Source organism: Schistocerca piceifrons, chromosome 2 (assembly GCF_021461385.2).
Source record: "Schistocerca piceifrons isolate TAMUIC-IGC-003096 chromosome 2, iqSchPice1.1, whole genome shotgun sequence".
In the NCBI taxonomy this organism is placed as follows: domain Eukaryota; kingdom Metazoa; phylum Arthropoda; class Insecta; order Orthoptera; family Acrididae; genus Schistocerca; species Schistocerca piceifrons.
This window is the reverse complement of record NC_060139.1, coordinates 76,009,890-76,117,371: the sequence shown is the minus strand read 5'-3', so window position 1 is coordinate 76,117,371 and position 107,482 is coordinate 76,009,890. Positions and strand designations below refer to the sequence as shown.

Here is a 107,482-nt window from a genome sequence, read left to right as displayed (position 1 = left end):
TTGCAAAAGCTCAGGAAAACTTAAAGGACGCAGTAGATACTCTGAAACTTGGTTCAGAAAGACACATGGAGGAAATCAGTTCATTATCAGAGAAAGTAGTCGATCTTTCGGAACAGCTAAATAATTTATTACGAAGGTAGATGATAATCTGAATGACACAAAACCGGTAGCCTTTACTGACACAGAAGAGTACGAACAAATTAGAAAATTCAAACAAAATCAGAATCAAATTAATACACAACACAAAACAGAAATCCGGGAAGTACAAGATCAGTTGGCACAAGTAATACAAGAATTACATATTTCAGAGAAGACTCTCGCTCCAACACGGGAAGAGGGATTTAGAAATACGGAAAAGCCACAAAATAATAACACAGGGCATTTCGGAAATTGTGAAGGAAATGGGGAAGGTGCACTGAATTTCGAGATGGAACCACCGACATGACGTAACACTGATACGCGACTCTCCCATCATGATGACTTTGACTATGAGCTCTTCATTACTACAAGTAAATTCAAAACATTTCAGAATTCCAGCAATGACATTCATCCAGAAACGTGGCTTCATCAATTCTCTCATTTTTTTCCTCCCAACTGGTCATTAGAGCACAGATTAGAATTTACGTGTGGCTACTTAGAGAATAAATCAGCTGTAAGAATGCGATCGATCATTCGCGATTGTCACAATGAAGGAGAACTTTATCATGCCTTCCTCTCAGCATATTGGTCTCAAACTACTCAAGACCGAGTAAAACATAGCCTCATAATGATGAAACACTTTGAACAATCTGAATTTTCCAGTCTGGTAAATATTTTGAAGACATGTTAACCCACACAGCCACTAAGAACTTATTTGCATTTGATTGATTAAATTGCCTGAATATTTAATACATATTATTTTGGCAGGACGTTGCAAAGACGACATAGGTTTTCAGGGACTTTTACAAGAATTAGAAATCGACACAGACAGTCGTGGGATGCATAAACAGGAAAACAATCATTAGATGTAACGTCCGTCACAATTCCGTGACAACAGAAACAATAACTGGACACGACAAGGCTATCCTTACAACGCAAATCGTGGCCGAAACAGACACCACCCGTATGACAACCATTGGCAGAGTAATAATAATTACAGGTAAAGATCACCTTTCTGCAATAATGACAATGACAGAGACGATCATAGAAACAGACAATATGGGAACCAGAACTATTATTATCAAGGGAGAGAGAATAACTTCAGACGCAATGGTCCACCGCACAGTTTCGATTCCAGGAGAAATTCTCCACCACATGACAGACGAGAAAGAAACTATGGAAACTACCAACATGACGACAGACGATATGATCATAACGATAGACCTGAATTTCATCTGAACTGGCGGGATTCAAACAGGGAAGGGCCCTCTTGGCAAGGTGAATTTGTAGAAGTTGGATATCCAAACCCAAGTAACGACACGTGACAACAAAGAGACAATAGACAATGACTCGCACTGCAGGCAGCCGCGTGCGCCATCCAGCCCTGAGAAAAATAACATAGAAGCTAATCTTGAGAAAAATTGCAACATTCTTTACTGACGTATACCACATGATAATTGCATTGAATTTGAAACTCTGCGTACTAGGAAGAGTAAAGGTTTATACCACATTTCACATGTAAAACCTTTTATTGAGTGATAATCTGCTTTTTAACTTAGTCTTTGCCATAAAATTTTTCACTTCACGTTACTAGTATGCTTTGTCACATTTAGAAACTGCTAACATGCAACAATGTTTTGAAGTTAACTATCCAGGCAAGAACTTAGGGAACTTATTTAAACAGTAATCATGAATGCATTGTTATAGCGAACAGACGACACAGTGTTCTTGTGTGTACATTCTTGCTTGTTAGATGCACGATTACATAACGACTGTAAGGCTTACATATGTAGAACATATACTGCTAATGAGACTTTAATGCAACATTTTGGTTTACTTGGAAAGAAATTCTTTATTGAAAGTTCTTTCTGAGAGATTACAGACGACTTAGCGTTTGGTTTGTTTGACAGCTACATGATTATATCATGATGCTATTAAAGAGAGACACAATTTACATTGTTGCTTTCGCGCTGTGTCTGTTTTACATCTGCACAGTTTTTCTGTATTCTTCTGGAAAGTAAAACATGTTTTAGTAGTAACTTTTGTGGTATAGCTACAATGAGATTGCCTTTTCTGTAGCACAACAATACGTTACAGTATAGTACTTTCTTGATCACAGCAATGAGTGTAATAACTACGATATCTATATGCATAGCATTTCACTTTTGTTTATGACAAGGAAAGTACATTGACTTCTACAGAATTTTGCTTGCGGAGGACGAGAATTACGACAATTGGCACATTTTTACCGTTAAGTAATGACATATATTATTTTACAACAATATGCGCAGTTTAGTGCTACAGTAACGTATTTGAGTGATTAAGTTTTGTACTTAGGACATTTGTTTAGAAAGATGCTTGAAGTACAAAGATATAAAGAAGGTTTTCCTCAGGAGGTACATGCCTACTTTGTGTACTAAGAGTGTGGCAGGCACTCGGAGCCTTAGGTAATATGGTATTTGCATATACAACTTTACACATTGGTACCATATTTCTCTAACACAGAATTACACAGCTATCTGATTATTTAACAGAGATACAAACATATTTTCTACTACGTCAGTGACACATATTTACGTAATTACACAGTTAAATTAATTTACACTTATGACATTGTATTTTGTCTGTACTTTGTGAACTGTTCATTTATTTTGGAAGAATTGTGATACTATAAGAGCTTTGAATGATGTATTTGGTAAGGGACCATGATTTTTGAAGTACTTTCGAAGTAGATGACTCTACTGAAGTGAACAGAGAGAACTTATAAAGGTTCTGAGATTACTGGAGGTAGCTACGACGATTCTGAGATTTGACTGATGTGCTATGATGATATTATTATGACGACGATGTGTATTATGCTGTTGAGGTATGTTTATGATCAATGAGATGATGCTATATGAGGAGTTTGATAATGCTATGTATTTATTATGATGAAATATTGAAGAAGTATTAACAAATATGTAAATGTATAATAAGGTTAGGAATAACGAGTAGTGGTTAGGGACTCTGATTTGACAAGGATGTCGGAAACAAAGAATCTTGTGTTAAGAGTTATGGAATGTGTGTACATGCGTGAATGTATCACAACACTGCTGTTCATGAGATTTCGTTTCTACACATTTCTACTGTCATTTTTCGACCTGTGAAATTTTGTTGGTATCACACTGTCACTGTAGTGGAAACTGCTGTCATAAATATTTCGGTAAAGAATGTAGGTGACCTTCATGTATTGCGCTGTGGGGGCCAAGCTGTGAGACAGTCACCTGGAAAAAAGCCATTAGTGTGTGCCTTTCAGAGGCACAGGTGGAGAAAAAAAGAGGCCATTAACCTGGATATTGACATTTCTTAGTAAAAAGCATCGCAAATATGACACACTCATACTTGAAGACACATGATTACACTTTGGAGCTCATAATTTCTGATATTTACTAAAATGCCTCATGAAATGATGAGAAATTTTTACATCTATACACCTGATTATGAATACTGTCTGTCTGGTTGAGAGATTTTTTACTGCCTTAGGAGATGCCATATGCCTAGTGAATGATGTTTCATGCTTTGCTTTATATATATATATATATATATATATATATATATATATATATATATATATATATATATATACATATATATGCGTATTTTGTTTAATATATAGTTCCTACCTGCACTGCAGCATTGGTTAGAATAAAATTTTATACATGTACTAATAGAAATGTTTTCTATCTACAGATGTATGAAATAATAATTTTATGATCTCCTTTCTTAAAAAAAAGGAGCACAAATAGACATTTCCCTTCATAGGATTTGCATACATAATTTTTTTTAACGACTTGGTAATTTGTTTGGTAGAGTAAGTTATTGTGATGCATCACTCTAGTGTTAAGATGTGACACAGGTATTAGACATGGCTATCTTTACTCTAGCTTGAGCTTTGTCATGTTTAGGTATAAGTTATTGCATTTGCTGCTGCTGTTTGCCAGGCATAGTTCTACCCAATTTTACTTTGTATTACTCTGCTGAGCCAGTTTTACTACTGATTTATTTTTCTTGTTGCTGCACATTGCCTTATATAACTTGTAACGTTGCATTTGCTTTGCTAATTTAGATATACTGCTGCTTGTTTTGTCAATCTGCATTTTTTGTCATTGCTGTTGGTGTTAACTGTTTTGTGCTGCTGCATTGCCTCATTCTATAGTGTGTATCTGAGCTCAGTAGATTTAAGTTACCTTAAAAAGGGGTAGGCTATATAAGAGAATTAGTTGTGATGAATAGGAAGAAATGCATTGAGAAGCTATAAGAAAAAGGTTTGTCCAAAAAAGCAGTGTGCAGTGAAGAATAATTATTTTCAAAGAGGATATGAACAAAAATGTAGGGCTTAGGGACAACAGGTTTACGTAGGATTTTCTTGGAAACTAATGATGAGATAAGATAATGGAAAATAAATAATGAGGTAAGAAATATGTGAACATATAAATACAGAAAGCATGCTTCGATAGGGTTTCTTTTGCGGTAACAAATGCTGAAATAAGTTGAAAGATCTGTGGAATGAAGTTTTAGATTGGGCTGTAGTACCAAATGTTATACTGAAAACAAACCCTGTCCATTCCTTTTGTGTTATTCCACTATGTGTTTGTGTACCCTTGTGTATTTGTGTTCTTCCTGTATTTATGTGTTTATCTCATAAGAGTTTTATTGTAGAATTTTTCTAATACTAAGCTACATTTACTATGATGAAGAATACTGTTATCCTCAAGTACCATGGAAAAATGTTTAGATATTATTTCCTCTGTTGTGTTTTCCTTTAATGATCATATGTCAAATTAATGTTTGAATATTATTATTTATTTACTTATGTTGTAATTCCTGTAACACTGATGTATGTGTTTATTTCTATTCTTTTCTAAAGCCAATAATACTACAAATGTTGTCTGTATTATTATGCACCTTAATGATGTTTTCTGTGCCTTTGTAACTGTATTCTCATGTCACAAAATTGTACAGACACCAGTTCTTCAAATGAAGTATATCGTAGGTTACTGCACACGTTTCTGTTGGCCATAGTGTATGCACAATATGTGAGAAGTTAGAAAAAAAAGGGGACTGTTAGTGCTCGCACATGTGTTGATAATTCATCAAGGTACTGGTTAATGACATTGCTGATTCTAAGGACATTTCAAAATTTTTTTGTAAGTGCACAAGTGGTGGTTCAGGGACTTGCTATATTATCCGCAAGATTCTTTGATGGTGATTGTGCACTCACACAGTCACAACAGATGGCTGCTGGCGATCTCTACAAGGACTACAGTTTGTCTGCACCTTTGATGGCCCACCAGTACCATTATCTCTTATCTCTGCAAGGATTACAGTGGGTCTGCACCTTTGGTGGCCCACCAATACCATAATCTCTACCAGGAATACAGTGTGTCTGCATCTGTGGTGGCCCTCAAATACCATCATCTCTACAAGAAATACTGTGGGTGTGCTCCGAGATGACCTACCTGCCAATATTCTTCAAAACTTCGACTGCTCTGCTGTGGGTTTGATATGTTGTGGCACCTTACCTGCCTGCACATTAAGAGTCAGCACTGTCTTTCCGCTGGAAGGACAACACTACTTCTTCAAGTCTGCATGTAAATCCGCTACTTCCGTGTGCATTTTCTTTCAGTGCTCATACTTCGTACTTCTGTGATGAATGATCAGGACTGTCTTTATTGACTGTGAGGATAGTTTTTGCTTTTGACCAACAGTGTATCAATAAGTGTATGCATTTGATATCTTTGTTATTGTAATTGTGAAAAAAAATTCAAATCAGTATTGCCCACTGCCCAAAACAATTTGTAAAATATTTTGTGGGGAGCATGGGGGCTATGTAAGCAGGTTTTTACGATGGTAACGCCACATAGTGCTCTGTATGAAAATCGCTGACTGCGCTGTGTGCAGTCTGTGGCTGGTTGGACTCACTGTTGGAATAGTCGCTTGTGTAGTGTTGGGATGTGAACAGTGCATAGTGTTGGGCAGTTGGAGGTGATCCGCCAGCGGTGGTGGATGTGGGGAGAGAGATGTCAGAGTTTTAAGAGCGGACGATCTGCACGTGTGTCCGTCAGAAAAAGGGAATTTGTAAGACTGGTTGTCATGAACTGATATTTACATTATGACTTTTGAACGCTATTAAGGTAAATACATTGTTTGTTCTCTATCAAAATCTTTCATTTGCTACCTATGCCTATCAATAGTTAGTGCCTTCAGTAGTTAGAATCTTTTACTTGGTTGTCGGTATTGGCGCTCTCTGTATTGCAGTAGTTCGAGTAACCAAGATTTTTGTGAGGTAAGTGATTCATGAAAGGTATAGGTTATTATTAGTCAGGGCCATTCTTTTGTAGCGATTATTGAAAGTCAGATTGCGTTGTGCTAAAAATATTGTGTGTCAGTTTTGTGATGATCAGAATAAGTAAAGAGAAAACTGTTTGAGTACGTTGAGTTTTGCTCAGCTGTTTGAAAATGAAATAACGTAGAAGTTTATCAGCACAGTCATTCATAATTTTTCTAAGGGGACGTTTCAATACTTCACACCATTCGCTTCACAACTGCAACGAATTCGTCGGGCAATATACCGCGCCGCTCGAACTGTCAACACAACTGGCACTGCTAAGAGTATCCTACGACTTCCACATCTCTGGCAACGGGTTATACACAATGCTGGTGACTACTCGAAGGTGAGTAAAACTTTGAAACACGTATCTATTTTGCACGAGCTATAAATAAATAGTTGCCACTATTAAAGTTCCAAACCTCGTAATATTCAGCCCGAATTCTGGTTTGAGTCTACTTTCCATGCTGGTTTGTCCTGTGCAAGCCTCTTCATCTCTGCATTACTGCAACCTACATCCATTCGAACATTTTTATTCAATCAAGAGTTGATCTCCTCCAGAAATTTTATCCCTTCACCCACTTCACTCGGTTACTCCCTTTCAAAAATGGTTCATATGGCTCTGGGCACTATGGGACCTAACATCAGAGGTCATCAGTGCCCTAGAACTTAGAAATACTTAAACCTAACTAACCTAAGGACATCACACACATCCATGCCCAAGGCAGGATTCGAACCTGCGACCATAGTGGTCGCGCGGTTCCAGACTGAAGCGCCTAGAACCGCTCGGCCACAGTGGCCGGCCCTACTCCTTTTCATTACCAAAGTGATAATTCTTTGCTGCCTCAGGATGTGTCCAATGAAGCGATCTTATTTAGTCTTATGGCCAAAAAATTCTCTTCGCCCCAATTCGATTCAGTACTTCTCCATTACTCATCCAATTTCCCCTTTTAATCTGCAGCATTCCTCTGTGGCACTAAATTTCAAAAGCTTCTTTCTGTTCTTTTCTGAACTTCCGTGTAAGACCATACTCTGGACAAATACATTCAGAAAAGACCTCTTAACCCTGAATTCCTATTAGGTGCTAAAATACTTCTCTTTTCCAGAAACTCTTTTCTTGTTATTCTAAACTACATGATCAAAAGTGTCCGAACACTCCTACATAATGCGGAATCGACCACTCGATGTCGCGATAGACAGTATAAAAAGAGAGAAAAATTTTGTCTGTGGAGAAGAAATAACAGGGAAATGGGTCGGTCACGAGAACTAAGTGACTTCGATCTTGGAGTAGTCGTTAGATATCAACTATGTAACAAACCCATCAGGTAAATTTTCACCCATCTAAATCTGCCAAAATCGACCGTTGGTAATTTGAGAAGTGGAGACGAGAAGGAACAACCACAGCTACGAAAAGACGGTGTACACCTTATGTACTGATGGACCGTCGGGCTTTGCGAGCGGTGGTTGTAAAAAATCGCATGAAATCAGCGAAAGGAATCACTTTTTAGTTCAAAGTTGCTACAGCATCCCAGCTGGCGCAATGACTGTGCTTATGGAGGTGAAAGGAGTGGGCTACAGTGGTCGAGCAGTTCTTCATAAGCCACACATTTCTGTAGTCACTGCAAAGAGCCACACTGGGGTTCGCGTAATGAGTGACATCACTGGGCAGCAGGCGAGTGGAAACTGTGTGGTTTATAGTGATGAATCATGCTATACCCAGTTGCAGTCCGATGGAAGAGTTTGGGTTTAGTGAATGCATGAAGAACGTCAGCTGATGACGTGTAGTGACAGCTGTGAAGGAAGTGGTCTTTACGGTATGGGAATGCTTTTCGCGATTGGGATGTTGTCCCTTATTGCAATTAAGAAAACGCTAAATGCAGTCGGACATGAATATAGTTTAGGTCATTGTGTACTGCATGCAGAAAAGGATCAGTTCGTAGGCGATGGCTGATTGTATCAGCATGACAATGAACGCTGTCATTGAGCAGGATGTGTGACGCAAAGGCACGTGGACACTGGTATTTCTGAAACGGACTGGCCTACCCACAGTCCAGAACTGAACCCAGTGGAACACCTTCTGGATGAGTTTGTTTCAGACCCCTGTGTCGGACACTGTTGCCGTCTCTTGTTTCAGTCGAAAGTCCTCCAGCGCAGTTCAAGCCGTCATAAAGGCGTAGCGCGGACGTACCCTATAGTAACGTCCACCAGTAGGTGTCCACATATTTTTGATCAGTGTGTGTAGCCTTTCAGTTTCGGTTATAGTTATTTGACTGCCCAGATACGAAAAATTATCTACTAGTACAGCTAGTGTCTCATTTACTAATACAATTCACTCACTCCCACCTGATTTAATCCGACTGCATTCTATTACCCTATGTAATTCGCCCAGCTGATCTTCCAGGTACTGACAGAGTTACTATGTATTGGGGAACAACAAGGATTTCAATGTTTCTCCCTGAACACATCAGCTTCTACCAGTCTTCCAATACTTCTGTAAGTAATTAATTTTAGTATTTTGGATCTACGAATTAATAACTGATAGTTCTCTAACAGACAAACAGGTCAGTACCATTGTCGTGCCATTTTTGAAATTGGTATTATTATTTTTTTTTTAATTTCTCGTCTCACGTGTTTTGCATACCTGGTGGAATAATTTTGTCATGGCATGTTCTCGGAAGGGTCACTGATAATGTCTCATATACACAACCTCCAATTCCCAGTAACCTACTGTATCGATATTCACGTAAATGTTCCTCAAAATCTCATAGCTGTTAACATTTGATCCAGTTTTCAGTACCTAGTATTATGGGAGCCTTACGGCATTTTAAGAAGCACTTCAAACTCTGGCAGTTCGCTGCAAATGCTGCAACAGTTACCACTAATTTTTTAATACTATTGTGAAGGCACTGCTTCGGATCTGACACTGATACTGCCGGGTTTCCTACGTCTACCATTATGTGAACTGGATGAAAAGTAGCCTAATCTGAAAAACCCTTGTGTGTACTTCACACACACAATCAGCTATATGAGGTGTAGTACACAACTCAGTCTTTTAGGTGTACCTTACAGTTCTCAATCCTGTGTCTGGGATGTTACATATTAGCTACTACAGAACTTCACAATCTGTGGTTTAAGCCCTCTACTCGACTCAGAATCATGGGGCCACAATCTGTTCTGTAGATTGTTAGCTTCGTTGGAACTTCATGAACAAAGCTGGTATTCTCAACCTTCTCTGTCAGTCGCTGGAATGATCCACGAACGACCTACGTGCCCAAACGACAGGCATCCTTTGTCCCAAAATGCGCCACAACTTGCAGCTGATTACACCCTGTTCCCTCAGTGGCTGCCAGAATTGCGTACTAAATTTTGCATGAGGCCCCAAGATACACAGGGTGAAGCGAATTTGAGCACTTGGGCTTCACAGTGCAACTCCTCCCATCCCAGCGATAAAGAAATGTCTCTCACAGAACTGAGTCTGGCGAGTAGATCCTGCACAAAAAAGACTTTAATGAGTGGCATTCTGGCAACACTGTAACCACGTTAGGATAACTACTTCTGTCAGCTCTTGTCAGTTGTGCTGTACAGTTGGTGCAGTTGCTAGAGTTTTGGGTTAGCGTGCAGGGGGTCGACGGTTCGCCCCTGGGTTGAGGTATATATTTTTTATTTGGTAAATGTTGTCCAGGTGGCATCTTAATCGTCAACAGCGGGTCTTCTAGAAACTTTACATACTACAACCGTAGAAATGGAAGATTGGTCAGCTTTATTCGCACCAATTCATCTATGAGATGCAGAATCTGTTTTCGTTGTATCCTCCTCCAGTGGTCCCATGGATTAGTACCAACTATTATTCTTGCCTCGTTCAGGTCCATTACTTTTTGTTAGGGCCTTACGTTAGCAGCAGGACTAGCAAAGTGCTTTGTGAATATTGTCCAAACTCGGTTATTATTTGTATGTGTTATCTCTATGGTCCCACTAATTATGCCTTTCAGCACTGAGACTGGTAAGAACATGTTGCTTAGTTTGTATCTCGATGAATTATTATTATTATTATTCTATCGATGGAATTGTGGAAACATCACGCGAAACCGAACACTTCACAGTTAGCGGTATTCGGATGAATCATGCAGAGCAATATCTGTCAGAGGGGTAACGCACGTTAGGTGAAACAGCGCACAGAACTGACTGCATGTTTATACTGTATGCGCTGTCCGCCAGACGGGGACTAGTTGCGAATGGAGTAACACGCCCGTGACAGCCTCCAATGTACAGGGCTATTACAAATGATTGAAGCGATTTCATAAATTCACTGTAGCTCCATTCATTGACATATGGTCACGACACACTACAGATACGTAGAAAAACTCATAAAGTTTGGTTCGGCTGAAGCCGCACTTCAGGTTTCTGCCCCCAGAGCGCTCGAGAGCGCAGTGAGACAAAATGGCGACAGGAGCCGAGAAAGCGTATGTCGTGCTTGAAATGCACTCACATCAGTCAGTCATAATAGTGCAACGACACTTCAGGACGAAGTTCAACAAAGATCCACCAACTGCTAACTCCATTCGGCGATGGTATGCGCAGTTTAAAGCTTCTGGATGCCTCTGTAAGGGGAAATCAACGGGTCGGCCTGCAGTGAGCGAAGAAACGGTTGAACGCGTGCGGGCAAGTTTCACGCGTAGCCCGCGGAAGTCGACGAATAAAGCAAGCAGGGAGCTTAACGTACCACAGCCGACGGTTTGGAAAATCTTACGGAAAATGCTAAAGCAGAAGCATTTCTTAAACAGGAGATTGGAAAACCGATGGAGATCGTGATCAACAATTCATGTCAGTGTTTAAACGTCCTCTACCAAGAAACGTGCCAGAACTGCGAACTCGAATCAACGATGCTTTCGAACTCATTGATGGGGACATGCTGCGCCGAGTGTGGGAGGAACTTGATTATCGGCTTGATGTCTGCCGAATCACTAAAGGGGCACATCTCGAACATTTGTGAATGCCTAAAAAATCTTTTTGAGTTTTTGTGTGTGTGTGCAAAGCATTGTGAAAATATCTCAAATATTAAAGTTATGGTAGAGCTGTGAAATCGCTTCAATCATTTGTAATAATCCTGTACATGCGTACACGTATCGAATTTTCTCATTGTAGACCTCTAAACCAGTGTGCAGACGTATGGCATACACAAACGATGAATATGTGGGTATGCTTCTGGTCTTTGATGCATCTGATAACCAGGCTGGTATTGCCGCTCGTGAATATGCTGCTAGATACCCAGATAAAAATGTGTTTTGTCGTCTGGAGCTGCGCCTTCAGGGGTTAGGTGATAGTGGTCGTCCACGGACTCACCATACTCCAGCTACTGAGGAAGCTATTCTGGAGATGATACACCAAGAACCGCAGCGAAGTACACGTAGCATAGCAAGGCAGCTGCGTTTCTCACAAGGCATGGTCATTAATGTGCTGCACGGGTATGGACTGCTTTCACACAACACCTGCATCCTGCAGATCGCCATCAGCAGACGCAGTTTTGTGAATGGTTCCAACAACAACAGGAAGCCAACGATGACTTCGAGAACGCCATAATATGGTCAGATGAAGCAGCATTCACTCGTGAGGGTGTATTAAAAATATGCACAATGCCGAACATTGGTGTGAGGTTAACCCACACGTCACCCGTGACTGTGGATATCAAGTTCACTTTGGTGTCAACATCTAGGCCAGGATATTGGGCGACCGGTGTTTGGGGCCCAACATGTTGCCTGACCAGTTGACTGCACGAGGGTATCATGCATTCCTCTCAAACCACCTGCCTGATGTGCTGGAAGATGTTCTACTACATGTTTGGCAGAGGATACGGTTCCAACTCGATGGAGCACCCCACTCTCTGGAATTAATGTGCAACAGTATTTGGAAAAAAACTTTCCAGGGAAATGGCTTTGACGTGGAGGTCCAGTTGTATGGACACGACATTCACCGGATGCAAACCCCTGGATTTCTTCCTGCTCTGACACCTGAAGGAGCACGTGTACTCTGCTCTGCCGACGAATGTGGAAGAATTGGTAGCACGTGTTCATGCTACTCTTGTTATTGTGGAAGCAGCTTTGCTGCGAAGGGTCCAGTGCTGTATGATCAGACGGGTTGCGCAATGTTTGGATGTACAGAGAGGTCGCTTTGAGCATCTGTTCTGAGGACAACGTATTCTGTTGTGGAGGTCATGCGGTAATTCATATGGACATTTTTATTGTCACTGGTTGCTAATGTGCGACAACTTAGTGCTCATATTACACGTAATATAAATGGCAAGTACTGTGGTATCATCTTTAGCATCTCGAAATTGATATGGTTTTTGTAGTTATTCTGTCCTGTGACAAGTCGTTTGTTTCAACTGTCTATTTGTTATTTGTCTAACCACGTATTTGTAACAAAATGTTGTAAATTTAGAATACATGTGACCTAATAAACGGTGTATATTACAGTATGAAATGTCAGAATGAAATTAGCAAATAAAAAAAAATGTGCCCCAGCCTAGGATCGAACCAACAACCTCCGGCATGCTAACTCAAAACTCTATCCACAGCACCAACTGTACAGCACAAATGAAACATCCAGATAAAGAAAGTTACCATATTGTGTTTACAGTATTGCCAGACTGCCACTCTTTAACGTCCCTTCTCTGCTGAATGTACTCGCCGGACGAAATTTTGTGAAAGACATTTTTTTGTCGCTGGCTTGTGAGGATTCGCGCTGCAAATCCCAAGTGAGCGAATTTCGCTTCGCCCTGTATACATTGAACGCATCCTTTGCTGACATTTCGCTAAAGGGTACCATTATTCGCAGCACATTTGATCTGCTGACTATTAATATACCCTACTCCGTTATGTTTGCCTACCTGTGCCACGGGATACAGAACGTTTCCACATAGGTGAAACGAGTCTCACCAGCTCAATTTTAGTAGAAGACAACACCTCGAAGTTGTCGGGTACGGGGATGACTGTGACATCCTGAGTTCTCCTTAGCCCTGGTTCATGACTCGTTAGCCCTCCTAATACACGTATCTGCAGCTGTTTCCAGCCTCTTGAGAGCAGTCAGTGCGATTTTAGGTTGCTTATGAACAGCAACTAACTTACCCCATGTTCGAGAAGAGCATACACAGTCGGGCTGCAATGTCTCATGCAGCAATTTAGCGAACAATAAATAGATAACTGATTCGTTACACATCATTTAGATAAAAGAATCATTCAAATCATCTATGGAACTGCGCCGTAACGCGCTCTTTCGCACATCGACGGCGGTTCTGCAACATAAATTATCCACCCATCTCAATACTGCTGCAGATCTGCACACGTAACACCTGACTGCAGCTACTTAAGAGATCTCAGAAAAGCAGTGGTGAAGAAACTGAGAATTCATAATTACGCGTCGGAGGCCGCTCTAAGTTCAAATGGCTCTGAGCACTATGGGACTCAACTGCTGTGGTCATCAGTCCCCTAGAACTTAGAACTACTTAAACCTAACTAACCTAAGGACATCACACACATCCATGCCCGAGGCAGGATTCGAACCTGCGACCGTAGCAGTCGCACGGTTTCTGACTGCGCGCCTAGAACCGCGAGACCACCGCGGCCGGCCGCCGCTATAAGTACAAAAAGCTGAAAATAGTCTTGTGAACTCTAAAAAAATAAATTGGAAATGGGTTGCTGTTCAAATTTCTAAGTTCACAGGTCCTTTTAATCTTGTATTAGGATTTTTTTATCGCTATTAAGCAAGATCATCAGCCCACATGTGTTCAAATCATTGAAGTTCCTGTTCACAGTCCTCGTCACACTCAAACAGCCAGAACCTTTCCTGTCCAATTCCGAAACCATTTACGAGAGGAACACAGTCAATAAAATGCTGTTTACTTTTGCACTCGGCGTTCAGTGGTCGTTTTTAAATAAAGTTTTTGCTCGCCATAAATAGTAAAAAAAAATTTCTTTGTACCGCCACCCTTTTAGTTCAAAGTTTAGACACACGATTTTCTCCAGAACAAAATATCTCTCGACTCTTAAAATTTCACAAATAGTTAATAGTAAACACCAGCTGCCTTTATTACTGTACCGAAACGCGGAAGTCACAATATCACTCATTTTACACATGCGTTCGGACACTTTCAACATGACCGGCTCCTTCGAAAGCTAGTCCACCACTTTCTTCCTCTCTCTCTGCCTCTACAAGCACCTCTATCCCCTGCGGTAGACGGCTCGCGCCAAAATCTAGCACGACCCAACCACTGCTCTCAGCTCATTGACATTTAAATAAGCAACTCAAAACTCTCTTGTTAAACAAATAAAATGAAATAAACTTTAAGCTGTAATTTACGTCTGGAATTTAACTATATAGTCGCGAACGTTCTGGCTGTCTCTTACATATTCAAACATGCATGGACATCCGTCATCCACTAGTAGGGGAAACACTGGTGGATTCGTTCCCACGATACAAAGCTGGAACACTTGCAACTTCCTATAGAGAATTACAAACTGAAAATTTGATATTGGCGAATGTCCCACATACACTCACACAAGTACTCTTTCTCACACTCACCCTAAAACGAAACAAATATCTACTTGAAATTCTTAAAGTTATTACTACAGCAAAATTACGAATGGTTTTCTAAAATGAGAACTTTCCAAATTTGAATCTAAGCACTAAAAGTCTTATCATATCTTTTCAAATAGTTACAGTTGGTGAACTATTAACATTTATATATTGATTTAGTTTAAGTGTCTGGTAATTAAGTTTTTTACTGACTTTTCATTTTTTTTGTAACTTCAGATTTTGACAGATTGTTCCTTTACACAACAGAAGGTTATGTACCTAATATGAAGTTCCTCAGGCTATTTCTAGATCAGTTACTAATTTTTATAGTTCCACAGAATGTAACTGCTCTGTAAGCGCCTCTCCGCTATTTTCACACGCTGCAGTCACGCCACACCGTCATGACGCATGTCTGCAGGACACAGCCCGCCCGTCGCAAATCGTGTAAGATTCTGACTACTTACACTGGAGCCCACATACATTCATACAAGAAAGCTTTAATAGTCAAATTGGCGATCGCGCCCTAGCTGCGATGCCCCAGAACGTGTAACCAACCAACTGTGTAAACCAAGCTTGTTGATTCTCTTTTAATGTGTGGGTGTGATATGCTACAAGTATTACCAGCAATCTTTTAGAACTGAGTGATTTATAGCCGAAACGAGACATCTATTACAACTTGATACAAAATATACTGTTTCTCTGAAACGTTTTCTAGGTAAGTGTCACTAACAGATTCTACAAGAACGTTAACGTAAAATTAATGCAGACAATATAGACTTTTGTTAAAAGAGGAAACAAATGTGACATGATACTTTAGTTAGTTACAGTAACTGTAAATCACAAAGACCGATTGACTACGAGATAGGTTTGCACAAACACTTGTATTCTCGTAATAAACATTTGTGCCTTGAACGAACACGCGTAACTCCCAAATATTTTCAGAAATATGCTATTATTCATGTTGACACAAACTGATATTCGAGATAAACGATCCTTTCAACGAGGATAGTACTGCAAACATCGGATAAGGCACAACTGTTAATTGGAACTACCGTTGTAGCACAAATTTTGTTTCTTGTTATATACACCGTACGAAAATAGATAATATATCTACATCTACATTTATACTCCACAAGCCACCCAACGGTGTGTGGCGGAGGGCACTTTACGTGCCACGGTCATTACCTCCCTTTTCTCTTCCAGTCGCGTATGGTTCGCGGGAAGAACGACTGTCTGAAAGCCTCCGTACGCGCTCGAATCTCTCTAATTTTACGTTCGTGATCTCCTCGGGAGGTATAAGTAGGGGGAAGCAATATATTCGATACCTCATCCAGAAACGCACCCTCTCGAAACCTGGCGAGCAAGCTACACCTCTCTTGCAGAGTCTGCCACTTGAGTTTGCTAAACATCTCCGTAACGCTATCACGGTTACCAAATAACCCTGTGACGAAACACGCCGCTCTTCTTTGGATCTTCTCTATCTCTTCCGTCAACTCGATCTGGTACGGATCCCACACTGATGAGCAATACTCAAGTGTAGGTCGGACGAGTGTTTTGTAAGCCACCTCCTTTGTTGATGGACTACATTTTCTAAGGACTCTCCCAATGAATCTCAACCTGGTACCCGCCTTACCAACAATTAATTTTATATGATCATTCCACTTCAAATCGTTCCGCACGCATACTCCCAGATATTTTACAGAAGTAACTGCTACCAGTGTTTGTTCCGCTATCATGTAATCATACAATAAAGGATCCTTCTTTCTATGTATTCGCAATACATTACATTTGTCGATGTTAAGGGTCAGTTGCCACTCCCTGCAACAAGTGCCTATCCGCTGCAGATCTTCCTGCATTTCGCTACAATTTTCTAATGCTGCAACTACTCTGTATACTACAGCATCATCCGCGAAAAGCCGCATGGAACTTCCGACACTATCTACTAGGTCATTTATATATATTGTGAAAAGCAATGGTCCCATAATACTCCCCTGTGGCACGCCAGAGGTTACTTTAAAGTCTGTAGACGTGTCTCAATTGATAACAATAAGCTGTGTTCTGCTTGCTAAAAACTCTTCAATCCAGCCACACAGCTGGTCTGATATTCCGTAGGCTCTTACTTTGTTTATCAGGCGACAGTGCGGAACTGTATCGAACGCCTTCCGGAAGTCAAGGAAAATAGCATCTACCTGGGAGCCTGTATCTAATATTTTCTGGGTCTCATCAACAAATAAAGCGAGTTGGGCCTCACACGATCACTGTTTCCGGAATCCATGTTGATTCCTACAGAGTAGATTCTGGGTTTCCAAAAACGACATGATACGCGAGCAAAAAACATGTTCTAAAATTCTACAACAGATCGACGTCAGAGATATAGGTCTATAGTTTTGCGCATCTGCTCGACGACCCTTCTTGAAGACTGGGACTACCTGTGCTCTTTTCCAATCATTTGGGACCTTCCGTTCCTCTAGAGACTTGCGGTACACGGCTGTTAGAAGGGGGGCAAGTTCTTTCTTGACACAATCTCGAGTTATCATGTAATGAAGACGAAAAACACGTTAAATTTTAACGCTCAGGTTTTAGAACAAAGTTTTCGAGGGGATTTCATCTGATACACGTGATTTTGTTCGGACACAAAAGGGAATACCGAAAGTCGACTAATATCCGTAAATACACTGCTGGCCACCGTAAATGCAACACCAAGAAAGACATGAGGTAGCACAACAAAATTTATTTTGTAGATAACATGTTGACCAAGTATCAAATGATTACGTTTACAGACGTCTGTGACATGTGGTTCCTGCCAGAATCAGTAGCCAGAGTAGCCGCCATTGTTGGAGATCACCGCTGCCACACGTCTCGGCATTGAGTCAAAGAGACGTTGGATGTGTTCCTGGGGTACAGCAGCCCAAGCAGCTTCCACACGTTGCCAAAGATCATCTGGTGTGGCAGCTGGGGATGTAATCTGGGTCACTCGTTGAGCAACCATGGACCACATGTTTTCTATCGGCGAAAGATCCGGAGAGCGAGCCGCCCAGGGAAGCACTTCAATCTGGTTATTGACGAAGAACCTTTGGACAATGCGTGCCACGTGTGGTCGCGCATTATCCTGTTGAAATATGGCTGTGGCCGAGCCCTGAAGGTAAGGAAGGACAACTGGCTCCAGCACCTCGGATATGTAGCACCGGCTATTTAACGTACCGGCAATGCGTACTAGAGGCGTGCGAGAGTAATATCCAATACCGCCCCATACCATAATACCCGGTGCAAGACCAGTGTGGCGGTGCATAATGCAGCTGTCCAGCATCCTCTCTCCACGGTGTCTCCACACTCGAATCCGACCATCGTGGTGCTGCAGACAAAAGCGTGCCTCGTCAGTAAAGACAACGTCATTCCATTCTGCCGTCCACATCCGTCTGTCATCACACCATTAGCGACGGAGCCGTCCGTGGTTCTGGGTCAATGGTAGACGGACCAATGGACGTCTTGCGGACAGACCACTCTGCTGTAAACGGCGTCGAATGGTACGCGCAGACACTGGATGATGCGTTACAGACGCAATGTGCTGTGCTATGGTTCGGTATGTCACTGAGCGATCCGTCACTGCCATGCGCACAATTTGCCTATCAGCACGTGCAGTGGTGCACCGAGGTGAATGCGATCGACCACGTCGGTCCGTCGTACCCTCCTGCATCCAACGGTCACATATCCGCATTACAGTTGTTTGGCTTCGTCCAACACGACTAGCGATTTCTCTGTATGATAATCCACAATCTCGGTAAGTCACTATCCTTCCTCTGTCGAACTCGGATACTTGATCAAACGAAGTTCGCTGTTGTCTACGAGGCGTAACTGATCGTCTTGTGAAACAACCACAAGGTAAACACACGTGCCGAACGTACACTCGTCGAAATTGCCAAGCCTTAAATGGCGCTATGAGATGGCGCCACAGGCGCGCGTGATGTGCGTCTGCGCTGAAATTCTAATCAGTTGCATATCTCATCGCTGCAAACCCATGGTGTAAATTTCACTTGATTCGGATACTTCCTTCAGGGTGTTGCATTTGCGGTGGCCAGCAGTGTATAAGAAAATCAGTGAGCGAATTTCACGGATTTTGCAAGTGGCTGGTTTCGTGTTGCGTTCTTACTCCAGCGTGCGGCAGCTGAACGCTGCAGCGTCAGTGTATATCACGAAAATGACATAAGATATGGAGCACAAGGTACGTCTTCTACTTGGATCAGTGTCTGTGATGTCGTACTTCCTGATCACAAATTGACAACTTTTGCCGGCACATTCAGTGGTTATGTAGATACTGTATGCAAAATTCTGCTGCGAAAACAGTTTGTAATAAAGAAATAAAGAATCAAAATTTCATACATGATGCTGATGTTTTATTGCATGGGTAGCGAAAAAGCGCTCGATGAACTTTCTTCCTTTCATTATTTTGACAGGGTATCAGTGTGAAAAAGTTTCGGAATGGTTACAATTTATGTATGAAGTTTGTTGTAAGTTGCTAAGTACTCGCATTCTCAAATACTGGAAGAATAAAATCCGTGTAATTTGCAAACCGTCAGTTCCGTTGCCTTAACACACATACTTTTTCGAACATCAATAGTTGACTTATTAAGTTAAAAAAATGGCTCTGAGCTCTATGGGACTCAACATCTTAGGTCATAAGTCCCCTAGAACTTAGAACTACTTAAACCTAACTAACCTAAAGACATCACACACACCCATGCCCGAGGCAGGATTCGAACCTGCGACCGTAGCAGTCCCGCGGTTCCGGACTGCAGCGCCAGAACCGCACGGCCACCGCGGCCGGCACTTATTATGTTAAATCTTTATCGTATGTTTATACTTCTTAGTGAGTATAGTGTGATACTATTTTAAATTCTTAAATGCGGTAAATTATATGAAATAGTGGAAATCGAATTTTTCTTGTCCCTCGAAGCAAACTGCGACTGGGATGGGTTTTATCCGTTTATTGGTAAAGGTATTTTATTAAATATGATTTCAATGCGCAGATACTCCCCGTGGTAAGTCCTCTAGAGCGATATTATACACAGAAGAGCCAAAGAAACTGGCACACCACCCTAATACCGTGTAGGTCCCCCGCGAGCACACAGATGTGCCGCAACACGAAGTGGCGTGGCATAGACTAATGTCTGAAGTAGTGCTCTAGGGAATTGGCACCATTAATCCTGCAGGACTGTCCATAAATCCGTAAGATTACGAGTGGGTGGAGATCTCTTCTGAACAGCACGTTGCTAGGCATCCCAGATATGCTCAATACTGTTCAAGTCTGGGGAGTTTGGTGGCCTGTGGAAGTGTTTAAACGCAGAAGTGTTTTCCTAGAGCCACTCTGCAGCAATTTTGGACGTGTGGAGAGGTGCATTGTCCTGCTGGAATTGCCGACGTCCATGGGAATGCGCAATGAACATGAATGGATGCAGGTGATGAGACAGGGTGTTTACGTACGTGTCACCTGTCAGACTCGTATCTAGACGTATCAGGAGTCCCATACCGCTCCAACTGCACACGCCCCACACTATTACAGAGCCTCCAGCAGCTTGAACAGTCCCCTGCTGACATGGTTGGTTGGTTGTGTTTGGGAGGAGACCAGACAGCGAGGTCATCGGTCTCATCGGTTTAGGGAAGGACGGGAAAGGAAGTCGGCCGTGCCCTTTCAAAGGAACCATCCCGGCATTTGCCTGGAGTGATTTAGGGAAGTCACGGAAAACCTAAATCAGGATGGCCGGACGCGGGATTGAACCGTCGTCCTCCCGAATGCCCCTGCTGACATGCAGGGTCCATGCATTCATGAGGTTGTCTCCATATCCGTACACGTCCAAGCGCTCGATACAATTTGAAACGATACTCGTCCGACCAGGTTACATGTTTCCAGTCATCAACAGTCCAATGTCTGTGTTGACGGGCCCAGGCAAGCCGTAAAGCTTTGTGTCGTGCAGTCATGAAGGGTACACGAGTGGGCCTTCGACTCCGAAAGCCCATATCGATGATGTTTCGTCGAACAGTTCGCACACTGATACTTGTTGATGGGCCTGCACTGAAATCTGCAGTAATTTACGGAAGGGTTGCACGTCCGTCCCGTTGAACGATTCTCTTCAGTCGTTGTTGGTCCCGTTCTTGCAGGATCTTTTTCCGGCATAGCGATCTCTGAGATTTGAGTTTTACCGAATTCCCGATATTCACAGTACGTCCGTGAAATTGTCTAACGGGAAAATCCCCACTTCATCGCTTCCTCGGAGATGCTTGTCCCATCGCTCGTGTGCCGACTATAGCACCAAATTCACTGAAATCTTGATATCCTGCCATTATAGCAGCATTAACCGGTCTAATAACTGCGCCAGACGCTTGTTTTATACAGGCGTTGCCGGCCGCAGCTCCGTATTCTGCTTGTTTACATAGCTCTGTATTTGAATACGCATGAGTATGGCAGTTTCTATTTCGCTTCAGTATAAACGTAATATCTTGACAAACCATTCGAGTTGTTTGATATAACGATGGAGAAAAGTAAATAAAACAGTTTATTAGCAGTTTACTATTCGATGCGATTGATCAGCTTGAATGACTGTCTACTTGATCAGACGTTGTGTTGGTGAGTAAGTAAACATTACTTTTATTGGAGTTTAGTTTATCTAAATTACACTACCAACAATTCTTTCTAATGTATAATGTGTCAATAATATCCTGAGAGGTTTGGAACTCTCATTCCAAGCAGTGTTGGCTGCAATATTCCAGTAACAATAGTATACAGTAAAATGTGAGTGCGATTAATACCGACAAGAGCGTGTGATAAGTTACCTTGCAAGAGGTAATTGTCTGGCGGTATAGCAGTAGATCTAAGCTGTGAAGTACTGGAGACATTGAGTAAATTTTCTTAGTAACGGTTGTCGCTGAGTTGTAGTTTTCTAACTCTAATGAAAAGCTTTAATAGTATTACTCACACGTATATTACCCATGTCACTTTATTCAGAGGATCCAGAAAATATTAAAGAGAAAATTTCTAGGATAAAATTCAAGACTATATAAATTTCTGATAATTTAAAGCATCGTATTTATAAGTACGATTGTTATGCCGTATCGTTGAAGTGGAGATGACTGAGGTGACATCAGAACACAAACTCTTTTTGCTGAACCATAGGAGCCTTCTTAAAGTGAAGGATCGGAGACACGTCCCGCGAAGAGCACCACCTTCGTCTTTTGATCCAGTATGTAGAATAGGAATGGATGGTTCGCCCTGAAGATGATTGGTGGTGGTGGTGTGGGTTGTAGGGAAGTTGTGACTGCGCCAAAGATAACAGCTGCAACAGATAAATTTTATGACATTACGCGCAATGCAGTAACTGTTTGCAATTTATTTACACTCATTCTTCATTTTCTTCCGTGTTCCGCAATTAACACAGTACATTGTTTGCAGTTATGACTGCGTTTTAACCGTTAGTGGAGAGATGATATTGCTGCCTCACATCTAAGTGTTTTAGTCATGCTATTGTACATTTAAGGAATTGTGATTGCTGGTATGCAAGTTGCAGCGTACGGTATTAATGGAATTAAGTAAGCTCAAGCGACGTTTTGGTAGGTGGTCATGAATGTTAGTACCATGTCCTCCTCCACTGAAATTAATGACCTCAGGATCTGCTCCAAGAGAGAACGGCTACTGATTGTGATCGCAGGAAATTCGAATGAAACACTGTAAGGGACATGGCTCTGCCACCACCAGCTTATTCTCTAACAACAGTGGCTACAGTGTGTGTACAGTGAGCTGCTTGGGGTTGGGTTGTTTGGGGGAGGAGACCAGACAGCGTGGTCATCGGTCTCATCGGATTAGGGAAGGACGGGGAAGGAAGCCAGCCGTGTCCTTTCAAAGGAACCATCCCGGCATTTTCCTGGAGCGATTTAGGGAAATCACGGAAAACCTTAATCAGGATGACCGGACGCGGGATTGAGCCGTCGTCCTCCCGAATGCGAGTCCAGTGTGCAAGCCAGTGCGCCACCTCGGTCGGTAGTCAGCTACTTCTTGTGTAGTTCGCCCACATCTGTTCAATGCGGAAACTCGTAGCATGTGACGCCACAGTTCCAAAATTGGTCGCAACATTATGTGGTGTCATTTGAAGAAAGTGCACCGCCGACATTTGCTCCTCCAAGCGTCACACTGCCGCAGCTAAGACGGTGTTCGTTGTTGTGTCGTTGTCTTGGACTCCTTATCTTGTGCACAGTGGTGAATCCGCCATATGGATCGCGTGTAGCCTCGATCTGTTCACCTGCTTGCTGTAAACCGTAATAAACCATACTGCAGTAATGGCGGTGATGACCAGCGTAACATGGTGAGTCGTCGGCCATATTACGCTCTAAGAGACGTTCGGGTGCTCCCTCTCAATCACTTTATTTGGTCGTCCGCGCTGTATGACATGATACACTGCCCGTGCCGTCGCCATTCGAACTGCTGGTAGGGCTATCCGGACGTAACTGAGGTCTACATAAGAGACAACGATGTAAAAGAGTGAGGGGGGAGGGGGGGAGGTATTGTATCGTCACAGGGGGCGTGAGGGAGGCCTGCACCAATTCCTCTGATAACAAACCCGTCAAACGGTCCGGACGGCGGCGTGCTTACAAATAGAGCGACGCCCTCTCATAAACCAAGATCTTCTCGATCAGGTGATTGGGGGAGAGTTTCATACTTTATCTTGAAAGGCATACCTGAACTGACAATGGACCCAAAAGCCTCATGACGCCAAATATTGTTGACATAATGAGTCCTTTGATGGATATCCAGTGAGTCTAGCTAACTGCAGGTAGTCCCTGTCCGGACATCTTGTAAAATTCGTTGTTGGTTGCGAGCAGCGGTGCGTCGAACATCGTCAGTGAAATCGGCCCTGAGGCTTTTCGTGATATCTCTGACCTGTAGGGGGTGACACAGTCAACAGGCAGACCGACCCCGATATTCATCGAAATTGATTTGGTGATGCTGATACCACTACACGAGACCATGACATATGTAGCGACGTCATCCGAGCGTTCCCAGAGCTGTCGCCGTCGCAGATGAGAATCACCAGGACGTTAGCAAACGCTTTACATCGAAATGTGTGACCTCGTACTGTCATACCTGTTGCTGAAGTTGGTTCAAACACAGAGCAATGTAGACAGAGGGCAGCCTTGGCATACCATCGAGAAGTCGTGAGGGGCAGCGTAGTTGGTTCGTGGACGATCATCTTGCAGTTAGCGCAGTGGAGGAGTCGAATCACGACAGCGATGAATGACCACGGGTATCGCATATGTCGGAGGACCGCTTCCAAATAGTCACAGTCCATGCGATCGAAAGCTTGACCGAAGTCAATTGACGCCAATGCACCGTTCAGACGACGCGAAGGAGTCACGTTATATACTGAGCGCTGGTTGAATGTAATTGTCACCTCCTAGTGACGTTTCATCGCGTGAAATATCCCGTTTTAAGATATGGTGTTTACGTATCACCAACAGTGTGCAACAGATATTGACATCTCAGTTCAGGAGCATCAGCGCATCTATGACGCAGCGGACGGTGTGTGAAATGATATCATCATCCCTTCCGCAATAGTCGGATAGAGCGCCACTTCTGTAGGTTGTACACTCCTGGAAATGGAAAAAAGAACACATTGACACCGGTGTGTCAGACCCACCATACTTGCTCCGGACACTGCGAGAGGGCTGTACAAGCAACGATCACACGCACGGCACAGCGGACACACCAGGAACCGCGGTGTTGGCCGTCGAATGGCGCTAGCTGCGCAGCATTTGTGCACCGCCGCCGTCAGTGTCAGCCAGTTTGCCGTGGCATACGGAGCTCCATCGCAGTCTTTAACACTGGTAGCATGCCGCGACAGCGTGGACGTGAACCGTATGTGCAGTTGACGGACTTTGAGCGAGGGCGTATAGTGGGCATGCGGGAGGCCGGGTGGTCGTACCGCCGAATTGCTCAACACGTGGGGCGTGAGGTCTCCACAGTACATCGATGTTGTCGCCAGTGGTCGGCGGAAGGTGCACGTGCCCGTCGACCTGGGACCGGACCGCAGCGACGCACGGATGCACGCCAAGACCGTAGGATCCTACGCAGTGCCGTAGGGGACCGCACCGCCACTTCCCAGCAAATTAGGGACACTGTTGCTCCTGGGGTATCGGCGAGGACCATTCGCAACCGTCTCCATGAAGCTGGGCTACGGTCCCGCACACCGTTAGGCCGTCTTCCGCTCACGCCCCAACATCGTGCAGCCCGCCTCCAGTGGTGTCGCGACAGGCGTGAATGGAGGGACGAATGGAGACGTGTCGTCTTCAGCGATGAGAGTCGCTTCTGCCTTGGTGCCAATGATGGTCGTATGCGTGTTTGGCGCCGTGCAGGTGAGCGCCACAATCAGGACTGCATAAGACCGAGGCACACAGGGCCAACACCCGGCATCATGGTGTGGGGAGCGATCTCCTACACTGGCCGTACACCACTGGTGATCGTCGAGGGGACACTGAATAGTGCACGGTACATCCAAACCGTCATCGAACCCATCGTTCTACCATTCCTAGACCGGCAAGGGAACTTGCTGTTCCAACAGGACAATGCACGTCCGCATGTATCCCGTGCCACCCAACGTGCTCTAGAAGGTGTAAGTCAACTACCCTGGCCAGCAAGATCTCCGGATCTGTCCCCCATTGAGCATGTTTGGGACTGGATGAAGCGTCGTCTCACGCGGTCTGCACGTCCAGCACGAACGCTGGTCCAACTGAGGCGCCAGGTGGAAATGGCATGGCAAGCCGTTCCACAGGACTACATCCAGCATCTCTACGATCGTCTCCATGGGAGAATAGCAGCCTGCATTGCTGCGAAAGGTGGATATACACTGTACTAGTGCCGACATTGTGCATGCTCTGTTGCCTGTGTCTATGTGCCTGTGGTTCTGTCAGTGTGATCATGTGATGTATTTGACCCCAGGAATGTGTCAATAAAGTTTCCATTTCCTGGGACAATGAATTCACGGTGTTCTTATTTCAATTTCCAGGAGTGTAGTTGCAGACAGACATCCCTCCATCGGATGGCTAATAAATGTTGAAAAGTCCTGTAAATTCTAACGGAACACTGTCAAGGCTCGGAGACTTATTTGACGCCCCTTTAACCAATGGCATCTATCACTTCCTTTTCTGAAATTTCTTCTAGCAAACCAGCAACCATCGCTTGGCTAATGGTGCTGTAAATCGTCTGAGAAACGTCTGCTAACGCCATTGGATCGGGAGTCTGAGCTTAGCAAAATAATAGTCGTGGAATGCGGTGGCTATGTCATGTTATGAGGATAAGAGGAGATGCAACGACCGTCCCTTGTGTTGACTGAGTGTATCAGCGCTCTTCGGAGCTCTTCGGACCGCTCCGGCGTCATTTACGTTCATAAAGTAAATAGATGGTAGCCGGGCGCTCACTTGTTGTCCTGTCCTGCGTCCCCGATCGGACTACCGCCCACTCTAGGTGGCGTCGCATGTGGACGACGATCTAAGCCAGGGCCGGCCACACGCTGCACAGTGTGCAGACGTGCGGAAGTGCTGCACATGTGCACACGTGTGCGACAGCGACATCTGTTATTAGACATGTGTCCTAAATGAACGGCGGCGGCTCCACTTCCCTGTTTATGTGGTACAAGCAAGAGCGCAACATACCCAATCTCGTTTACCCCTGGTAACCGTAACCTTAACAGAGAAGTACTGAGAAATGGCAGGTACTGTGAAAAAGCTAAGGACGGGAGATCTATGTTCTCAGTCGTTTAACAATGACTGGGAACTGCTATTATTTTTTGAATCCGTTGGCGAAAACTCACAATGTTTGCTGTGCCGCCGAATAATAGGCGGCCAGCGTAAGTTTTCAATTGAAAGACACTACAATACATATCAAAAAGACGAGTGTAGTGTACTCAACAGTGAAGAACGGCAAGCAAAATTAAATGTCCTTAAGAAAATGGATGAAACACATCGCCTCAATTATCATTTCTCATGACCAGTGATAAACGTGTCTGGATTTATTCCTTTCATAATTAAAAATTGTTGTTTACTAACTGTGCATTATTGCCTCATTCTGCTCCATGTTACATTATTATCGCGAATGTTGGTCATTAAACCGATTGTTCCAATGTATACTTACATTTTTTTTTTTTTAATGTGTGAAGTGCTACGCTCAGCTGAAGTCTATAAAACGTAACATTCATCTAATTGTCGTTTAGTATGCAGATTTCAGACGGAGCTGATGAAAGATGTAGCAGGTGATCATCGAGAGGTCTGCGGTTATCATTCTGTTCAGAGGTCAGTGAGACAGAAATTATGTTGGTGTAACTGAGGGCACCGAGAATTAGTTACAGGAAACCTTGCATTAGTTTAATGTTATTTGAAGTCATGAATAAGGTTCGTTGGAAGTCGCTAAGTGCTCTCTTTCTTAAATACTAGGTCAAAAACATTACGCATATTTACGGGCCATCAGTCAAGCTGCATTAATAAAAACCCACGGTTGTTAACTGTATTACTTGTCTTACTGGGTTAAATTGTTAACATAAAAGTAGACGTCGCAATGAGTAGACTGTGACAGTATTTTAAATGTTTAATACGCGAAATACCATCTCATGGTTGGCTTGCAAGTTGTGGAAAGAGCACTAGAATGCGCCGGTACAGAGTATCCCAGCAAGTGGATAAAGCGACATCTGTGCGTAGAAACATGCACTACATGCACGCTGACGGCTGCGGCGTGCACGCTGTGACTCGGAAGTTGCACATGTGCAGGAGCACCGCACGCGTGCAGAATTTCTGGCCGGACCTGATCTAAGCCTTAGTACGGCGAGTAGCCGTTTGCCCTTCCGGAGATGACGCCATAGTATTGCAGTCCCGCAGTACCTTGTAACGGAAACCAAGCGTACGTCTGCGTCAGGCTGCGTGGTCTCGACCAAAGCTTATCAACGTTCGTCGTAGGGGCAGTTCCGCGCTGTCCAACAACCAGGCCGGCGGCTACGGCCGAGCGGTTCTAGGCGCTTCAGTCTGGAACCGCGCGACCGCTACTGTCGCAGGTTCGAATCCTGCCTCGGGCATGGATGTGTGTGATGTCCTTGGGTTATTTAGGTGTAAGTAGTTTTAAGTTCTAGGGGACTGATAACCTCGTATGTTATGTTCCATAGTACTCAGAGCCATCTGAACCAACAACCAGCGGATCGTCGTAGTGTTCACCATATGCAGGTACCAGATTAGAGTTCCGACTTGCGGTCATGGATTGTGTCGAGGGAGCTGATCTTTGGATGCCAGGACACAACTCAAGACACCCCCAAATGTTAAATGGTCGCGGTGGCCTTGGAAGAGCGGCGTGATTTCTTCCGCAACGAAATGTGAACATTAGGGACGTCTGTCCGCTCGACAAGGTACGTAGACTTTGATAAGCCTAACATCCAGCGCTGTGAATGCCATTCCTTAAGCATTGGGATGACATTGAATGCCACCCGCCACTATTCCTTCCTGTAGAATTATTGAGATACCGCTACCTGTGGGAGAGATATGCGAGACGTATGTGTCATAGCCGTACATGCCTGAGAAGTCGTCGACGTGTACTTCCTGAGGAAAGTCCGCCTGCTTAGCTGAATGGTAACAATGGCACACAATCATACCATTTTTCCCCCCTTTCGAATAGGCTATACTGATGGCAACAGCGTTCAGCATGTACTGAAGTAAAGAATATTTAGTGTGTGTCCATATATTGTTGATGTTAATAGTCGCAACACGGTAAGTATGAAGTCTGTCCATCGCACCCAAGTTGGCCATTAGCATAAAAGTAAGTGGTGTGAGCGTGTTACGTCAGGGTGACACGTCGCGGTCACCGACAGTGTCAAGAGATCAACGCTGATGGAGTGTGTGGGCGCGTTATATCAGGGTGACTCATAACGGTCATCGACAGTGTCAAGATATCAACACTGGTAGACTGTATGGGCGCGTTATATCAGAGTGACTCACCGCGGTCACCGGCAATGTTAAGAAATCAACACCGATGGAGTGTGTGGGCGCATTATATCATGGTGATTCTACGCGGTCACAAACAGTGTCAAGGGATCGACGCTGATGGAGTGAAATCCCTTGCGTGGTGTCCGACACGACGTGCAGTGCGTTTTCTTCACAATCGTCCGCCCAGATGCCAAGACACACCGTCGACTGCTGGTGGGATATCTCAGCTGCGGCTCTTGGTGCAGACTCCACAGTTATTACATGTTGATAACCTGTGGTGGATATCTCCATGCGATCCTACGTTACAGAGGGAACGGAGAGACTGAAGCTGTCACCAATACGGACTACAGGGTGTGCCGCTCTGTGGAGCCGTCACCACCACGGAACTCGCCTCCGTTTCTTGTGCCTTCGCTGGGAACGCTGTTTGCCGACTTATGTTTCAGTATCCGAATAGGGCTAGATCTCTCTGACTGCCCTGCTGTCGGAAAGAAAAACTGCAGTCAGCACTGCCCATGCGTCAACACCCATCTTCTCATCCGTACCATCCCACAAGGTCGAACACTGATTGTCTTCTGAAGTGGGCGCCTTCATAGTGAATGAGTTTAGTATTTCCAACTTCACTATGTTCATCCTGTCGGGAGCGTCTGTCTGACAAGTAGGTTAACTTTGTATGGTGATGCCGGCCGAGCAACCTCTGCATAATTGTGAGGGCGGGTCGTGATCCTAGGAGGAGTAGCCAGAACCACGCTGCTGCTAGGATCGCAGGTTCGAATCCTGACTCGGGCATGGACATGTGTGATGTCCTTAGGTTGGTTAGGTTTAAGTAGTTCCAAGTTCTAGGGGACTGATGACCTCAGATGTTGAGTCCCATAGTGCTTAGAGCCATTTTTTGACCCTAGGAGGAGTCACAGTTTCGCCTGTTGGGATTTGAGCAAGTCGCCATTGTAAACACACCGACCTGATGTTTCCTTCTTGGCCACAAACGGAGCTTGTACGTGGCTGTCCATCATACATACTAATCGCCATACAGCCGCCGATGACGAGTTAGGAAGGCACGTGTTTACTCAAGCCAGTTTTAATCTGCAGTGCCATGTTGATGAGCAGGTATGTTGTAAAAGTGTTCCATGTTTTGACCACGTGGCTGACCACTTTGCTCTAAGGTTGGAAAGACGTGGTGACTACATTCGCACTGCGAACGGGAATTCGAAAACTTGTAACTTGTGGAAGCTAAACGCCAACATCGCCATGTAGACGACACTGCTCGAAAAAAAAGGAGGTGGATACCGATTATGTCCTGTGCATCAATTTTAAAGTCGTTACATATGAAGCGTTCAACTTCAAAAGCTCGGGACCATGCGTGATTGGGTTGAAACTTATAGTTGTGTGTATGTGTGTGTGTGTGTGTGAGAGAGAGAGAGAGAGAGAGAGAGAGTGAGAAGGCGCGCGAGCACCATGTTACGTCAGCTGTGATGGACTATGAATAAGTGGGATAGAAGCAGAAAACGACTGCGCGCACACGCGACACCATGAAGAGGACGTAAACAGCAAGTCCGCGCCGCTCCACTGCCGAAGGCTGACTGTTCCAAATTCAAATGGCTCTGAGCGCTATGGGACTTGACATCTGAGGTCATCAGTCCCCTAGAACTTAGAACTACTTAAACCTAACTAACCTGAGCACATCACACACGTCCATGTCCGAGGGAGGATTCGAACCTGCGACCGTAGCGGTCGAGCGGTTCCAGACTGAAGCGCCTAGAACCGCTTGGCCACAACCGCCGGCACTGACTGTACCATTAGGTTTCACGACCAGAATCAAACTTCCGTATGTCTTTAACCTTGCGTCTTCAACCAGTACTCGCTCTTACCTTTTGTATATTCCTTTACTTCGAGACATTTTATTGAAAGTCGCTTGGTCGGTGCAGGCTGATAAATACGATATATTGTCAATATTCGCAACCGAAAGTAAATTTCATATATTTCACAATGGCTTTAGTTGACCAATGCATGTTCATCCGGACATGCTGGCATGTCCGAAGGAACATTGCATCCTATTTCTAAAATATCACAGGCACTGCAGTATCGAATTAGCTAACATCTTTTGCTGCGCCTGCCATTGTTCAAATGCTCAGCAGGTGGTTGTTTCCCCTTCACTCTGTCTTCACTATTGTAGTCTACAATCGACATTTCACCAAACACAGCAACAAATGGGCTAGCCATTCTCACACTCTTGTTGTTAAACTTACTTGTGTTGCGCCACAAACGTTTTGTAGCCTGAGAACCTCAGTATTAGAATTTGCATTCCTTATGCAGTTTTATAACTATTCTGAAATTTTATTTCTTCATTTTACCTACAACCCAGTGGGATAGCAACGGCTAAAAGCGGAAATCTTGTCCGCTCTTTCACCAAGACACATTTAAGTTTCCCGTCTATTTACCTGAACGTTATTCTAGCTGAGAGTCTAATATTTCTCTTGTAGCTTCTAAAATGGTTCAAATGGCTCTAAACAGTATGGCACTTAACATCTAAGGTCATCAGGCCCATAGGCTCAGAACTACTTAAACCTAACTAACCTAAGGACATCACATACATCCATGCCCGGGGCAGGATTCGAACCTGTGGCCGTAGCAACAGCGCGGTTCCGGTGGACTGAAACGCCTAGAACGGCCCCCTTTTTTATCTTCTTCGTTTCATTCGTTGTTGATCGTTGTATTTGGTCGTTGAGGGCGTCACATGAAATTCGTTCAAGTTCGTTTGTTAATCCTTCCACTCAGTTTTTTTTATTACAGGGGCCAACCAGCTCTCTGACCGAACACGCTCAGCTACCGTGCCGGCGTCGGTTACAGAGGCCGGCTTGTAGCTTGTACCTTCTATCTTGGCGTTACCTGTATTTTTAAAATTTGTGAAAAGTCTTATGTTTAATAAATATGATCCATCAAACAAAGTAATCAACGAGTAACCGTGAACTGTTATCACCTGCTAACACGTATTAATTCTTCTGTCAACCTCAGAATGTTTCATTCTATCTTCGATATCTTTCATGTCAAGAATCTGCGTAGTGACCTTGTTAGGCTATAACGATTCTGCAGACTAATTTCCAGATCCCTCCCCGTTATCTCAGTACTACTCTCCGCGCTTTCAACCACCCATCAATCATTCCACTATACATTATTGTGGCATAATTAAATGTATAAAGTGTAAAGTAATTTATTCATTCCCTGTTGAATGGTTTCTAATAATAGCTATAACATCTCTTCCATTTGTTTGTAATTAGTCATTTGATTTCCCTCGTCACATTCGTCGTGCTTCCTGCATCTTGTACATTCGGACAACACGTATCAACTTGAAACTTTCTGACTGATTAAAACTATATGCCAGACCAAGATTCGAATTCGCGACCTTTGCCTTTCTGCAACAAGTGCTCCACAGACTTTTTCTTTTTTTTTTTTTTTGTTTGGTCGAGGCAGGCGTCACATGAGACCCGTTCAAGTTCATCGTTAATTCCTTCACTCAGGTTTTTTTTTATTACAGGGGCATCCAGTCCTCTGACCGAAAACGCTGAGCTACTGTGCCGGCGACATAGCTACCCAAACATGACACACACACCCTCACAGCTTCACTTCCGCGTGTACATCATCTCCTTCTTACAGGAGTGCTACTCCAGAAAGTTTCGCAAGAGAACTTCTGTGGGGTTGGGAAGGTAAGAGACGAGGTACTGGCGGAAGTACAGCTCTGAGGATACGTCGCGATTCGTGCTTGGATGGCTCACTCGGCACAGCACTTTGCCACGAGTCTCGGTCCAGCACATAGTTTTAATCTACCAGGAAGTTTCATATCAGCGTACACTGCGCTGCAGAGTGTAGATTTCACTTTATCAATATTATCAACTTGCCCACCGAATTGTATGATCTGTGTGTTACAGCTAAACATGCTTCTAGGATGAGTATGCTGGGCAGTGCTTATCTCAACAAAATAGGAATAAAACCACAACTATAAAAATATGTTGGCTTCCCCGACCTGTGTCAGTCACGTTAAAATCCTTTTGGATGTACTCCTGGGACGTCTTCAAGAATACTTAAAATGCTAACATTAATCGACGTTTTGGCAGAGCTGCAGAAACCTTCAACTGGGACCTCTGAGGGGATCGCTGAAACACAGCCGAAATGCTGACTTATTTTTTTTTTTTTTCACTTCAGATGTTTTGTAAGAAGATGTCGTGGCAGTAATCCCAGATGGGTTTTAATAAAAATAATCTGAGCTACCTATAAATAGCCAGAGCTCTCGATTTTCTAAACTTCTTTTTTTTCTGAGTCAGAGAATACTCACGTAAAGTCAATTTCATACTAACCGAAAACATTAATATCGTAATTCAGCAACAAGTGCATCACGTGTAGCCGCGTGTCTTCTTCGGCAGCAAATTACTTAAGTGAGCGAGGTGTTGCAGTGGCTAGCACTTGCGTTCTGGAAGATGACGTTTCAATTCTTCCCCTGATTTAAGGTTTTCCGCGGTTTCTCTAAATCACTCCAGCCAACTACCGGGATGGTTTCTTTGAAAAGGCACTGCCGATTTCCTTACCCGTCCGTTACTAATCCGAGCTCATGTTCCGTCTCTAAGGAACTCGTTAAACCTTAATCTTCCTGCCTTCCTTTTCCAGATTACTCACCAGTAGCAGCAGCAGCCTCTGTACCTTCTTCGTTAACCTCGATGAAAGCTTTGTGCAGTACTTGGTCCACTTTAAGTTTCTCTGTGGCGATTTCAGAAAAATTTGCGGCATCACTGAACATTGAAGTCATGCCGAGCTGAAATTAAATAACGAAAAGTTTTAAGCAAAGTTTCATGTATATTCACAGTATTTTCCTAATATATCTGTGACAATAGTAGCAAACAATAGTTCCATACAAATTCAGTTGACAAATTTCACTATTATGTCTCTAATAGAGGCACATAAATAGGTAGTGTCTCGAGCTTTTGGGACAGAGATACAATGCAGACATCATAGTAGCCGACGAATTATTCGGTATGGATTTGCTACTTGAGGACAAACTGCAGGAAACAAACCGTTATAAATAGCAAAAAAGATCATATGGGCACTTGGCCGGAAAGACGTCCAAGGGAAATACGTCCAGTTGAAGACAAAGATAAAAGATCTTTCACCGTGTGAGTTTCATTGATTGAAAGAACACATGAGACTGCAAGAGACAAATGAGAATATTCTCTTGTACTATAGTTTTAGCTCAGCACTCATGCAAGTAAGGGCAACTGTTACTATACTTTGCACTACCCACTTTCAGCTATTTATCAAGGTCTCCAACTACCCACATACATTTACTTTTCAACGTCACCATCCAAAAACACATGTAGATTTTCTTAAACAGCTGACTGTTTAGGGTCCTTTGGCAGGGTTACACAAAAAAGTAGTTGAAAGTGGGTAGTTGGATGAGTTAAAAAAATAGTTGATGTCGGTAGTTGGAACTACAGTAACCGTCTTTTCTTACTGTGATACTAAAACACTACACCGTCGAAAATACCCACTTGCTTCATTTATTCTCATGTGTGCTTTCAGTTATTGATACCGTGCACTGTCAAACATCGTTCATCTGCACGTTTAAGTGCTATGTCCAGTAGGCTTTAATCATCATCCCCTTTTAGAATTGTGTCATTAATTGAAGAAGGAGACAGGTGAGCGTGGAAAAATGGTGAGGGATATGGAAGGGAGGATCGATTCCTGAATTTAAGAAAGAAAAGGTATTTTAAGCGAAGATATAGAGTATGATTGTGTATCAGAAGGAAGAAGAGATATGTTTGCGAGAAGAAATTGAACTGAAGCAATTTTGGAAGATTAAGTGTGAAAGGTGGCTACACTGAGCCACTGCGCCAGAGATTGCGCCAAAGAGTATTATTAAGCCGCCTACACAGTGCTTGTCGAGAGCTCGTAGTAGTCAGTGCCTGTCGAGAACTCGTGGTAGTCAGTACTTGTTAAGAACTCGTAGCAGAGATGTGCTAGTAGGCAGTGCTTGCTGAGATGTGATATTGGAGAGTTCTGGTTGAGATGTGATAGTAGAGAGTCGGTGTGAGATACATTGTGAGGATTAGAGTGATTTTCATCAATATAAATGAGGTAACAAACTCCGTTTCTTTTTTTTCTCATTATTTCAGTGTCCTAAATAATGCGTCATTACAGGTTCAGTCAACAAAGCATCTGGCTTGTGTTCTTGTATTAGAGTTTAATTCTGCTTTCCTTACGCAATTATAGTATTTGTAATTTTCTTTTATCACGTCAGTAAAATTGGTAATTAAAAATTCTTGTCTTGTTGAAGAAGAACCGTGCCAGATGTGCGTTGAGTCATACTTCCACATACAGAACAGTTACATTTGTGCTTTGGTTTTGTAGGTTTTGTAGTTGCTGGGGACTTAATTAATGAATTGTATTAACTGAAATTTTCATTTCATTCTTTGTTGTTGTTCTATGCAGTCAGAATGCGTAATAATACTAGTCAGGGCCAACCGTTTACGAGACATAGCGTAATCGGACAGACAGCTACGAAAAATAAAAAGTATTTTCAATATTATTTAATTAAGCCCTCATGCACGTGGCGACCGCTGCTTAGGATCGTCCCTTGGAATCTTCTGATTGTAAAAATAGTAGACCGTAGTATTGTTGTAATTTGTAGTTTAGTAATTGTAGTCTATTTTGCATGTGTAGATTTGGTAATTGTGATTCTTCTAATGGTATTTTTCTCAGAATTTGATTTGTTGTCTTGTATACGCGTTTGGCAATTTAGTGCAATTATTTCAATTGTTCGTTAATCGTGTTTAAAGGAAACATTTCGTGTGAATGGTATTGTTGGAGATAAAGTGTCATTGTGTGCAATTTTCATATAGTGACGAGTTTTGTATATTTTGTAAATGATTACGCGATCAATGAAAAAGGCAAAAATGATGGATAGTGAGAATGACGAAATTGTTAACATGGCGAACTCGCCAACAGAGGAAAACAGTATGATGGATAATGAAGTGGAAAACAAGGTAATAAGTCGGGAAAATAGTCCGGAACCATTTCAAAATTTTTCTCAATCAGAAAATTCACAGAATCCGAGATTAACGACAGAAGATTCTGGAATAGTATCGAACACAGATAGCCTTATAGCTATGCAGAAGGAAGTTAGTTTTGCGGGAAATGTTAGGGGCGAAAAGAATTCTGAACCATTTAATATGGAGCAGCTGATGAGTGCTATATTAAATTTGGGAACACGTATGGAAACACGGTTAGACTCACGAATAGGAACAATGGAAACACGAATGGAAACACGGATGGGAACTTTGGGATCTGAATTAAAAAATGACATGGGAACAATGGAAACACGAATGGAAACACGGATGGGAACTTTGGGATCTGAATTAAAAACTGACATGGGAACAATGGAAACACAGTTTAGATCTGAATTAAAAACGCAGATGGGGACAATGGAAACACGGTTAGATTCACGAATAGGGACGTGTTTCAAAAATATGAAAGATGAATTAAAGAAAGAAATCAAAGAAGTACAACCGATTTTGAATGCTCACAATAATAGATTAATTGCAGTAGAATTCAGACAGAAGGAACAGGATAGAGAACAGGAGGAAAGAGATCGCGTGATAGTACAGAAATTTTCAGAGTTAAATTTACAACGCGCACACGATAAGGAAGAAATATTTGAGAGAATCGAGGAATCCGTACCAAATGACAGAATAAATAATCTAACACAACAATATGAACAGTTAACTACCAAATGTGTCAATACTGAAACCCGAGTCGCGACACTTACGGAAGACGTAAATAAACAGAAAGAAAAAATAGGTGATTTAGCGGAAAGAGTTGAGGAGATATCAGATAAATTGACAAATCTTAGTTTACATGGGGACAGAGATTCGGATGATACAGCTCCATTACCATTCGCAGAAACCGAAGAGTACCAGAAAATAAATAAACATGTTGAAAATCAGGGAAAATTTTTGAACGCGTTAAAAGGGAAGTTGAGGCATTACGAAAGCAAGTCAAACAGATCGAAGGCGAAATTGTAGGAAAAGACAGCAAAAGAAATTTGGAATCACAGATATCAGAGGGGTTTGAAGAAAATAATTTGTTTCATTTACGGGATGCGACAAGAGAGCGCCAGGCGCGCGAACTTGACAATAATCGTCATTGGGACTGGGACAGACGCGCTAGGTCTTTGTCGCCACGAGGCGAAAGTTTTGACTATAAACACTTTTTGACTGTTCGGAAATATAAGATCTTCCGCAATTCTAAGAATGACATACATCCATGTTCCTGGTTAGATCAATTTACGTACGCACTTCCGCCAAATTTGCCACTAAGTCACAAACTTGAAATTACGTGCGGCTATTAAAGTCCTCGGGGGATTCACTACTCTAAGTGAATATGTGCCGTAGCGTGCATAGGGCCCCGAGCTGTAGTGGTGCTATTTCCCTTTTAGTTTTCTGCACCGCTGCCTACTCTTTTACTATTCTTTGCATCTGTCAAAACAACTCTTCGACTATCAATCTATCTAGTGAGTAAGTAAACAATAACCGGATATGACTAACTTACCCAAAAGTGATTTCGGAAATTACCGTTTGGACTTACTGTACCTTCAGCAGCATTCATTCCTAGTTTAAACGAAATTTTACCTGTTTATCTTCGTGACAATATTACTTCATATGTTGACGATATTCTTATTGCTAAACGTTCTTGGAGTGAGCACAACAAAATTTTGGATTCATTATTACGTATTTTTGCAAGAGTTGGCATTACAGTGAACTTCACTTAGAAAAATCTGAATGTGGTCGTTCTCAGGTGAAATTTCTCGGTCACATTATCTCTACGGAAGGTATTCTTCCTGATCCAAAGAAATTAGACGCTATTCGTGACTATGCTGTTCCTACCACAAAACGTGAGGTTCGTAGTTTCCAAAATTTTTGTGGAATGATATACTTTTGAAAAATTTTTGTGGAATGACATACTTGTGAGAAACTAACAGCTAGATGTAAACATGCGGAGAGTACAAGGATACCGCGCTCTGTTTTGGCGGCGGCATATACTCAAAGCAACAGTCAAGTCTGCGCGCCGCACGAGGCAGTCGTTGACCGCAAACAATTACTTCCTACGTCACGCGCCTACAGCTGATCGAGCGCTCAGTGCGAATGCACTGACAGCTGTAAACAAATACACAGTTTAATTTCTCCGATTAAATTCAGTATAAAGCTATAGTGACTTGATGAATTATGTTATTAACATTCAGTATTTTTCAGGATACGGTTGTATAAAATATTTAAGAACTTCAGGTAAATTCTGTGCGTGTCCGACGTTAAGACGACTTGCTATCGAGAAATTTTCAGGAAGAATGTAATTTCGAAGAAGAAACTAATAAACTAAAAAGGTAACTATTAATTGAGTTTATTTTTCAGGTAACATATTTCCACTTAGGTACGTATTTTGGACGTAGTTTGCTGCTCGCAATTACGTGATTCATACTTTGTGCTAAATTTCATTTTCTATGAAATTACTTGTGAAGCGACGTGCTTGCGTACGTTAACTGATTTTGACAATGATTATTAATGAACTGGGTTGTAACTTGTGTATATTATGCATCGCTTGGCTGCACTGCTTTTTCACTGATGTCATATTTTTTAATTATGTGCCTGCTATGCTTATTTATTTAAATTATAATTGTCACCTGATTAATTGTGCTGTTGTGGTTAGGTATGTAAGTTACACTTTGTGATTTATCTGCTTGCGCCTTCATGTTTACTTAGATTACATATGAACATTTATTTGCTTATGCTGATATGATGCTAATGACCTGTTTGCTGCTATGCGTATGGATTGCATATTTATACATTTCTGTTTGTTGTCATAACTACTCTTTAATTTGGTATATAGAAATGCTGATATAAGGTGTACAAACATAGAGTTTAGGTCACACTATGGTATAGGTTACAGATTGTTCGCTTGGCAGAGCCTCGTTGCAAGAATTGTGCTGCATCCACTTGTTGACATTCTGTTCTCTACTGGTATATTTACTCGCTATTGCATGTTTTGCTTACGCTCAGTGCCTTATATTTTAAGATAAGAAAATGAACTGCTATAATTCGACGAACGACATTAGTACAAGAAACTTCATAGAGGTCACATGAGTTGAGGTTTTATGGAAGCTGTATAAATGTACGCTAATAGGAAGGAAGCTAACGACATGACATACCAAAACTAGGTTTAGACCATTAACAGTTATTACGCTGCATTTTTCGTGGGCAATTGAAATAGGAAGTGACACTTGACACAAGAAATACTCCACATGTTTGCTTCTGTTTGCCATAATTCTTGAAGTGGTGTACACACTGTGAAATATTATGATCATTCACACTCCGTAATCGTACTTAATTACTGAGAGTTATTCGAACTAAGTCTGTTAGAGGTCATGTATGCATTTCTTTGTTTATAATTCATAATGAGTAGAAGATTTGGGTCAGATGGATTACACAGAGGTTGTGTGTTGACAATGTGTCTTCGGATTGTATGGGATGATGAGGTTTGCATTAGGATTTTATCTGTACTTGTTCGAGGAGACTGACTAGAGGAGAGAGTTGTTATGGAAGTGAAATGATATTGGTAATAAGGTTTATATGTATCGACGTATTGAAGAGGTATTATTGAGGTATTATTGAGATTATGTGAAGTTGATGATTATTGGAGTTTTGGTGGACAAGAGGTAAGGTAAATGCTATTAATGATAAGGTTTATATGTATCGACGTAAGAGGTATTATTGAAGTATTGAGATTATGTGATGCTAATGATTATTGGAGTTTTGGTGTATAAGAGGTGAAGTAAGTGAGGTGCATATTTTTTTTGTTGGTCTATATGGAACAAGGAAGATGAAGATAGCAGACTAGAATACTAAAGTGGAAGGAAGATTGTCTACACACACTTTGTTAAATCGCTAAGCGGTATATACTTTTTTTGGAGAGAGGAAGTAATTGCATATCTTGGCTCACTGACAGTTGTTCAGCAACCGTACATTTTGATCTGGCTTGGCATACATTGGTCTTGACATGATGACTATGACGTTGACTTAACTATTATTGATTGTTATACATTGCTGCCACTACTACTTGATACACATGATGAACATCAAATCTTGGACAGAGTTACATTTACACAGTTAACACTATTCAATTACACAGTAGTACTTAATGTGGATGAAAGATGAGTGAGTGTGTTTTGTGTGTTTTCCTTTCCTAATCCTACCCACCTATCTCATAAATATTATTTTATTTGTTTGTAGTGGCTTGCACTGACACCCATAAATATTATAGGTTTACTGGTATTTGTGTATTTGTAATAGTTAATATGACAATTATCTGATATCATTTGTGTGTTTATTAGAATTTATATGTCTAGTGTGTAAAAGCATTTGTATGTGTATTCAAACTATTGTTCATGCCTGAACTGTCTGATTAGTGATGGTGAATATTATGAACTGTTACCTGCACCTCTTCAACATAATGGGTGCCACTTAGAAACGTTTAATTTCTGCTGATGACTGTGTGATCAGTGTTAGTGAATATTATGGACTGTTACTTGTACTTTTTCTACATGATTGGTGCCACTAGGACATGTTTAATTTCTGCTTATAAACTTTGAAGAACAGTGTGATCAGTGATAGTGAATATTATGGACTGCTCTCTGGACCTATTCAACATTGCTGAGTGCCACTAATGGAACTGCTTCTACTGAAATGAAGTCACTTGTTGGTGTCTGCACCTGCTCAACATTATACTGGGTGCACAGATGGAGCTACTTCTATGGAAATGATGTCACTTGTCGGTGTCTGCACCTGCCCAACATTACTGGGTGCTACTGATGAACTGCTTCTACTGAAATAATGTGACTTGTTGCTGTGTGTACCTGCTCAACACTACTAGGTGCAACAGATGGAACTGTTTCTACTGAGATAATGTCACTTGTTGGTATCTGCACCTGCTCAACATTGCTGGGTGCCACTGATGGACTGCTTCTACTGAAATGATGTCACTTGTTGGTGACTGCACCTCCTCAACATTGCTGGGTGCCACTGATGAACTGCTTCTACTGAAATAATGTGACTTGTTGCTGTGTGTACCTGCTCAACTTTACTGGGTGCCACTGATGAACTGCTTCTACTGAAATAATGTCACTTGTTGCTGTGTGTACCTGCTCAACTTTACTGGGTGCCACTGATGAAACTGCTTTTACTAAAATGATGTCACTTGTTGGTGTTTGCACCTGTTGACCATCGCTGGGTGCTACTACTGGAACCAATCATTGAAAGCATTTTATGTTGTCACCTGTTGGTGTTTGCACCTGTTGACCATCGCTGGGTGCTACTACTGGAACTAATCATTGAAAGCATTTATGTGAACATTTGTATAAACTGATTTTTTTGTGTATTGTGTGAACTCTTATGTAAAGTCACATGTATGAAAAGAAGTTGTATTGCTTACTGTATTTCATATATTAGGTTATTGAAAGGTCAGTGCAAAGCCAAAATTTTAACTAATTATGTGATATTTAGGTATTAATATTATCTTTTGTTTTGTCTGTATTTTTGTGGACGAATTTGGTGGTATTTTCACCACCAATGCTGGCAAAAATACCATCAAATTCTGGCCTGTGGAAGAGGGGCATATGAAACGTGGCTACACTGAGCCACTGCGCCAGAGATTGCGCCAAAGAGTATTATTAAGCCGCCTACACAGTGCTTGTCGAGAGCTCGTAGTAGTCAGTGCCTGTCGAGGACTCGTGGTAGTCAGTACTTGTTAAGAACTCGTAGCAGAGATGTGCTAGTAGGCAGTGCTTGCTGAGATGTGATATTGGAGAGTTCTGGTTGAGATGTGATAGTAGAGAGTCGGTGTGAGATACATTGTAAGGATTAGAGTGATTTTCATCAATATAAATGAGGTAACAAACTCCGTTTCTTTTTTTCTCATTATTTCAGTGTCCTAAATAATGCGTCATTACAGGTTCAGTCAACAAAGCATCTGGCTTGTGTTCTTGTATTAGAGTTTAATTCTGCTTTCCTTACGCAATTATAGTATTTGTAATTTTCTTTTATCACGTCAGTAAAATTGGTATTTAAAAATTCTTGTCTTGTTGAAGAAGAACCGTGCCAGATGTGCATTGAGTCATACTTCCACATACAGAACAGTTACATTTGTGCTTTGGTTTTGTAGGTTTTGTAGTTGCTGGGGACTTAATTAATGAATTGTATTAACTGAAATTTTCATTTCATTCTTTGTTGTTGTTCTATGCAGTCAGAATGCGTAATAATACTAGTCAGGGCCAAGCGTAATCGGACAGACAGCTACAAAAAATAAAAAGTATTTTCAATATTATTTAATTATGCCCCCATGCAAGTGGTACATAATGAAGAGTGTTCTCAGAGAGTGAGTAATAACATCTTGGGAGAACGTATTGGTGATCTTGTACTTTAACACTGTAATGTCCTTGCCCGAAAGAAATCGGATAATAAATACGAAAGTTGTTACTCAGACGTAAAGTAAATTAATAAAATTTACAGAAGAGATTATTTGATTATTAGAGTTATATAAAGTGTGGCTAATGTAACGCCTAAAGAAATCGGATAAAAATAGGAAAGTTGTTACTCAGACGAAGAGTAAATTTAAAAAAATTTACATAACAGGTTAGAGAGTATTAGATTTATGCGTATTCCTTAGCATTTGCAATGCGTTAGAATAATTGAGTCTGTCAAGACTAAGGTAATGTGCAGGTACCTTTGATGGGAAACCCTGTTTAAATGAACATCGCAACTACAAGAGTCCACTCAGCTTAATAACAATAAATATTCAATTGTCTGCAACAGTAATATAGACAATGAACAAAATAACAAGTTTGGACAAAACGTGCAAACATCGGATAATCACTGAAATACAGTTCTAATACTTCAGCTATATATTAGTTAATGTAATGTTAGTTCATTTTCCAGTTTATTGGATATATCCTAGCACTAACAACACGCTAAGGAAATGCAGTTCGTGTGACATTATGGAAAACAAATGTTAATTGTGTCAATGTAAGAAGCAACTTAAATTTGTTCACGCCTGATTTAGCAACTACGTCCACCTTGTCTACCAATTAACACTTAATAACAACGCAGATCAACAGCCTTAAGAACATATCATCTCCAGTCACTTGGCTTTGCTGTAACATGCATTTACTTTCAGCCCACACATCAAAAGATTCGTATTTGGTAATAAACTTGTTAAAAAATCAGATATTTTACTTTGAAATTTTGGAAATTTGTGGTAAGGTCTTATGATACCAAACTGCTGAGGTCATCGGTCCCTAACCTTACACACTATTTAATCTAACTTAAACTAACTTACGCTAAGGACGACACACACACACACACTCATGCCCGACTCCGACGGGCGGAGCCCCGTGGACTGTGACAAGACGGCCAAGACCGCACTGCTACCCCGCGCGGAAAATTTTACTTTGAACTCTCCAGTGATTATCGTCTTGGACATGATAATAATTGCTGCTTCTTATCGCACATGTGAGCTGAAACAGATCTGTATTAATGTACGTTAACTAAAAAAACTGAAATCCACCTTGCGTCAATGACATTTATTACAGCTTTTGAATTAAGTTTTGAATTTATTAACTTATTTATTATTTATTTATTTACACGTCAAGTTCCTTAGGACCAAATTGGGCAGCAAATCTTCAAGGCCATGGGAAGTGTCCGTACATGGAATTACAATATAAGAGTGATTACAGATAAAAATAAAATGTTCATCAACCCAAAAAAAGTCAAGCCATAAATTTAAGTAAACGCTATCAACAATGTAACACAAGAACCAACTTCATTTCTCAAGGAACTCCTCAACAGAATAGGAGGAGTGACCCATGAGAAAACTCGTAAGTTTCGATTTGAAAGTTTATAGATTACTGCTAAGATTTTTGAATTCTTGTGTTAGCTTCAAAACTCTACCATCTGGTGAGCAATTGTATGACACAGGCGAAATACCCTTAGACTTCAAGAAGAACATATTAAATCCAATCCCAAAGAAAGCAGGCGTTGACAGATGTGAAAATTACCGAACTATCAGTTTAATAAGTCACAGCTGCAAAATACAAACGCGAATTCTTTACAGACGAATGGAAAAACTAGTAGAAGCCGACCTCGGGGAAGATCAGTTTGGATTCCGTAGAAATGTTGGAACACGTGAGGCAATACTGACCCCACGACTTATCTTAGAAGCTAGATTAAGGAAGGGCAAATATACATTTCTAGCATTTGTAGATTTAGAGAAAGCTTTTGACAATGTTGACTAGAATACTCTCTTTCAAATTCTGAAGGTGGCTCGGGTAAAATACAGGGAGCGAAAGGCTATTTACAATTTGTACAGAAACCAGGTGGCAGTTATAAGAGTCGAGGGACATGAAAGGGAAGCAGTGGTTGAGAAGGGAGTGAGACAGGGTTGTAGCCTCTCCCCAATGTTATTCAATCTGTATATTGAGCAAGCAGCAAAGGAAACAAAAGAAAAATTTGGTGTAGGTATTAAAACCCATGGAGAAGAAATAAAAACTTTGAGGTTTGCTGATGACATTGTGATTCTGTCAGAGACAGCAAAGGACTTGGAAGAGCAGTTGAACGGAATGGACAGTGTCTTGAAAGGAGAATATAAGATGAACATCAACAAAAGCAAAACGAGGATAATGGAATGTAAACGAATTAAGTCGGGTGATGCTGAGGGAATTAGATTAGGAAAAGAGACACTTAAAGTAGTAAAGGAGTTTTGCTATTTGGGGAGCAAAATAACTGATGATGGTCGAAGTAGAGAGGATATAAAATGTAGACTGGCAACGGCAAGGAAAGCGTTTCTGAAGAAGAGAAATTTGTTACCATCGAGTATAGATTTAAGTGTCAGGAAGTCATTTCTGAAAGTATTTGTAGCCATGTATGGAAGTGAAACATGGACGATAAATAATTTGGACAAGAAGAGAATAGAAGCTTTCGAAATGTGGTGCTACAAAAGAATGCTGAAGAATAGATGGGTAGATCACATAACTATTGACGAAGTATTGAATAGGTTTGGGGAGAAGAGAAGTTTGTGGCACAACTTGACCAGAAGAAGGGATCGGTTGGTAGGACATGTTCTGAGGTATCAAGGGATCACCAATTTAGTATTGGAGGGCAGCGTGGAGGGTAAAAATCGTAGAGGGAGACCAAGAGATGAATACACGAAGCAGAGTCAGAAGGATGTAGGTTGCAGTAGGTACTGGGAGATGAAGAAGCTTGCACGGGATAGAGTAGCATGGAGAGCTGCATCAAACCAATCTCAGGACTGAAGACCACAGCAACGACAACGTGTTAGCTTATTGAAAATGGATGCAGCAGTATACTGCACATCTTTCTACACAATAGTTACGAAATTGTGATCCAAATGTAGGTTGGATTTTTGACGAATATTTAAAGAGTGAAAGCTGATTATCTTGGGAATAAGCTGACATTGTTAACAAGAAACGACAGTAAATAATACATGTATTAAGAGGCCAGTGTCAAAACACCCAGACTAATGAACAGGGGGCGACAAGAGTTTCACGAATTTACGCCATATATTTCCCGAAGCCGCCAGTTTCTGAGCCAAAAATATGCTTTTAGAATGGAAAGACTTACCCCAAATTATAATACCGTACAACATAAGCGAATGAAAATAAGCAAAGCAGACTAATTTTCTTGTCGAACGATCACTTACGTCAAATACCATTCGAATAGTAAAAATGGCAGCATTACCTCTTCCAACAAGATCATGAATGTGGTCTTTCGCGACAATTTACTATCTATCTGAACACAAGGCTCATTCTGTGAAATTAAAACGTCGGGATTTGTGGAACTGTGTTTGTAAACTGTAAAAACTATGTCTTACTGTGATTTAGCGTTAGTTTATTTTCTACAAGCCTTGAAATTATGTCACGAACTGCACTATTTGAAACCGAGCCAATGTTGCACACCAATGTTGTCGACCTGGACAAAGCGTTCGACGATGTCAAAAGGTGCAAGATGTTCGAAATTCAAGTATGCGCAAGAATGAAGAGGGGAAAATAAGGCTGCACGGCCAAGAACGAAGTGCTCGGGTTAAGAATGGTGTGAGACAGTGATGTAATCTTTTGCTCTCCACTGTTCAATGTACACATCGCAGAAGCAATGACGGAAATTAACTGAAGGTTCAAGAATGGAATTTAAATTCAATGTGATAAGATTAACTGTTGAAATTACCGTCCTCAGTGAATGTCAAAAAGAATTACGGCATGTGGTGAATGCAATGCACATTCTAATGAGTACACTTAATGGATTGAGAGTAAATCGAAGAAAGATGTAGTTTATAAAAACAGCAGAAATGAGAACAGCGAGAAACTTACTATCAGGATTGGTGATCTTGAAGTAGATGAATTATGTTACTTATGCGATAAAATAATCGATGATGGAAGGAGCAAGGAGGACATAAAAAGTAGACTAGCACTGGCGAAAAGGGCATTTCTGGCCAAGAGAAATCTACCCTTCTATCAAACATAGGCTTTAATTTGAGGGAGAAATTTCTGAGAATGTACTTTTGGAGCACAGCATTGTAAGTTAGCGAAACATGGATTGCGGGAAAACCAGAACAGAAGGGAATCGAATCGTTTGAGATGTGGTGCTGCAGAAGAATGTTAAAAAGTAGGTGGACTGATAAGGTATTTGAATGAGGAGTTTCTCCGCAGATTCATCGAGGAAGGAACATTTGGAAAACACTGACGAGAGAAAGGACAGGATGATAGGACATCTGTTAAGGCATAATGTTTCTCTGGTGCCCGTCGGCACTGTCAACAGATGGGGTTTCACTAGGCATGGCCTACACCTAAACAGGACTGGGCAGGGAAGATTGGTAGAGCTGATTCATGAAAGTATAGGAAGTGGATCTCGGGCCACACATGGTCAGATACCTGTTGTCATGAGTAAGAAAAGTAAGTCTTTTTTAGGATAAATCCAGACAACAGGTTCCCTGGCAAAAAGAGTATCTCCAGCAGTTTAAAAAATACTGAAACAATCACTCACAAACAGATTTTAACACTCCAAATATCACATATGTCAAATCTCACAAAGAAAAGCAAACCACTGGGAAGAGTAACATCGGCCATTTCCCAGACTTATTAATCCTTCATCAAAACATAGAATCAATAAAAAATAAAATACAACTATTAGAAGTTGAGCTCCAATCTTTGAACTGCACAGTAGCTTGTGTTACTGAGCACTAGTTTAGAGACACAGTAATCCAACATGTAGTATTACCACTGAATGAAAGGGCAAACTCTTACTGCAGAACTGCTTCAATGGGTAGAGAATCATGCATTTATATCAGAAAAGGAATACAGTTCAAATCAAGACACGACCTCAGTACAATAGGTGAAGACAAACACTTGAAATATCAGCTATTGAATTAACAGGACTTGAGACCACCAAGAAATTGATCATTTTGTGGGTGTATAGATGTCCCAGTGGTAGTGTGGACAAAGTTTTCAATAAATTAACAAAATTTCTAGATAAAGTCTCAAGTACAAAGGTCAACATAATTCTGTATGGGAACATTAACATCAACACTAATATCACAAATGAATCCAGCAGCACCCTCATAAATATCCTTCGAAGTTTTGGCATGTCACTAATGGTCAATAGTGCGACAAGGGTTACTACAATGTCTGCATCAGTAATTGACCTTGTGGCCACAAATATGGGCAGTGAAAAATGTGATGTAGCTGTAAAAGATCTCAGATTATCAGATCATCTCTATCAAATATCATCAGTAAACAGAGGCATCGAATCATTCCCTAAACTACAAGCTTACAAACGACATCTATTGCGAGGCGCCAGGGCAAGCAGTGTACTTAACACTAAATTCTAGACTCTACATATGTAAATGATGCTCTAAGCTCCCCCTATTCTAACTCCGACTTTTGCTGTTGCACATGGATTAAAAAATATACGCGAACTGACTGTAATCAACCCTGCAAGTGGAGTAGAAAAGAGTTTGGCACCAGCAATAATTTAATTTGATAAATAAGTTAAATAAAGGAAGGTTTCATTAACGTAGTGGGTTGCTATACCGATTAACAGAATGAAAGTTCTGTCCAAAATAACAATATGATTTATTAAGACTAAACACAAAATAATAAACAAAAACACATGAAACATTTATAATACATCAAATTGGCTCAAATTGGATACTCAAACAAACGCTGTGAAGGTGAAGTTGTCCCTAAACTAGATTGTGAGGTTTATGACGAAGTGGTATGTGGAGCCAATTCCTTGCCACTCAAATCTTAAGAGAGACACGCAGCTAACCCAACATTAATTGCTGCTACTCAAGACAGAACAAAGCTAGAAAAAGACAAACAGGCGCGCTCTGCTGAGCTCTGATTATCACCTAGGAAAATCTCTATCTGCCGGTGCTGTGGACATACATTACCAAACTGTCTTCTTAACTGCCAGAACACGATCTGGCGTACCGGAGGCGATGGCTGGTTGCTTCGACGTCCTCGACCGAAAAGGCGAGAGCTGACTACCCCTGAGCACCCGTACAGGCCGAACACACAACATTCCCGCCCCCACGACAGTGGCCGTGGTTAAACGTTCCAATCAGCAACTGGAAAACCGGCGGAAAATTCCACTCCATTGCCGGAGCACTACCATTCCACCAATGGAGATTCTTGGCGCCAATTTCTGCGCTGATTTTGCTACGTCACGGAGCTATGCCCTGAGCAAGCCAATCACAGTTACTATTTTGCAGAAAGCGCGGGAATTTTCCCGCCACAACTGCCTGGGTACACAAGTCATTCCCACGCCTCGCTGGTAGCCCGCCAGAAAGTGTTTTCGCTAAGTTTCTGCGAAGTAACGGAACCTCTAGCCCAGCCGCTACTTAAGGCCCCTGCGGGCGTGTCTCTTGACAATGTCGGCGTCTGGAAAGCATTCACTCGACTCCCTCACACTCGTCGGCTTAACCCTCTCGAGATCCGCAGGGCCCGCCTGTCACCGGACCACCTGGGTGACGAGAGACGCTGCGTGGGAAGTCCGCGTGTGAAGGAATAGCAACTTTTCACCGCATGCAATTAGAGACGAAAATCGTAAGATAGAAATATGAGAGGGGGCTCATGCCACCTCTCACTATCAGAAACCAAAATAAAAGACTTTTCCAATAGAACTAGCAAAACAAAGTCGGGCTGAAGGGTCTAAGGAAACCAATGTGAGTATGAAATTTTCTAAGTTCTCCACATTATTTCAATTGAACGTTGAAAAGGCATTTCTGAAAGTATGCATGTCTGTATTAACATCTCACAAAAACAGATCGAAAACAGCAGGTATTAAGTAGTCTTCCGAAACACTTAGGTATGTCAGATCCACGCAAAAGAGTAGCAGTGATCCAGATTCTTACATTTCTGTCATAGATACAAAAAGACCTATAGGAAGGTGCTGATTGTTACAAAAAAGACATTTTATGACAAAATAATATACAGGGTGAGTCTCGTAAGACTTAACACCCCCTTTATTACGGGGGCGATTGCACGTATCAGCATGCGGTTTTCGGTGAACCATAGCGGACTATGGGGCACATACGTTGGTACTGTCCAGCAGTGGTGAATGTGGGGAGTGAGATGGCAGAGTTTTGAGAGCGGATGATCTGGATGTGTGTCTATCAGAGACAGTAAATTTGTAATACTGGATATTATGAACTGATTTTATTTATATATATATATATATATATATATATATATATATATATATATATATATATATATATATATGAAGATTTATTTACGTAGCGTAGGCCGTGCATGCTGCATAGAGCACGGCAGCTCGGCCTGCGGGTCGCGCGAGGCGTGTTTACAGTATGCAGCCGCTTCCGACCGCCTCGACCTTCAATCGTACAATATTTCCCAGCGTCTTTTAAGCGAAGTTTGAATCAGAATAGCAACATGCGTTACATCACTATACGCGTCTTTTCCAGAGCATTCGGATGATGATAAGAAAAGTATAGCGTCCCATTTAAAAAACATGTACTTGCCTCATTATCTCGGTCAGTATAAACGTTGTGATTATTGTACATGTACCAAAGTATGTGCCCCATAGTCGGCTATGATTCACTGTACACCGCTTGTCAATACGTGCAATCGCCCCCGGAATAATGAGGGTGTTACGTTTTACACGACTCACCCTGTATAATGCAGAGAATAAAAGCAAAGCAGTCTGGGATGTTATAAAAAAGGAAACAGGGTAGGCAAACAAATGCAGAATAACATATTGCAAAGGGAGGGGGATAACGTAAATAAATGATCCACAACACTTAGCAATCTATGTAAATGAACATTTTCCAAGCATTGCAGAAAAGTTACGGCAAAAATTCCCCATAACAAATAGAACACATATAAACAATGTTGCAGTAAAAACAATGATGTTACTTCCAACCACAGAGAATGAAGTTAGTAAAACTCTTCAAAAACTAAAAAATAAAAAGTCAGTACGCTTAGATGAAGTACCAATGTGTGTACTGAAACAAAGCATAGAGATTATACAAAGCCCCTTAACGAACATAGTAAATGAATCCTTCACATCAGGGACATTTCCAGCACAGTTAAAACACGCAAGAGTTGTACCTTTAATTAAGAAAGGTAATGGAGAAGACATAGAAAATTACCAGCCTTTTCCCTGATGTCACCATTCTCAAAAATAATATACGCAATTATGAGAGACAGATTAATGAATTTCCTGAATAAATGCAATCTTTCAAGTGAATCAGATTTGGTTTCCGAAGCGGAAAAAATATGGAGTCAGTCTGTAGTGGTTAATAAAAAAGAAAAAGAGAAGAAAAGAAAAAGAGAAGAAAAGAAAAGGTTGAAAATGTGGGAAGAAATGGTGAATAAAAAGAGGGTTTGAAAATCGTTAATGACCGTGAAAAAGGGAAAGAATGAAGTGCAAATCCGACTTCGTATTACAGGAAAGTTATCGGACTTAGTGATTCCGAAAAGCTATTGTTGGGGTGGTCCTTGTGGCGATTCTGAGCAAAATTCAAATCAATCTCCACTACAAATATTATTTGAACGAGAAAAGAGAATAACAAAATGTGATTAACAGGGGGAAATGGCGTAGATAAGAGTTCATCCTTTACTATGTTAACATGTCTTCTCTTGTGCGGCATCCAGGTCTTGTTCTCCAAAAATCTCCTGCTTCATTTCTGCGTGAAAAATCGTAGGTGCTCCAAAATCTTACAATAAATTTCATTGTCCAGGAATTACTAATGTATACAAAAACCGTCTTGATATTAAACACAATGCATTTTACGTTGCTGCTTCCATCCTCCAAATTTCATTCCACAATACGTCTGCACATCAATGCGTTTTTTCGTCTTAATCCGACCAAGACTAGCTAGTAAGTAAGTTAAGCTTCTGCTCTCCAAGACAAAAGCGGGTAGAAAACAAATGTTCTTATATATTTTCTCTGCTGTCGAGCGCTCATACAGCTGCGATGGTATAATTTCTATATGAGGGAACGAGTGTAGTGCGGCGAAATTCAAAGTCCCGCTACAAGTCATAGTAAAATTCACAAAACTTGTACTTGATGCTCTTGACACAGGAAAATTTTTGGATCTTTTTAAGGCATTTGATACAGTTGACCAAAAGATTCCACTAAATAAATTAGAAGCATTAGGAATAAGAGGGATAGCTAATGATTGGTTTCTATCATACCAAGCAGATAGGGTACAAAGAGTAGAGATAACACATACTTCAAATAGATCTAAATATTTAGTAAAACACTTGTTGTTGGTGTTGTGGTCTTCAGTCCTGAGATTTGTTTGATGCAGCTCTCCATGCTAATCTATCCTGTGCAAGCTGCTTCATCTCCCAGTACCTACTGCAACCTACGTCCTTCTGAATCTGCCTAGTGTATTCATCTCTTGGTCTCCCTCTACGATTTTTACCCTCCACGCTGCCTCCAATGCTAAATTTGTGATCCCTTGATGCCTCAGGACATGTCCTACCAACCGATCCCTTCTTCTAGTCAAGTTGTGCCACAAACTTCTCTTCTCCCCAATCCTATTCAATACCCACCTAATCTTCAACATTCTTCTGTAGCACCACATTTCGAAAGCCTCTATTCTTCTCTTGTCCAAACTATTTATTGTCCATGTTTCACTTCCATACATGGCTACACTCCATACAAGTACTTTCAGAAACGACTTCCTGACACTTAAATCTTATCCGAACCAAAATACATTAATATAGGGGTTCTGCAAGGTAGCGTATTAGTACAAGTACTGTTCCTGTTATACATCAATGACTTTCCCTCTAGTGTTACTCACGGTGAAAAAATTCTCTTCACTGATGACAGCAATATTATAGTCACTGAGAAAACAAGACTACAACTTGCAGAGAAAGCAAATGAAACTCTCAAAGAAATTTACTATTGGTCAGTACGCAATAAAGTGACATTGAACGTAAAGAAAACTAAGGCCATAAATCTCAGTTTGAAGATTGAAAATGAAAATATTAAATTAAATGTAGTTGGCACCTCTATAGACTGTGCAACAATTGCAAAATTTCTAGGAATGAGTATTGATTCTCAGTTGAAGTGGTGTGAACACACAGAGGTACTTGCAAGCAGAATGTCATCAGCATGTTATGCCCTTAGAATCCTACCACCAGTGTGTTACATGCAGTCTCTTTTAGCTACATACTATTCGTATGTACACTCAATTCTTAACTATGGCATTCTTTTTTGGGAACAAATGCAAAAAATATGAACACAATTTTCGAACTCCATAAAAGAGCAATAAGAATAATAACTAAAAATACATTTTATACATTGAAGGATTACTTAGATAAAACAGAGTAGTGATTTGGTAAAAAAAAGTTATACAAAGAAATAATAATGATTATAATACATCCAATATTCCACCTAACACCTACACACTATGTTTTTTCCTTTTTCCTTTTCTAGAAAAACTCGCCCCGAGCTATGCATATCACAATACTAACAACCTTACTCTTTCTGAGCTCAACATCTCCCTCACTTTAGAGGGATGCTGACTCAGTTTTTCAGGACTGCAAATGGAAAGCTACGGTACAGAAAATGACCCTGAGATCACCAGCGTGTGTGTGTGTGTGTGTGTGTGTGTGTGTGTGTGTGTGTGTGTGTGTGTGTGTGTGTGTAGTGAGTGAAGTGTTATGAAACAATGTGTGCATAGTATGTGCAGTGACTGATAGTGAGATATGAGTAAACATTGTGGCATTACATTATTTATTTTTTGTAAAAAAAAAAGTTAATGTATACCAGGAGTAAATCTGATGACTGCCTCTAACTAGAAGTCTGTAAATGTATGTGTACATACATACATTTTAAATTGGTTTAACTTATAAAGACTTTGACATGTCCTATATCCCTGTAGAAAGAGATCTACAGATTACTACCACTACAGTTTACTACCACTACAGTTTACTACCACTACATTTTACTACCACTACAGTTTACTACAACTACAGTTTACTGCAACTACAGTTTACTACAACTACAGTTTACTACAACTACAGTTTACTACAACTACAGTTTACTACAACTACAGATTACTACAACTACAGATTACTACCACTACAGATTACTACCACTACTATCATGGGATAACTTCCATGATACTAGAGGGACGTGTAGAGGGTAAAAACTGAAGAGAAGGCAGAGATTGGAATACACACAGCAAATAATCGCGGATGTAGGGTGCAATTGTTACTACTCTGGGATGAAAAGGTTGGGAGAGGAAAGGAGTTCGTGGTGGGCCACATCAAACCAGTCATAAGATTGCAGAAAACGCTATAAACCTGAACAATAACGAAAAGAATGAAGGACAGGTCCTTACCAAATCGGAACAGCTACTGACGAAGTAGCGTCGCACTGAATGGCAACTCAGTCACGTTGGATACGACTTGGTTTTGTATTTCGCATTTCTCAATAACACAGACCCGCCAGGGTAGCCGAGAGCGCTAATGCTCCTGCTTCCTGGACTCGGGTAGGCACGCTGGCTCCGGATCGAATCCGCCAGGCGGATTAACGACGAGAGCCGCTATGCTGGCTAGCCTGGGTGTGGTATTTAGGTGGTTTTCCACATACTGCTAGGTGAATATTGGGCCGGTCATCGCGTTCCGCCTTAGTTAGATGACTCGCAGACATTTGAAACCATTCACACAATTCCATGGCTTACAATAGATGCAGACATATGGGGTGCATTAATTCTATCCCAGGGGATTCGGGGTGGCGACAGGAAGGGCATCCAGTCACCCTCTCCAACTAACACGGCCAAATCAATAGTAACACGGCTAAATCAATAGTAACACGGCCAAATCAATAGTAACACGGCCAAATCAATAGTAACACAGCCGATCCCGCGTTGAAGCGGGACCAAGGCCCCGAGAAAGAAAGGAAGAAAGTTAATTTTAAATTAACAACAGCCTCAGTTGCAGTTTTTACCCAGATTTACCTAGGTTTCAGTTGGGATAACCCAACCTTCTTCAGAATAAAGGGAACTACGATTTTTCCATAATGGACAACGTCAAAAACTAAAAGCTATAATATAATAACATATCGTCATATTGCAATAACTTATCTGGGAAACAGCCTCGGCCTCGCTTTACGACCACAGTACAGCAGTAGCAGATGTTGTACTGGAACTGGCTATAGCCTCAGAGTGCGTGTGCGATAGTGTGTCATGCGTACTTGTTAACACTGTACTCCCAAACTTAAAATTTTATAGATAAGCACGTGCGGCTAACGAAATTGACATATACGTTATCCTGTAAGGAACAAAGATATATCGATTGTCTTAACATTTGTTTCCCAGATATGTTATTGCAATATGACGATGTATTATTATATTACAGTTTTTAGTTTTTGACGATGTCCATTATGGACAAATCTTAGTTCCTTTTATTCTGAAGAAGGTTGGATTATCCCAACGGAAACCTAGGTAAATCTAGGTAAACATTGAAACTGAGGCTGTTGTTAATTTAAAATTAATATTTATACAGTTGTTGATAGGGCCGCGAAATGTTGAAAACATTAAAAGAAAGATTTCTCAGTAACATAGATCATAAACACATCAAATTTTCAGTATTGTTTAATTATTTTGGTGCACTGAACACACTAAATTATTTTTATCTGGTGCATATTCTCGGCTTGCCGACAGATGAGGATAGTTTCACAGATTTTCACACTCGTATTCATACATTATTTAGTTCCGGAATCGAAAGAAGGTATTTCACACGTAGATTATGTAGCCTGAAATATTGAGACACTTTTGCAACCTCGTTATGGAGCCGTGTAAACTACCAGAGGAAAACAATGTGGAAGTCCGGAACAATTTAAAGTAAAAGGAGTTGTCTGTAAAAGATCTGTACATGTACAGGCGCACATTCAACTGAAGCGGCAAACGGTTTCGAAAACAGCTCTAAATCGGATGTAAGTTGGCAGTGTCCTCAAAACTACTAGAAAAATATGAATTCTTCAAATCTCGCGTTTTCTCCAGTGACCTTACGGAAATTTACTATGTGTATGTGTCAGACTTTGTCCCTCCTGTAATGCAATTGTCTTTTTAAATTCATCGCAAACAAATCAGAAATAAGTTGTTCCATATCTTGCAATGCCTTTATGTGTGCAGTATGCAGTCAAGTTCAGTTAAAATACGAATTTTCGAATCCATTCTGGAAATTGTAAATTTCATTCCTGCATTACTTTTTTCCCTCATAAATTCGACAAGAGCAGGTTTTAAATCTGGAAAGAGTTCCAGCCATGTTCCTTGACCTACCCTACGTGCTTGGCAATAATGTATAAGGTCTCCATACCCTTCGTTCTGTTCCATTGAAAACTGTTGCCACGACAGCTGAATAATGCGTGCGACTTCAGAAATTTTGCCATTCATACCACCAGTTCCTTCACTCCTCCATGCTCGCAAATTTAGCACAAAGTGCTTCTTGAGGTGCAGAAAAATGAAACCCAACTAATGATCGTTGTAATTTTTTGCTCTTTTATGGTCAACTAAATCCTTACATTACTTCTGCATGGTATTGTTATGTCGTTTCATTCCAAATTGGCAGTAGCTGTCGATTATGCGACTGCACAATAGGATTCTCATCCCTCTCTTCAGTAATTCCCATTCACGTTTAAAGGCTTATGACGACAGGTTGCTAGACAGCCAATCCCCCCCCCCTCCCCCCCAGACAGCCGCTGGACTTGGCAATGTCCGTCATACCATGAACTAACGGCGAAGGGTAAACAAAGCTGGTGTTCAAAACAATTAACGGAGGCCTCTCAGTTGCCATTTTACTTGCCTCTACAAGGGCGAAAGGAAGCGTCAATTGTTGCTCGTAGCAGCAACAATATGAGGTGCTCATACTTTTCACAATAGAGAACATGTAGGTTTTTAATTGAGCTGGGGACTTACGTAAGCTTTTTATGCTGAGGAGAGATGCGATTGTGATTTGTATTTAGACTGATTCAATCTAACTGACATGACATTATATTTCTCTGTCTTGTCGATTATTTACACCAGTCTTGAGTTCGTTATGATAGAAAGTGGCTAAAGTTTAGCACATATTTCCACGAGCAAAAGAAGCCATTGACCTTGTTTTAACGTTCTTTAAGTTCGAATAAAAGGTATTTCTGTTCTCTGTAATAGGTTGCTAGTGAAAATGGGCGAAACCTGAAACCAGTCAGCCAATAAATAAATAGCACCTTTGACGTAAGCAATTAAAAATGTATTTTCTTCTACATCTGAGAGCTGTAAGACGCAAAATACCGAAAATCCTTACGTTTATTTCGCAATTATTCGTACAGGCTTTTCTTGTACAGCCACACAGAAAGTGTGGAATCAAAATGATTTAAAACGCATGGTTGTATGTATACATGTACTTAAATCAGTGGATGTTGGTATCTTCTATACCATTTAGCATTGCTGAATGATTTCAGTGTGGATGATATACTAACTCGAAATGTTGAAATGATAGGTGTTACACGAAAAATGTACTCTATTTTATCATTCAAAGACGTTTTAGTGGTACACATATTAAATGACAACAAAAGAAGGACCTAAAAAAGTAAGATTTTTTTACCTCTTACAACAGTTTTCTCATTGTTGATAACCGAAATTCTGACGTGAAAAGCTCTGATTAAATTATTGAAATAGTTTTCTACAGCAAGCTAAGACATTGGGTCTTGTTACATCAAATGCATTTAAGCCAATAAACAAAGTCTTTGTCACCCTGCTCCTCACTAATATTCAAATTACTGTTTTGTGACTAATAATTAACTAACTGACTAATATCACAACTGAGAAATACAATATTGTGTGACTAAAACAGTACTGGTTTCAGAACATTTCTACACAAACAACATAGCTTTCGGCATCCCCCTCCCATCAGACATCAGTTGCCTCTCCTTTGGCTCTTACATGTAAGAATCGTAAAAATAAATCTAAATATAAAGGCTGTCCTTTCAAAATAAGTACTACATGGATAGTCTTCTGTACCAGAACCTCTTTGTAGTACTAAATATTGGAAGATAAAAGCATCCATTACTGTTTAAGGTAACTTCTGAGATCTTGAAAAGATTTTAATGAAAACAAAAAGAGCTAGGCCTACTGTGTAGTTCCAGGTTCAACAAAAACGTGCTATCTAATTGGGTGGGAAAATTGATGGCATAAAACTTTTGGTATTCCTTTTTATTTTAATAAGGAAACTTTTTAATTGTGTGATATACAAGTCATTTTCTTTCTCATCTGGAAAAGGAAATAAATACAAAAACTATCATCTAATTTTATATTGACATTTTCAACATTTTCAGGGGTAAGACAAGGCTGCAACCTGTCTCCACTGTTGTTCATATTATTTATGGATCATATATTGAAAACAATAGACTGGATGGGTGAGATTAAGATATGTGAACACAAAATATGCAGTTTCGCATATGCGGATGACTTAGTTGTGATGGCTGATTCGATTTAAAGTTTGCAAAGTAATATTTCAGACCTAGATCAGACATGTAAGTACTATGGTATGACGACTAGCATCTCCAAAACGAAAGTAATGTCACTGGGAAAGAGATATAAACAGATTGAGTGCCAAATAGGAGGAACAAATTTAGAACAGGTGGATGGTTCAAGTACTTAGGATGCATATTCTCACAGGATGGCAACATAGTGAAAGAACTGGAAGCGAGGTGTAGCAAAGCTAACGCAGTGAGCGCTCAGCTACCATCTACTCTCTTCTGCAAGAAGGAAGTCAGTACCAAGACTAAGTTATATGTGCACCATTCAATCTTTCAACCAACTTTGTTGTATGGGAGCGAAAGCTGGGTGGATTCAGGTTACCTTATCAATAAGGTTACTGATATGAAAGTGTCTAGGATGATTGCAAGTACTAGTAGATGGGAACAATGGCAGGAGGGTGTCAACAATAAGGAAATCAAAGAAAAACTGGGAATGAACTCTATAGATGTAGCAGTCAGGGCGAACAGGCTTAGATGGTGGGGTCATGTTACACGCATGGGAGAAGCAAGATTACCCAAGAGACTCATGGGTTCAGCAGTAGAGGGTAGGAGGAGTCGGGGTAGACCAAGGAGAAGGTACCTGGATTCAGTTAAGAATTATTTTGAAGTAATCGGCTTAACATCAGAAGAGGCACCAATGTTAGCACTGAATAGGGGTTCATGGAGGAATTTCATAAGGGGGACTACGCTCCAGACTGAACGCTGAAAGGCATAATAAGTCTTAAATGATGATGACGATTTCAACATAACATGCTATTTATATGGGTTAGTTGCATGAATTTTACATGTGAAGAAAACGCAGCAGTCTGCACTTACATTTTAAAGAATCTGCCATAAGGTAGTGAAAAACTGATAAACATGGTTAAACTGAAAATGAAGAGACAAATTTTTGTGTGATCTGAAAGAGAAATACAAGTAATTCCTACATTGTTCCAAAATTTGTACTGATAAAATTTCCCTTGAATAAAAATATATTATAATTTTTCTAGCTTTTAACTTGGAAAACTCTTCCAGAATTTAATCTAAATCTATTGAGTCCAAGGTATCAGTTTCAATGGCTGAAGTTGACAGTCCAAAAAACTTTCATCAGAAAGTGTTGACTTATGGTATGTCTTTACCAATTTGGGTTTTTGAGAAAATTCTTTCACCATATGCAACCGGCTGAAATTTATTGTATTTCTTTTTAACTTAAGCCTCGGATAAAATTTGAGCCCAATTAGATGGTGGCTTCATCAAAAAGTTTACATTTCAGTTACATTTATACTAACTAGGACAATATTTGACACAAATCAGTGGCAGCTCATGACCACACATTCACAGTTATCTCACATATCTCGTTTATGACCCAGTGTTCACTGGAAAGTTTTTGCTTCGGTAATGGTACATTTTCCTGCGTTACAGTTGTACATACTAATTGTGATTCAACCTATGTAAAAAAAATGTGCTTGGCAGTTCTGGCGCCCCTCTCAACATGTCACCCCAAGCAGCCACTTGTGTAGCTTGGGCCTTAAACCGGCCTTGGAATAAGACCTTCATCTGCTGAGTTGAAGAATTTTATCCGCCAATAGTCTCAAGCAACATGACCATCCTCAGGTAAAAGAGTTGAAATACAGTATCCATATGACAATGATTAACTTTAGCATGTTAAAAGTCAACAATTCTTTAATGTTACTCGTTACATATCAGAACTCCACTTACTTTCATTAGTGTTTCTGTAAGTTCCTTCTTGTACTCCATTTTGAATTTAGGTAAGTGTACAATCACTTCAGGCCTGTACATTCTGGACATAATTTGTTGAAGACTTACATCTGTAAGTTTCTTCTCAGCATTCGGTAGACCATGTAATTCTCGGGGCAGAAGTATCAGCATACTTATTCTACGACCCTGACGTATGAAATGAGATCAGAAAACACAAGCACATTAATACCATACTTTACTCAACAGAGTAATCGACTACACACTAAAACAATGTAAGAGTGTCATCACAGACATTATACAATGAGCTACGTACCTGAAATCTAATTTTACTATGATCTCCTGTGATATCTATGTGATTGAAGGAACATTTAAACTTCCAAGTATAGTGTTGCGTGTATATCTTAAAATGTATTACAATTTTTCTTTGTTGACTTAATAATTACAGAGAACTTATTTATTCCACACTTCATTTCATGTACTTCAAGCACTTAAGAATAGGCTTACCATATAGTGAACTTGATTGATTTGTTCAAAACATGCAAAGAAATAACTCAGCTCAGTTTCTTGCTACTTTTTCTTCATTTATGCATGGGGAAAACATTGCACTTCCAATTTTAAGGATTTATAGAAGACAGTAATACAGAGTAAGGAATCACTATCTTACAATTCTTACGAATTTCTGTTTCATATCATTGCTTCTATCTTAAGCACAATTCTTTCCGTTCTTCAGACTGATTACCTGGTAGGGAAGAAGCAAGGCCTGACAATTCAGTTCACTTATGAGTGCATAACTGAATCTGTCCTTGATGAACATGGTGTCCACATTTTTTGCTGGTTGTGATTCTGGGTAGAAAAGTTCAGGTCTTGTAGCGCTTTTGGTAAACTGCTTGATCCAGTTACCCTTGAAATAAACGGCGTTGACCAGTACCAGACGAGTGAGCTCATTGAGGGCATCTGAAAGGATTTGCTCGTTACGATCTTTACACATCAGTTCATCTACGCTTTTTATTAATGTTATACCTACAGCATTCGTTAGCCTCTATATCTTATATGAAAACGAGAACCATATTTTGTCAGAATTAATGATTCACGACAGCGTCATTTGATTGTTGTTGTTGTTGTTGTCAGAATTAATGATTCACGACAGCGTCAATTAATTGTTATTGTTGTTGTTTCTTCAGTCCTGAAACTGGTTTGATGCAGCTCTCCATGCTACTCTATCCTGTGCAAGCTGCTTCATCTCCCAGTACGTACTGCAGCCTACATCCTTCTGAATCTGCTTAGAGTATTCATCTCTTGGTCTCCCTCTACGATTTTTACCCTCCACGCTGCCCTCCAATACTAAATTGGTGATCCCTTGATGCCTCAGAACATATCCTACCAACTGATCCCTTCTTCTAGTCAAGTTGTGCCAAAAAACTCCTCTTCTCCCCAATTCTATTCAATACTTCCTCATTAGTTATGTGATCTACCCATCTAATCTTCAGCATTCTTCTGTAGCACCACATTTCGAAAGCTTCTATTCTCTTCTTGTCTAAACTATTTATCGTCCATGTTTCACTTCCAAACATGGCTACACTCCATACAAATACATTCAGAAACGACTTCCTGACACTTAAATCTATACTCGATGTTAACAAATTTCTCTTCTTCAGAAACGCTTTCCTTGCCATTGCCAGTCTACATTTTATATCCTCTCTACTTCGACCATTTTGCTCCCCAAATAGCAAAACTCCTTTACTACTTTAAGTGTCTCATTTCCTAATCTAATTCCTTCAGCATCACCCGACTTAATTCGACTTTCATTATCCTCGTTTTGCTTTTGTTGATGTTCATCTTATATCCTCCTTTCAAGACACCATTCCGTTCAGCTGCTCTTCCAGGCCCTTTGCTGTCTCTGACAGAATTACAATGTCACTGGCGAACCTCAAAGTTTTTATTTCTTCTCCATGGATTTTAATACCTACTCTGAATTTTTCTTTTGTTTCCTTTACTGCTTGCTCAATATACAGATTGAATATCATCGGGGAGAGGCTACAACCCTGTCTTACTCCCTTCCCAATCACTGCTTCCCTCTCATGTCCCTCGACTCATAAATGGCATCTGGTTTCTGTACAAATTGTAAATAGCCTTTCGCTCCCTGTATTTTACCCCTGCCACCTTCAGAATTTGAAAGAGAGTATTCCAGTCAACATTGTCAAAAGCTTTCTCTATTAATTACTAGTACCTGTCTCCAGCAACTAAAACAGTAGAAGGAATCTAGACTCCTGTGCTTATTTATTTATTATGTAATACACTTCCCTTTCCAGTTCCTGTTATGTTTCTGTCAGTTATCAAATGAGAGAGTGTTTGGCTGCGGTTTCATGAGTAGAGCAGTTTAGTGCAGGTGTACATGTTTCATTTGGGATTTGCTGCCACCCTAATGCGTGGTGTGAACAGTCAAAGATGCACCTATGGTGGAAGAGTCTCTGGGGTTGGTAGGAGCCTCCTCCCTCCCCTCAGGGACGAGTAGAGTGAACGTTAGCCACAACTTTGCCGCTTTCATCATTCTGTTTTAGCTGGCTGAGAGGATGGACGGATTTTGTGCACGTCTTCATCACTTTGAATTATAAATGAAACGCATGAGATATATTGCTATAAAACAACTAATGCATCCCTTTTCAGTATCGTCCTAGCCAGGGTTATATTTCGAGCACCTTTTGTAATTATTTTTCAAGTAAACTGAGTAGTGAGGACATATTTCTAACGAGCTCAAGGTGCTTATTTCAGTCCAGTGGTATCAAGTTAATCTTAGCACATCTGATGTTTGTTGACTTGATATTGCACTTAATTTACGCTATTCATTTTCGTTAACTTTTTTTCAGAGTATTTTACTTTCTTACTTTATGATATGGGCTTCACCCATTGTGTATCAGCTAACCATATGGTCGCAACTGTTATAACAAAGAATAGGCACTTTCATAAATTTGTTCCGGCTTAGGTTCACAATCGAGTGAATAGTGTTCATTATTTGAGTATTCTGGTGTGTGGAGTTATTTTATTTTACTTATTTTTGATTGATTGATCTTCGTGGTCCCACGAGAGCATGGCTGCACAGAGGAAGGACCATCTGCTTCCCAGGTTAGGTGAGGACAGGATTTGCTTGTGATGCGTCTGCAGTTTTGCTATTAATCCAAGAACGATCCAGTAGGGTGTGCACATAATTGTGCCATGAACTTCCAATTACCTATATGGTATTGGCTGCACAATCAATAAGCGATGATCGTTGTTGAGAGAAATTGCGATTTACATGTATTGCGCGTGGAATTTTGCTAGTAAACCAAGAACGATTCAGCATGCAGAGTACACAATTTTGACATTGACTTCCAATTATCCACATGGTATTGGCTGCGTAGTCCACGAGCGCTGGCCATTCTTGAAGAATTTCATACCAGGCTAAGTTTATGTCCGTGTGAAGAGTATGGTAGGATGTACCATTGATTTACACGTGTTTTATATGTAGTTCTCCAGTCCCACTAGTTTTCAGATGAAACCTTGAGATAACGCGCTCACGGTTCCCGTCTAATCTATTCATTATCTCGCAGCCATGTTGTGTGCATAATTATGAGAAATAGTAGCCATTAAACAGCATCTGAGTGCCATGAGTATGGACCCCCCCAGTTCGCCATGCGGTCTAACGCATCTTTTTCCGGGCGGGAAGGCGTGCCGGTCCCCGGCACGAATCCGCCCGGCGAATTAGTGTCGATGTCCAGAGTGGTGGCCAGTCTGTGCATGATTTTTATGGCGGTTTTCCTTCTGCCTCGGCGAATGCGGGCCGGTTCCCTTTATTTCGCCTCAGTTACACTATGTCGGCGATTGCAGCGCAAACACTGTCTCCACGTACGCGTACACCATAATTACTCTACCACGCAAATATTGGGGTTACACTCGTCTGGTGTGAGACGTTCCCGGCGGGGGTCCACTTGGGGGCCGAACCGCACAATAACCCTGGGATCGGTGTGGGGCGGCGGTGGGGTGAGTGGACTGCTATAGCCTGTTTTGGGGTTGTGAACGACTGAGGGCTACGGCGGGTACGAAGCCTCTCCGTCGTTACTTGGTCCCCTGTTCCACACAATACAATACAATACCATGATTATGAATGTTACGTGTGAAAAGCACCATAATGCCGGTGCCAACATATACTGATGAGTCAAAACATTATGACGATCTGCTTAATAGCTTGTTTGTCCATCTTTGCAACGAAATACATCACTAATTCTGCGTATCAGGGATACGACAGTTTGTTGGTAGGTTTGTGTAGGTATGTGGCATTAGGTGTCTCTGCACCGGTCATGTAATTCGCGTAAATAACGAGCCTCTGATTGGCGTACGCGGTGATGGCACCGGATAGCGATCCATCTGGATTCCATAGGGCTTGCATCAGGCGAATTTGATCGCCCAGACATCGACTTGAGTTCACTATAATGATCCTCAAACCACTGGAGCACGGTTCTGACTCCGAGACGCGGACAGTTACGCTACTGAAAGATGACATCGCCATTGGGGAAATCAAGATGAAGGGATGCAGGTGGTTCGCAGCTGCCAACGTGTCGTGGGATACTAACACAGGTCCCGTGCAAACACAGGAGAGTGCCTCTCCTAGCGTAAGACTGCTCCCACCAGTCTTGTGCCTATAGCGCAATGCAATTTTCGAGCCGCCGTTCACCTCGGTGGTGGCGTTAGTGGAGACGACTATCAACCTAATATAGCAAAATGTGATTCACCTGAAGATCCAACACGTTTCCTTTGATGGACGGTCAAATCCCGATGGTTCCCTGCCCACTGGAATCAAGTAGGGGTCCTATGGACAGCGTGCTCCGAAACACTTGTGCGTGTGTAAGCATTATGCTCTTGCGGCAGAGATGCCACAAATCCCCATCTACCCTACTTTACAGAGCAGACAAGCCGTAGAATCCCACGTTCTGTGAAGAGTCGTCCGCGTCCATCCATTTAGCGCCTAGTAGAGATGGGCAAACTCGTTCATCCTTGGGAACTAGTTCACTGCTGATCGTTCTTTTTTGGGAACCGTTCATTTTTACTCGTTTACCGTTCATTTGTGCTTGGTATGTGGTTCTTATTAAAAACTGAAAACTGGTAGTGTAGGTGACTGAAGGATGGAGGGCACCAAGAGGGGGCAATTGCCTCCCCTCTGGAGTATAGAGTTTTTATTCATTACAGAATTCTTACACACTTTTAGAAGTAATTTCTGTGATTCCTGCACAACCTCTCGTTTAGCCAACTGTAGCGTTGTGTGGCTGATCGCAGGGAAATAATATAGGGTGGCGCACGGCACGGAAAACCGGCCCAGAGTACAAACTGTTCGCCAATTACGAACGATGTGTTGCCCGTTACGAGCAGATACAACAAACACACAAACATGTAATAATTAGTCAGTGAAGAAATAACAAGCAAATGCAAGCAACAATTGCGAAACAATCAATGACGATGTGTAGAGAGCTGGAGAAGAGAACATGAAAATAAAATAAAATGTGGTTTTCTCATCATACTTGCGTCACACGATTAGTAAAAATTAGGTTTATATGTTACATTATTAAAGTTAATGCACCAATAATAATAATAAAGTTTTCAGTAATAAAGTTTTTGGTTTGAAAGCTCCTTCTGAACAAATGTTTTTGAGATAATAAGTAAATACGATTTCATGGCAATCTATATTTTTTCAAATGAAGAGGCACCGCTTTTCCTACTGAGCCAAAATGATCCACAACCCACTTTTTTCTCTTTTTTTTCACAGAAACCAAACTAGCAGGTAATGCAAATTGGGAGCAACCAAACTTAAAAATAATTAGAGCCTTCCTAAGTGTAATGTTTTGTATATGAGAGATACACGAAAATCGTTTTATATGAACTTTCTTACACTAAAAATTAAGCAAATTATTGAAAGTTAGTTGCTAAATCAGGTCGATGAAACCAAAAAATATATGAATAACAAAAAAAAAACTTGCCTTGTTATGTCTTCTGCTGTTCATCGATATAATGAAGTGAGCTGATATCCCCTTTTGTTACCTGAAAAGACGTACCTATTACATACAACGTAGTTTTTATGTAATTTACGTAACTATGAAATACTTGTTGATTGCCGGTCGTGGACGCTGAATAGCCGGACCCAAGTGCAAGAACAGTTTGGAACACATGTAAAATGGGCGAGCGCAGTGAACGAAACGAACAACTGGATACTGAACTAACTAGGAGCAGTCGGCAGTGGAACTGAGACAGGTGGTCATGCGAAGAACGACGAGTGCGGCCGAGGGAGACCGAGACTGAGACGAGCACGTGACCGAGGGTGGAACGAGAACTGCCGAAGTGACCGGCGCGACCAAAGTGAACTATGAACCGATCGTTCCTTGGAATTCGTTCCTCGATCCTTTCGTTCATCTTTTTGAACCGTTCCTTTGCACCCGTTCGTTCGCGAACTACCCATCTCTAGCGCCTAGTGGTAATTTCATCGTCCTTCTACCTCTTTCCGTAGATGCTCACGACAGTAGCGCGTGAACATTCGCCCAGTTTTGTCGCTTTGGAGATACCCGTTCACAGGTTCCGCGCAATAAAAATCTTCCCCTTGTCAAACTCCCGCCCCCCCCCCCCCACATTTCCACCCCATATCTTCCCTAGAGCGATGACTCGTCTGTGTCTGCTCGCTTACATACTTTTGTTACGCCGTCACGCGTCCGCACCTCCACCAGACGGCATCCGACCTCGCATTGGGGGAGGTCATAATGTTTTGGTTGATCAGTTTATTTTACTCCAAATCCCGCACATAAGTAAATTACGAGACCCATTACTTTTAGATATTGAAACCCTTCAGCGAGTGAAGTGTGCCGTGTATGTTTTGTTCACATCTGTTGTTTGAGCAGAGCCCCATAATAGATTGTATCGTTGAACGAGAAATACCTTCACGTTGTTCACGGTGATACTTTCAGTGACCCGACCCCACCGGATAATGCAATCCTGAACAGACTTATCCTATGAAATAACATTGATTGAGTCTGTAACTAAATTAGAACCCCACGCAAATATTTATCGTGTCGCACTACGCTGCAAGCGGTCTCATTCAGTTATCGCCTTCGGTTTTCCTGTTTCCTCCCTTTCAGGTTGTCCATTGTGCTACATTGTTTAAATCAAAGTAATTAATTGGTTAAATAAATTTCCAGTCAACCCCTGTCAGTTCTCAGCGAGCACTGTATTGAAGAAGGTAACGAGAATATGGGCAAATACAGAAGTTCCAGAACACACCATCAGGCAACAACAAATCAGAATAATATTCGACGAACTGTAGGCTTTCGTGTGTCGAATCCTTTTCAGTGTAATACAAACAGAAGAGAGGTAGGCTTTGAAGTTGACGTAGCAGAATCAGAACTGAAAATACACTATGCAGCACGATGAAGACGGCACGTCACACACGCCACATTGGGATGAAGTGTACTGCGTGCTTGGACATTCGTGCTCGTAAATTAAGAGTAATGCTGATACATGGTGAAACAACGCTGTGGTGGGTGGTTTGCGAGTCTAAATCACCTCGGGGTATGACCATACAGTGCATTTGACCTGCGGTCGTCGCACGGTGGCGCTGGCAGCAGTCCACGTACGCAGAGGTGTGTTGGTGCATGTCAGAGTACGATGCAGCGAGTAAGTATGCAGACGTTTTCAGTCGTGCTAATGGTGACTGTGTGTTGAAAATGGCTCAAAGAACACATATTGATGACGTTACGAGGGGTAGAATACTAGGGCGACTGGAGGCTGGTCAAACACAGAAGATTGTAAAACGGGCCCTCCGTGTGCCACAAAGTGAGATCTCAAGATTATGGCAACGATTCCAGCAGACAGGAAACGTGTCCAGGGACTACAGTACGGGACGTCCACAGTGTACATCACAATAAGACCGATATCTCACTATCAGTGCCCGCACACGGCCACGGAGTACTGCAGGTAACTTTGCTCGGGACCTTACCACAGCCACTGGAACAGTTGTCTCCAGACACATAGTCTACAGTCGACTGAAGAGACGTGGTTTATTCGCCCAGAGACTTGCAAGGTGCATTCCACTGACCCCTGGTCACAGGAGAGCCCGTAAAGCCTGGTGTCAAAAACACAGTACAGGGTCATTGTAACAGTGGTCCCGGGTTATGTTCACGGACGAGTCCTGGTATAGTCTGAACAGTGATTCTCGCCGGGTTTTCATCTAGAGTGAGCCAGGAACCAGATACCAACCCCTTAATGTCCTTGAAAGGGACCTGTATGGAGGTCGTGGTTTGATGGTGTGGGGTGGGATTATGATTGGTGGACGTACACCCCTGCATGTCTTTGACAGAGGAACTGTTACAGATCAGGTGTATAGGGACGTCACTTTGCACCAGTATGTCCACGGTTTCAGGGGTGCTGTGGGTCCCCCCCCCCCCTTCCTCCTAATGGATGATAACGCACGGCCCCAGCGAGCTGCCACCGTGGAGGAGTACCTTGAAACAGAAGATATCAGGCGAATGGAGTGGCCTGCCTCTTCTCCAGACGTAAACCGAATCGGGCACGTCTGGGATGCTCTCGGTCGACGTATCGCTGCACGTCTCCAAACCCCTAGGACACTTCGGGAACTCCAACAGGCACTGGTGCAAGAATGGGAGGCTATACCCCAGCAGCTGCTCCAGAGTATGCCAACCCATTGTGCAGCCTGTGTACGTATGCGTGATGATCATATCCCATATTGATATCGGGGTACATGAGCAGGAAGCAGTGGCGTTTTGTAGAACATGTGTTTCGGGACGGTTTTCTCAACTCATCACCAATACCGTGGACTTACAGATCTGTGTCGTCTGTGTTCCCTATGTGCCTGTGCTATTAGCGCCAGTTTTGTGTAGTGCCACGTTGTGAGTCACCGCATTCTGCAATTATCCTTAATTTATGATAATGAGTGGATATGCAGATGATTAGTTTTTCAGTGGAGTATAGATGCAGACGTAAATGCGGTCTGGTGTCAGCAGTAAATGATGCATGGCATCATGATCATCATGATATCTCAAACGAACTACCAGTAATCCACTAAGGCTTGTGGCCATCTGTAATCTCTGCCTGGATTTTTGTTGGTGTCATCCCACAGTTCGTCATGACCATTTAAACAAACCTGCAATATTTTCGTGTCGCAGTCCTTCTGGAATAACTAGGGCTGGCCTGAGTCCGTCTCATCACCACCTGTTTTGCAGTCACATTACTACAACCGTCTGTAGGACCTGTCAGTGCTATGCTCCCATGTTCTCATGCCAGAGTTTCAATCGTTTTCAAAGCCTGGAAGAAGGCGACAGTTCACACATGTGTGTGTGCTCTGTGTACACCGTGTTACAATCTCACCTAAGAAGTTCCATGACTGATCATTGAATCTCAATGGCATGAAAATACTGGAGTATCAGTCTGGTTGTGTTTCGCCCATGTGTTAAACGAATGTTTAAAATGAAAGTGAAAGAAATGTTACGTTGGGTAAGCGACAGAGAAACACCATTCGAAGCGTTCATGTCAAACATGACTTTTTGTGGAGATACTTGCCGAGGAATTATAATCAACTCATGGAATAATACATCCACCTTTTTGTGTGGACCTAGCCTCAGCTCAATTGCAGTCCTGAATGGATGGAGCGAAAGAGTTGTTTCGCTCTCTTACCTGTTTTTCATATCCCTTGCATACATGTTTCCAGCTGGCGAAGCAGTCAGGTTACTCGAGAAAATAATATCATTTTCATGGAACCAGCCAAGCTTTATCATACATCAGAAGAAACTAAAGAAACTATGGACTCATAGTCAGGAGAAAGTCCCCGGTATGCACTGCGAACAACTGGCCTCGATATCTTAATTACGTCATGTCCTCCCTCTGTCAGATGCCTACCGTCATTCCAAAGTTTGCAACTTAATCCCCTTTTTGCTTTGTGTCTTGTTCTATCCATATCGTTGGAACTGTACTACAGTCTCACTGGTGAAGGTAACATGGACTTCGTTCTCCATCTCTCCAGGCTCACGCAGTCCACAACAGTCAGTATTTTCCGTCCCTCAGCCAATGACTTCCTATCCCCGGGGATGACATGAAACACACACTGTCAAAGCACTTTCCGTACAGAGGTCAGTCTGCCACAAGGAAACAAACCACCACGTGGCCCCTGGTTGTCATTCTGTCGGCATACTACTCTTACATACAGACTCGTCAACTGATGAGGGCTACACTTAGTTACGTCACGCAATGAAGGAAAGAAGATAACTGTTTAACGTCCCATCGACATCAAGAGAATTAGAGACGGAGCACAAGCTCGGATGAACAACCTCAGCATTTTCCTGGAGCGATTTAGAGAATTCACTGAAAACCTGAATCTTGATGGCCAGACGCGGATTTGAATCGTCGTCCTCCCGTATGCGAGTCCCGTGCGATAACCACAGTCCCACTTCGCTTGTCGCAGTGAAGGGGTCACAATGCAATCGCGACTCAGATTCCAAGAACTGCAGTCTTCCATAAAACATTCTACTGCTCTGACCAATGTGTTGCTGGGTTTCTCTTTCTAGCAACAGCTCTCTTCGATAAAAACTGCTGTGCTGGTAACTGATTCTATAGCTTCGCATTTAACGACAGAAACAATCCCCTCACGCAAGTGAATTATAGAGACTCCTTCAAATGCCCTTGACTTACTTCCTCAATCTTTTCGTGTTGTGTCCGATAAGCAACTAACTACAGGATGAAAATCGTGCAGGTACCTCAGCTTCTGAATGAACGGCTTCAATTCTCTCAATCCTATCCCTTGGAGCGGCATTGTCCAATAGTCTTGACTGTAGCAGTTTCTGCCTGTCACCTGCATGCACACCTCTCTCACTCGCAAGATTGTTGTGGAAACTCCCTAACGCATCTACTTCTACATCTACATCCATACTCCGCAAGCCACCTGACGGTGTGTGGCGGAGGGTACCCTGAGTACCTCTATCGGTTCTCCCTTCTATTCCAGTCTCGTATTGTTCGTGGAAAGAAGGATTGTCGGTATGCTTCTCTGTGGGCTCTAATCTCTCTGATTTTATCCTCATGGTCTCTTCGCGAAATATACGTAGGAGGAAGCAATATACTGCTTGACTCCTCGGTGAAGGTATATTCTCGAAACTTTAACAAAAGCCCGTACCGAGCTACTGAGCGTCTCTCCTACAGAGTCTTCCACTGGAGTTTATCATCACCGTAACGCTTTCGGGATTACTAAATGATCCTGTAACGAAGCGCGCTGCTCTCCGTTGGATCTTCTCTATCTCTTCTATCAACTCTATCTGGTAAGGGTCCCACACTGCTGAGCAGTATTCAAGCAGTGGGCGAACAAGCGTACTGTAACCTACTTCCTTTGTTTTCGGATTGCATTTCCTTAGGATTCTTCCAATGAATCTCAGTCTGGCATCCGCTTTACCGACGATCAACTTCATATGATCATTCCATTTTAAATCACTCCTGATGCGTGCTCCCAGATAATTTATGGAATTAACTGTTTCCAGTTGCTGACCTGCTATTTTGTAGCTAAATGATAAGGGATCTATCTTTCTATGAATTCGCAGCACATTACACTTGTCTACATTGAGATTGAATTGCCATTCCCTGCACCGTGCGTCAGTTCCCTGCAGATCCTCCTGCATTTCAGTACAATTTTCCATTGTTACAACCTCTCGATATACCACATATTCCTCTGCAAAAAGCCTCAGTGAACTTCCGATGTCATCCACAAGGTCATTTATGTATATTGTGAATAGCAACGGTCCTACGACACTCTCCTGCGACACACCTGAAATCACTCTTACTTCAGATGACTTCTCTCCATTGAGAATGACATGCTGCGTTCTGTTATCTAGGACCTCTTCAATCCAATCACACAATAGGTCTGATAGTCCACATGCTCTTACTTTGTTCATTAAACGACTGTGGGGAACTGTATCGAACGCCTTGCGGAAGTCAAGAAGCACGACATCTACCTGTGAACCCGTGTCTACGGCCCTCTGAGTCTCGTGGACGAATAGCGCGAGCTGGGTTTCACACGACCGTCTTTTACGAAACCCATGCTGATTCCTACAGAGTAGATTTCTAGTCTCCAGAAGAGTCGTTATACTCGAACATAATACGTGTTCCAAAATTCTACAACTGATCAACGTTAGAGATATAGGTCTATAGTTCTGCACATCTGTTCGACGTCCCTTCTTGAAAACGGGGACGACCTGTGCCCTTTTCCAATCCTTTGGAAAGCTACGCTCTTCTAGAGACCTACGGTACACCGCTGCAAGAAGGGGGGCAAGTTCCTTCGCGTACTCTGTGTAAAATCGAACTGGTATCCCATCAGGTCCAGCGGCCTTTCGTCTTTTGAGCGATGTTAATTGTTTCTCTAACCCTCTGTCGTCTATTTTGTCATATACCATTTTGTGATCTGTACGACAATCTAGAGAAGGAACTACAGTGCAGTCATCCTCTGTGAAACAGCTTTGGAAAGAGACATTTAGTATTTCGGCCTTTAGTCTGTCATCCTCTGTTTCAGTACCATTTTGGTCACAGAGTGTCTGGACATTTTGTTTTGATCCACCTACCGCTTTGACATAAGACGAAAATTTCTTAGGATTTTCTGCCAAGTCAGTACATAGAACTTTACTTTCGAATTCATTGAACGCCTCTCGCATAGCCCTCCTCACACTACATTTCGCTTCGCGTAATTTTTGTTTGTCTGCAGGGCTTTGGCTGCGTTTATGTTTGCTGTGAAGTTCCCTTTGCTTCTGCAGCAGTTTTCTATCTCGGTTGTTGTACCACGGTGGCTCTTTTCCATCTCTTACGATCTTGCTTGGCACATACTCACCTAACGCATATTGTACGATGGTTTTGAACTTTGTCCACTAATCCTCAACACTATCTGTACTTGAGACAAAACTTTTGTGTTGAGCCGTCAGGTACTCTGTAATCTGCTTTTTGTCACTTTTGCTAAACAGAAAAATCTTCCTACCTTTTTTAATATTTCTATTCACGCTTGAATTCATCGATGCCGTAACCGCTTTATACAATTCTTCAGTTCAGGTTTACTTTCTGGTAGATGTCAGAAATAGCCTACCGCACCACTAAGTAATGTTTTATATTCTACATTTGGGTTCGTTGCCCACTTGCCCGTTCCAGAGCATGAATTCCCATCTCCTCCCTCTAATTCTGAGCATCAGTGGAACAAGGATCTGCCCAAAATCTCGAAAAGTCAAAGTGCCAAGTATGATAGAATTTAATGAGCTGGTAGTCACGTATGTGATAGCTCGGCCTGAAATGGGTTTGCTTCCTTCATACATGTGAAAATGCTTAACATCGCGAAGACCCCGAGTTCTTCTGGAAGTCTGACGTTTGACGAGCAGCGTACTGCGAATTTCAAACTGATCGCTGATATCCGCATTTTATCCGGACCACATTAGAACAAATTACCTACCAACGACGCCCTGTGCATGTAGTCAACGCACCCTCAAAAGTAAGTACAATTTAGAAGATGGCGTATCTGCCCATAGTGCACGAAGAGCCCATACTTCCACAGAATTTCAAACAATAGTCTTGGGTCAATGGTCGCTTGATGTAATATTTACGGTTGGCTTTGGTGAGCTGAAATACGAGAATGAAGGTATCAAATTCGTCCAGTTGTAAAAACGTGAGGACTATAGGGGTTTTTTGAAACTAAGTATGTTAATACACATCAGAAATTTAATTCGTCAGTCAACGTATTAAAGGTGGAGTGATACACGTGAATGAGCTAGTGCTCCTACACCACAATTGGCATTTATCCATTGGCGTTAGGTCCCAATCTAATGGTAGTAGCTAAATTAAACATCAGAGCTAAGACTACTTGGTTTCGTTATTAAAGTTTGACACCTTTAAGAGATTAATTTTTATTTTCAAGTGTGTTTATTTTTTTTACCTTATAACTACTATGGGTCATTACTCGAATAACCCTCCCCACCTATATGAAAAGTACAGAAAGATTAGCTTACTCACCACTACGTTATGGAGGTTACTTACCAGATGGAATTATGTTTTTTATTTTTCCATTTGTTACTTTTTCCACCCAGCTATTTATTATTTCAGCCGCTCCACCTTGTTCAAAATCCATCTCTTCCACTCCAGCCATGAATTTCCCAGCAGACTGCTTGAACGCCTCATAAATCTCAAAATTGTTCTTCACGAACACCTTGTTGGCTACTCTTAGCGTGACGTCGTTGACATCCTGAAGCAAATGCGCATGAACGTTAATTATTGCTTCCAGCGTACTCTCTCTCCTTAACAACAATAAACATGGAAAGGCTCCTTTCTAGTGCGTTAAATGGTAGTACGCGGAGAGTGGTGGTCTATGGGAGCCTTTCCTAGACCTCGCACAAAGGTTTTGGGTGAGGCTAGCAAGCGGATACCTATTCTGACAGTGAAATATTGTTAAGAGCTGGATGTTCCGTACATGGACGGTAAATGAGATCGTATCAGTGGAAAAATATGCCAAGCATCAGACCTGCGCCATTAGATGTCGTTTCACAGGTGTTTAGGAAAAGCTTTTCAATTTATCTGTTGTTAAATGTAGTCTGAGTTGGTTCAAAAAAGGGTTGTGCAGTAGGACATTTATATGAACGAAACGGTGAATATGGAATATAATTCAGTTTACCAAAGGCACAAAGATATTATGAAAATCTACTTTATCACCTATCTGCGAGACGAACGCGGAAGATTGGATGAAAATGATTCGTACAGTATGCAGAACAGGTGATGAATTGTTTTTGTGCAAGGTAGTGAGGGATGTTATGAACATATCACATTTCGAAAACAGCATTAGAATGTTACTATTGAATCTAGATATCTCTTTGATAGGCAGGCAAAAGGCTCAGCAATTAACCTGGAGAGGTACGAACAATAATTTACACATTTTAAATGGGATGCAACTCTAAAGCTCTAGTATTTTACTTTGACATCTGTTCTGCAAAAGGTTAGCAAATATTCATCTGAACAACAACAGCAACAAAACTGTACAATTCCTGGGTGTCTGGCCGGATCACGTCGTAATGACTACACGATATTTCGATAAACAGTCTCGTTGCCGTCTTCGGGTCTGCTGCTCCGATTTTTTTTTTCTTTTTTTAATGTGGAGCCCCTCCACGTCCACACTGGCATGATAACCAACACAAAAGGTCTATTGCCATCTCTGCATAACGGTTGGTTTTCACTAATTGAGTTATGTGGTCGCACTAATTCTGAATGGAAATGCGAAATTTGTGGCAGGATCTTATGGGACCAAACCGCTGAGGTCATCGGTCCCCAAGACTACACACTAGTTAATCTAACTTCGCTATGGACAACACACACGTCCATGCCCGAGGGAGGACTCGAACTTCCGACAGGGAGAACCGCACGGACCGTGACATGGCGCCGAAGACCGCGCGGCTACCCCGTGCGGCTAATTCTGAATGCTCAGTAGCACTAGTTTGAGGACAGAATTCGACTCATGTCCGCACCTTCTCCCTAAGCTATCCGTATCTGTCTTTGTCATCGTTTGCACACGGACCTGAGTCGGAAGGTCACCTTGTTTAGCGAGAGGAAAACCCAAAGCCAATCCCTTCCACAACTGCTTCTACAGTATTTTATTGACCCGTAACTATTAAACCTGAGATAGCATCAGTTTCTTTTACAAAATGGAAGTTAGTGATCAACTTAAAACTATTAACATTTATTGTATTAGGTAGCAACATACAGATACGTTGCGTAACGTCGCTTTCTAGGGCTGATGGCTTCCCCCGAGGCGAGTGTACTGTAGCTACGAGAAATTTCTCGCGCCGATTTTTATAAACTATTGAAATGTGGGTTACAACGTTAACAGATACATCTGAGAAATAAAACAACTGTTGTGGATCTCCGAAGTATGGATGGGAATCGTCTGAGAAGAGCGGATGAAGCGACAGGTAAATGGCAGAATTACGTCAAAAGACCGTATGGCAAAGAAGAGCTGTCGAATAGCCTGACAGAAGAGGAAGATAAAGTGGAATAAAAAGTCCATCAAGTACTGCTATCAAATTATGACAGAGCAAAACTTGCCAATAACAGTGGAATTTCTATCAAATGGGATGTTGTTTCACGTAGTGTCAAAATCTAGTCAGGTGAAAACAGAGTATCAGGTTTGTAGAAAAGCAATATCATCACATTTCGAAGTAATCACGAGTAGTTTAATACGTGATTGGAGTTAGGATAGCGACCACACATCGGACCAACACTCACAGCACTCGATGACGACGATGAGGAGTGTTGTACAAATTTTGTGCGAACTCGTATTCTCTACTCGTGTTTCAGATGTCAAATAAATTCAACTTCTGATTTCTGTTAGAACCTTACCAACAAGCACATAGAGTTTAGAATATGATCATACCCACCTTCAGCTGACTCAGTGTTTCACTGAAACCTTGCTCAGTAGTGTTTTTATCTTCTGGAAGACGAAGTCCACTCGCCATCTCTCTCGCCGTGTTTCCACCAGCTCCAAGAAATGTAAGAGAAAGTATTACTTGTATGCTCCATGGCGAGAAGAACAAGTTACCTTCTTCCTCCGCCAGCACCTAGAAACAAATACGTGAATTTTATCAGCTGAAGACAAAGTCTGAAAAGAATTCCGTGGCCACATTTTGGCACTTTATTTTACAGGTCCGTTTGTCTGACCAATCTCTCAAACTTTTTTTACATTTCACTATTACTGGTTTCGGCTACTGCCATCTTCAGATCACAAAATATTCTGATGTGGTTTCAATGTCAAACTAAACATGTAGGTACATAGTAGGTGTTCTGCGTCGCTGGTTGAAAACATTCAACATTTCAGTGGGTGTGTCGGGTTTATCCGTCCACCGATTGACCACTTAGTCCGCGAATTACATGACCTTTTCCCCACTTGGCATTTCCTCCGTTATGTAGGTACATAGTAAGTGCACTTACTATGCACCTATATGTTTAGTTTGATGTTGATAGTACATCAGAATATTTTGTGATCTGAAAATGGCAGTGGCCGAAACCGGTAATAGTGAAGAGTAAGAGTTTGTGTGATCAAGAGGGGACCTGTAAAATAAATGTGAATTTTACTTTCCGCCTTTAAGACATTACGCAGACACTTTTCGCGTCTGAAATATGTAATACATTGTGAACTGGAAGAAAAACATCCAATGCCAACAATTTTATAATGTGAAGACTCTCGGTGTTGCGTTTTTCTTTTGCCTGCATCCCTTACCTACAAGGGGTGGGCATGCTTATTATCGGATTTTGCACTGTTAATGTAAGAGGGTGGCCTGGCGAAGTTTGTCGTAGGATTTCCAGCCGTGGGCTTTGCTACCCGTGACGTCAACGTCGTGTTTCCAACCACCAAAGAAAGCCGGGGTAGTGGAGGAGGTTTTTGAATAAGGACATACCTTCCCTTTTTATTCAGGTTTAATAGTGGTTACTATTTAGTACACAGGAATGTTTAAATTTTGCTTTTTTGCTTTTACCTTCATTTTATTTTTACACTTTTGTCACTCAACTTTTTGTAAGAAACCCAGAGATATTAAACATCATCATAAATCCTCCGTGTCGTTATAGATTTCTATATTCGCTTTTTTGTATCTTTTTCTTGTATTATGAGGAGGTTGGCCAATGGATTCTTTTAAATTTCAAATTGTTTACAGCTTCTTCCTTCAGCTTATTTATCAGAAGGTATACATCCGGACGTTTTTGATTTATGGAAGAGCTATGGCAACCTTTGACAGCATTCGTGGTCCTGCGCCGCTGGTTGAAAACATTCAACATTTCAGTAGGTGTGTTGGGTTTATCCGTTCACTGATAGACCATTTAGTTCGCGAATTTCATGAACTCTTCCCCACTGGGCATTTCCTGCGTTATCGCCACCCACGCTTTAATAAAACTGTTTGGTGGAAGATGTGCTACTGCAGCACCACACGCGGCTAAACACTGACTTCTTCCCCATCCTTATGTTCTTCCTTTAGTGCCAGTTCTTGTATTTTCTACAACAAACATAGCTTGAATCGACAACTACAACCGGAAAAGGATGCTTCCGGAAACACTATTTTCATAGCTTTAACTGTAACCATTTCAAAGTCTAACACTGCAGGTTTCGGTGACCTCCCAGGCATCTTAGTTTTCAATCCAGAAAAAAAGCATTTCTGGCGTATTTTGACTTTTGTATGGATATAAAGCAAATAAAACGTTAAGTGTCTTTATCTTTTCTTCTGTGCTTCCGATGTCAATGTGCACTGCGTGTAGTCGTCTTTTTTCGAACAGCTGTCAAATATCCCGTCCATAAGAATAGTTCCATTTTGACGCAGGATTTTCGCGTCATCTTGACAACCGAACACCAGGATTCTTTCGTCAGGAGCAGATCCTTCGTTAGTTTTCAAAAAAACTGTTACCTTCAGTTAGTTTCAAACTGTCTTCGCTGAGTTGAATCTCCGAATTAGTGCTAGGGTTCTTGGTCGTCTCAGTAGCCACCGTTCTTGCTTTACACAATGCAGTCTTGGAGTTTCATAATTTGGTATATCTGCGACGAAATCTTAACCGTTATCTTTCAAATCTTGAAATTTCTGTTCAAAAATTTGGAAAACAGGCAATGCCTTTTCTTCGTGAATTCTTTTTCTGCTGTTAAGCATTCGTTTCTTAAGCTTCATATCTGATCCGGCAGGTGATCAATAACGTTATTGCTCAGATATACAGTTTTTAAAAGGCCTCGGCTCTCTCTCCGTCAGGAATTCAAGCTCACCTAGTTCGTACACTTGTCACATTTTCTGGGTAACCGGTAGCGACGAAGATCCTTGAGAAGGCATGCCTTTTCTTTCATGCTTGTAATTACACTGCGCAACACAATTTAAGCGTCACTTTTTGGAAACCTCTTAATTGTTTCCCATTCGGACGCAGCAGTTTTAAACTTGATTCAATAGTGTCTACAAAGCTACGTCATCCTCGGGCTTGTCGTGGCTTTAGGCAGCAAGATATCGAAACATGCGTAAAAGAGGAGAGCTCAGAAGTTCATGTGAAGTATAAAGTTGCTTAATGATGTCACATTGGCATCAATTTTCACTACAGTTCTGCAGAAAACTACAGTGGACAGTTACACGATGGGGAAGGTTGTCAATCCCCCTCTTACCAACATTTTACCCCTTCTTTTGACTCCTGTGCGATGGAGGTCAGAAATCTGACGACCAGTATTAACATCACTCAGCTTTCTTTATGTGTGGCCGAGGATAAAATTTCAGACACATCGCCCCTCGGAATACACACGAAAAGTCGTAGCGTGTGTCATAGAGGGTGGCAATGAAGCCATCCCTTACCTTTATGTGTCATTTCCACACTTTCCAACGTAGTAAAAGACAGCTCGCAGTGCATTGAGCAACAGGGTCACATTCTTGAAAAACTGACACTGCTGACATCAACCCCTTCCCCTCCAGACAAATTCAAGTCTTATCGTGGCCCTGCAAACCCATGGTATATATTCCTGGCCTTTCGGAGTGCAGAGCGATCACACTTTTTGCTATAGTGTACAGGGTGAAGCCACTAAGGACCGTTTAAACCATTCAACGAAATTTGAAAATGATACGAAACATCAATGGGTGTTTATTCTTTTTCAGCCGTCTTGTTCCGCGCCGTACTGTGGCATGATTACAAAGAAGTAAATAAAGTGGTAAGGGGACCCTTTAAGACCCCTCCCCCACCCCCCAAGGTAGCGAAACAGGAGAGCTGCCTCGAATCACATTCAAATTTCGTCGAACGGTTTTAAAGGGTCCCCACCGAAGAAGCACTCTTGGCTCTTAAAACATGCACTTTAGAGCCCATGTTTACTGAAAATGGATATTCTTCTTTTGGTCCATACGACCAGCTCTCAACATATGAAAGGAGAGAACCTGAAGTGGAAGAGATTTGTTTTGCAGCATCGAAGATGAAGACGTGCTGTTAGTTCTAAATGTATGCGTTTTAGAATCTACGTTTATTCAGGTGTTTTTGCTTGCGGTATCGTTAACATTCAACTGTGCGCATTTACGCCACTAACTATGATAAACTCTGTATAAGACAGCATACTGCTTTTCGGTAAACATTGTTGTTGTTGTTGTTGTCTTCAGTCCTGGGACTGGTTTGATGCCCGACGGAGTGGCCGAGCGGTTCTAGGCGCTACAGTCTGGAACCGCGCGACCGCTACGGTTGCAGGTTCGAATCCTGCCTCGGGTATGGAGGTGTGTGATGTCCTTAGGTTAGTTAGGTTTAAGTAGTTCCGAGTTCTAGGGGACTGATGACCTAAGAAGTTAAGTCCCATAGTGCTCAGAGCCATTTTAACCATTTGAACTGGTTTGATGCAGCTCTCCATGCTACTCTATCTTGTGCAAGCTGCTTCATCTCCCAGTACGTACTGCAGCCTACATCCTTTTGAATCTGCTTAGTGTATTCATCTCTTTGTCTCCCTCTACGATATTTACCCGCGACGCTGCCCTCCAATACTAAATTGGTGATCCCTTGATGCCTCAGAACATGTCTTACCAACCGATCCCTTCTTCTTGCCAAGTTGTGCCTCAAACTCTTCTCCCAAATTCTATTCAATACCTCCTCATTAGTTACGTGATCAACCCACCTTACCTTCAGCATTCTTCTGTAGCACCACATTTCGAAAGCTTCTATTCTCTTCTTGTCCACACTATTTATCGTCCATGTTTCACTTCCATACATGGCTACACTCCATACAAATACTTTCAGAAACGACTTCCTGACACTTAAATCTATATTCGATGTTAACAAATTTCTCTTCTTCAGAAACGCTTTCCTTGCCACTGCCAGTCTACAGTTTATATCCTCTCTACTTCGACGATCAACAGTTATTTTGCTCCCCTAATAGCAAAACTCCTTTACTACTTTAAGCGTATCATTTCCTAATCTAATTCCCGCAACATCACGCTATTTAATTCGACTACATTCCATTATCCTCATTTTACTTTTGTTAATGATCATCTTATATCGTCCTTTCAAGAGACTGCCCATTCCGTTCAACTGCTCTTCCAGGTCCTTTACTGTCTCTGATAGAATTACAATGTCATCGGCGAACCTCAGATCAGCGTATCTAGCGTATGAAACAATGCCTACAGCTGATGCTGAGAAATTACTGAAAAATGTTTCTTCTAAGGGATTAATGAACACATCTGCAAGGATTCCTGCTAAGGGGTTCCCCATTGCAAGGCCAGCTAGTTGTTGATATAGCTTTCCTTTAAACTCAAAATAATTACATTTCACTAAGATACGAAGTAAACTGAGAAGATCCTTTATTTTCCCATCACACAAGTCTTTTTTGAACGAACGTAAATTTTTTCTACCATGTGTTAGGTTGCTAGTGCTGGCACCTTTGTGAAGAGATTTCAATGTCAGTAGGAAGTAATTTCGTTTCTTTGTCACAGTGAACGATTTAAATTTTGTCGACTAAATATTGACTGTTGGAAACAGAATAATTATTACGCAAAGTGAACGATTTTTTCAATATGTCTTGCAGAAATTTGACTACGTCGTGATAGGCACTGTTCATACCGCTAGAAATTGGGCGGATCAGTTGGTCTTTTTTATGGAGTTTAAACTGAGCTCGTAACTTAGGCGATTGAGAATTCATGTTGATTAGCTGCTTTTTCCGAAAAGGCTTAAGAAAAGATTTGGCATCGTTAATTGCGGTTCTGACTTCTTTCTGCAAAGTTGGCGTGGGGTCCTCATGTAGCTCGAAAATATCGTTTTTCTCAAAGAACTACCAAGTTTTTGTAACATATTCTTGTTTACTAGCAATGAGAGTGGTAATCCCCTTATCAGACTTCGTTACCAAAGCATATTTTTCTACAAACTTGTTATTTATGATTTTAATTATTTTGTTGTCGGAATTGACAATATTATGAGGTCTTTTATACGTTATGTACGCGATACTAGCACCATCTGTATATGTGCATACTGCTAATCAGCTTAGTGCTGGCTCATGAGCTCAGTTTCTGGTTATTAGGGTAGAGCCATTTCTGGTCTGGCTGCCGAATGTGTGCACAACCACAAATATAGTATATTCTACAATAGGTCTCAGAGAGTATTAGCTGCACTTCACAAATGTCAGAAGAGATAACCCGTTGGAATGTGTGTGTGTGTGTGTGTGTGTGTGGCGCGTAGTATAAGGGTATCAGAATGGCTTAATCTATGTGTGGATTGTGTTTTAAGTACAGGCATGATAAATCGCACTAATGCATTTAGCTGTTTTTACACAATCTGGTAATTGGTCGCGCTAATGCATTTAGCTGTTTTTACATAATCGGATAATTGGAGTTCTAGTGGCTTACTAGGTGTGTCTAGAAATTTAAGTCTACAGTATCATTCATTAATGGAAAACAGAGGATAAAACGAACTATGTGCAGTCGTCATGAAAATTAATGCCTCTTGGCCACAGGGTCGTTCAGTGATGTTTACTGCGTGCTGGAAAATGTCATTGTAGGCTTTTATCAAAACAGTAATCATCAGTGACATTACCAGCCATTTGACATCCAGTGACGCGTATAGGTCTCCTTTAAACTTATTAATTGTTATATTCCTCAACGATATGCAGCCATACTGCTCTTGCCTATTTACTAATGTTATCTACCCATCTTTCATAGCCACACTTGTGATCGAACGCCAATGATTTTGTAATATTTTGATTTGTGCTTTGCTGTGGCGGGAAACTGCGTAAAATCGGATCAGGTTTCTTACATATCAGTCACAGAAATACCTGATATTTTGCGACTGATTGGGCTTATTGTAGTTTCTTCCATTTATTAATTTTAGTTGATTACGCTAAGTGCGGCCAACACTTTTATACTGAGCTACGAAGTGCACTGTTCCCGTCTTCGGCTGCTACGTGCAAAATCGGACGCTACACCTACGGTCTGCGTCTTCGACCTTGTCTGTGAAACAAACAGAATTTGTACATGGAGAACTTCGAGGAGGAAACCCTGTCATCATTCGTATGGAAACCTACTTGCTTTTTCCGTTACGTGGACGACACGTTCGTCATCTGGCCACATGGTATGGATAAACTCCTTGACTTCCTTACACATCTAAACTCCATACACCCCAACATCAAATTCACTATGGAGACTGAAATGGAGGGTAAATTACTTTTCCTTGACGTCTTGGTCAAGAGAAGGGCTGACGGCACCCTAGGTCATGGGGTGTATCGGAAGACAACGCACACTGATCTGTATTTGCACGCAAACAGCTGCCACCACCCTTCACAGGGGAATGGTGTACTTAAAACTCTAGTACATAGGGAGCGCACTATCTCTGACGCAGAGAGTCTACCCCAGGAATTGGAACATCTGAGAACTGTATTTCGAAAAAATGGGTACTCAGAGTGGCAGATTCAACGTGCTCTCCGCCCAACCACTGCAGCACAACCTGTTGAGATGGATGAAGTCACGAGGGGAGGAGGTAGGCACTGCATTTATTCCATACACAGGCGCACTCTCGGGGAAAATCGCCCGCATTCTGAAGAAACACCGGGTCGGAACTGTGTTTTGTCCTCCAAATAAACCTCGTGCACTGGGGGGGAGCGCCAAAGATGACCTCGGTTTGAAGAAGGCCGGCGTGTACCAGATTCCGTGTCAAGTCGTATATTGGTCAGACGATGCGTACCGTCGAGGATCGTTGCCGTGAACACCAGAGGCACACTCGACTGATGTATCCGGGCAAGTCGGCGGTCACTGAACATTGTTTGTCGGAAAATCACGCCATGGAGTATGACCGCACGAGGATTCTGGTACAGACGTCGAGATACTGGGACAGCGTTGTTAGAGAGGCCATCGAAATTCGCACCAATGACGACCTCATAAACCGTGACTGTGGCTACAATCTTAGCAAGGCTTGGGAACCAGCGATTGGGTTGATCAAGAGTAAATCGAGCAAACGTATAGTTGTGACGACCACGGCGGACAGAGCCATCACACCGACGTCATCTCAGACGCCGTCGCAATCTGTTCCACCGCGCGACCGTGGCGCGGGGCGCGGACGGCGGAGGGAGCGCGCCGCGGGCGGAGGGTATTTAAATCGGCCGCCGCCGCGACCGAACCCAGTTCCCTCTGAGTAGCCATAGCGTACGGATCTCCGTGCCGGCACGTTCACAGGAGCTCAGTCCGTCAGTTCACCTGATGAAGGCGACATGTATGATCGCCGAAATATTGTGCCCGTTGGACACTACAGACCGGCAGCACACCCGTGGATATTTTGATTATCAAATACGCCGGGAGCAACTCAAGAATTATATCTAAACAGTTTCTTTCTGCAGGCACAGGAAAGAAGATGTTTGTGACTCACGTTATTAAATCCTGTGAAATAAATGTTATGGCTAGGTGGTTATGTACACCAAGGTCTAAAGGCACTAATTTACTTTATTCATTCTCAAATTTATTGTTCATTAATAATCCGGTCTGTTAAAGTGATTTTGTACTTAAAAATTCAAGATGGAAGCAGGTAACAGTGTTTCTAATGCAACGTCTATACAGCCATGTTTAAAACTTTTACGTAATCAGTTATTAAAAATTATTGATTACATTGTGGACTTTCACTCAGCAAAATTTACGTCAGCAAATGGTTAAACAAAGGCTACCAATGCATAGAGCTTAGATTTTTAATCAGTTTAAATGAACTGATAAATGAACTTTATACTATGAAATACTTTAGTTTCAGAAACTGCAAATACGATCTTTGATATCGTAATTTTAACTCGAGTTATTATTTGTAGTGAATGACACAGGATTAATGGTAGATATTGTATGCTAAAAAAAGTCAAATCAATGTTACGAATGACCCGTAATATGCAAATCAACCATTGCTAGAGAAATCATTACAGGCTTAATTTACTACCTCAATTCCACCCATGGACCTATAACCGCCTGGATTCGGTTCGGAAATGAGTCCACAAGGCTGTGCAGGTACGTCGCATACAGGTTGAGCCACTCGATGAGGACTTCTTCACGCTGTTCCACCAGCCTGCGGGAGTTCGCAGTATGTCATGAGAGAAAAGAGCAAACTGAGTTTCAGACGATCGACGCCTTCGAATAGCATGCTGATTGGCCGACAAGTTCCTCAGTCTCAATAAAGTTTATTATATTCCACCTGAGAATATGTTCAAGGATTCTGCAGCAAACCGAAGTTAGGGACATTGTTCTGTAATTTTGCGGGTCTGTTCTTTTACACTTCTTATATATTGTAGTCACCTGCTCTTTTTTCCAGTCACTTGGGACTTTGTGCTGGGCGAGAGATTCACGATAAATGCAAGCTATGTAACGGGCCGATGCCGTAGAGCACTTCCTGTAAAATCGAAGCGGGGTTCCAACCGGACCTCGTGATTTATTTGTTTTCAAATCTTTCAGTTGCTTCTCTACGCCAGAGAAGCCTATTACTACGTCGTCCCTATGGGATTCTGTCCGTTGGAAAAATGACGGTATGTCTGAACGATTCTCCAGTGTGGCTGATTTCTTGAACGTGAAATGTAGCACATTATGGAACTTGAGGCTCAGCAAAAGATGAACCCTTCATGTTCCAATCTCAGCCCAAATACATCATCAATTACGATGGCAGTGGTCACCGAGGGTGGACCGTGCATAAATGGGAACGTGTGGCCCGGTCCGAAGATCAAGTTCCCTTTTACGCTAGGGCGGTGGTCGTGTCTGGATATGTCGTCTTCCAGGCAACGGCTGCTGGCAATATCCACCACGTCGCGGACACGGGGTCTTTGGGGCAGCATTATGCTGTGGGGAACATTCACCTGGGCTGTAAAGTGACCTGTGTTTGTAATCGAAGGCACCATGGCAGCTGTGGTCCACGGGAACGTTACAATGGATCAGTAGCATCCCTTCATGCTTGATGTCTCCTCCAACGGCGAATACATCTTCCAGCAGGATCAATGTCCATGTAACAGCGCCAGAATCATGCCACCGTGGTTTGAAGAGGACGATAGTGTACTCACGTGATGTCTTGGCCACCAAATTCGACTGATTTGAACCCATTGGAACACATCCTGATTGCTATCGAACGCGACCTCCCGCAAACTATGGTAATCACATGACCTGTGCCTAACCTAGTGGCACATACCTCTAGTAAGCTACGAAGACCTTTCCAAAGCCATGGAAAGCAGAACTGCTGTGCTGTTTTTCATTCCAAAGATGGCTGTTAACCAAGTGGTCTGAATGTTTCGGCTCACTGGACTCGACACCAGCAAAGCCCTTTCTTGGTCCCTTCATCATCATTCGCCTCGCTCTTTATCTCTCCAAGGTCACTTTCACTTTTGTTACAGTCAGAATCCTGTCTTCCTCTCCCGTATGTTTCCCGGTACGTTTGTATCGCCCACGCAGTCTACGGATCAACATTCTTAGTCAATAACAGTCACGGGAAAGCCTTACCTAGAAATGTTCGCATTACTAATCTTAATTTACTTATAAATTTGGGCAACAGATCCATTTACATGTCCGACAGGCTTCTGAACACTTGCGACTCACACCTTGTGGCCTTCTTTAAGTTTAAACCTGAAATTAGCGACATTGTTAATTTGTTACAGGCGCATGTGGCGTGTCATGATTTCATAAGGGATACAGAGACTATGCAGCAGCCCTAGCCCATTTGGCTGTCCATTCCGTGTAGAGAAGCGTGCGAGATGATGCGTGGAATCTTACCCTGTAGATGTCCGATGTGAAGAGGCCGTTTGCTTCAGACACCGTCTGCAGTGCATCACTGACGGCTGCATCAGCCATTTTCTCGAAAACCTAGGACAAATCAGAGCAGTTTTGGAAAGAGGGTTCCAGAATGGCTGAAGATAGTGTCTTCGGTTGCCTTACTGGTAAATTTTAAAGTTATTTGTTCCTCGTGATGTATGGTGATGGTACCACATTGTATGTACACGCCCACCTTTCTGTAATAAGTAAGACTCATAACAATTTTCCTTTTCGTGTCAGCCTTGTATGATGAGACTAAACATTCGTTGCAAATTATTTCTGCTTTACAGAAGGTGATTTTTATGCGTCGATATATCTAACGAAAATCATCCTAAATATTTATTTTAATCAACATAAAAGTTTTCTGGGTGTGGTGCCACGTCATATTGGGTAAAACTATTGCTGGAGAAAACAACGTTTCGGCCACCGTCTGGGTCTACTGGTGCGTCCTAGCTATGCAGTGTCCCTTATTTTTTGTTATTACTGTTTACTGCGCGTGCTATTTCGTCATAATGTTTAAAAAGTAGTTCATTTCTTTGGTCACTTAGTAAGAAGGAAGCCGGTCCCACAGCGGCAGTTACTCGCCGGTAGTGCTCGCACCTCGGCTTGACAGTGCGGTCTGTTGGGCTCTGATTGCTGGCAGCCAAGTTGGGGCAAGCCTGAGTCCATCCTCTCTATTCATGTTCTTAGGGTGTTTAAGTATTTCGATGGTCTCTCTGATTTTGCGTTTCGTCATAACCGGCTGCTTGGCCAACACGTAGGCTTCGTTGAATTTTATTTCTTTTCTGCAATCTTGCTGATAGTCTACCACTGCAGATTTGTTGTGTTGCCCTAGACGAATATACCGCTCGTGTTCTTGGTAAACAGGAGCCAACTTTTCATTTGCCGGTGACCACCCATCATGGCACTTAATACAAGACCCAACAGACCACTGAGGTTACACCCTCCCTCCACTGCAGTAACCTATTAAAATAAAGTTACCTCTCCTTCTTCCTTACGTGACCAATGAGATGAACCATCTTCTTAAAATTATGACGTAATGGAATGTGCAGTGAACAGTAATAAAATGTAAGGGGCAGTGCATATCCAGAACGCACCAGTAGACCCATAAAAAAGCTTCATTCCGATCCTGTTAAAACCTACGTAATACATTCTTTAAAATCATTTTCTTGAAAGAAAATTACATTTTGCCCTTTTCCTGAGAGATATGTGGGGCCGCCACCCCAATCCCCCTTCCCATCGGGTATGGACGCCCTTGATTAAAGTCACCGTCGAACATGGATTATTGGTAGTAGTGAACTTCAGAGACTTTTGTGGCGTGCATGTGACAAAGCTATTGGTTATCGTTTATCACTAGCATTTAGTTGGTTCGAGCGAAGGTGCTCTGTTTGTCGTGTACATTTGTACTCGTTGACAGCCTGACGCTAACCAATGACGATATGAACTTGTTAGAATGCTACGCTAGTGGCCTAACTACTTCAAAATGTCCTTGTTTTGCAAGTGGCTGACCACCTTGATTATTCCGTATTCCTCTTATAAGCAAGCTCTTGATACGGAAGTCTCCACTGAACCCAGCCTAACTAACCACGCGTGATGCTTACATCAATAAAATCAGTTTGTAGCTACTTTCTTTATCGGGAAAAGGTGTAAAGAAATTTAAGTATAGAACAATGAAGAGCTTGCATCCAGTTAGTAGAACGCCACTTCAAGGTCTTCCCGTTGATTTAAACAGGCTTTCAGGCTATCATCACCTCCAACATTTCACATTAAAAAAAAAAACATTTCGGGTTGAAACACACATTTCTACGTCTCTTCAGTGCATGAACGAACGATGGATTCAAACAAACAAGTTTTAAAGTCATGTCAGAGAACTAACATTTGAAGTGCTTACAAAACTAATCAACGGTTTTTATTTCATGATATTGAACAAAAAACTGGAAAGAAGATAAGGATGTACCGGTTCACAGACAACGAGTCGTCATACCCGAGGTATAAGTTCAGAGCGTAAATGGATGGGGACGAAAATCGACCACGTCGTTACTGAAAGGGACCAAGGTAGCATTCGTCTTGAGAGATTTAGGAAAACCACGGAAGGCATATATGTGTTTAACTCGACAGGGAGTTGAACGCTGCCCACAATCTACGCAAGAATATCATAAAACAGCAGAGGGTCGAAAACAGTGAGAATAATCTCTCGAGGAAGGTAACTGCGAGAAAACCATGGTTAAGAGAAGGAATCATTCAACTGCTTGACGAAAGAAGGAATTACACGACTGTTCAGGGAAAGTAAGGCTTAGGGTTGAAGTCGTAATAAGATAGGGGAGATAATGTGAAATGATTGCAGGAATAATCTGAAAAAGGAGTGTCAGCATTAAAGAGAAAAAAAAATTTAAGTGTCATGTAATATTTTGTTTAATGAAATATCTTATATTGACACCTTTTATTAACCTGACACGTTTCACATCATTACGAAGTGTCGTATTCATGATCTATGGAACAAGTACTAATCTAATCTAATCAGGTGATATTCCAACATTTGATGCAGGCGAAGGAGTGGATAGATGAGGCTCACTATGAGGGGGAAGAACTGTCATCTTGCACTGTGGAAGCACAGGTGAATGTCGTTTTGTAAGATATACGGGTTTGAGTATTAGAACTCTGGAAATCTTGCGAGCAAACAAGACACAAGAAATAGATAACATTTCTTCAGAATTTCTAAAATCATCGAGGCAACCACACGATTATTTGAGCTAGTGTGTAGGATCTATGCGATGGGGGCGTACCGTCGGACTTTCGAAAGGATATCACCCACACAATCCCAAAAATAGCAAGAGCAGGTGAGAGAGAAACATTGAGCAATTAGCTTAACACCTCATACATACAAGTTGCTGACAAGAGTAATACACCGAAGAACGTAAAACAAAACAGGCGATCTGTCACATGCCGATCGATTGTCCTTTAGCAAAGGAAAAGTCAGTTGGTAATGGAAGCAAGACCTAAGAAAAGTCAAGTCATCTCCATCAGTTTTGTTGAAGTAGAAAAAGTGTTAACTGTTTGAAAATCTTAGAAAAATACGTATAAGCTGTAGTGGAGGACAGATAATGAATATACTGTACAAATATCAAGAAGGAATAATGAGAATGGAAGAGAACGAGGGAAGTGCTGTGAATTTACAATACTGGTGGACTACTGCCTTGAAACAACGAAGAGACTAGCAGACACAGGTTGCACTTTTTCCGGTATAGGCTTTGTGCAGTTCAGCGCTGGCAGGGAGCTAGGAAAGAGTGGTCACTCGCTAGATAACAGGAGGGATGCTAACGACCGTGGCAGTTACGGACAGGTGGCATACCGCGGATATTCCTCCTACTGCAGACGATATACACTGATGTGTCAATGCCAAACAACATAGTTCGATGAAACTTGCACCGTGTGTAGAAAGCACTGCTACTCTATAGTACGGAAGGTAATTGTAAGACAAACGCGAGGAGACGGTAACACAGATGACAGTTTTATTCAAAGGCTAATTACACTCAAGTCATCGTGATTCAAAGTGGTCCAGTTAACATCACAAAAGGCGGGACATAGCTCTTAATAAGGTGTGTGGTCATCATGGATACCAATCCATGCTCTACAGCGTGCTCCCACTCCGCCCAAATGTTTGTAAGGAATTCTTGTGGTATGGGGCCCCTTTCCTCCACGAGCGCAGTTCCTAACTGATAGATGATCGTTACTTGCGTGTGGACGTGCTGCAGGAAAAGGATCCCACACATGCTCGATTGGATTTAAGTTTAGGAAACGGGCAAGCACGTCCATTCGCCGAATATCCTCTCGCTCCAAGACCTCCTTCAACCTGCTCTGTTCGACACAGTCGCGTATTAGCAAGCAAAAAAAAATAAAAAATAAAAAAAATTAAAAATGAATGCTGCGCCGTGTACACCCTTGAAAAAGCGCACATGGGGAAGGAGTAGAGCGTCTCAATAATGCAGACTGGGAAGTGTACCATGTTCAAAGATTTGGTAGTCAGTACGCCTTTTACACATTAAGTCCCCACACACCATAACACAGGGACCACCAAAACGGCTCTGTTCCTGGGTGCGTTATGTGATCCCACCACTCGGCAGACGAGAGTACGTCCAGATGTAACACCTACAGCGCCTCTCGATGTTGAAAAATCAAAAATAGCTCGCAAATTAGCTCCCATGTCCTTAAAATATCAATTCACAAAATGACCCAAGTCCCTCCACAAGTAGTAATTACGAAAAATAAATAAAAAAACAAATAGAGGGAAATATCTAGTATAGAAAGCAAAAGAAAAGAAAAGGAAAATTTAATTATAAATTTTAGAAACATGGGAAGGGGGAAAAACAGTAGAAAATATTAAAATATTAGTTATTCCGATACGTAAGAAAATCAATATCATAATCATAGAACGTAGATTTGGGACACCAAAGATAGTGTTTATTAAAGTATAAATAGCCATACGTTGTAATTACGATACTCTAATCTCTAACCTGTTCTAGTTCGGAAGTTATTTAGGACGTACAGCTTGAGAGAACAACAATTGGGACTTTATTAAACGGGGATCAACAATAGATCGTGACGAGATTGTTTTTGAGGAATGTCAATTCAAGACTTCAATATCGACATTTATCAGATTAGATAAACGGAAGGTGAATAGTAATCTCTTTGGCTTTAATGTCAATTCGTGTGAATATTTAAACGCTTTACTGAAATGAGAATTTTAACCGGATTCGGACTTTGAATTGTGATAGTGGGAAACTTAAAGTTCACGCGACTAGTGATCATAGTTAATGATAGTTTGCGGATATTAAATAGAAATAACTTATTTACCGAAAGTGACAGGATATTATCTAACATCTCTGATGCTAGCGGCAATTCTACTTAGACATCTAATTCAAGAACTTCTTTGAATGAGATCGTATGAGTGCACCTATTTATTAATAATTCTTGTCAATAAACTGACGTTGTTAATTTGAAACATAATACAAGTCTTGAACATTAATTTAACTTAGATTAATAAACGTTAAGATTACGTGATCTATGCCAAGAACAAATTAGCGATTCGTAACTAAAACAACTGAACGAAAGGTTAAAGTGTCGTCGTCTGTAAACATTGGTAGTAAAGCTACTAAAGATTTTTTCTCTCGCAGTTGGGAAGACTATACGTGTAGTGACCCACGTTTAACATTGGGTTTTAAAAATAATCAAACTGATACTTAGCCGGGACAATATTAAATAAAAGTAAAACCCTTCAATGACAGTCAATGTGTAAACAATAAAATCAAACTTTCACCTATTAACGAAAAAGCGAAAACAGAAAAAGGGCTGCTACACAGGGTAACTTGTCATACTGAATCTGCTTTCATCCGAGAAGACCACGTGATCCCACTCCTCATTGGTCCACTCCCTACGCTCTTGGCACCGTCGCAAAAGGTATGGCCGATGTGCGAGTGGCAACGGACCACAACGTACTGGTCGTACAAAGAGACCATGCCCATGCAAACGCCGTACAGATGTGGATCTCAAGTTGATCCCGTATTTCTAGATTTCCGGAAAGCTTTTGACACCGTTCCTCACAAGCGACTTCTAATCAAGCTGCGGACCTATGGGGTATCGTCTCAGTTGTGCGACTGGATTCGTGATTTCCTCTCATGAAGGTCACAGTTCGTAGTAATAGACGGCAAATCATCGAGTAAAACTGAAGTGATATCAGGAGTTCCCCAAGGAAGCGTCCTGGGACCTCTGCTGTTCCTGATCTAGGTAAATGACCTGAGTGACAATCTGAGCAGTTCTCTTAGGTTGTTCGCAGATGATGCTGTAATTTACCGTCTAGTAAGGTCTTCCGAAGACCAGTATCAGTTGCAAAGCGATTTAGAAAAGATTGCTGTATGGTGTGGCAGGTGGCAGTTGACGCTAAATAACGAAAAGTGTGAGGTGATCCGCATGAGTTCCAAAAGAAATCCACTGGAATTCGATTACTCGATAAATAGTACAATTCTCAAGGCTGTCAATTCAATTAAGTACCTGGGAGTTAAAATTACGAACAACTTCAGTTGGAAAGACCACATAGATAATATTGTGGGGAAGGCGAGCCAAAGGTTGCGTTTCATTGGCAGGACACTTAGAAGATGCAACAAGTCCACTAAAGAGACAGCTTACACTACACTCGTTCGTCCTCTGTTAGAATATTGCTGCACGGTGTGGGATCCTTACCAGGTGGAATTGACGGAGGACATCGAAAGGGTGCAAAAAAGGGCAGCTCGTTTTGTATTATCACGTAATAGGGGAGAGAGTGTGGCAGATATGATACGCGAGTTGGGATGGAAGTCATTAAAGCAAAGATCTATTTACGAAATTTCAGTCACCAACTTTCTCTTCCGAATTCGAAAATATTTTGTTGAGCCCAACCTACATAGGTACAAAAGTTCATCAAAATAAAATAAGAGAAATCAGAGCCCGACAAGAAAGGTTTAGGTTTTCGTTTTTCCCACGCGCTGTTCGGGAGTGGAATGGTAGAGAGATAGTATGATTGTGGTTCGATGAACCCTCTGCCAAGCACTTAAATGTGAATTTCAGAGTAATCATGTAGATGTAGATGTAGATTGCATACCTTCCAGTACTGTTAAATGTAGGTGCAACTGCACTTGCTGTTTGACGTGGGTCCCTTCTCCTCTATTGCACTACGTAGCTGTTATCTGCTGCTGTAGTTGACTGTGGTGGATCACCTACCCTACGCTCTACACATTTCGTTCTTCTTCCAGTTTACCGCGTGAAGACATCCAAATGTTTTAACTAGGCCATGTTGTAGTGAAGAATCCCACGACAGTACACCGTAACTGCTCGTTGATTGACACAACTGTCCCGTGCTGCCAGGCCAGTTCCATTTGGCGCTACGGTGAAGCTGACCTCACAACATGTGGCGTCCAACTTTCTGTGCACGACTGGGAGCCCTCTGGCACCATGTAACCATACTTTCACTCATTGCCACCGAATACTTACACTACTGGCCATTAAAATTGCTGCACCACGAACATGACGTGCTACAGCCACGAAATTTAACCCACAGGAAGAAGATGCTGTGATATGCAAATGATTAGCTTTTCAGAGCATTCACACAAGGTTGGCGCCGGTGGCGACACCTACAACGTGCTGACATGAGGAAAGTTTCCAACCGATTTCTCATACACAAACAGTAGTTGACCGGCGTTGCCTGGTCAAACGTTGTTGTGATGCCTCGTCTAAGGAGGAGAAATGCGTACCACCACGTTTCTGACTTTGATAAAGGTCGGATCGTAGTCTATCGCCATTGCGGTTTATCGTATCGCGACATTGCTGCTCGCGTTGGTCGAGATCCAATGACTGTTAGCAGAATATGGAATCGGCGGGTTCAGGAGGGTAATACGGAACGCCGTGCTGGATCCCAACGGCCTCGTATCACTAGCAGTCGAGATGACAGGCATCTTATCCGCATGGCTGTAACGGATGGTGCAGCCACTTCTCGATCCCTGAGTCAACAGATGGGGACGCTTGCAAGACAACAACCATCTGCACGAACAGTTCGACGACGTTTGTAGCAGCATGGACTATCAGCTCAGAAACCATGGTTGCGGTTACCCCTGTTCGCTGCATCACCGACTGGAGCGCCTGCGATGGTGTACTCAACGACAAACCTGGGTGCACGAATAGCAAAACGTCATTTTTTCGGATGAATCCAGGTTCTGTTTACAGCATCATGATGGTCGCAGCCGTGTTTGGCGACATCGCGGTGATCGCACATTGGAAGCGTGTATTCGTCATCGCCATACTGGCGTATCACCCGGCGTGATGGTATGGGGTGCCATTGGTTACACGTCTCGTTCACCTCTTGTTCGCACTGGCGGCACTTTGAACAGTGGATGTTACATTTCAGATGCATTACGACCTGTGGCTCTACCCTTCATTCGATCCCTGCGAAACCCTACATTTCAGCAGGATAATGCACGACAGCATGTTGCAGGTCCTGTACGGGCCTTTGTGGATACAGAAAATGTTCGACTGCTGCCCTGGCCAGCACATTCTCCAGATCTCTCACCAATTGAAAACGTCTGGTCAATGGTGACCGACCAACTGGTTCGTCACAATACGCCAGTCACTACTCTTGATGAACTGTGGTATCGTGTTGAAGCTGCATGGGCAGCTGTACCTGTACACGCCATCCAAGCTCTGTTTGACTCAATGCCCAGGCGTATCAAGGCCGTTATTACGGCCAGAGGTGGTTGTTCTGGGTACTGATTTCTCAGGATCTATGCACCCAAATTGCGTGAAAATGTAAGCACATGTCAGTTCTAGTATAATATATATGTCCAATGAATACTCGTTTATCATCTGCATTTCTTCTTGGTGTAGCAATTTCAATGGCCAGTAGCGTAATATTTTATGCTACTTCATCTTGTTCGTCCTTAAATTTTGCGGAGCAGTGTGCAATCGTAATAGCTGAAGACATCAAATTGCGCTTCTTCAAGCAAAGAGTTCAGTGAAATATTGCATGGCACAGTACTGTTTCTCAATCGACATCCGTTTCTGGGGGCAATGACGAAGAAAATACCTTAAAATACACTACTGCTAAAAGACCAATGACAAGATTTGCTCATGGCATTGCGAGGAAGAATTGCAGGTCATATTAAATGAATTGAACAAGTTACTGATCGCAGAATATGAATTGAGAGTAAACTGAAGAAAGAAAAAGTTATCAGGAGTAGTAAACATGTATTAGCGAAAAATTTAACATAACAACCTTGGACCGTGAATAGATGAAGTCAAAGAATTCCGGTGCGTTGAAAGCGAAATAACATACGGCAGAGGAAGCAAGGAGAATATAAGTAGCAAGCATAGAGGGCACTCATCGCCAAAAGAGTCTATTAGTGGTATCAAACACTGATCTTACTTTGATGAAGTGTGTTCAAATGTGTGTGAAATCTTATGGGAATTAACTGCTAAAGTCATCAGTCCCTAAGCTTACATACTACTTAACCTAAATTATCCTAAGGACAAACACACACACACACACGCCCATGCCTGAGGGAGGACTCGAACCTCCGCCGGGACCAGCCGCACAGTTGATGAAGTAACTTCTGAGGATATACGCCTGAAACACAGGATTGTATGGTAGTGACTGGGAAAACCGGAAAAGAAGAGAATTTAAGCATTCTAGCTATGGTATTATAGAATGACGATAGAAATACGTGGACTGATAAGATAAAGAATGAGGAAGTTCTGCACAGATTTGTCGAGAAAAGGAACTTGTCACAAGCACTAACATGAACAAGGGAGAGGATGATGGGATACATGTTAAGACATTGTGGAATAACTTCAGTGTTACTACCCGGAGCTATAGAAGACGAAACTGTAGGGAAGACAAAAATTGGAATGTATCCAACAAATAGTTGAGGACGTAAGGTTCAAGCGCCACTCTGGGACGGCATGGTTGCCACAGCAGATGAAGTTGTAGTGGACAGCATTAAAACTACTGAGAGAACTGATGACCCAAAAATAAAAACAGGCACCACAGTCATAAACAATACACCATACGGCCACTGAACTGTACATTGAACACATACTAACACCGACTGACTGCCACTGAGATGGATTTAGAGTGTCGGGACTTTAAAAATATTAATTTAAATTGACCAAAACTAAAGATACTCCACATGAAGTCAGCATGTGATGTCTTATACCATTTCCTTTTTCCGAAGTGTGCAGTTTTTAAATGTGTAAGCTATTTCCTTGTTAAATTAAGCCTTTGTTAATTTTGCTGATAAACGCCTTTATTAAACGGGCCCTAGTTTGGATTTGAATAAATAGCACCGCGCAAAAGAACAGGTAAGTATACTCTGATCTGATATATAACACTTATTTGTGAAATAATGTGTACTTTTAATGCTTATTTAAAACAGTTGTGCACTAAGATATATTTCACATTTTCATTGTACTTCGGCGTAATCTTTATTTAATGATGATTTGTAAGGTCAGAAAGTGGCCAGCGTGGGTAGGCGCTCCTCCTAGTACGTGCCATATTGAGAAATATTATGTAATTTAAATGATGCTCATTTTGTCGTGTATCTGTAAGACGTGTGAACATAATTCACTTGGCAATGGTCCATGTGGTTATAAATAGGCGACTTCGTGAAAGTCTTGGTCAGTAGGTGTCCGGCGGGATTGCGAAGTAGTTTGCAGTAGACCGTGCGGCTGTGCTCGCTATTGATAAATGTTTGTTTGTGGATTGCGTAAGAGCCGGACTGTCCCACTACTTCGAAATTTTACGCGTCATGCAGTTTTGACCAACATGTGACCAACACTGTCACGCGGCTTTCTAACGTAAGTTTTCGAGAACGAAGGAGTTTTGACTCTTAATGAGAAGACAACAGCAACCAGTCATTTTTTACAGTGCTAATTAAAATAGCGCTGTTACTGGTTTCGAACCGAAAGTTTCATCTTCAAACGGCTGGTTCACGTTAAGATACACTTTACACTATCTTTCACTCTTTGTTTTCTCAAATGATGAAACTATCGTCACAACAGCGAAAGACTAACTTTGCGCGAGTGACAGCTATGTTCGTGATGAACTTTTGTTGACAGCAAAGTGGCATCAGTCATGAATATCAGAAATATAAGAGCTATCGCTGTCCAACATCGTGAGATTACTGCCATGACAGCCTAACCGATTTTTTGTACAGACCACCACAATAAGCGCCGGCAGGAGTGGCCGAGCGGTTCTAGGCGCTACAGTCTGGAACCACGCGACTGCTACGGTCGCAGATTCGAATCCTACCTCGGTCAATGGTGACCGACCAACTGGCTCGTCACAATACGCCAATCACTACTCTTGATGAAATGTGGTATTGTGTTGAAGCTGCATGGGCAGCTGTACCTGTACATGCCATGCCAGTAGGTCAGTTAGGTTTAAGTAGTTCTAAGTTCTAGGGGACTTATGACCTCAGCAGTTGAGTCCCATAGTGCTCATAGCCACTTGAACCATAATAAGCGGTTTATCCATATTTTCATATTCTCGCTCGGAGTTTCCGCGGCTGTAACGAAGGCTGAGGGGTTCTCAAAATACACACGTTAGCAAAGTTATATATTTATACATTCAGAAGAAAACAAACGAGGCATTCAGAAATAATAAGCATGTGCAACAAAGTCTGTAAAACTACAGATTGTTGACTATTTTAAAAGAACTCTGTTTTTCAAATTCTTTGTAATTACTTTCGTATAGAATGCATAACAATAAATATGGACTTTGTATGCATGTAACTATAGAACGTTGTTTACTTATCTACAAAAGAAATAATGAAAGGAACAGGAAACAATACATAATAAAAGCTATTATTGCATCCACAGTACTAAATGAAGAGAATAAAGAGAGTAGACACTTTGGATATACATCACGTCTAACGGTTCAAATGCGCGTTGCTATACTACCAGGCATACATGGGCGTTGGAGAAAAATAAGCAAAGACCCCGAGAAACGCATGCCTGAATGTAAATTCAGATGCTAGTTAAGCCTGCCAGTGGCGCTGTTGTATTTGAGTACGAACGGTACCTGTGCGAAGTCCTTAACACGTTACAAGCGTTAAGCGTGTCAGAACAGTGTTCCGTGTAATTGTGAGTGCGTTATGTCGGAGTAAGTGAATCCGAATGTGGGAGTATTGTTGGTGTCCACATGCCGCTATAGTGTCCCTTTTGCAATATTCACCATTATCGAGGTGAAACACAAATAAAAATGACTGTATGCGACTCAAAATGAACTGCAAACTTCGATTTATCTACGAAAGGTTATAACACTAACTGTAAAAATATACAATATAGATCGATAGATGCAGAAAAGACATTTTTATTGTATGAGAATATAATGTGTAAGTAATTAAAAGAAGTATTATTATCTTTGTAAGAGTATAAAACACAATGCAATGCTCATTCTTCTGTCTAGTCTGTTTTGTTCTGTTCTTTCTGGTGTTAGCTGGAATAAGTACGCAAGCTATTCTACTGCGCTAGCATTTGTTTCTGTCTTAACGTAATTGCAAGTATTTAATGGTGTAAACTGTATCCTAGTAAGAATATATTAGTATAAAGTGATCTCCGTGTGTTATTTCAAGAACCTACGCCACATTTATCTTATGAAAAGAATATTTAATGAAAATTATTTAGCATGTTTCCAGCTGCTGCGGAGCGAGTAACAGTGATCTCTGACTGTTAACAATTAGCCGCCATTACACGGTGCCGGCCGAAGTGGCCGTGCGGTTAAAGGCGCTGCAGTCTGGAACCGCGAGACCGCTCCGGTCGCAGGTTCGAATCCTGTCTCGGGCATGGATGTTTGTGATGTCCTTAGGTTAGTTAGGTTTAACTAGTTCTAAGTTCTAGGGGACTAATGACCTCAGCAGTTGAGTCCCATAGTGCTCAGAGCCATTTGAACCATTACACGGTACATTTGAAAATATTTTTTCACAGCACAATGTCTGATAGCCGGAGCGGAAGAAATTATGTAAAAATATTCAGTGAGATTAATTGAAGGAATCCAGTGAAATAATTTTATTAAAACTCGTCTATTTTCTGTGATAGTAATAATTTCAGATCAGTGAACTGGCGCTGAGTAATACTACGCTATTGCATTTACAGCAATTTGTAGGGAGCCTGGCGCTGGATAAAACCAGATATAATATGTAATTGGCAACCTACGAAATTCATTATTTTGCTTATTATATCTCTTTTGTATTTTTTTTTTTTTTTGAAAGCTAAACGTAAAAACTAACTTCACTAAAAATCAGTAACAGATCATGATAAATCAAAGGACAAACAAATTTACTAGGAGAGTGTTTCCTCTAAATAAATAGTTACATTATTTTTTTAAGAGATATAATACCGCATGGGGGGGGGGGGCACTTGCCACTTGTGAGCACGAGGATGAATTATCGTATACGTATACCCTGCCTACCACAGTCACAAGATTTCGATATTATTGAGCCTTAGTGGTCTTCTTTGTACAGAGTGATCCGTGATCGCTCTCGTCCTCCATCATTGTTACACGAACTTGTCGCTATTGTGCTGGAATAATGGTGTAAGTTTCCCTTGAAAACCACACAGAACGTGTATTTATCCACTGCGAGATGAATGGAAGCTTTCTTCTATACCAACGATTTTCCTACACCGTATTAGGTATGGCAATGTGTTTTTTTGTATTTCCGCATTTTTGCCCATCCGCTCTACACAGCGTGATCGAGCTGCATAAAACAGTACGTCATGGATTTTAGGTCGCACGTTTGGATTACATCTGAAACTGATACATTGCATATTTTGAATGCAGTAGATTATTGTACAGTTCGCTCAAAACTTGGTTCTTTTGTTTCCTAATAAAATACACTAAGTATGAGGTACATTAAGTAATGATAGGCTGTTTCTCAGACTAGTAGTCCTCGAGTACGAATAGTCTACACACTTACTCAGAGGAGAGCAAAACAACTTGCAGCGCCTGCCCGATGCCAGCCGACTGAAGAGTAGTACTGGCAGTGGGGAGCTATTTCAAGGCCCTGACAGAGCGTTTCCGTCCTTCGCAGGAGCTACTGACGTCATCCGCCCCAAATTCGACGTGCAGTTTTCTTAAGCTCACTGATTCTGAGCGGTAGCACAACACAACGAAGATTTGAGAGCCCACGGGTTTTTCTGCTATTGCTTCATACTGGGCGGGCCACATATCGCACTTGCTCCTTCTATATGTCCGTTTCCAAAGAAAAAGCACAAGAGATAAAAAAGAGAAAACTGCTCAGTTGCACACAGGGAGAATTGACCGTTACTCCACAACTTGTGTAGATTTTCATTCCGTTGATTATACTGTTTAGTCGTCCCTTATCCTCTAACATTAAGCAAAGGAAAAGAACAATTACATTCCTTTGCTTCTTTTTCTTCATTTTAATTCTTTCTTTTTTTCCCCGCTACTGTGGAGTACATCGTCGAATTGAAGTGAACGCCTGTGCTGCGTGTATATATCGCGTGTAGCGCATGAATAAGACTTAAATCTACATAATAGTCCGTAATCCAGGGTACAGTTTATGGCAGACGATGTGCGGGAAGAAATACCGTAGGCACTAATTTCTTTAATTTTACTCTTGCGATCATTACGCGAGTATACCTTAGAGGAAATAATGTGTATCCTGATTCGTGATGAAGCGTGGGATTTCGGACATTTTAAGGGGGAAGGCTTTTGGCGATGCACTTCGATTTGCTTGTAATTCTTCTGTTGGAATTTATTAACCCCAGTTTTTAAACTGTCGTGCCGACTACAAGAAATCCATGACAAAACGCACCGCTTTCTTTTGACTCATCTCTGCAGTATGGCGGAGCCATTTACCTTGGAACATTTACAAGACATTCGCCTCTAGCTAGTCCTGTAATAGAAGTTGAATATATTTCCTTTTACAGTTTTAAGTGATAGGATTCACTGTATGTGTGCTGCTGTCGATTATGGAAGTTACAAAAATTACTCCGGAAAAGTAAGGTTTTCCCAAATGTGAAATCCTGTTCCAAGGTACAACCTGGTTGTGTACCTAGGAACAAATTTTCCATTCAAATTTTGAAGTCCTGCAATCCAGAAACTTTTGTCAGTAATGTATTTCAGTTATTGCGGAGTCTGCATTTCACAGTATGTGTAGTTCGGTGCAAATGTACTTCAGACAGGCATACGTGAACTGTATTCGCAATTTGCAAATACGATTGTACATTAGCTGTACAGTTTACTAGAAACACGAAAATTTGTGCTGGACCAGTACTCGAACCGGGATTTGCAGCTAATCGTGGGCTGTCGCCATACCACGCATCCAGTACCGACTCAGACTTCCGTATGTCCCTATTCTCGTTGCGTGCAAGCATGTCCGCAGGATATTTGCATCGAGCTACATGGCAGTGGAAAATACAGTCACCGCAATAACGTTATTTCATGCCAAAGCAAAGGCAAACTGACGAGCAGGACACTGGGTCTTTCTTTGAGGGGACCACATTATGTGCGAGATACTAGTACGTGTGGTTGTCTGAATCGGTCTTTGAGGCATGCTCGGATAGCCGAAGTGGTTAAAGCGACCGCTCACGATAAACGGGAAATCCGGGACCGGGTCCTGGTCAAGCATAAATTTTCATGTGTTCCTAGTAAATGGTACAGCTGATGCATAATTGTGTTCGCAATTTACGAATACATTTCACGTACTTAGTAGCGTATTTAACAGTCGATGTATTAAACAGTTACTTTGCTGCATACAAAAATTCAGAAATTTAAATCAAATTAAGAAGAAGTATTTTTTAAAACATTTTGAAATAGAAGCTATTGGCAACTAACACAAATTTCCATTTTCGAGACAAGGAAAATTGTCGAGACGTTAAAGAAACTCAGCTCATTTGCAGATACCAAGTTTTCCGTGGTACAAAGACCTCCCATTCGACGTACTAGGTGGTGCACGACTGATGAATTATGACTTAACAGCCAACAACTTATGTAATTAATTTTAAAAATATATAGACTTTAGTTCACCATAAACCCCGTAACTGAAGACTCCACGCCGGCCAGAGTGGCCGAGCGGTTCTAGGCGCTACAGTCTGGAACCGCGCGACTGCTACGGTCGCAGGTTCGAATCCTGCCTCGGGCATGGATGTGTGTGATGTCCTTAGGTTAGTTAAGTTTAAGTAGTTCTAAGTTCCAGGGGACTGATGACCTCAGAAGTTAAGTCCCATAGTGCTCAGAGCCATTTGAACCATTTTTTGAAGACTCCACAGTATCTTCAAAACAGCTTTAATATATTATACAATGCTTAAATATGTAGAATTGTTAATATATACAAACACTGCAGAAAACAAACCCTAAAACTGTAGAAAAGCAAGGAAACTGCTTATGAAGGTCTCTAGTGTGTGTTCCTACATGTGATTCTAAAATCACTCACTAGTTTGAAAAACCGTTCAGTATATATCAGGTGTTCCCAATTACCCTATCCGTCAATGGGAAATCCAGGATGGAATGTAACAACGTTATGAAAAGGTTGCTACTCACCATATAGAGGAGATGCTGAGTCGAGGGCAGGAACAACAAAAATACTGTCAGAAAATGAGGTCCAACAAGGCCTTTTTCGGAGATAGACCATACACACACTTAACGCAACCGCAACCCATACACACACGACGGCAGCCTCTGGCTGCTGAGGACACACTGGCCTTAGGAAAGCTAAAGGTACCAGAGAGGAATTCTAACATTGTGGTTGATAATGAAGACAAGACTGGAGAAAAACGAAGATACGTTAATAGGATTTGTCGACGTCGAAAAAGCGTTTGACAGTGTAAAATGTTGTCAGATGTTCGAAATTCTGAGAAAAACTAGGGTAGGTTAAAGGGAAAGATAGGTAATATACAATATATACATGAGCCAAGAGGGAACAGTAATGGTAGAATAGCGAGAATGAAGTGCTCGAATTACAAGAGGTGAAAGACAGGGATGTAGTCTTTCACCCCTACCGTTTAATCTATACATCTAAGAAACAGTGACGGATACAGAAGAAAGTTTAAAGGCTGTAATTAAAATCAAGGTGAAGGGACATCACGGACACGACTTGCTGAGGACATTCCTATCTTGAGTGAAAGTGAAGAAGAATTACGTAATCTGCTGAATGGAATGAACAGTCTAATGAGTACAGAATATGCAATGAGAAGCAGCAGAAATGAGAACAGCAAGAAACTTAACAGCAGGATTGGTGATCTCTAAGTACGTGAAGTTAATGAATTCTGGTGTATAGGAAGCAAAATAACCCATGACGGATGGAGCAAGGAGGACATGAAAAGCAGAGCAGCACTTTTAACAAGAGCATTCCTGGCCAAGAGAAATCTACTTGAATCCAACACAGGCCTTAGTTTAAGGAAGAACACATTGTATGGTAGTGAAACATTGACTGTGAGGAAACTGTAAAAGAAGAGAATCGCAGCACTTGAGTTGTGGTGCTACAGAAGAAAGTTGAAAATTAGGTGGACTGATAAGGTAAGGAGTGAGGTGGTTCTCCGGAGAATCGGCGAGAAAAGGGATGTATGGAAACGTTGACAAGAGGAAGGAACACGATGGTAGGACATCTGTTAAGACAGCACGGAATAACTCCCACGGTACTAGAGAGTCTTTAGAGGGTAATAACTGTAGGAATACATCCAGCAAATAAATGAAAACGTAGGTTGCAAGTGCTACTATGAGAGGCAGAGGTTGTCACAGGACAGTAATTCGTGGCGGACCACATCAAACCATGCAGAAGACACGGATAGTTGCTACATACAAAAAAAAGGCCTTTGTAGTTTCCACCGCTCCAGACAAATAACACGAGATGCTTTTAAATTATTACAGTTGCTGGTCGTCGATCCTGTAATCTAACGTTATCGGATCTTTTCGTCTATTTACGCACATTGCACCAAATGCACTGACTATAAAGACCAGCATACTACGTCAAGAATTGCTCAGCTCCACCAAGGTTTTGCAGAACTTGCTAATGCTGTTGCCTAAGTTTTCTCCTACTTTCTTGGAAAATTTTGTTACTTCAGGTTCATTTATGTTTTTCAGCGTGATTTTGTGTGTAGGGCACGTCAGTCCACAATCGAAGGAGGGAGACCATGGTTCATGTACAACACTAATTAATTACTTGTGATCTGATCCTATTGCACCTGTGCGTATTGTTGCTTAACATCATAGGTCTAAGATACTTGAAAAAAACTAGTTATCTGAAAGTCACTATAAATTTCTGTTACTGTTTTAAGTAGAAACTCAAAGACGACAGTGCCAATACTGAAAGCAGTCACGCATTGCTATTAATAGTAGCACATTTTAATTTGCATAAATGAACGCTCTGAAAGTACCGGCAGTAGAGAGTCTCCTGAAATTTAATAGCCACTGTAAAATTAATTCCTCTCTTAGTTGGATTTTTGAAACAGTGACTTATCAGTGAATCTGCCCAGTTGAACAGTGCTGTTTGAGAATATTTAGTCCGATTCTGCTCTCCATGGTGGCCCAACCTGTGAAGCCTCTTCATCTCTACATTACTACAGCCTTCATTCATTCGAACATTTTTATTTAGTCAAGACTTGAAATCTTCCAGAAATTTTATTCATTCCCTACTTCCCTCCGTTATTCCCTTTCATTGTGAAAGTGATAATTCTTTGGTGCCTCAGGATGTGTCCTATGAAGCGATCTCTTTTTTAGTCTTTAGTGCCATAAAATTCTCTTCTCCCCAATTAGATTCAGTGCTTCTTCGTTATTTATCCGATTCCCCTTTTAATCTCCAGCATTCCTCTGTAGCACCACATTTCAAAAGCTTCTCTTCTGAACTTCCATACAAGACTATACTCTGGACAAATCCCTTCAGAAAAGACCTCTTCATATTGAATTTCAGTTAGGGGCTAAAATACTTCTCGTGTTAAGAACTGTATTCTTGTTGTTTTGCACTATATGATCAAAAGTATCCGGAAACTCCTATATAATGCGGAATCGACCACTCGATGTCGCGATAGACAGTATAAAAGGAGAGAAAAATTTTGTTGTGTGTGGAAAAGAAATAACAGGAAATGGGTCGGTCACAAGAACTAAGTGACTTCGATCTTGGTCTACTCGTTAGATATCACCTGAGTAACAAACCCATTAGGTATATTCTCACCCATATAAATCTGCCCAAATCGACCATTGGTAATTTGAGAAGTGGAGGCGAGAAGGAACAACCACAAGACCAGGTACACCTTATGTACTGACAAACAGGGACAGTTTCGCTTTGCGAAGGGTGTTTGAAAATAAAATCACGTGAAAACAGCGAAAGGAATCACCTTTTAGTTCCATGTTGCTTCCAGCATTCTAGCTATCACAATAACTGTGCTTATGGAGCTGAAATCAATGGGCTACAGTGGTCGAGCAGTTCTTCATAAGCCACACATTTCTGTTGTTGTTGTTGTGGTCTTCAGTCCTGAGACTGGTTTGATACAGCTCTCCATGCTACTCTATCCTGTGCAAGCTTCTTCATCTCCCAGTACCTACTGCAACCTACATCCTACTGAATCTGCTTAGTGTATTCATCTCTTGGTCTCCCTCTACGATTTTTACCCTCCACGCTGCCCTCCAATACTAAATTGGTGATACCTTGATGCCTCAGAACATGTCCTACCAATTGATCCCTTCTTCTGGTCAAGTTGTGCCACAAACGTCTCCCCAATCCTATTCAATACTTCCTCATTAGTTATGTGATCTACCCATCTAATCCTCAGCATTCTTCTGTAGCACCACATTTCGAAAGTTTCTATTCTCTTCTTGTCCAAACTATTTATCGTCCATGTTTCTCTTCCATACATGGCTACACTCCACACAAATACTTTCAGAAACGTCACCTGACACTTAACTCGATGTTAACAATTTTGTCTTCTTCAGAAACGCTTTCCTTGCCATTGCCAGTCTACATTTTATATCCTCTCTACTTCGACCATCATCAGTTATTTTGATCCCCAAATAGCAAAACTGCTTTACTACTTTAAGTGCCTCATTTCCTAATCTAATTCCCTCAGCATCACCCGACTTAATTCGACTACATTCCATTTTCCTCGTTTTGCTTTTGTTGATGTTCATCTTATATCCTCCTTTCAAGACGCTATCCATTCCCTTCAACTGCTCTTCCAAGACCTTTGCTGTCTCTGGTAGAATTACAGTGTCATCGGCGAACCTCAAAGTTTTTATTTCTTCTCCATGGATTTTAATACCTACTCTGAATTTTTCTTTTGTTTCCTTTACTGTTTGCTCAATATCCAGATTGAATAACATCGGGGAGAGGCTACAACCCTGTCTTACTCCCTTCCCAACTGCTTTCCTTTCATGTCCCTCGACTCATAACTGCCATCTGGTTTCTGTACAAATTGTAAATAGCCTTTCGCTCCCTGTATTTTACCCCTGCCACCTTCAGAATTTAAAAGAGAGTTTTCCAGTCAACATTGTCAAAAGCTTTCTCTAAGTCTACAAATGCTAGAAACGTAGGTTTGCCTTTCCTTAATCTTTCTTCTAAGATAAGTCGTAAGGTCAGTATTGCCTCACGTGTTCCAGTATTTCTACGGAATCCAAGCTGATCTTCCCCGAGGTCGGCGTCTACTAGTTTTTCCATTCGTCTGTAAAGAATTCGTGTTAGTATTTTGCAGCTGTGGCTTATTAAACTGATAGTTCGGTAATTTTCACATCTGTCAACACCTGCTTTCATTGGGATTGGAATTATTAAATTCTTCTTGAAGTCTGAGGGTATTCCACCTGTCCCATACATCTTGCTCACCAGATGGTAGAGTTTTGTCAGGACTGGCTCTCCCAAGGCCGTCAGTAGTTCCAATGGAATGTTGTCTACTCCGGGGGCCTTGTTTCGACTCAGGTCATTCAGTGCTCTGTCAAACTCTTCACGCAGTATCGTCTTGTGACAGCCAGAGCGAGAGCACCAGCAGCAGCGAGTACTGTTTGTATAAAGCGTTTATTTTGCATTTTGTTTACGACCTTCCACTAAGGAAGGGATTCTATTTGTGTTTATCTGCTCTGCATAGTAACTAACAGTTCTTGATAAAACTTTACCTAGTTTTCGTGTTAGATTTCTTAGTGTTTTCTTGATCGTTTAGAACAGAAAGCGCCCTAAAACCGTCTTTTGTTTGTTTCGCGGCCGTTAGCCACTAGTCACTTGAATCAGCAGTTGTCTTGTGAC

The 107,482-nt window shown here is 41.7% G+C and overlaps 1 protein-coding gene across 1 annotated transcript; it reads right to left on the bottom strand.

Moving 5' to 3' along the window:
• Positions 1–22,066: 22,066 nt before the first annotated feature.
• Positions 22,067–100,278, bottom strand: LOC124777344 (serpin B4-like). The gene is made up of 8 exons (XM_047252708.1): positions 100,214–100,278; positions 86,682–86,771; positions 76,380–76,559; positions 73,996–74,200; positions 60,665–60,879; positions 59,926–60,111; positions 33,734–33,869; positions 22,067–22,398 (listed from the first exon to the last, which is right to left on the bottom strand). Exons 2-8 carry the CDS (start codon positions 86,757–86,759, stop codon positions 22,247–22,249), a joined length of 1,152 nt encoding a protein of 383 aa, XP_047108664.1. The 5' UTR covers positions 86,760–86,771; positions 100,214–100,278; the 3' UTR covers positions 22,067–22,246.
• Between the last annotated feature and the right edge of the window lie 7,204 nt (positions 100,279–107,482).

Bases quoted from the DNA above. Each gene is read 5' to 3' on its own strand.
- LOC124777344 (XM_047252708.1), bottom strand. From the start codon at position 86,759: ATGGCTGATGCAGCCGTCAGTGATGCACTGCAGACGGTGTCTGAAGCA. The intron at 74,201-76,379 runs GTGGGTATGATC...CATTTGCTTCAG, and splicing joins AAACACTGAGTCAGCTGAAG to GATGTCAACGACGTCACGCT. The intron at 60,112-60,664 runs GTAATCAGTCTG...TTCATACGTCAG, and splicing joins CCTTGCTTCTTCCCTACCAG to GGTCGTAGAATAAGTATGCT.